This window comes from Bombina bombina, chromosome 2, assembly GCF_027579735.1.
Source record: "Bombina bombina isolate aBomBom1 chromosome 2, aBomBom1.pri, whole genome shotgun sequence".
Taxonomy (NCBI): domain Eukaryota; kingdom Metazoa; phylum Chordata; class Amphibia; order Anura; family Bombinatoridae; genus Bombina; species Bombina bombina.
Genome location: NC_069500.1, coordinates 402,851,566 through 402,995,744, shown reverse-complemented (window position 1 = coordinate 402,995,744; position 144,179 = coordinate 402,851,566).

Here is a 144,179-nt window from a genome sequence, read left to right as displayed (position 1 = left end):
ACTTGTTGGCGCTCTACAAATACCTGATAATAATAATAATAAATAATAAGTTAGAAAAATAACAAACACTAAATTTACCACAAAAAAAAAACTAACATTACAGAAAACAAAAATCAACACTACCAAAAAAACAAACAAACCCACAGTTATGCCTATCCAAAAACTAAAGCCCCCTCTTAAGAAAACAACCCAAAATGTAAAACCTATACTAATAAACATATACTAAACTATAGCAATAGCCCTTAGAAGGGCTTTTTGTAGGGCATTGCCCTAAAGTGAATCAGCTCTTTTTCCTTTAAAAAACAAACCAACCTACAATACAAGTAACCCCCACCCCCCTAAAAAACGCTATTTAAAAAACCTACTGTAAAGATGTCTCTGAAACGGGCATTTGGCTGGGAATTGCCCTTAGAAGGGCATTTAGCTCTTTTGCTTCCCAAACAAAACAAAACAAAAACTATTATTAATGTAGGGTTAGTGCACTTAAAGTGAATGTAAAGTTTCATCAAGTAGTGCCCGGTTTTTAAAAATACTATTAAAAACAGGGGCACTTTCATTGATGAAACTTTACATTGCACCATAGTTGTAGAAATACCTCTTTGTCTTGAAATCCAGATCGCTGATGTTATCGCATCCCCCGCCCGTCGCAAGCCTCTTCCTACATCAGAAATGACGATTCCGGACTTCCTCCAATCACGGTGTTGCTTTAGACAATGCTTCCTCCATGGGGGAAGCAGTTATTGGAGGATGCTGGAATTGTCATTACTGACGTAGGCAGAGGCTTGCGATGGGCTGGAGCAGCTTTCAAGACGAAGAGGTAAGTATTTCTACAAATATGGTGCAATGTAAAGTTTCATCAATGAAAGTGCCCTTGTTTTTAATAGTATTTTTAAAAACCAGGTACTACTTGATGCAACTTTACATTCACTTTAAGAAAATGATCGCGTTTGCACGATTTGTTGGATATTAGGTGCCCCCCCACCACTTTTAGTGCTCTATTGAAGTCTATGGGGTAATATGTTAACGAGGTTGTGATATTGTAACTTCTTTTTTGTGTGCGTCAGATTAGCGCGCAAGTAAAACCTTTTTACTTTCAACTTGTAATACGTGCGGTATCCAACGCGTGCAAAACCCAGAAGTCGAGCTCAGTTAGCGCACAATTTATCCCACAGTGGGTTGTAGCAATAATTCATAAAGGGTCATATAGGAACAATAATAAAATGCTCTAATGTGATCAAATATTTTATTATATAACTACTGCTTAAAGAGTACCATGGATTCAACCCAGTCAAAGGGGATTAATATTCAGTTAAAGTGTGTTCTGGAGCCAATGACTCACAATTGCATATATTGTCTGCCCTTGATTGACTCAGCAGCCATGTTTGGCTCAGGACAGGTAGTGCATTGCAGCTCAGGTGCTGACTTTAATTATTTAAACTCTTTGCAGTGGTTAAATCCATAGACGTGGTCGAGCAACTGTGTAATAACAAAGTAGAAACAAACACATAGAGTCCTGGAGCTGCAGTAAATATTTTTTTTCTTTATTAATCCGTTAAAAGCATACATGTAGACATCCAAGACAAAGACATGCCCTTAGTGTCCTAAGCTTACGCGTTTCGGCTGGTGTGCCGTACTCATAGCTTTCTGACCACCTTCTCACTAATGGGCTATTTAAGAGGTGTAAAAACATTTGATTTGCTAGGGCTCATGCTTTGATTTTTAACTGTTTAATTGCTGACCAGTTTAGCTGACATATAGGTAGACTTCTTACTCCTATATTTATATTCAACTAGACTTGCTGAAAGTAATTTACATGTATCCACTATACAAAAAAAATCACTAATATATTTGATAAATTACATCAAAACACTTTTGGCAAAAAACAGATTAGATAAATATGATAACTGTCACATAGCCATTTGCATGCACATAAATTTTGATGTTGCAAATGATAAAAAAATATATAAATATGTGAACTATTGGCGGTAATATTGTAATAAAACTTTGATTGCTTTCCTCTTACCTATTGCACAATAGAGAGACATTATCATAAATCTTGATCTTTTAATTATTCATTATTTTCATTATCTATTTAACTTGTTACTGATTACATTACTGCTATTCTCCCAAGTGACTTATGTTAAATGCCCATCAAAATGCTTGGCTAGATCTCAAATTGCCTGCCGCTATTGATCTAAAGTTTGTTGATATTTTACATTAAAGTATGACTCATAAGTGCCCACCTCCAAAATTTCTTATTATCAGACATATAAAGTCTGAGTGGACATTCAAAGAGAAAAACCAAAAGTCAAAAAATTAAAAAATTAATTAATCCTCTCTAAATGTAACCTCTAGCCTAGAGAAATTGGCAAAAGTACTTAGGCCATATGTCCAAAACTCCATACTGTCTCCTAAAAGGTCTATCACTAATTCCAGAAATTAATAAGATCATAGGACGAATTAAGACCCTTTGGGTATCTGGTCTGGAGATGAAAAATCCAGAACACTTCTCGTTTTGCTAGTGCCTGATCTCTATCACCCCCTCTCTTTTTGGTGTTAACTATTTCAATAATAGTCCATTTAAAGCTGTCCACCTGTTTATTATGGACCAATTTGAAATGTTGCACCATGGGGGTGGTCAGGACACCGCTTTTTATATCTGCGAGGTGTTCCCTAATGCGTTCACGTGTCTCTTGTGTCGTCATACCTACGTACTGTAGGTGACAATCTTCACAGCCTGCCAAGTAAATGGTGTATTTACTTCTACAGTTCATGCACCTGCTATGTCTATAGGTTTTATTTGTCACTTCACTCTTGAAACCTTCACCTATTTTGACATGTTCACATGCCCTACAAGAATTGTTCTGACACCTATAGACCCCTTTGAAACGTAGCCATGAACTCTGGTCATCCCTTTGAGACTCTTTAAGCTGCGTGGGTGCCAGAATATTGCCCAGGGAAACTCCCTTCCTGAAGGAGCACTTACATCCTTCTCTGACCGTATTTTCTAGAGCTCCATCTACTGCCAGAAATCTGAAATTTCTTTGAATAATATTGCAAATTTGGTGGTATTGCATACTATAATCTGTGGTCAAAAAAAATCCTCCACTGTTTTGTTTCTTGGCTTCAAATTTCTCTAACAACGTTTTTCTGTCAACATTGGCAACTTCCTGTCTTGTCTGGTTTACAGTGTGGCATTTATAGCCTCTATTCAGTAAACGATCAGACAACTGGTTAGCACTATTATTGAAATAGTTAACACCAAAAAGAGAGGGGGTGATAGAGATCAGGCACTAGCAAAACGAGAAGTGTTCTGGATATTTCATCTCCAGACCAGATACCCGAAGGGTCTTAATTCGTCCTATGATCTTATTAATTTCTGGAATTAGTGAGTGACCTTTTAGGAGACAGTATGGAGTTTTAGACATATGGCCTAAGTACTTTTGCCAATTTCTCTAGGCTAGAGGTTACATTTAGAGAGGATTAATTAATTTTTTAATTTTTTGACTTTTGGTTTTTCTCTTTGAATGTCCACTCAGACTTTATATGTCTGATAATAAGAAATTTTGGAGGTGGGCACTTATGAGTCATACTTTAATGTAAAATATCAACAAACTTTAGATCAATAGCGGCAGGCAATTTGAGATCTAGCCAAGCATTTTGATGGGCATTTAACATATGTCACTTGGGAGAATAGCAGTAATGTAATCAGTAACAAGTTAAATAGATAATGAAAATAATGAATAATTAAAAGATCAAGATTTATGATAATGTCTCTCTATTGTGCAATAGGTAAGAGGAAAGCAATCAAAGTTTTATTACAATATTACCGCCAATAGTTCACATATTTATATATTTTTTTATCATTTGCAACATCAAAATTTATGTGCATGCAAATGGCTATGTGACAGTTATCATATTTATCTAATCTGTTTTTTGCCAAAAGTGTTTTGATGTAATTTATCAAATATATTAGTGATTTTTTGTATAGTGGATACATGTAAATTACTTTCAGCAAGTCTAGTTGAATATAAATATAGGAGTAAGAAGTCTACCTATATGTCAGCTAAACTGGTCAGCAATTAAACAGTTAAAAATCAAAGCATGAGCCCTAGCGAATCAAATGTTTTTACACCTCTTAAATAGCCCATTAGTGAGAAGGTGGTCAGAAAGCTATGAGTACGGCACACCAGCCGAAACGCGTAAGCTTAGGACACTAAGGGCATGTCTTTGTCTTGGATGTCTACATGTATGCTTTTAACGGATTAATAAAGAAAAAAGTTTTTTACTGCAGCTCCAGGACTCTATGTGTTTGTTTCAAGTTTAAGCCTGTTTCCGCCTGGAGTATGTTTGCAGCGGGTGAAGTCTTGGAGGCTAAAGCAAGGCCAACGGTGTAGTGTGACCATTTGTATTACCTGCAGTCCCGGTTTGTCTCAAGGATTGTTTTGCCGGGTCCTGTTTCCCTTCCCTTCCTCCCTCGGAAGTCGGCCGCGTCTGAGTGACGTCATCGTATGGAGCCCTGGAGTGTTTGGACGGACGCCAGTGCAGCGCGTGAGTTGCTGTGAGCTCGTGGGAGTATACTCCAAGCAGGACGGCGTACCGCAGAGAGCCCAGGAGAGAGGTCTCCCGAACGGCTTTCCACTCCTGTAAAGAGAGGCGTTCTTAAAAAGGCCGTGAAGAGAGGGTAAGTCCTGTTGGGGATCAAATTTGGAGGAGTTGAGAATTTACCATTGTAGCAAGGTCACTAAAAGCGGAGGCACCAATTAAGTTTCACCACTTTCTACACCGCACAAGAGACACTTTCATGTTTTTCAAAGGGTCACCTCTTTACCGAGGTTATTTTTCATGCAATAACAAAGTACTCTAGCACATGAGAGCATTTTATTTACTATTTATGAGCCATTAGGTATGGCCCTTCATTTTGAGAACACAGAGTGAAACTGAATGCCTATAATACTTGTTTGCCTGAGAAGCCTGATTATACACCCATATACACAGTGCTACAGTCTTCAGGGTTAACACTGACAATGATTGCACAGAATGATAGTGCAATAGTCAGAGCAAGCTTAAAACAACATGCACTTTGTGTTGGTGTGTTTTTTATATGTAATAAATATTTAAGCCAAGTGCTCCATTACTAATACAGAGTTCTCAACAGTTCAGCATGTTGAGGACTTTTCATACTTTGAGAGCTCTGCTCATTTTCTCTTCTGTAGATTCCCAGGGCCTTATACAAGTTCCAGGTTGCAGAGGACCACATAGGCAAGTAATTAACTGTGGACCTCTCTGACTGAGGAGGTTGTGACTGTCAACCCAGTAGATATTATTGAAAATGACTATTTTGGCTAAAAACAGACTACAAGATTATGGTAGGTTTTGCAAAGGATGTGTAGAGTTTGAACCTGATGGCCTTCGTGTTTTTTTTAAAGGGACAGTCTAAACCAAAATGTTTATTGTTTAAAAAGATAGATAATCCCTTTATTACCCATTCCCTATTTTGCATAACCAACACTGTTAATTTAATACACTTTTTACCTCTGTGATTACCTTGTTTCTAAGCCTCTGCAGACTGCCCTCATATCTCAGTTCTTTTGACAGATACATTTTGGTCAATCAGTGCTGACTCAATCTAATAAATAACTCCATGGGAGTGAGTACAATGTTATCTATATGGCACACATGAACTAGCAGTGTCTAACTGTGAAAAACTGTAACAATGCACTGAGATAAGATGCTGCCTTCAAGGGCTTAGAAATTAGCATATGAGCCGACCTAGCTTTAGCTTTCAACAAAGAATTGCAAGAGAACAAAGCAATTTTGATGATAAAAGTAAATTGGAAAGTTGTTTAAATTGCATGCCCTATCTCAGGGTTGATCAACCTTGGCTCTCCAGAGGTTTTGGAACTGCATTTCCCATGATGCTCAGACACTTAAAGCTGGCTAAGCATCATGGGAAATGTAGTTTTAAAACCTCTGGAGAGCCAAGCTTGATGACCCCTACCCTATCTGAATCATGAAAATTTAATTTTGACTTGACTGTCCCTTTACACATACATTTTTAACTACTGTCTAGGCCACCGTCAAATCAATAATACCAACAGAAATGTATTATTTTATATAGCCATTTTAGCCAACTATAGCACCAATTGAAAAAGCATACAATCAGAATGGAATCTTGAGAAGTTTTCAGCCCTCTGCCTAAAACAGTTCAACATCATGTTTGGCTGTTTCCTGCTTGAACCGTGTGAGTTTTGGTCATTGTGCCATTTTCCTCTGCTCCTTTTTCAGCTGTACGTACATGAGTACCACAGAAAATCTAGCATAGGCTCACAGTGCAGACAATGCAGCATGCTAGCAGACATATTCATATTCTAGCAGTATATGTTTTCTCCAGCCTGTGAAGCCTACACCATCTTGGTATATTTATAAAAGTAGTCAGGTAAATTGCCTTTTTTTTGGTGAAATCTAATTGTTTTTTAGTTATATAAAATATTGTAATTAAGTCTTTGAATTACAAATTGTGTAGTGACAGCTGTCTTTGATTTAACTGGTTGTCTGGGGGCTGCACAAGAACTATGGGAGATAAAACTAAAGAATGTTTTATGTTTAAATATTTTTTTTTAAGCAAAAGTTTTTCAGTTCCATCTCATATTTGTTTTCAGAGTGCAATAGATACATATATATGTACAAGAAAGAATCATTATATTGAAAACCATAAACAAATTTCCAACGTCTTCAGATCTTGCAACCTTGTTATCACAACCTAAAAAGATAAGACTGAATACCATTGGAAGAAGAAAAAAAAGGGTAATCTGAACAAAGAAAAAAAAATTAATAAACAAAGAAAACAATAAGTATATAAAATAAGTAATTAAGGTTCTCCGCTGACTCCTTGTATATCTAACTAACGGGCTTTCTCACAAATAAACCTGGGTCTCAAATTCTTCCACTGTCCCAGTATTTCTAAAGAAGCTTCTCCTTATTTTGCCTTACAAGCTCATCCTCCTCCTCTTACTGACCTAAATCTATCTCAGGCGTGTCTGGTGTGTTCTGGTCCCCCTTCCTACCTTCTGCCTAGCTATTTATGATCCAATATGTCCACACTTTTCCAAATGTTTCTCTAGTGTTCAGAGTCCATAAGGCTGCTTAATACATATTATACATATAGTCTAACTTATTCTTTATCTCCCTCCATGAAGGGATCCCTCCAGTGGTAAGCTATACACTTCCTGGTTACCGTGCAGAAGATTCTAATAAATGTGTTGATAGACTTGTTGTACTTCACGATGTGTACATGTAACAGTGCCTGTGCCATTGTAAGGTGGATCTCCTCCTCTAGAACATCACTTAGCAAAGCAGAGAGGGAGCCCCATATTTGTTTGATCCCTGCACACTCCCACCACATATGCCTAAAGGTGCCCTTCTCCCCACATCCTCTGTAACAGAGATATGAATGTGAACGCGACAGATGGGAAGTCACCACCAGGGTCAGATACCACCTGTAGGCTGTCTTTAGAGATTTTTTCCTAAAGACAGTCCTTTAGTGACCCTTCCGAGTATCTCCTCCCATGTTTGTTTTTCAAAAGTAACCCCTATGTCTTCCTCCCACTTAAGCAATAAGCATTAGTGATGTCTTAATATTATTATTTTGTGTTTGCAAAGCTATGTATAGCCTGGATATTGTGTGCTTAGGTCTATTTGTTGAGGAGTACATTATCTCTAAGCCTGTGTAGGGTTGGGCGTTATTGTTAGCTATTAATTTCTGCACAGACGAAGACAGCTGGAGATATTGATACAAATGTAGTCTCTCTGGTGCCAATCTGTCTTGCATCTGAGGGAAGGTCACAACCTGCTTATTAACTAGTACGTCTGCCAACCGGTATAATCCTTTATTAGCCCATTTATCTATAACACATCGCAAATCTTGTGGTGACAATTTTTTGATGGGTGTCACCAGTGAGTGACATGGTAATAATGCGATATGAGCTGAGATCCATGTCCCAAAATATATTTGAATCTTATATAGGAGATCTAAATGTGGGAGTATTGTGTGGATGACCGCGGCCACCCCATAGCACCTCATTCTCATGTGTCTTTCCCTCAACCCCTGCTTCAATTCTGGGCCATACAGCATCTCCCTGAAGTCTCCCAGAAAGCATGGCCTGGGCATTTCTAGCCGCTTTATAATAATCTAGCAAGTTGGGAATGCCCATTCCCTCTAAGGTCCTATGTCATGCTAATGTTAGCAATGGTATTCTTGCCTTTTTTGTCCCTCTGACATATGCTACTTTCTGTAGTGTCATAAGATCCAAGATGGGTATTTTTAGGGGAAGAGTTTGAAAGACGAATAGTAGTCGGGGCAAAACGTTAATCTTAACTGCCGAGAGGCGTCCATACCAGGAGAAGGAATATTTCTTCAATTTCTGGAGGTCTCGTCATATAGACTTATATAGGGGTACATAATTGTATTTATACAATTACTGAAACTGAGGTGTCATGTATAACCCTAAATATTTGATAGAGTGTTTTGCCCATTTGAATTCAAAGTTGAGTTCAATGGTTTTTTGAGTTTGGTATGGTAAGGCTATTGGGAGAGCCTCACATTTCTCTAGATAGATCTTATATACAGAGATTTGTGAGAATTTGTCAAGAATGTTGTATAAGTTCGGGAGGGATACCAATGGTCTTGTAATTGTAAGCAAAATATTGTCTGCAAAAAGAGTTAGTTTGTAATCTCGTTCCGATATTGTTGCTCCTGTGATATCCGGAGACAACCGAATTCTAGCCGCCAGTGACTCAATACATATCACAAATATCAAAGGGGAAAGAGGGCATTCCTGTCTTGTGTCGTTTAGCATTTGGAATGGTTTAGATCTATATCCCGCCGATACCACCTGTGCTGTAGGTGTAGAGTATATCGCATGTATTGCTCTAAGAAAAGAACTGTTGAAACCCATATGATGCACCCCGCCAACATGTATCTCAAATCTATCCTGTCGAACGCCTTCTCCGCATCCAATGATAGGAGCAAAGAAGGCGTCCCCTCCCTACCAAGCTGGTCTATAACACTCAGCATCCTTCTTATGTTATCTGGGGCTTCCCTATTTGCTACAAATCCCACCTGATCTGGGTGAACTAGGGATAGTAGAAGTGATTAGCCATAACTTTAGAGAAGATCTTAAGGTCCTGATTTATTAGTGATATTGGGCGATAACTAGCACATAGCTTGGGGGTTTTCCCAGCTTTAGGAATAACCACTATTTTAGCCCCCAATAATTCTGTTGGTATCTCATAGGCCTCCATTAAATGATAACAAAACTTTATGAGATGTGGTATTAGCGTAGTTCTGAACAATTTGTAGTAGTCTCCAGGGAAACAGTCTAGTCCCGCAGCCTTGCCTATCTTTAATTCTTTTACCACTTCCACCGAGGAAATCGGTGAGTTTAATGTATCTCTATCTCTGTCAGTTATGGTTAGTAATTGAGCTTCTGTTAGAAACCTATGTGTATCTCTGTCAGTACTAGGGGAGTGTGTGTTTTTTTGCCCATCAAATAGCTTCACATAATATCCTGCAAACTCGTCAACTATATTCTGAGGAGATATGGTTACATTGCCATCCGCCTTTTGAAGAAGAGGAATAGCCAGGGCCCTATTCCATTCCTGAATTTTATGTGCTTTGTCCAGCTTATTGGCATATATAAAATACTGGACCTTCAGCTTATGTATCATTCTTGATGCGTTCTTAGTCAATAGGTTAGCTAACGTCGTTCTTTTTTGTTGCAGAGCTCGCAGGATCTCACTACTATGGGTGAGCCTATGGGACTTCTCAAGTTTAGCTATCTCCTGATGTAGGTTGGCTATCTGCTGATTAAGCTTTCTGGTATGTGCTGCTTTCCCCTGTATTAACAGTCCCCTTAGATATACCTTATGAGCTGCCCATGTGTACAGTGGATTTGAGATAGTGTCAACATTTATGTCCCAATATTCCCTGAGAAGTTGTAATATGTGGTTTTGGGCCGTGGGGTGTTTAAAATATTGGGAATAACAAGTCCATGACTTTTCCCTATTACCATATTGGACCCCATTTAGCAGCAGGAATATCATGGAGTGGTCCAACCACACACATGTGTGAATCCTAGAGGACAATATCATTGGGTGCAATATATGGCTAGCGTAAATGTAATCAATTCTGGTATAGGTTTTATGTGCCACAGAGTAGTATGTGGTGTCTGTGGTGATGCCATACAGAGCTTGTCATGTATCTATAAGAGTATGTGCTGCTAGTTGTTCCCTTATACCCTTTAAATACCTCTGGTGTTGTTGCTTCTTGTGGGAGAGGGAGTCTTGTTTGGGCTTAATGTTTGTCAATATTAAAGTCCCCTGCCAGTAATATTTTAGTTTGAGACTACTGTGTTAACAGATAGGATACCTGTCGAAAAAAGTCTGCCTGTTTATCATTGGGTGCATATAGGTTACATAGTACTATGTCTGTATTATTTATTTGTCCTTTGACTATTAGGTATCTCCCTTCATCATCTGTAATTGTGGATTAATGTGTAAAACCAAGGACCGAGTGTATCAATATGGAGACCCCTCTCTTCTTTGCAGATGTTGTCGCAAATGTTGCTGAAAGTTTCTAGACCAATATTTGGGGATTTGGTGCTTAGGAAAATGTGTCTCCTGGAGAAAAAGAATATTTGCTTTAAAGGGACACTGAACCCAATTTTTTTCTTTTGTGATTCAGATAGAGCAAGCAATTTTAAGCAACTTTCTAATTTACTCCTATTATCAATTTTTCTTCGTTCTCTTGCTATCTTTCGGCTAGATTACGAGTTGTGCATTAGGGTAAAAAAGCAGCGTTAAGAGTTCCTAACGCTGCTTTTTTATGCACGCTGGTATTACGAGTCTTGCAGGTTTAGGGGCACCGCACACTTTTTTGGCCTTACAGCAAAACGACTTACGTAAACTTTGTAAAGTCTTTTTTCTATGGGACTTCCATAGCACTGGTATTATGAGTCTGTCCTGGTAGGCCAAAAAGTGAGTGGTACACCCTACCCTGTAAGGAGTCCTAACGCATTTAAAAGTCAGTAGTTAAGAGTTTTATGGTACAATGCCGTAACATAAAACTCATAACTAAAGCGCTAAAAAGTACACTAACACCCATAAACTACCTGTTAACCCCTAAACCGAGGCCCTCCCACATCGCAAACACTATAATAAAATGATTAACTCCCTAATCTGCCGCTCCGGACATCGCCACAACTATAATAAACATATTAACCCCTAAACCGCCGCACTCCTGCCTCGCAAACATTAGTTAAATATTATTAACCCCTAATCTGCCGTCCCTAACATCGCCACCACCTATCTACATTTATTAACCCCTAATCTGCCGTCCCCAATGTCGCTGCCACTATAATAAATGTATTAACCCCTAAACCTAAGTCTAACCCTAACACCCCCTAACTTAAATAAAATTACAATAAATCTTAATAAAAATTAATATTATTACTAGGGTTGCACCGATACCGATACCAGTATCGGTATTGGTACCGATACCAAGTATTTGCATGAGTACTTGTACTCGTGCAAATGCACCGATACTTAAACCAATACCTCCACTTCCTACCCATATGCTATCTTGTGACGTTTTTTTCAAATTGCATGTTCTCATTTCATTTTAAACTGGAGTGGAGACTAAACTAAAAATTGTTTACTACTCTTCTGCCAATACAAATTGCTGTTATTTGTATTATTGTAGGAGAGATCACTGTACCTCGTTCAGACAAACCCTTCAAGTACTGGACAGTTAATAAACAGATTTCCAGCTCTGGCTAAAATGGCCCAAAAATATCTTTCTGCCCCATGCAGTAGTGTGGAAAGTGAAAGACTGTTCAACTTAGAGTCGAACCTCCATACAAATGTCAGATTGATGTTATATATCAGCCCTACAACCCAATTGCATAACCCCTTTAAATGTAATATTTTATTGTAATATTTTTTATTTATAAACATGTTCAGTGAACTTTGTGACAAATAAAACTGTTTTATTATTTCATAATGTCTTTTGAATTACAGTACTTTATAATTATAAAGAAGGAATCTTGACATGACATAAAAAATTATCAGTAATTGGTATCGGCGAGTATTTGAAAACAAGTACTATAAAAAAATGGTATTGGTGCAACCCTAATTATTACCTAAATAATTCCTATTTAAAACTAAATACTTACCTATAAAATAAACCCTAAGCTAGCTACAATATAACTAATAGTTACATTGTATCTATATTAGGGTTTATTTTTATTTTACAGGCAAGTTTGTATTTATTTTAACTAGGTAGAATAGTTATTAAATAGTTATTAACTATTTAATAACTACCTAGCTAAAATAACTACAAAAGTACCTGTAAAATAAAACCTAACCTAAGTTACAATAACACCTAACACTACACTTTAATTAAATAAAAAAATTAAATACAATTAAATAAATTAAATTAAATTAGGTAAAGTACAAAAAAACAAACACTAAATTACAGAAAATAATAAACAAATTACAAGATATTTAAACTAATTACACCTAATCTAATAGCCCTATCAAAATAAAAAAGCCCCCCCAAAATAAAAAAAAACCCTAGCCTAAACTAAACTACCATTTCGATGGGCATTGCCCTTAAAAGGGCAGTTAGCTCTTTTGCGGCCCAAACCCTAATCTAAAAAATAAAACCCACCCAATACACCCTAAAAAAACACTAACCCCCTGAAGATCGACTTACTGTTCTGAAGACCGGACATCCATCCTCAAGGAAGCGGCAGAAGTCTTCATCCAAGCCGGGCAAAGTGGTCCTCCAGAAAGGCAGAAGTCTTCATCCAGACTGCATCCTCTATTTTCATCCATCTGACGTAGAGCGGCTCCATCTTCAAGACATCCGGTGCGGAGCATCCTCTTCAAACAACGGTTTCTTACTGAATGACGGTTCCTTTAAGTGACGTCATCCAAGATGGCATCCCTTAGATTCCGATTATCACTTAAAGAAACCGTCATTCAGTAAGAAGCCGTCGTGCCGGATGTCTTGAAGATGGAGCCGCTCCGCGTCGGATGGATGAAGATAGAAGATGCCGTCTGGATGAAGACTTCTGCCCATCTGGAGGAACACTTTGCCCGGCATGGATGAAGACTTCTGCCGCTTCCTTGAGGATGGATGTCAGGTCTTCAAAACAGTAAGTTGATCTTCAGGGGGTTAGTGTTAGGTTTTTTAAGAGTGTATTGGGTGGGTTTTATTTTTTAGATTAGGGTTTGGGTTGCAAAAGAGCTAACTGCCCTTTAAAGGGCAATGCCCATCGAAATGACCTTTTCAGGGCAATGGGGAGCTTAGTTTTTTTTAGATAGTATTTTATTTGGGGGGTTGGTTGTATGGGTGGTGGGTTTTACTGTTGGGGGGTTGTTTGTATTATTTTTTTACAGGTAAAAGAGCTGATTTCTTTGGGGAAATGCCCCGAAAAAGGCCCTTTTAAGGGCTATTGGTAGTTCAGTTAAGGCTAGGATTTTTTTATTTTGGGGGGGGGGGAGCTTTGTATTTTGATAGGGCTATTAGATTAGGTGAAATTAGTTTAAATATCTTGTAATTTGTTTATTATTTTCTGTAATTTAGTGTTGGGTTTTTTTTGTACTTTAGCTCATTTAATTTAATTTATTTAATTGTATTTAATTTAGTTAATTTATTTAATTATAGTGTAGTGTTAGGTGTTATTGTAACTTAGGTTAGGTTTTATTTTACAGGTACTTTTGTATTTATTTTAGCTAGGTAGTTATTAAATAGTTAATAACTATTTAATAACTATTCTACCTAGTTAAAATAAATACAAACTTGCCTGTAAAATAAAAATAAACCCTAAGATAGTTACAATGTAACTATTAGTTATATTGTAGCTAGTTTAGGGTTTATTTTACAGGTAAGTATTTAGTTTTAAATAGGAATTATTTAGGTAATAATATTAATTTTTATTTAGATTTATTGTAATTATATTTAAGTTAGGGGGTGTTAGGGTTAGGGTAAGACTTAGTTTTAGGGGTTAATACATTTAGTATAGTGGAGGCGACATTGGGGGCGGCAGATTAGAGGTTAATAAATGTAGGTAGGTGGCGGCGATGTTAGGGACAGCAGATTAGGGGTTAATAATATTTAACTAATGTGCGGAGGTTTAGGGAAAGCGGCGGTTTAGGGGTTAATATGTTTATTATAGTGGTGGCAACATCGGGGGCAGATTAGGGGTTAATAAGTGTAGGTAGCAGCGTTGGTGTCCGGAGCGGCAGATTAGGGGTTAATAAATATAATGCAGGTGTCTGCGATATCGTGGGTGGCAGATTAGGGGTTAATAAGTATAAGATTAGGGGTGTTTAGACTCAGGGTTCATGTTAGGGTGTTAGGTGTAAACATTCATTTTATTTCCCCATAGGAATCAATGGGGCTGCGTTACTGAGTTTTACGCTGCTTTTTTACAGGTGTTAGACTCAGCCGGCTTTCCCCATTGATTCCTATGGGGAAATTATGCACGAGCACGTATGACCAGCTCACCGCTGACTTAAGCAGCGCTGGTATTGTAGTGCGGTAAGAAGCTAAGTTTTGCTCAACGCTCACTTCTTGCCTTTTAATGCCGGGTTGATAAAAACCTGTAATACCAGCGCTGCATGTAAGTGAGCGGTGAGAGAAAATTGCTCGTTAGCACCGCACAGCTCATAACGAAAAACTCGTAATCTAGCCATTTATTTGAGGGGTTCAGAACTCTGGATAGCACTTTTTTATTGCTGGCATCTAAACTTACATTCTTGCATTTCAAATAAAGATATCAAGAGAATGAAGACAGTTTGATAATAGGAGTAAATTAGAAAGTTGCTTAAAATTCCATGCTCTATCTGAATCACAAAACTATGTAAGTATGCAGTGCTGCAATAACTGAGCGTTAGGTAACGTATCATCTATATGCTTAAGTTACCCAAAATGGAGCCTCAATTGTATATAAGAGTATATAAGGGTAGCTGTAAAGTTTGTCAACATATGATAAAGAAGAGAACTAAAACAGACAGGTTCAGCAAGAAGTGGTTTATTAATAACCACATAAATTGCAAAAGCACAAATGTTATATATTGTTTATCATGTGATTGTGATTTATTTTATGTCGGAATGACGACTAGAAGTCTTGGGACAAGAATGACCGAGCATTTAAGCAACACCAGACTAGCCAGTAAAGACTTGAAAATGACAAGAAAATAAGAAGTGTAGCCAGACATTTTCTAACAAATCACAATGGCAAAACTCAGTATTTTAAGTGCTGGGGACTGGAGAGATTAAAACCTGGGATAAGAGGAGGCAATACTGAACAGGCCCTTCTCAAAAAAGAGGCCAGATGGATCTTTAGATTCAACTCTGTCATGTCCCATGGCATGAATGAGAATAATAACTTTTGGGTATATTTATAGAAAAGTTAATCAACTTATGAGCAATCATATATATAATTTGAGTTACTGACTACAATTTAACTCTATTGTTACTTTTGATTGCGATAATGGCCATTTATATACTATGGATAATGAGGACAAGCCTAATCACATTTTACACTATCTATATGATGCTTAATCTTTAGTATTTTTTGGCATATGATTAGCAATCTATTACCCATTAATAAACAGGGTGTGCACTCCGAATGGGCTACCAGACTATAATAATAAAGGTGATATTATGGGTTATATATATATTTGTATTTTTATTACAAGAAGGATTTTTTATCTTCTTTTTGTTTTAATATATTAATACTCAGAACCCATATCATACTGGAATTGGTTTGGGCCCCGTTTGTATCTCCAGGGTATATCACATTGGCATAAATATACAAGCATGTGACTATAGCATATGCTGGTTATGACATTGTGTGTGATTTTTTAGGTCTACAATGTTAAATTCGTATAGTGCATGTCCTGTATTAAAGTTATATTTTGACCTTTGTCAACTTGATTTTACTGCCTGATTTAACATAGTATGACCTCTCCTAATAACTTTAACAGGCGGCATTTGATAGAGTTAAATTATATGTGCACCTCGAATACTGTCAGTATGGGTTTATGTTATGCATACACGATCCACAGCGATGATATGTGCAGTATAGTTTGGTACTGATGAGACTATGTATTAACAAAAGTGGATCATGCTGACAAATATTCCATCGTAAGGAAGTGACTTTCCCATTAATAACTGCCGATCGTGTAAGTGATTTGTTAGTCACATAAGTATTAGGATGAGAGGTTCGACTTCAGGCTGTAAGATGATTGGACCCTTGCCCTGTACATAACATCCAATCCTTGCGCCTGTAACTTACAATCTGTCTTCAGCATTTAAGCTAATGAATGTGATTGGCCATTGGGGGGGCGCGTCCACTTGCTAAGCGTTGATTGGGTCTTATTGTTTGGTGCAGGGTTTAAAACGGTGGTTTGACGGTCAATTGGCTTGTCATTTTTCAAATCATTAACACATTGAGAAAGGCCTTATAACGGCCAAAACGCGTTTGTGTGCTGGTTTTAACAATATATATATATATTTTTTTTAATTATATTTTTTATTGAGGTTATGGAAATAATACAACATATATGAAACACCATAAAATATAGGTAGCAAATTATACAACAAACAGATATATATTGATTAAATCAAAAGTGATACATTGAGTCTGTATGGCTAGTCATCTTGAACCTCTGTTTTATATTATATTCTGAAATGAGTCCCTCTATGAAGACACAGGGTTACTTTTGAACCCAACAAAGCTAATGGACACTGTGAGAGGGAATTGGCTTTGAGAGTGGTCACTTTTGGACCTAGTACTTAAGAAAGCAAGATGGGGAAAATCAGCAGGCCAGAGCTGCTTTGGAGAAATGAAGAAAAAAAAGGGGAGAAGAAAGGAGGAGAAGTAGTAAAGGACAAGAGGAATGGAGGGGGGGGGGGAGGTTGGGCTCTTGTTACTCAAGAGGTAGAGCGACATAAAAACCGTGACATCAGTGACAACTTTAGGAGTATTTCTAACTAGACCCCTTAGCAAAAATGGAGGGAACTGTAGAATGAAAAGCGTCAAACCATGTAAGTAACAGACGGGTAAGGTCGTTTTATGTGTATAATAGTTGAGGCCAGCCAATCTTGTAGATGTATACATATTTATGACATCTCCCTATTAATTGTCTTTTCTGGATAGGACTGACATCAAACTAGCCAGGCATCTGTAGTAGTTATATAACCTAGTAATTAAGAGTTTCAGGTATATATATAAAGGGGATTTGAGAGTATTCTCGCCTCATGTATGTAAGTAGGAGGATGTCAGCGGCCACATTCTAAGATAAGGGGGCTAATAAGGAGGAATATGAACAGTTATCCGTGTCTAGATATCTTTATGTCCCTAAAAATATATTAGCAGTTGTTGTAGAATCTATATAAAACCACATTGCAATGTTATACTAACCACACTTTTACATATGTGCACGCAAACAAGAAAGAAGACCAAGATTTTGCTTAGTGTTGACATATATCATTGCCGTGTAGTCTCATAGGCAGGTTACTAAGAGCATAAAGATAAAACAAACATATACCCTCTTTATTTGTTGCGTACCCATAGTCACCAATACAAAGTATCTCAGGCCTATTAGCCGTCATAAGGGCTCATAGTAACTGGCGATTGCTGGGCTGCATTCTGGATCTTAGACTTAGATCTTATATCTAAGGAGGCAAACACTGGGAGTAGTGAACATAATTAATTAAGACCAATGTATGATCTTATGTGGGATATGTCTCTTCCCTTTGGTGTCTCGAGAAGTGCTGTTAGCTAAAGGGAATGCTAGGCTCCGGGTGTATGTCCATACTATCCCACCCCACATCTCGAGGCTTGAGGGGCTCCTGCCCACTGACAGGGCTGCGGTAGGTGTTCCTGTCCTCTGAGGGATCTCAGAAGTCGGTTATGTCTCTGGGAGGTACGTAGGGGCTTACCCTCAATTAAGTCCCTGGATTCAGCGGGAATCAAGAGCGGATGAGAGGTGCAAAATGCATCAGCTAGGCCAGTGGAGACCGCAGTGTCAGTGGAGTGAGAGCTGAAAGACTCGGTCTCCTATAGCTTAGGTCGTCTATCTGACAGAGCAGCTCCTTCTCGTGAATCTTCCGGATCATTGGCAGATAATCAGGAGTCGTGCAGGTATCGCCAGTAGGGTTAAAGGAAAGTTTCAGCCTTTCATACAGGATCCGTAGATGTTCTTTAGTGTATGTCTCGGATGACAGACAGCCATCGTAGGTCTGCATAACAATGTTGTGGGCATTGTTCCCATTAGGTTTCAGAGGGTGTAAATAGTTTGCCATGATGTACAGCTGACCGCTAGACTGAAGTTAAGTGAGGGGCGCTTGTTTAGTGGGTGGGTGAGCCACGAGTCATTCACTGCCCGTCCAGTAGCCGTTCAGTAGAAGCGATGTTGGGGCTTAATTCATAAACCAGTGCTCCCGGTATAGGGTCTCTCTAATCCCCCAGGTTGAGGGTTTCATAGTCGCTAAGAAAAAACTCTTGTTATCCTTCTTCCTTGCGCAAATCACCTCGTGGAGTTGGGGTTAGAAGATGGCCGCTCTCAAGGGCTCTGGTTAGTTGCTCTGCAGAGTCGTGCTTAGTAGATAGATATATGCATGTTTCTTCATCTTGAAACTTCTCCGGAACAATCTATGGACAATTAGGGACTTTATGACAATAAGATAAACTGAGCTGAACGGTCTGGTATATATTTATTTATGGTAGGTAGCTGGAGCTATGGCATCATTCAGACTCAGGGCTAGCCCCGCCCCCCATTTTAACAATATTTGAGCAATAGCAACTACTTGTGTGGTTATCTAGACACTGCTTACACACGCTATCCTGTGTCATTCCTGACACCTGATGCTGAAGTATCCTGTTATCGGCCAGGAATACGGGGGGGTTACATTTAAATAGCCTTGCAGTTGTACTGGATTTAAAGTGTTGTTTTTAGTTGCTGTGGGTACTATTTTGGCGATTGATATATCGATTTTTCTAAACTTTGTTTTAGATTTTAAATAATGTAATTAAAATTTAATGTTTTAAATAATTCCTTCACCTCCTAGCGGTGTATATTTGCTGTTGTATAACAGCTCACAATATTTAGAATGAGTACTATTAATCCCATCTTTATCCCTATTTTCTCTCCCTTATCCTTATTATTTAATTGTATATAAGAGTTACCATAACAACCTAAGAGAATTATAACATAAACCAGTCAACAACATCTTAACATCTTATTAGACAACATCTCATTTGGGGTCCCAACTTTTGGACCACCTGAACCTCTTTACTTGTGTCGTTTAGTGTGGTACCTTGACTCCTTAGAGTCTCAGCGGTTTGTCTCTAAACCTTTGTTTCCCACTGGACATTCTCTCAAGCTTACTCCTGTGGTTCACTTATTCTTAGAACGTCTTTTGTTCACTGTATTCCATTTGGGAAATGTGCTTGATTTCGGAGGTATGTGCGGTGCCTGTTCTATCCCTGAGGGGCCTGTATTGGGTATTTGTGGAGTCTCTAATCCCAACTGTTGGCACACCTCTGGGATGTCTGCTGCATCCTTGATGGCTATTGTAATATTGTCCTTCAATATAATAAGGGCGAAGGGGAATCCCCACCTGTACTGGATCTGTTGTTTTCTCAGCAGTTGGGTAAGGGGACGTAGGGAGTTCCTTCTTTGCAAAGTCCTCAAGGATAAGCCCTGATAGAATTGGACAATCATACCCTATAATTTAAATGTAGGGTTTTTCTTGGCCTCTGAGAGTATCAATTATTTGTCCTGAAATAGCAACATTTTCACTATTACATCTCGTGGAGGGACCTCTCCTCTGGGTTTTGCCTTTAGAGCTCTGTGAGCTCTTTCCATAGTGAAATCTGAAGACCCACCATCCCCTGTTATGCTCATGAAGAGTTTCTGCAAGTAGGAGAGTAAGTCCTTCCCAGCCACTGTTTCCGGAATTCCTTTTAGCCTTTTGTTACTCCGTCTGCTCCTGTTCTCCAAATTGTGAATTTTGTCCTGCATCTTTTTAATAAGCATTTGGTGTGAAGACACGGATTGTGAGACCCCAGCGATATCTTCTGTAATCACATCTGTTTGGTTTTCCAGCGTGTCCATTCTGCCTCCTAGCTCCGCTATATCTGATCTGATTTATGTGAGGCTGGCGGTAACTGCTGTGTGCATAGAGTCTATTTTGTCCCACAGCTTATCAAAACTGGTTGAGATGTATTGTTTCGAAACTAGGGATTTTAGATTTGCTTTGGTAACTGGGGTCTGTTCCTCTACTGGCGATGCTGTTTCCATATCTGAATCCTCTTCTTCCTCAATTTCCTGGTCTGATGGATCAACCTGTTTTGGCATATTAGGGGGTTTAAAGTATGTGTTTAGTGATGTCACTTTGCTCTGTTTATCCTTGGTGGATTTTCTGGAGGACATCTTGGATTAAGGAGAGGAAACTGAAGAAGTGTCTCCTTGCTTAACTCAAGGAGTCAGTTCGTGGATAATGCTGGGATGGGCCCCTCCTAAGCAATATCAGTATCCTATATAAAAAAAAAACTGTGGGGGGCGGAGCCTGCAGCACAACTGGTAGGACATGTGGAGATAGAGCTCTGGCCACAAAAGTGATATTTTAGCTTATATAACCCTCTAAACGCAGCGAAATTGACCAAAAAACATCTAGGGCAACTAATACAGCCACCTGGCACTGCTCCTTGCCCGTTTTTTACAGAAATTTGCAACCGCAAAACTAGGCCGCTTGGGAGCTCCAGAACATTTCACAGGAAAGGCCGCGGTCGCGGCCTACATCGGCACATGCCGTTAAGCCTCCATAGATGAAAACACACCCGACAGCTACAAGACCCTCTCCTAAAGCCACCGGACCACCAAGCACTTTGGGAGAGGTGAATATACTGGCCGGCAATTCGATTTTCATAGTACTATAGGCACAGTACTCCTAAAGGCATCCCACGTCGCGGCTTGTAAGTAGTCAGCAGCTTGTTTTTTCATTAAGGGACACTTAATTTGGGCTTACTAGATTTGGCTTTTTGGCCATTATTCTACTTTTTGTTGAAATATCGTATACAGTTGCTGCCCCACTGTGACTTTATTTGGACAACCTTGCAACTTTGTGAGTGGCAAATAGAAGCCATTACCTTACATCTTCATACACTTTATTATTGTTCCTTATGATGTGAAAATCTCTACTTGGAAGTATGTAGACTGAAATCTACCTAATTTATTTTGCTCTCATATTTGGACATTTTGCTCTATATAGATCCTCCACACGCCTAATTTTGATACTTTTACAGAACCCAAGTGTTTATATTTCTTCAATACAGAAGATAAAATTTGGTTATTTTTTTTTTCTCTAACATGCAGGGCTAGTAAAGCCAGGTTGGGGAGCCCTCCCCCTGCTAGACATTTCTATTTTTGCTGGTGAATGAGATCCAGTGATTAAATATTTCCCCCATTCCTTCTCCTATTAGCTGGCATAAGCCAGATACAAGTCTGCTGATATCTTATCTATCTCCTACTCAGTTGCCTTTAAGACATGTCTCAGCCCTGCAAAAATAGGGAAAACAACAACCAGGTCTAAAACCTCTGTAGCAGATCACTTTAAACCTAAAGACTCAACTATTATAAAAGGAACAGGGTCACCTCACTCCTGTCAAGGGAGGCCTGATAGCCCTAAATCACTAAAGTCTCAACAAAGAGATGAAGAGTTTGAACCTTCCTATAGACCTGACATTGTTGATACTTTAACCAAGAGGTTGAATGACCTACAGGATAATCTAACATCTACTATCAAATCTTCAGTTGCAGATCTTAAAAAGACCTAGCAGAAATGGGGGAAAGGACAGAAGCGCTTGAACGCAAACAGGAAGATTTGGCGATTGAACAGCAAAACATAATAGCTCATTCTCATAATCTTGCAGACTATATCTCAGAAGTGGAACACAAAGTGGCGGACCTTGAGGATAGGTCGCGCCAAAATAATGCTAGATTTAGAGGAATTTCTGAAGAGATCCAACAGGCAGATTTGGAGTCCTATGTCAAGAATTTTTGCCTCTTACTAGCTTCCCCTACAGAACCCAATGACATGCTGATAGACAGGGTTCACCGGATTCCCAGGGGTAGAAATGCCCCTAAAGACAAACCTAGAGATGTCATAGCGAGGTTTCACTTTTTTACATATAAAGAACAGCTTATGAGAGCAGCATTTGCTAAACCCAAGCTCCCAGAGACTCTAGTCCAGATCCAAGTATTCCCAGATCTCTCGCAGTTCACTCTGCAAAAAAGGAACACTTTTCATCAACTGACACAATCTCTACGTGCAAGGGGACTGAAATATCGTTGGGGATACCCTACCAAGTTGATCATCCATAAAGAGGGATCTCTCTTTACAGTTGACTCTCCGGCAAAAGGCGAAGATCTATTGAAGAGATGGGACAAGGCAGACTCCTCTTCTTCTCACTCCTCTCCCAGTCCTCCACATCTTCGCCCTACAGCAGATTCATGGTATCCGCTTCCTCAACGTTCATATCCCAGTAAAAGAAGCTCACCTTCCAGGGACTCATCTCCAGGCTGAACTGATAAGTATAGGCTCTTGTAACCGATGTATACCTATGAACTATCTATGGACCCTAATAGGTCCTACTTCTATAACCTATGCAACAAGTTCTGTGTTCTTGACATTTTTATATGTTTTATGCCATAGTATATAGATGCCCATATCTTGCTTATTTTAACCAGGCCTTACAGCTTGACTTGAGAGATTCAGTTTTCCTATGGCTTGCTCTTAGTCTAAAAGGACCGTTAACCAGGGCCTCTAAGAGCAAGCTTTTTGCAAATTACACTTGATAGCTTCTGAGATTGTTGTTTACTTATTCAACATTGTTATTATTGTATATATTGGTAAGTTTTATCTTTCAGGCAATGCAGAACATGGAAGAATGATTATGCCAGTCATTTACCAAGACTCTTATAAGACATTATAGACATTGTTTATATTTTTTTTTTTTATTTTTTTTCTACAGGCTGTGTTTATTTATTGCCCTGAGAATTGTTATATTTGCTCCTTAAATATGTGTATCAAACATTTGCCCTGTACTATCCTCCCAGTTATACCATAAAGATATTCATGTCTTGCTCCCTGGGTCAGACCTGACAGCATTTTAGACGCAATCTCGCCCTCATTGGACCAACTGTTGGTCTAGCAGGTGCTGCCGGATGGGACCTTGGGAGTAACTCATTGACACATTATACCAGTCCGGGGAATAACACTAGAACAGCCCTCATATAGTTTTTTATTGCATATAATTGCAACTCTGAAAGCTTTTAGTGTACTATATACTTGCATAGGTAAGCTTTGTTGATTCTCTATTATGTTCTAAGACCTTGGTTTGTATATTCAGAATTTTTACTAATATATGTGTCAGCCTAGCCTGCTTGTACCTTGTTTTTAAACTGAATTAATAAATTTTGGATTTTTATACTATAACCGCTAGTGCAGCTGATTACCTTTTTTCATTTGCTGCTTCTGCGGCGGAACCGGCCGCATTTTCGGCTTGCACCCCCTGTGGCTCCACACCTATTGTCTTCCCCCTGTGACTTCCGGTGGCATCTACAGCCAGCGACGGACTGGAGTGGCAGTTTTCTATGGAAGCTTTGTTGATTCTCTATTATGTTCTAAGACCTTGGTTTGTATATTCAGAATTTTTACTAATATATGTGTCAGGTAACACTGCCTCACATTTACTACAAGATAGGCGATAACATCTGACAGCCATTGTATTATAAGGTTGTCTCAAATTTATATGTGTTGTTTATTTTATGCTAATTTGACGTTTGCTTACATATGATTCTTATTGTACAAGGCCGAAATTCTAAATGACTCACTTTATATATTGGTAAGTTCCATTTTTCGTGTCATTATTTAACACAATTGAGAATTTAAAAGCTTTTAGTTTGCTATATATTTACATATGTATTGTAAGCTCTGTTAATTCTCTATTATGTTCTAAGACTTCGGTTTGTATATTCAGAATTCACCCCATTATGTGTATTAGGCACCACTACTTCACTTTTATTACAAAACAGGTGATAGAACCTGGCGCTCACTGTATCGTGGTGTTGCCTCAGATTTATGTGTTCTTCCATGCCCATCTCCTTTTTGGTTGTGTTTGCAAAACTTCTGTGTTTTGCTCCCTGGGCCGGACCTGACGGTACATTAAACAAAACTTAACTTTCATTCGGCCTCATGTCGGCCTAGAGAGTGCTGTCAGGTGGGGCTTTGGGTGTAACCCACTGGTTCGGCATACTTGATAGCTGATTGCACAAAGACTGACACCTTTAATGTTTTTTAGTTTTTATATTTCATCTCAGAGAGGTTTCCACATGGCTTATATCACTTAAGAATACATTAAATTGGGAACACAGGCTTCATATGGGTATATAAATGTTTAGGACTATAACAGACTTATTCATACACCTTTCACAGGACTGGGATTCTTTTATTTTCCTCGCCTTATTCTCACTGGATCTCACACACTCAACACTTAAGGGAGGGCATAACACTCCCTTTACCTTTATCTTCAAATAACTAACTACCTTTATCAGGGCCCTCTTACGTACGACCTTGTCTCCCCCCCCCACACTACTTTGAAGTTTACTGAAGTAAACTTGTGGATCACTAAGAATCCCTATATTCACATATTTCTTCTGTTCAATGTCTATGCACATGACTACTAAATAACATTCTTCACACTTTCATATCTCCTGACTTGTTATTTCTGCTTTCTAACCTTTTTTCAGCTCTGATCTCTCTCCTGCTCCACCTATTTAATCTTTCTCTTATCTCCTCCCCCCTTTTTTTTTTTTTTTCTCTTTTCCCTTACCCTTGGCCTACATTTCATCTATGGAAACCCCCCTAAGACTCCTCACTCTTAATACTAAGGGTCTAAATTCACCAGGAAAGCGCAGTCTATTGACGGCATATGCCAAGAGACTTAAGGCTGATGTCTTGTTCATCCAGGAGACCCACTGGACGGTAGACCGCCCAAATCTCTATAAGTCATCTATATACCCAAACGGTATTACAGCCTCTTACACTGACAAAACTAGAGGAGTGGCAATACTTTTACACAAAGATCTCCAGTTTGACCAAATCTATCTAGAACAAGACCCAGAGGGTAGATTTATTATTTGTGTTTGCAAGCTTAATGGTACGTTATATACTTTAGTCAATATATACGCCCCAAAACAGCAACAGTTACAATTTATCGCATCAGTCCTAAATAAGGTTAAATTGATCAAGCAGGGCCATATTATCATAGGCGGTGACTTTAATGTCATTTGGGACCCTCAGTTAGATAAAAAACTTGTTTCAGGCAAATAGTTCTTCTGCAGCTAAATTTCGATCCATGATCATAAGACATGATCTCTACGATGTCGGCGGTCATGTCACCTTGAAGAAAAAGACTTTACTTTTTTCTCCAACCCACACAAATCTTATTCCAGGCTAGACCATTTCTTTATGAATTCTAGACTTCTTAATGAGGTCACTAATTCGAAGATACATCTCTGCACCTGGTCAGACCACGATGCTGTGTCTGTTGATATTTTCCCAACGATGGCCCGTGGAGGTGGATACACCTGGAAGTTCCCGAATTCCCTCTGGGAAGAGCCGGGATTCCGAGACTCCCTTACTAAAGTTGTTGAGGAATTTATCCACTTCAATAAACCTGATCAGACTTCCTCTCAAATTCTATGGGGGGCACTAAAAGCGTTCATTAGGGGATTCTGTATTTCTGAATTTGCCAAACTCAAGAAAAATAGAGGCGGCCCTCTAGGACAATTGGTAGTGAATCTAAGAAATTTAGAGAAAAAAAACAAAAGTGCACCTTCCGTTCTTATGTCAGAAGAAATTAGCATTCTTAGACAACAAATTCTCCAGCTAGAACAGGATAAAGTTAAAGCTAATCTAGCAAAATTCAAGCAGCTAATGTGCTATAAGGGAAATAAGGCGAATGAACTTCTTGCTAAGAAACTCAATGCTCGGACTGCCCATTCCAGAATCCAGGCTATAGATGTTAATGGTTCTAAAATATTAGCACCTGAAGCAATAGGCGATGCCTTTGCAGACTACTATTTTAAATTATATAATATTGAGAAGGTAGAAAACTTTGCTACATCCTCTATAGATCGGATTCAGGGGTTTCTTGACTCTTGTCCTTTCTGAACTTTCAGAGGAAGCAAGAAGCACATTACTACTGCCATTCACCAATAAAGAAATATACCAGGTCATCTCCCAGCTCAAACCGAATAAGTCCCCTGGGCCAGATGGCTTCACTGGGGTTTTTTATAAGGAATGCAGACGACATTTGACTCCCATCTTATGTTCTCTTTTCACTGAGGTAGCCTCTTCGGGTAGCTTTTCTAAAGAATTCTTAGAGGCATCTATAATCGGGATTCCTACGCCGGGAAAAGACCCTTTGTATTGCTCCAGTTATAGACCTATCTCTCTCATAAATTTGGATGTTAAACTTTATTTTAAGCTATTAGCCAACAGAATTGTACATATACTCCCTGACATAATACAGGTTGACCAGGTTGGCTTCACCTTCGGTAGGCAAGGGCCTGATAACACCCGTAAATTGCTACAGGTCTTCCTGGAATTGGCTACGAATGGCACTCCCGTCGTGGCCCTGTCTTTGGATGCCGAAAAAGCGTTCGACAGGGTCCGATGGGAGTATATCTGGCAGGTCCTAGAGAAATTCGGCTTTCCTCCGCCATTTGTTAAAATGGTACAGGCACTATACTCTGCTCCTTTTGCTACAATAAGAGGAGTAGGCTTTAGATCCAAACCTTTTCCCATAGCCAATGGCACCCACCAAGGTTGTCCTCTTTCACCCTTGATTTTCGCTATGGTTATGGAACCTTTGGCCCAAGCAATTAGATGCTCCCAGAAAATTGAAGGAGTCCAGATTGGTACAAGATCTGAGAAGATTGCTCTGTTTGCAGATGACCTTACGGTTTTGCTAACCAACCCTATTTCCTCAATTCCAGAAGTCTTCAAGGTCCTAGAATTTTTTGGAACTATAAGCCTATATAAAGTCAACATACTGAAAACGGAGGCCTTGGCCATAAATATTGAACCAAATAATTTGACCCATCTCAAAAATCGATTTGCTTTTACTTGGCATACGGAACTTAATAAACATTTAGGATTCCTACTAGGTCCTGATATACATAAAGTCATTAAACACAATTTTGAGCCATTGCTTATCGAAATAAAAAATCTCTTGCAGAGATGGGATTTTAGGGAAATTTTATGGATGGGTCGTATCTCTACATTGAAAATGTCCATCTTACCCAAAATCCTTTACCTTTTCCGGTGTATACCATACACTATTCCAAAACAGTACCTATCCCAGATCCACTCCTTATTTATTAATTACGTCTGGAGAGGAAAACAACCTAGAGTAGCATCTCGTATTTTTCAACGACCTGTTTATAGGGGTGGCATTGCTTTTCCTAATATATATTTATATCATAACGCAACGAGATCATGATTCATATCTCTGGTTGGAGCAATGAAGAAGAGAAACTTGCTTGGTTTATGATCGAAGCTGCTCTCATCCCTAACTATATTGACCTGAAGGATCTAATCTGGATCCCCAAACACAGGCTCCCTGATCTGAAAATCACAAACAGTATCATACTCAATAATTGCCAGGCCTGGCATCGGCTTAGACATCATAAAGGGATAGCCCCTCATCCCTCTCCCATACACAGCCTTAAGGGTCTACTACATGGCCTCCCGAACATCCATACGCTGGACTGGTCTTCATAGAATATCACTTGTATAGGAGATCTCTACCACCATAAGAAGATGTTGACATCTAGACAATTAGTGCTCCAAATTTAGGAGGCTCCAAGATGGCTTACATTCGAGAGCCATAGAGTATTGAGATACTGTCAGGCTTGGGGATTTCCTAATACAGATCTTAGGGAAAAGACTAACTGGGAAAACAGATGGATACAGGGGACTAAACTTATTAGACCCCTTACAAATCATCACCTGGCCCTGCTAAATGAGCATAGCAAGACGCTTCCGTGACAGATAAAGGCCTGGGGTCGCGAGATGAATACCCAGATCACTCTGGAAGAGGTTGAGCATGCGACAACAATCACCAAGGCTGCGGTACATTGTGTGTCGCACTTAGAGACCTACTTTAAGGTCTTACTAAAATGGTATTTAACTCCTCAGAAGTTAGCTAAGATATACCCGACTGCTTCCCAGCTATGTTGGAGGGAATGTGGCCAACAAGGCTCAGACTTACATATTTGGTGGTCTTTCGAAAAAATTACCCCTCTATGGAATGAGGTTTTCTCTATGCTCACAGACCTGGGGCTTTCACTTCCTAAGTCTCCTACTCTAGCTCTTCTACACATCGGTCTGCAAGATGTGTCATACTCACAGCAATTGATAGCAACAGTGATTCTGCTTGCCACAAAAGTTTGTATCACTAGAACATGGAAAAAGACGGAGGCTCCTAACTTGGCACAGCTACTCCAAATTATGGACTATTTAGCTTCTATGGAACGGGGCTTCTACAATGTTTCAGAGCGTATGAACAAATATTGGTCGATCTGGAGTATCTGGCTCCTGAAACCTCCTTAGGCTGTTGAATATCCTGGACAACCGCTGAGGCTTGGTGACTGGCTTCTTTCCTTCCCCCCTTAACGTGCCTCTTCACATTACTAAATTCCCTATCCCCTTTTTTTTTCTTCTCCTTCTCTTTTCTCTCTCTTTCTTTATTACCTCCTACCTTCTATTCTTGTACTATATCCATGTGATGAGCTGACTTTTCTGACTCAGACGGGAGTAACAAATCTGCACCACACATCATATATCCAATCCGTAAATTAGCGAATCTGCACCTCTACATTTTTTCAGTAAGGATATTCATGTAAATAATTCTACGGATATCTACATAAGAGATAATACCATTCCTCGTAAGATCTCCTTTTCTATGTGCAAAAGAAAGTGTGACCATTTCTTTATGACTTTCAAGTACTTTATGAAAAGAAAAACAAGTTCTATATTTCAGTCATCTATAAAATGTTTTCATATCCTGTACACCCTATTGTTTTGTTTTGTATTTTGCCATGTTTATATTGTGTACTGTGAGTTATTCAATAAAGCTTTTGAAACTTTAAAAAAACAAAAAACAAAAAAAAAACTGTGGTATCAGGAGAGAAACTCTCAGATATATGTATTTTCCCTTAGTGAGAATGTCGTCAGCGTATTGTTGGATATTAACCCTCTAAGATCATCTTTGACAGCTTTATCTGGGATACTCTAGAGGACTATGCCCTTTTGCTTTATAATGAGTAGAGTGATTCTCTACTTTTTTGTAGACAGTTGCTTTCTATCAGAGTATCTATGTCTAGTGTCCTAGAGGGTCTTATATGTTGTTGCCAACCACTTCAGCTAATCAGAATTACAGTAAACTGCCCTAGCCTAGGGGTCAAACTACCATCTTTACAAAGAGCCTGGACATGTTTGCTTAAATCTTTATTTCGGGTCCTATGATCTTCAGTGCCCCTCCTCTTGGTAATGCACTCTCTTTATTTATTCTTTTTATTTGGGATTATATTGTATGAGAGGTACAATTCTATCTTTGCACCGGACCTCAGATCCCACCCAACAAGTGTGCCTTGTCGTTATCAGTATCCCTGATTTCCTCCTTTAAGACACTTTGCTTCAGGCTGGGCTTCCCTATTATGCTTATTATAAGTCTCTTCTCCTTATTTATTCCTTCCGGTTTAAACTAGGTCTGCAAAGGCCGAGAGACTGACTCCTTTATGTCTATGGAGTTCCACCGCCTATCACCCTGTTCAGTATATGGCTCTCTGTGTCTCTGGCTGCTCCTTAAAACTCAGGGTGAGTCACCCTGAGGTTTTTACTTATTGCGTTGTAGAAAATGGTGCTTCCCGACAACCTGAGTCTCTGCATCTACTCCCTCTGCACTTTATTTTTCCCCCCTTCCTCCGGTAGCCTTATATCGCTAGTCACCTCACCTATGGGCCCCTGTTGCTCTGACACGCCTTCTCTCTCAATCTGGTGTCTGGCCCTGGTGAGTATTGTGCAGTTTATAGGGCTGGTACTCACGTCTGTCAGGTGAAGGCCTTTCAGACCGGCTGCTGTATTTTCTAGCTGCTCATTGCCACGGCTAACTGCTCTTGGATACCGGCTATATTCTGGCTATACTTATGAGCTCTGGAGCGGAGCCCAGACCCTCCGGAGCTCTATGGCCTTGAAATTGCTGCCGATGTGGAATACTGCTCTTTCCGCTTCACTTTTTTAAAAAAAATCAGTGCAGATGTGTGTCTCCTCTGTTGCGGGGTTCACTAGAGCTGCAAGGAATTGGTATCTCCCTTATTTTTTAAAGAAAACACTGAAAAAAAAGCTTTTAAACTGAGGGGTTCTCCACATATGCGTCTTGCTAGTTGGATGGTTAGTTCCTCTCACCCACTAAAGAATGTTTTAAAGGGACAGTGTACTGTGAATTTTTTTCTCCTCTTACACGTTATCCTAATTATTTATTTTACCATCTGGGGTGTATAAAATAGTATTAAAATCATATACCTTTATTTTGTCATTTGCAAGATCTGCTCTCGCTGGAAGCTCAGCCCATTTGATTAAGTTGTAGTTTCAATAAGCACATTTTTATACATAAATAAACATAAAAGAGTAATTTTCCATACATTTTAAACTCTGCTGTTGAACAAGTCATTGTACACATTAAGGAGAGAAAAAACATAACAGTACACTGTTCCTTTAAGACTTCAACTATATATCTGTTAAAAGTAATGTTTCCTTTTTTTGCCCAGTTTAAGAGAACACTTTAAATGAGAATGTGAAACAGAAAAGAAGAGCAGAGAGTGAAGATAAAGAGAAACATGAGGAAAAGAAAGAGAATGAGAGAAAACAAGAGTAAAGGTTACAATTATTTTCTTATTTGTCTTAATGAATAAAGAGGCTATCTAACAAAACTCACTTCTGCATTTTATTTGTATGCACTCAGATGGACTTATCTATGCGTGTAGCTGTGATAATTAATTGTACTTAACACTTGTTATTTAATTACAAAGTCATTTAAGGTCACTGTAAGCTTTAGGGCTGGCGCTAGCTAAAAGAAATAAATCCTCTTTCAGCAGTCATGCTTTTTCCAAGAAGAGTTGAATCAAACTTTTGAAATACATTGTGACACCTCTTAGAATTGGCTGAAGGGGTGGCTGCCAGTTCATTATCATCAAGAACCAAAATACTAATAATGTTTTCATTTTGTTTTAAAGAGCATAAGAAACTGACCAAAAATTCATTTTTAATATTAACAATCGGGGAGAATTAAACCTCATAGCTGTAGACCCATGTGCCCTCTTCAGTCTTGAAGGAGTTAAACGAGAATGTGCTTTGTCTGTTTGTCCGGATACTAATATTTTGGCTGTTGAAGCTTCCATCATCTGTTCTGTAGTTCTCAGCAGCCCTGCTCTAATTACGATCTGTCAACACCGATAAAAGCAGAGCACTCAGTCAACTAATTAAGCATCACTTTAAGGCTCTAATATTGAAATTCTGGTTGCTAATTATATTGGCGGATGAAAAGAAAATGTTTTATGTATGGCTAGATAGCTGGGGATTACCACACAGCAGACCACATACTACAGATACTGATTTGTCAGACTCAAAACATAAATTTCTATATTACTAAACGAAGCAGCCGTGTATGTAGTTAAGAGTCACAGTAAGACTTCTCATCCAAGAGTTTGCAATTATATTTGAGAGCAGCAGCGTGTTAACTTCAAAATATTTTAAAATGTACTAAACTATACACTTGTTTTAATATGATTTCTAGTATAGAGTCCTACATGTAAGCTCACAAGCCTAGCTGGTCTGTAAGTCACCTTCATGCAAGCCGTGATCTTCACCAGTTGGTAACTCATGGGCAGAGCCGTCAAACCATATTGCAGCCAATTTTCTTTTACTTATTTTTGATCCTAATTGAATAAAGAAGATATTTACTAAGGATGAGCATGGGTAAAATCTTTGTTGCATCCAAAATTTTCGTTTAGCTAAAAAACAAATTTTGGTTTTAGTTTATGGGGCCGATTTATGAAGATGTGGGCTGACTTGATCTGCCATAGCATAAGCTGTCGGCATTTATCATTGCACAAGAATTTTGTGTGAAATGCTTGTGCAATGCCGACCCCTGCAGATTCACGGCCAATCGGCCGCTTGCAGGGGGTGTCAATCATCCCGATCGTATCCGATCTGGATGATCGCTGTCCGCCGTCTCAGAGGTGGTGGACAAGTTAAGGGGCAGCGGTCTTATAACATCTGCTTCTTAACTTATGTTTCGCAGCTACATAAATCAGCCCCTATGTTCGTTCATGGTTGCATTCGTTTTAGACTAACCATATTCCTTTATGTTATTTTATCAAGCGAAGCTTTTTTGCCAGTTACAAAAAAGGGAATAATGTTTGCAATATGTGTATAATACAAAACAGACATGTTTTCCTTGGAATTTCACATACAAATAATCAATGTGAAGCTTTAATAGTCTGCAAAGTTTGCTTTGCTTTTTGTTTCTTCTTCTTCTTCCCTGTTGGGCTGTCAATAAATGCAGAAAACTGCTTAACTTCCCAGAGCTATAATCATGTTTACTTATCAAACAATCCCTCTTATTGACAGTGAGTTTAGTAGTTGCCTGGCTTGCCTATACAACAATCACAGCTTGATAATTACATCTGAAATCCTGTGGTTAGACACAATCATGTTTATGAATTCTGCATGCTGTATCATTTTCAGCAGTGAGTGCCTGCCACAAAGAACTTGCATTTTGATCTTAAATTGAAAAGGTCATTTTGTACTGCAGATTAGACTATTGTATTATTTTTGTCATATTTTTGTACTATTTTCTTTTCCCTCTGAAACACCAATTAACGGCCAGATCACAAGTGGAACGCTAATTAATGCTCTCACTCGAGCGTTAACTACGCAAATTTTGGTTTTAGTTTGGCTGTTTGCGCATCAGGTTGCGCTCGTATTATCACTTGAAAGTAAACTTTTTCGCTCCGCACTAACCCGACGAACGTTCATGTATTCCCCCATATAAGTCAATGGAGAAAAACACCAGTGGAAAAAAAACCTAACACCCTATTTGCGTTCAACCCGATTGCATATTCTCATGTGCGCTAACCCGACATGACAATATGTATATGTATACTTCACATTCCAATGTTCTTTACATATATAGCTATATATTTATATATATATATATATGTATATATATATATATATATATATATATATATATATATATATATATATATATATATATATATATATATATATATATATATATATATATATATATATGTCATGCTTCTTATGCAATTTCCAGTAATCACTACTGTACCTTTAAGGAACTCCGTTGTAGCCTCTGCTAGTCTATATAAGTTGGGACACGCCCTCTCCAACCTGCTTCAGTATTGTTTCACACTCCGTGGACGAAGGAGCTTTCCTGACTACCAAGACTCTCAAGCTAATAATTGCCTGAATTGCCTTTGAGTACTACGACTCTCTGCCTAGGATTCTACACCTCAAAGGCCCATTTTCCTGTCTGTCCATTAAACCACCGGACTCCTCAACCGCTTGCTAAATCCGGCTCACAAAACAGCTGATGTGTCAGAGACGCTGAGAGTGCCGTTCACGCACGCACTTCTCTACTCAGCCTGACAGGTTTTCTCGGTCACACCCCCACCGGCTCCAGCTTCACAGGATCTTACAGCGATACTTGCCTGTCAGCTCAGGCTTACACACATCGCTACTCCTGCAAAGATCCGGTCACTGCATATCTCAAACATAACAGCTGACATCCGTCTAGTTGGAACTTCTACTATCCGTTTCAGTTAGTTGCTGCATAGTGCAGCTTGCAAGTGAAGGAATCGGTAGTAACAAGCCAGACAGCTTTCAAGTTTGGAGTCGCCTTCTCACGGATGGTAGCCAAGTACTCACCACTATAAAATAGTGTTTTTCAACTACCAAATTATTATCCTTACCTCCTCTCAGAATATAATGAGCAGGATTAACTCTCACCAGAGAAAAGTATAGGAATGCCCTTCCTGCCTAGTAATTGTTACTTAGAGTGTTATTTCTTTGTAACTAGCTACACAGGCATACATATACAGTTGTGACCCACAAGTTACCAGTTACTTGATCTGTTACATAATACTGAAGCCCTAAAAAATATGGATCCAGCAGAGTTGCCTCAGATTGTATATGCACTCTCACAGAGAGTGGATCAATTGAGCCAGGGGCTCAGAGAACTACAGGTACAGAATGAAAGCTTAAGTGGAATAATAAAGGAAGCAATTGTCAAACCTGCAGCTATAGATAACACCCCAGAACCCCAAGTCTCTATGCCTGACAAATTCTATGGGGACAGGGCTTTATTTATACAATTTAAAAATTCCTGCAATCTCTTATTCAGTCTTAAACCCAATACTTATTCCACTGAACGCATAAAGGTATTGACTGTGATCTCTTTCCTCAGAGGAGAACCTAGAATTTGGGCAGACTCCTTTTTCGAACAAGACCACTCTATCCTTGCTTCTCTGGAAGATTTCTTCAAAGAGATGGGGGTACTATACCAAGATGTTAACAAACAGCTCACCGCTGAAACCAAAATGAGGTCGCTTAAACAGGGTAAAAAAACAGTTGAAGACTATCTCCCGGACTTCAAGCAATATTGCAAGGATACAGAGTGGAGTGATATCGCTCTCAGGAATCAGTACCGCTTAGGGTTATCAGATTCAGTTAAAGACAAATTGGCCCGTACTGAGCTCCCAAAAACTCTAGAGGGCTTGATATCCTTAAGCCTTTAGATTGATAGAAGGCTAAGGGAGTGAAGAAACGAGAGACAAGGCTTGGATACTATCAATAGACCATCCTCCACCTACCAGAAACCATCTATTACCCAATTACAAGAACCTATGGACCTAGGGTTCACCAAAGGATCCTTGCATCCAGAGGAAAGGAACCGCATATGCATAAACAATCTATGAATGTACTGTGCATCCAGCTCACACTCAGTAAAGGAGTGTCCCATCCTACAAAGACAGAAAAGGTGTAAGTGTACACAAAATTCAACTTGTTTAACCACCAAAATTAAACATGTCGCTTACTGTTCCCTATCTCTCTCATTACAGTAGGATCATCATCAGGTGCACAGTGAAGCAATCATAGACTCTGGGGCTCACACTTGTTTAATTGATTCTGTACTTGTCAAAGTCAATAAAATTCCCACTGTTTTGAAAGCAAACCCAGTCTCTATTAGAGTCATTGACAGTACATTGATCAACACAGGGCCTGTAACTCATCAGACAATACCCATTAAGGTCACCACTTTATCAGCTCATGTAGAATACATATCTTTTGATATAATCTCATTACCTTTCGGCTAGATTTAGAGTTTTGTCGGTAACGACCCGCGTAGCTAACGCTGGCTTTTTTCCCCCCGCATCTTTTAAATACCGCTGGTATTTAGAGTTCATAGAAGGGCTGCGTTAGGCTCCAAAAAGGGAGCATATAGCATATTTACCGCCACTGCAACTCTCAATACCAGCGGTGCTTACGGACGCGGCCAGCTTAAAAAACGTGCTCGTGCATGATTCCCCCATAGAAAACAATGGGGCATTTTGAGCTGAAAAAAAACCTAACATCTGCAAAAAAGCAGCGTTCAGCTCCTAACGCAGCCCCATTGTTTCCTATGGGAAAACACTTCCTACGTCTGCACCTAACACCCTAACATGAACCCCGAGTCTAAACACCCCTAACCTTACACTTATTAACCCCTAATCTGCCGCCCCTGCTATCGCTGACACCTGCATATTTTTTTAACCCCTAATCTGCCGCTCCGTACACCGCTGCAACCTACGTTATCCCTATTAACCCCTAATCTGCTGTCCCTAACACCGCCGACCCCTATATTATATTTATTAACCCCTAATCTGCCGCCCCCAACGTCACCTCCACCTACCTACAATTATTAACCCCTAATCTGCTGACCGGACCTCACCGCTACTATAATAAAGTTATTAACCCCTAATCCGCCTCACTCCCGCCTCACTAACCCTATAATAAATAGTATTAACCCCTAATCTGCCCTCCCTAACATCGCTGACACCTAACTTCAAGTATTAACCCCTAATACCCTGACCGGACCTCACCGCTACTCTAATAAATTTATTAACCCCTAAAGCTAAGTCTAACCCTAACACTAACACCCCCCTAAGTTAAATATAATTTTTATCTAACGAAATAAATTAACTCTTATTAAATAAATGAATCCTAATTAAAGCTAAATACTTACCTGTAAAATAAACCCTAATATAGCTACAATATATATTCTAATTATATAGTAGCTATTTTAGGATTAATATTTATTTTACAGGCAACTTTGTATTTATTTTAACCAGGTACAATAGCTATTAAATAGTTATTTACTATTTAATAGCTACCTAGTTAAAATAATTACAAAATTACCTGTAAAATAAATCCTAACCTAAGTTACAATTAAACCTAACACTACACTATTAATAAATTAATTAAATACAATACCTACAAATAAATACAATTAAATAAACTCATTAAAGTACAAAAAATAAAAAAGAACTAAGTTACAAAAAATAAAAAAATATTTACAGACATTAGAAAAATATTATAACAATTTTAAGCTAATTACACCTACTCTAAGCCCCCTAATAAAATAACAAAGACCCCCAAAATAAAAAAATGCCCTACCCTATTCTAAATTAAAAAAGTTCAAATCTCTTTTACCTTACCAGCCCTTAAAAGGGCCTTTTGTGGGGCATGCCCCAAAGAAAACTGCTCTTTTGCCTGTAAAAAAACCCCCATACAATACCCCCCCAACATTACAACCCACCACCCACATACCCCTAATCTAACCCAAACCCCCCTTAAATAAACCTAACACTAAGCCCCTGAAGATCTCCCTACCTTGTCTTCACCACACCGGGTTCACCGATCCGTCCTGGCTCCGACGTCTTCATCCAAGCCCAAGCGGGGGCTGAAGATGTCCATGATCCGGCTGAAGTCTTGATCCAAGCGGGAGCTGAAGAGGTCCATGATCCGGCTGAAGTCTTCATCCAAGCGGGAGCTGAAGAGGTCCATGATCCGGCTGAAGTCTTCTATCAAGCGGCATCTTCAATCTTCTTTCTTCCGGATCCATGTTCATCCCGCCGACGCGAAACATCCATCTTCACCGACGACTTCCCGATGAATGACGGTTCCTTTAAGGGACGTCATCCAAGATGGCGTCCCTCGAATTCCGATTGGCTGATAGGATTCTATCAGCCAATCGGAATTAAGGTAGGAAAATTCTGATTGGCTCAAGTTCAATCCGATTGGCTGATCCAATCAGCCAATCAGATTGAGCTTGCATTCTATTGGCTGATCGGAACAGCCAATAGAATGCGAGCTCAATCTGATTGGCTGATTCCATCAGCCAATCAGAATTTTCCTACCTTAATTCCGATTGGCTGATAGAATACTATCAGCCAATCGGAATTCGAGGGACGCCATCTTGGATGACGTCCCTTAAAGGAGCCTTCATTCGTCGGTAGTCCATCGGGGAAGAAGGATGTTCCGTGTCGGCGGAATGAAGATGGATCCTGAAGAAGAAGATTGAAGACCCCGCTTGGAAGATAACATCGCTGGGATGGAAGACTTCTTCAGCGCCGCTTGGAAGATGACATCGCCCGGATGGAAGACTTCTTCAGCGCCGCCTGGAGGATCACTTCATCGGATAGAAGACTTCTTCAGCGCCCCTTGGAGGATCACTTCTGCCGGATCTCCTCTTCGGTTCCATCGGTGGCTCGGCTGAGTGAAGACGACTCAAGGTAGGATGATCTTCATGGGGGTAGTGTTAGGTTTATTTAAGGGGGGTTTGGGTTAGATTAGGGGTATGTGGGTGGTGGGTTTTAATGTTGGGGGGGTTGTATTTTTCTTTTACAGGCAAAAGAGCAGTTTTCTTTGGGGCATGCCCCACAAAAGGCACTTTTAAGGGCTGGTAAGGTAAAAGAGCTTTGAACTTTTTTAATTTAGAATAGGGTAGGGCATTTTTTTATTTTGGGGGGCTTTGTTATTTTATTAGGGGGCTTAGATTAGGTGTAATTAGCTTAAAATTGTTTTAATATTTTTAAAATGTTTGTAACTTATTTTTTTTATTTTTTGTAACTTAGCTTTTTTTATTTTTTGTACTTTAGTTAGTTTATTTAATTGTATTTATTTGTAGGTATTGTATTTAATTAATTTATTGATAGTGTAGTGTTAGGTTTAATTGTAACTTAGGTTAGGATTTATTTTACAGGTAATTTTGTAATTATTTTAACTAGGTAGCTATTGTACCTGGTTAAAATAAATACAAAGTTGCCTGTAAAATAAATATTAATCCTAAAATAGCTACAATATAATTATTTGTTATATTGTAGCTATATTAGGGTTTATTTTACAGGTAAGTATTTAGCTTTAAATAGGAATAATTTATTTAATAAGAGTTAATTTATTTCGTTAGATTTAAATTATATTTAACTTAGGGGGGTGTTAGTGTTAGGGTTAGACTTAGCTTTAGGGGTTAATAAATTTAATAGAGTAGCGGTCAGGTCCGGTCGGCAGATTAGGGGTTAATACTTGAAGTTAGGTGTCGGCGATGTTAGGGAGGGCAGATTAGGGGTTAATACTATTTATTATAGGGTTATTGAGGTGGGAGTGAGGCGGATTAGGGGTTAATACATTTATTATAGTAGCGGTGAGGTCCGGTCGGCAGATTAGGGGTTAATAATTGTAGGTAGGTGGAGGCGACATTGGGGGCGGCAGATTAGGGGTTAATAAATATAATATAGGGGTCGGCGGTGTTAGGGGCAGCAGATTAGAGGTTCATAGGGATAACGTAGGTTGCGGCGGTGTACGGAGCGGCAGATTAGGGGTTAAAAATTTTCAATAGAGTGGCGGCGATGTGGGGGGACCTCGGTTTAGGGGTACATAGGTAGTTTATGGGTGTTAGTGTACTTTAGAGCACAGTAGTTAAGAGCTTTATGAACCGGCATTAGCCCAGAAAGCTCTTAACTCCTGACTTTTTTTCTGCGGCTGGAGTTTTGTCGTTAGATTTCTAACGCTCACTTCAGCCAAGACTCTAAATACCGGCATTAGAAAGATCCCATTGAAAAGATAGGATACGCAAATGGCGTAGGGGGATCTGCGGTATTGAAAAGTCGCGGCTGCAAAGTGAGCGTTAGACCCTTTCCTGACTGACTCTAAATACCAGCGGAAGCCCAAAACCAGCGTTAGAAGCCTCTAACGCTGGTTTTGACGGCTAACGCCAAACTCTAAATCTAGCCGTTTATTTCCTTTAGTACCTGGATTGCAGTGGTTACAAACACATCAACCTACTATTTATTGGGATTGCCTGGAGGTACAGTTCCACTCAGATTACTGTAAGAACACTTGCTTTCCACACCCTAGCATATGCCAAACGAGGATAGCACAGTTACCACTGGAATATCAGGATTACCAAGATGTGCTTGGTGAAAAAGAGGCTAAAACACTTCCACCACATCGTCATTATGACTGTCTAATTAAGCTTCTTCCAGGATCAACGATTCCCTATGGACATATATATCCGCTCTCACAACCGAAATTGGAACACCTCAAAACCCATATTTCAGAGAATCTACGTAAAAGGTTTATTCAGCCATCTACTTTACCAGCCGGAGCTGGCATATTTTTTGTAAGGAATAAGGATCACTCCCTCAGACCAATAATCGACTACAGGGAGCTCAATAAACGGACAGTCAAAAATCGCTATCCACTCCTGTTGATTCCGGAACTTATAGAGCAACTCAGTCATGCAAAAATCAACACAAAGTTGGACCTCAGAGGCGCCTGTAATCTCATACGGATCCGAAAAGGAGACAAATGGCTCACAGCCTTCAGAATATGGGTTATATGAGTACAAAGTGATGCCATTCGGCCTCTGTAATGCCCCAGCTACCTTCCAATACCTCATTAATGATATTTTCTGTGACCTTTTGGACATCTGTGTAGTCATTTACTTAGTTGATATTCTTGTTTATTCTGATAACCTAGAAGATAAAAAAAAACATGTTTGTTGGGTACTCACTCGGCTACGACAACACCTTCTTTTTGCCAAGCTGGAAAAATGTATTTTCCATACATCAGAAATTAAATTATTGGGGTATACAATCACTCTGAAAGGAATACAGATGGACAACACCAAAGTTGATACTATTAGGAACTGGCCTGCACCCACTTCAAAAAAGGACCTACAGAGATTCGTAGGGTTTTCTAACTATTACAGGAAATTTATAAAGAACTACTCTTCTATCACAAAACCACTAACCATCTTAACGAGTGCTAATACCCCTTTCGTACGTACCCCTGAAAAACAAACCATCTTCACAACGCTAAAAGAAAGATTTACGCAATCACCAATACTACAATACCCAGATCCAGATTCCCAATACATCCTCGAAGTGGATGCATCCGATTACACCATTGGTTCTATCTTGTCTCAACGCAAAGCTCCAGATACTCCAATACATCCAGTCGCATTCTATTCCAGGGTAATGTCCCCATCCGAATATAACTATCCCATTGGTGAAAAAGAACTGCTAGTAATTAAGGCTTCCCTTGATGTGAGAATTCAGGTCTGAAATTCTTATATTTAATATGATTTTTAATTTTAATGATATAGTAAATGTTTGTATTCATAATCTCCAATAATACCATAGCTTAGATATTAGGAACCTGTATGAATACAATATTACTAATAGATTTGTGGTTTGTGTCACAAAACTATTTTACTCTATAGTTGTGACAGACTTAATTTAAATGTTGAGAGATCAGAGAAATGGGTAGGTATGTAAATATCATGAATGAGATATGACAATCTGGATATGTTATTTTTGATTGGTGGTTCAGTGTACAGAATCCCAAATAGGCTTAGAAACATGTATGGTTGGTAAAGATGAGTTTGAACATTAAACAAATGATAATGACCTAGGACATGATATTAAGTTTGTTTGTAAGTTATAATCCTCAAATTGACCACTGAAATTGACCATAAGAATATCGTCTAGGTAGACAATTACGCACACATCCATGAATTCTTTGAAGATTTCATTTATAAAGAACTGGAATGTGGCGGGGGCATTCGTCAGACCAAAGGGCATAACATTACATTGAAATAGCCCATATCTTGTTTTGAAAGCTGTCTTCCACTCATCTCCGGATCTCATACGTATTAAATTGTATGCACCTTTTAGATCTAACTTGGTAAATATGGTTGCACCACTAAGGCGTTCAATTATCTCCGGGATGAGTGGTAATGGGTATCTGTTTTTTATGGTAACAGCGTTGAGGGCTCGGTGATCTATTATTGGTCTGAGTGTGCCATCTTTGTTAGTAACAAAGAAGATAGCAGAGGTGACTGGTGAAGAAGATGGGGAAATGAAACCCTTTCTGAGGTTTTCATCCAAATATTCTCTTAGATGTTGCAATTCTTTTTGTGAGAGAGGAACTATTTTTCCTGATGGTATCTCTACCCCTGGTTTAGTGTCAATCGGACAATCAAAATGCCTATGAGGTGGGAGTGATTCAGCGTTTTTTAGATTAAACACATCATTGAAATCATGATATTCATGTGGTAATGCAGAACCTATGTGTCCAATGTTAACATATGGATAACATGTCTTTTGGCAATATTGTGAAAGGAAGGTGATTTTATTTTGGGACCAATCTATGGATGGATTATGTTTTTGTAACCAGGGTAACCCAAGTACTATGGGATGAATTGAACTAGGAATAATATCATATGATAGAAACTCTTTGTGTCCATCTGGTGGGATGGTTAACAATGGTATTGTGTGGTGAGTGATAGGTCCCTTTAAGATCTGAGTACCATCTATTACCCTTACAAAGACAGGAGAGGATTTCAGCAGAATAGGTATTTTATTTTGTTTTACTATTGATTCAACAAGGAATATACCATCAGCTCCGGAATCAATAATGGCTTCGTTCTGAAGTTGCAGACTGTCCCACTGTAAAGATAATGTTAATGACAGGTGTGATGGTTGTTTAAATTTTTCACATGCACAATTAAGCGACAACTTACCCTTCTTTTGACGAGAAAGGATAGGACACGAGGCAACATCGTGTTCTTTGTTTGCGCAATAGAGGCAGAGATTAGCTGACCTCCTTCTCCTTTGTTTTTCTTCCAGACTTAGAGGTCCGCGAATGGTACCTATTTCCATTGGTATAGGAATTGAATGAGTCTTTTCTTTATAGGATTGAAAAGATCTTTTGGGTGTTGATTCATAATTATGTTTTTCAGTCTTCCTTTCGCGATACCTTCTATCCATTGCTATGCACAATTTGATTAATGCATCCAAACTTTCAGGGAAATCCACTCTAGAAAGTTCATCTTTTAAATATTCAGATAAACCTAGGCGGAACTGATTCTTCAGGCTAACTGAGTTCCACTCTGAATCCGTGGCCCAAAGCTGGAAGTCCGCAATGTAATCTTCCAGTGGTCTTTTTCCCTGTTTAAGGGATCTTAATCTGTGTTCAGCGGTTTGCTGTTTATTTATATCTTCGTAGAGTATGGCCATTGTTTGAAAAAAGTTTTCCAGGGAATTTAGAATTGGATCTTCTGTTTCAAGAAATCTATCTGCCCATGTTCTGGGCTCTCCAGTGAGGTAGGAGATAGCTGTAAAAACTTTGATCTCTTCAGATCGGTAGGTTCGTGGTTTCAGAGTGAATAACAGTATACAAGCATTCTTATATTCACGAAATTTCGTGCGATCACCGGCGAATGGTGTTGGAGAATTAACCTGTGGTTCAGGAGTCTCATTAGCTTTTTGGGTCACAAATTCATTTATTATTTGTTTTAGAGCGCTGTTCTCATTTTTAAATTCGGTTAGACCTTGAGCCAAAATTTCCACTTTTTGATTTAGTGAGGAGATTTGGTTGGCCATTTCTATAGGATTCATGTTGTACCTAGAAATATGTGTCTTAGAATTAATATTTAATATTTTGGGCTTGATTATTCTGTGAGAATACAGGTCTGAAATTCTTATATTTAATATGATTTTTAATTTTAATGATATAGTAAATGTTTGTATTCATAATCTCCAATAATACCATAGCTTAGATATTAGGAACCTGTATGAATACAATATTACTAATAGATTTGTGGTTTATGTCACAAAACTATTTTACTCTATAGTTGTGACAGACTCAATTTAAATGTTGAGAGATCAGAGAAATGGGTAGGTATGTAAAAATCTGGATATGTTATTTTTGATTGGTGGTTCAGTGTACAGAAGCCCAAATAGGCTTAGAAACATGTATGGTTGGTAAAGATGAGTTTGAACATTAAACAAATGATAATGACCTAGGACATGATATTAAGTTTGTTTGTAAGTTATAATCCTCAAATTGACCACTGACATCATTGTATTAAATATACGTAGTATGGATAATAATCCCTTCTTAGACTTAAGATCATTCAGTAATGCATTACATTCAGTTTCTGTCCAAGCATGCTTATTAAATTAATCGTTGGTGCAAATACCTTACAGAGAATGGTTTTAGGTTTATGAGAGGTTGTTTGTCTTACATGTGAAGTGGAGATCCAAGCGTCTAATGAGAAAGCAGGAGAGCAGCGTCTGAGGAGAGCAGCAAGTTACCGACTCTGGCGTGCTGCGCAGTGTATCAGCGAGAGCGGAGATGACGTCACCAACAGCCTGAGCGTCCTTTCCCAGGCTGAATCGAAAAGAGCTGCAGCTACTCACAGCTGTTAAAGCATACAAAGTAGAACACTCCTAATTTGCAAGGAGTAAGGTTATAATAAAGTTAAAGTATTCTCTTACATAAAAGGTACTTGTAGATATGCTTGTAAAAGTAGAGCTTAAGTTCAGGAATGAGAATGGCTTAACAATCTTTAGAAGATAGAGAGACTTTGCAGTTGTCCCCTATTTCTCTTTAATAATCAAGCAATGATTTCTGGGAAAAGTGGTGTTTAAATAGGAATTTGTTTGGGGAGGAGAACTTGTCTTAAAGGCATAGTGAGAAGCCAAATGCTGACACTTGAACACTGGAGACATCTCTTGGAAGAGACTAAATACCCCATATTGATCTACACGGATCACAAAAATCTTGAATATTTGCAGACCAACAGAACTCTCTCTGCCAGACAACTGAGATGGAGCCTTTTCCTTTCAAGATTTCAGTTTCATATAACGTACCAACCAGGTTGTAAGAATGGTAAGGCTGATGCCCTCTCACGAAAGGATAAAAGACCTACATCCTTTGACCAACCAGTAACCGTCATCTCTCTGGAACAGATTATTGCTCTATCCCCAACTTATCCAGTACAATTGAAGCAAGCCCAAAATGAAGACCCCGGATATTTCATCACTCAAACTTGAATTAGGTGTGGATGGATTAAACTACCATGAAAAAAGGCTCTATGTACCTCCGTCGCTATGATCCACTATACTACAGGAACATCATGACTCTCCTATGGCCAGACATCACGGTGTTAACAAAAATATTGATTTACTTTCTAGAACCTATTGGTGGCCATCCATAAGGACATCAGTCAAGCAATATATTCAATCATGCCACACCTGTACAGTCTCCAAGACCGAGTGACGACCTCCTTTTGGTCTCCTGCTACCCCTGCAAATTCCAGACAGACCCTGGCAAACAATTGGGATGGATTTTATAGTTGAACTACCCAACTCCAATGGGTATAATACCATACTTGTTGTGGTCGATCATTTGACTAAAATGGCACATTTCTTGCCCTACCATAAGTTACCCACCTCTTCTGAAACTGCCATGATATTCTTTAACAATGTCATCAAGTTACATGGGATGCCTCAATCAATAATAACAGACAGGGGGACTCAATTCACATCCCGATTCTGGAAACAACTATGCAAAACTATGCAGGTAGAACATCGTTATTCCTCATCATTTCATCCACAGTCCAATGGTCAAACTGAGAGAGTTAATCAATGGTTGGAGCAGTATATAAGATGCTACTGCTCATCAACAATCCCTCTGGTATCAATATTTACCCATGGCAGAGTATGCCTACAACAACTCTGTTAGTTCCACAACACAAAAGACACCGTTCTATGCAAACTATGGGTTCCATCCAAACTTCAAACTCCATCCACAAACGGACACCACCTGTCCACAGGTGGATGATGTTACTAATACCTTCTTGGAACAATTCCAGCACTTGAAGGCAAATATCACCAATGCCCAAGATCGACAAAGGAACTATTACAACGCAAGACATCGGCTACCACCTGATTACAAGGTAGGCGATCTAGTTTGGCTGTCTACGAAAAATATAAAACTTTCAGCTCCTAGTAAGAAGCTCAGCACCACCTACATCGGTCCTTTTTCCAATAACTATGCTTGTGAATGTTAACGCAGTTACCCTCGCATTGCCCCCAGCTTATAGATTGCATCCCACTTTTCATGTCTCCCTTTTGAAGTCCTACCGTGAGACTAGACAAACCGGGAACACTGCTCCACCTGAAAATCGAGTCCGATCAGGAGTATGAGGTTGATTCAGTCTTGGATTCCCGCATTTCTAAAGGTGAACTTCAGTATTTGATACATTGGAAGGGCTATGACTCTGATGAAGACTCTTGGGATCCCTCTTCGAACATTCAGGCACCCAGACGGGGTATGTCATGCTTCTTTTGAATTTTCCAGTAATCACTACTGTACCTTTAAGGAACTCCGTTGTGGCCTCTGCTAGTCTATATAAGTTGGGACACGCCCTCTCCAACCTGCTTCAGTATTGTTTCACACTCCGTGGACAAAGGAGCTGAGCTCTCCTGACTACCAAGACCTCAAGGTTTTATCGGTCACACCCCAACCGGCTCCAGCTTCACAGGATCTCACAGCGATACTTGCCTGTCAGCTCAGGCTTACATACATCGCTACTCCTGCAAAGATCAGGTCACTGCATATCTCAAACATAACAGCTGACATCCATCTAGTTGGAACTTTTACTATCTGTTTCAGTTAGTTCCTGCATAGTGCAGCTTGCAAGTTAAGGAATCGGCAGTAACAAGCCAGACAGCTTTCAAGTTTGGAGTTGCCTTCTCACGGACGGTAGCCAAGTACTCACCACTATAAAATAGTGTTTTTCAACTACCAAATTATTATCCTTACCTTCTCTCAGATTATAATGAGCAGGATTAACTCTCACTAGAGAAAAGTATAGGAACGCCATTCCTGCCTAGTAACTGTTACTTAGAGTGTTATTTCTTTGTAACTAGCTACACAGGCATACATATACATAATTTCATTATCTGCAGTTGTGATCCACAAGTTACCAGTTACTTGATCTGTTACAATATTTTTATATATATACACACACAGAGAGAAGCACACTCACAGGAACAAACAACTGGCTCAATACCATTGTTAGCCTGTTTACCACCTGGGTGTTGCTTCGTTTAGCCCAGTAATGCTTTTTACAGAGTAGAACTTTCCTGTAGCATATCAGGCTGGTCCCGCCTATTACAGTCAATCCAGCACCGAAATACCAGGCAATTCCTCTCTGAACAAGGAACACAGCGACCCCAGATGATCGGTCTTCATTGAGCCTCGTCAGTGAGGTGTAGACATATTCCTCTAAGCACACTGAGCAAGGAGTCCCCGTCTGGTTTCCCCTTTTTCTGACTCGTATTTATTTACTTGGTCCTGCAGTTTTTTTTATCCAATCCTCATTCACATCTCTTTGTAATTTGAAAATATTGTAGTTCTCATATGTAGCTATTTCAGTTCTGATTAGTATTAGTAGTCTCCCAACTTCTTGTATTACAAGGAGGACCAAGTCAAGTGAGCACTTATTTTCTTTGACTATCTATGTGGATCTTGATTTAGGGTTTGTTTTTATATTCCCTAGCAATGTTCATTTTTTTTTAACCAATGAGAGCCATGATACCATTTCCTAATAATTTTAGTATGTACTTTAATATGGTCAGTGTATATTGTTCACGTCCTTAAGCTACCCTGGTTATTTAATTCTACACAATTTTATTTTGTTAGTTGTCAACAGTAGCATTATATGCTTATACGCTTATATATATGTTTTTTTTATATATATATTTGGTTGTCCTGATAACAATTAAATACACCAGGGTTGTTATTATTATTTTTTCACAATTGCTTAGACTAATATGTACATCTTCTTTTTCACGTTATCATTAAGTTGGATAGATACTTTAGTATCTGCTTGTCGTAGTGCTGTGATAAGATGTTCCTTTTAGCGCTACTTGTTTATTACGTTACCATGGTAACCAGACATAGTACATAGTACATAGTACATTATTTAATGCCTATTGTATTTGTATTTGTATTTTTATTTGTGTGCGCTTTATGATGTACTTCTTACTAGTACTTTTGGCTAATGGATTGCATTGTCATGCTATGTTATATTTTATCCTTTCTAGCTGTTTACACATTGCCCGGGGCGGTGACGTCACGTCGTGGGCGGACCAACCCTGAGAGCGTGTTCCCTGCGTTCTATGGCATTTACTTATGGTGGTGGGTAAGTTAGTAATTTTCACTTACTTGTCTGAGGACGGACAGTTGTCCGAAAACGTTTACTACAGTAAAGTGTGTTGATTGATAAGTTGCATGGAGTTCTCTGAAGGGGCACAAAGAAAAAACCATCACCAGCACCCCAGAAATGACACCTGAGAATATAATGGTAAACCTTAGTGAACAACAGTTAAATACTTTGGAAATACAAGTACTCAACAAGGGTTTAACTTTTATTCCTACCTTTGACTTATTTATAGACATGACAAAATTTAAGAGACAACTGCAATTAAATGAGAAATTCGGTAACCACCCACAGGATCAACAAAGATTTCGGGCAAAATCAAAATATACTCCGACATCAACAAACCCAAGTATCACCACGTTCTATCCTTGAAAGAAATGGAAGATACCATAAAAGTACATGGTAAGGATACATTTAACAATCTTTCATCCATGAACGGGAGGTACTAAAAAATCTAGCAGAGGAAAAATGCCTTATCATAAGGGAAGCAGATAAAGGTAGAGTCATAGTGCTTATGAACTATGTGGATTATAGGTCTGAGATAATTCGACAACTGTCGGACCCTTTGACGTACAAAGAACTACAGGGTGACCCCACTACAAGCTTCAAAAATCAAATAGATGACTATCTTGAGAGCATGTTCATACAAGGCTTCATCGACAAAAGCACACTTATGTACTTAACTACTGCCAACCCCAGGATATAGGACCGGTATTTTATACACTGCCTAAAATCCACAAAAGCCTGGTTGCACCACCTGGGAGGCCTATTGTATCAGCTATAGGCTCGATTTTACAACCGATAGCTACTTTTGTGGATGCTTAGACTAATATGTACATCTTCTTTTTCGCGCTATCATTAAGTTGGATAGATTCTTTAGTATCTGCTTGTCGTAGTGCTGTGATAAGATGTTCTTTTTAGCGCTACTTGTTTATTACGTTACCATGGTAACCAGACATAGTACATAGTACATTATATAATGCCTATTGTATTTGTATTTGTATTTTTATTTGTGTGCGCTTTATGAATTCCTTCTTACTAGTACTTTTGGCTAATGGATCGCATTGTCATGTTATGTTATATTTTATCCTTTCTAGCTGTTTACACATTGCCCGGGGCGGTGACGTCACGTCGTGGGCGGACCAACCCTGAGAGCGTGTTCCCTGCGTTCTATGGCATTTACTTATGGTGGTGGGTATGTTAGTAATTTTCACTTACTTGTCTGAGGACAGACAGTTGTCCGAAAACGTTTACTACAGTAAAGTATGTTGATTGATAAGTCCCGTGGAGTGCTCTTTATTTCCTCACAGTGCTGTGGAGACTGGAGTGTGGTCTGTACTTTATATATATATATATATATATATATATATATATATATATATATATATATATATATATATATATATATATATATATAATTACTTAAATAGTGGAGAGAGAGTTTCACCTATTAATGATGTATATATTTATAATTAATTGTGTGCTAGAGATCTCTAGCTCAAAAGACACTCTTATACAAAATAAGGTTTTGGTGCAGACCCTTTAGAAGTTAATTTATTTATAAATTTCAAGGAAGAAAATCGTAGGAAGGGTTCAGACTCTTTGTTTTTTTTTTTTACAAAGAAAGGGAATACAGCACTCTTTAATATATTAAAGCATTTATTTTATTTTACCAATAAATAAAATTACCATATCATGACTTAATCTGGAAATCACTTTAAAAAACTTCCAAAATTCATAAAACATGATAATTACTATCTACTAGGCATAACAGTTACTGAAAAAGCACCTAAAGTAGCCACATTTATACCATTTTAGTACAGATGTATATGTACCCTTAGATGCAAACATTTACCCCTTATGAATGCCCTTCAAGAGACAAACGGGATCAAATTTAAACAGGCACTTTGTTATCAAGAACACTGTTTTCAGCGCTAGCAAATCCACAGTGTTCTCTGCAAATAAGGAATCCTTAAATTTGAGACTCCAAACTTGATCACAAAGACTGTTCGCAAATTACCGCACCTTAAATCAGTCCCAAAAAAACATGCGTGTTAGCAGGCAGGTATGCAAACAAATCATAGGCCAAATTAAAGGGGATGCCCGAAAGTGACCGTAGTATTTCAACCGCTCTTAAGGTTTGTCCATATGGCTTTCACCCTTTATTAAATGGATACAAAATAGAAAAAGTACCTTTCCTCATAGGTTTGAATCCTTTTATCAGGATCGGTTCCACATGGCTCTGCTGAACGCCTTCCAGACCTCTCTTTTCCGAGAGCTTGTTTCTCCTACAAGTGTAATGAATTCAGCTGGCCTCGGTTTCGCCTTCTGGCTTACCGGAAAGGTTTCCAAAAACAAAGCTGCCGGACCAAGGTTATGCTAGTCCTTGATATTTTTTGGAACAAATTTAAATCTTCTAGGCGTAGAGACTTGGCTGACCTGGCCATACTGACAGTTGATGCGGAGAAAACCTTTGATCCTATCTGTTGGGATTTTAAGACCAGACTCTTCCCCAGAAACATTTTTTGTTGTAGCTAATAAATTCATACTCTCAAAGAGAGATTTCTATGCATATTTACAATTAAGACATTTCAATTTTGAATTAAAACAAAGTTTCGGCTCAAATGGATCCCTAGGTGAGCTGCACAGTAGAATCAACGCAAACCTGTATTCTATTTCTCCCCTCTACTCTCTATTAAATCAACGCCCCTGATCTGAGCAAACTAATTTTATAGTAGCTAAGTGGATTAAAAATTTCCCTGAAATTAAATGTTCAGACTATAGTGGATTGTTTTAAAATAACTGAGAAAGCCTGGGTTCTGACAGCGTGGAGAGAGTCACAGATTAAGATAAGTTTGATGACGTATCTAACTCTAGATATTTTATCTAGATGGTATAAGACAAGCATCTAATGTTTAAGATGTAGTACAACTCACGCTGACATCTTTCACTGTTTTTGGGGATGCCCAAAAATTATGCAGTTTTGGGCTAAAGTGACATATTGGATGAATTCAGTATTATTGTTGGATTTCTACCAGTTTAGTTTTTTTTGTTCTTGCTAAATTCCAAGGAGTTCTCAAAAATTTTAAGCTAATTAATACAATTCTGTTAATCGGTCGCAATCTTATTCTAAGGTCTTGGAAAGCACACTCTGCTCCGAAGTTTTCAGAGCTTAAAAATGCTTTGATTACACAATGTATTATAGAACAGAATAACCTGCTGAATCCTTTGGATGAACAATTAGCCTTATTTTTAAAAAAAATGGAAGGTGTTTATTCTGTCATTTCAGGAGACGGCACAAATTTTGTTAGCTTAACCACTGGTTAAATCTCCCTATGTCCAATTGAATATTTATGCTGGGCATCTTCCTAACTCCTGGCTCAGTGCTGGAAATGAGTGAGAGAGGGGGGTCTCCCTCATTTGTCCCTTTTTTTTTGGTTTTTCTTCCCCCCCTTTTTTTTTCTTTTTAATCTTTCTGTATATGTATAGGTTAAAATCCCACTTATGGAGATAGATGATCTCTAGATATGGCGCCTGTTGTGTTTTTTTTTTGTTTTTTTTGGTGTGTATGTTGGAATTTAGGATGTTTTGGGTCCTGCGTGACGCCATACTTTGCTTATCTTTATGCTTATGCTGTATTTTTGCCTCCATTTTTGGTTATAAATAAAATATTTGAAAAAAAAAAGGCCTAGAAACCCACAAGACCCAATCTTTGAAAGGTAACTGTCTGCCTGGGGGTTAAAGTTTAATTACATTTTTCTAAAAAAAAATAAACAACACACTTGTTTTAATACACCATACATATATATATATCTTTATAATAGGCCATCAAAAGCCCAGAAGCCCCTCTTGAAAATAAGTTCTTATAAAAGTTATATTAGCCAGGTGATAACTGTGGTAATAGGGATCAACTGGTGTGAATAAATGTGCATTTATTTGAATAGATGATCATGGAAGCCTCTGAGTGCAGAACAAAATTACATAACTATACCGAAAGCCCCTTATGGATAACCCCTTCTTTTTGCTATAAATAAAAAAAAGCACAAATATTGCTAATAACCTTGTTTATTAAAATTTGAATAAAATGTATTTTTTGCAATTTTTTTTACGTCATGAAACATACTAAAAAAAAATAATGGCCGAGTTTGAATCTGCTGAAAAAACAAATATATAAAATTGAATGGCAAATGTCTTGAAAGGATTTATTGAGAGATTGAGTGGTTAACTAACTGATAGGATGTATATATTTAGTAATGTGTTGTTTTGTATTTGTATAAAGAGATTATGTATGTGCATACTGCACAGTGATTGATTGTTGTGATTTTATGTGCACTAGGTTTTGTATATATATATTAGGAGTTCACCAGTATAGGAAGCTGTAATGAAACTGAATTTATGATTAAAGGTGTATAAAGGGTTAAAACTAACCTGAGAGTAGAAACTCCGCCCATGTTGGCTTTAAATAAGGTGAACACAATGTCTTTTGTATGCAACATGATTAAGGTCATGTAGACCAAAATTTTTCTGGTTATGTCCCAATAAAAACATGCTTAGCTGTAAAGTGGTGCTGCTGCTTTTTTGCACTGAATGTGAGATTGGGTCAATACTGGACCCTAGAGCATGCACCCCACTGAGTGTATAGGTGCTGGACACTCTTCTGTTGAATAGCAATTTGTGGTACCAAGCAATTGAACAGGTGTACCTAATAAACGGCCAGATTACGAGTTTTGCGTTATGAGGGGTGCGGTGCTAACTTTCACGTTATTGTCACTGCTCACTTTCATACAGCGCTGGTATTACAGGTTTTTACAAACCCGGCGTTAAAAGAAGTGAGTGTAGAGCAAAATTGTGCTCCATACCGCACTCCAATACCAGCGCTGCTTAAGTCAGCGGTGAGCTGGTTGTACGTGCTCGTGCATGATTTCCCCATAGACATCAACGGGGAGAGCCGGCTGAGAAAAAGTATAACACCTGCAAAAAAGCAGCGTAAAGCTCAGTAACGCAACCCCATTGATTCCTATGGGGAAACTAAATTTATGTTTACACCTAACACCCTAACATAAACCCTGAGTCTAAACACCCCTAATCTTACACTTATTAACCCCTAATCTCCCGCCCCCGACATCACCGACACTTATATTTTATTTATTAACCCCTAATCTGCCACTCCTGACACCACCGCCACCTACATTATACTTATTAACCCCTAATCTGCTGCCCCAACATCGCCGACACCTACATTATATTTATTAACCCCTAATCTCCCGCCCCCAATGTCTCTGCAACCTACCTACACTTATTAACCCCTAATATGCCACCCCAACATCGCCCCCACTATAATAAACATATTAACCCCTAAACTGCCACACTCCCTCATCGCAAACACTAGTTAAATATTATTAACCCCTAATCTGCTGTCCCTAACATCGCCGCCACCTACCTACATTTATTAACCCCTAATCTGCGGCCCCCAACGTCGCCGCTACTACTGTATATTAAATTTATTAACCCCTAAATCTAAGTCTAACCCTAATCCTAACACCCCCTAACTTAAATATAATTAAAATAAATATAAATAAAAATTCCTATCATTTCCTAAATAATTCCTATTTAAAACTAAATACTTGCCTATAAAATAAACCCTTAGCTAGCTACAATATAACTAATAGTTACATTGTATCTATCTTAGGGTTTATTTTTATTTTACAGGCAAGTTGTATTTATTTTAACTAGGTAGAATAGTTACTAAATAGTTATTAACTATTTAATAACTACCTAGCTAAAATAAATATAAATTGACCTGTAAAATAAAACCTAACCTGTCTTTCACTAACACCTAACCTAACCCTACAATTAAATAAATTCCCTAAATTAAATACAATTAACTAAATTCAAAATAATTAGCTAAATTACAAAAAATGACAAACACTAAATTACAGAAAATAAAAAACAAATTACAAGATCTTTAAACTAATAACACCTAATCTAATAGCCCTACCAAAATAAAAAAGCCCACCCAAAATAAAAAGAAACCTGAGCCTAAACTAAACTAGAGTATATACAAATAAACCGGCTGAGTCTCAAGGCATATATTTTGTAAAACTCTTGCAGCTTTATTAGAAACAAAATTATTTTCCCATCAACAGGACAAATAGATAAATTCTCCTTTTTAAAAGCAAAATTTCTTCATAAGATCAGCTGGAGCAGTACTGTCTTACGCGTTTCGGCTTGATGTCAGCCTTACTCATAGACATATTGATGTGGGTGAACACTGGGCTTAAATAGCCCCGTATCACCCATTATCAACTGCCCCAGCTGTATACAATTAAATGTCATGGTAACATTTACAGATTATGTTAACAGAGTATTAACAATAAACTATGTACTATTTCTCTCAAAGAAATGGATATATACATATATGTGAAGCACATCTCAGCTAAATACAGATGGACATTATTTTAACATAATCATGTTACAGTCATCATTCAAATTCAAAATGCAAACTAAAAATTCTTATTGACAAAGTCATAATATTGTTGGTAATGGGCAAATCAATGGGCAAATCAACTATTCCTCTAAACAGGCTGTGCTCCAGCTCCTCCCACCAGTAGCAGCAGTGTTTACTGAAGTGTTTCTGTTCTCTTTCCAGGGGGAACTTAGATACACCTGCTAAAATAGGGCATGAACTCCGTTCCCATGCGTCCTTGCTCGACTTGACCCCTGATTAAAGTTCAACATAAAGTGACCCCAAAATCTACAGTGTACTAGTAAACTAGGACTAGTAGCATTTTTATCCCCTAATTTAAGTGTTTGTGTTAGTGTGTGTTTATTGTCTGTGCAGATTTCACTTTATTGCCCCCAGGAAAAATTCTCCTGCAGACGTCCATGTAAGGTACACTAACAAATTTGATGACCTATTTCAAGTATTTAAAAACATGGTACATGGTAAAACTTAAAATTGTCATTATTATGTTGTGTTATACACACATACTGTACATATACACATACACACTCACCTGTCACTTTCAGCTAGATTACGAGTCTTGCGTTATGAGTAAAAAAGCAGCGTTAAGCCTCATACCGCTGGTATTACGAGTCTTGCAGATTTAGGGGCACCGCACACTTTTTTGGCCTTACCGCAAATTAACTTACGCAATTTGCGTATAGTCGTTTTTCTATGGGACTTCCATAGCGCCGGTATTACGAGCTTGTCCCGGGAGGCCAAAAAGTGAGCGGTACACCCTATCCCGTCAAGAGTCGTACCGCATTTTAAAGTAGTTATGAGTTTTAAACTACAACGCTGTAGCATAAAACTCATAACTAAAGTGCTAAAAAGTACACTTACACCAAAAAGCTACATATTAACCCCTAAACCGAGGCCCTCCGGCATCGCAAACACTAAAATTAAATTATTAACCCCTAATCTGCTGCTCCGGACATCGCCGCCACTATAATAAACATATTAACCCCTAAACTGCCGCACTCCCGCCTCGCAAACATTAGTTAAATATTATTAACCCTTAACCTGCTGTCCCTAACATCGCAGCCACCTACCTACATTTATTAACCCCTAATCTGCCGCCCCCAATGTCGCCGCCACTATATTAAATTTATTAACCCCTAAATCTAAGTCGAACCCTAACTCTAACACCCCTAACTTAAATATAATTAAAATAAATCTAAATAAAACCTACTATTAATAACTAAATAATTCCTATTTAAAACTAAATACTTACCTATAAAATAAACCCTAAGCTAGCTACAATATACTGTAACTAATAGTTACATTGTATCTAGCTTAGGTTTTATTTTTATTTTACAGGCAAGTTTGTATTTATTTTAACTAGGTAGAATAGTTACTAAATAGTTATTAACTATTTACTAACTACCTAGCTAAAATAAATACAAATTTACCTGTAAAATAAAACCTAACCTGTCTTACACTAACACCTAACCTTACACTACAATTAAATAAATTCCCTAAATTAAATACAATTAACTAAATTTAAAACAATTAGCTAAATTACAAAAAATAAAACACTAAACAACAAATTGCAAGATCTTTAAACTAATTACACCTAATCTAATAGCCCTATCAAAATAAAAAAAGCCCCCCCAAAATAAAAAAAACCCTAGCCTAAACTAAACTACCAATAGCACTTAAAAGGGCCTTTTGCTGGGCATTGCCCCAAAGAAATCAGCTCTTTTACCTGTAAACAAAAATACAAACAACCCAATACAAAGAGCTGATTTCTTTGGGGCAATGCCCCGCAAAAGGCCCTTTTAAGGGCTATTGGTAGTTTAGTTTAGGCTATCAGCAAAAGTGGATGTTCTTCCCAGTGAGGCTCAAGATATGTATACGGGGAGGGGATCCCAAAATCGTGTGTGCAAAAATGTGCAGTAAAGGACAATTGCTGTCAGATACAATGTGCCAGTGTCAGTTAGATTTATCAGAAATGTCAGGATTTCAAAGTCTATCAAATATCACGTCTTGCGGTGTAGCGTATGTGGTAGCGTTTCAAAAAAGCGGAAAGGGCAACAACTCACCACGGTGTCCACTGCCTCTTCATCCGAGTATTTGCTTACCCCTGCCTTTCAAGAGGTCCCGCTTTCTCCGTAGGAACTCTGCACTCAGCACTGTCTTCGGCGTCCTTTGCAATGCTGCGATAATGCATTGATGTGATTGGACTTCGTTCTGTGTACTTCCGGTCCGTATTGAGCCGCACAGCCAATGGGATCCCCTAGTACTTTGCCGTAGCCCCTAGCACTGTGATGACTTCTTGTATGCCAAGATCCAGCCCGGTAAGCTTTATCGAGAGTATATACAAATAAACCGGCTGAGTCTCAAGGCATATATTTTGTAAAACTCTTGCAGCTTTATTAGAAACAAAATTATTTTCCCATCAACAGGACAAATAGATAAATTCTCCTTTTTAAAAGCAAAATTTCTTCATAAGATCAGCTGGAGCAGTACTGTCTTACGCGTTTCGGCTTGATGTCAGCCTTACTCATAGACATATTGATGTGGGTGAACACTGGGCTTAAATAGCCCATTATCAACTGCCCCAGCTGTATACAATTAAATGTCATGGTAACACTTACAGATTATGTTAACAGAGTATTAACAATAAACTATGTACTATTTCTCTCACAGAAATGGATATATACATATATGTGAAGCACATCTCAGCTAAATACAGATGGACATTATTTTAACATAATCATGTTACAGTCATCATTCAAATTCAAAATGCAAACTAAAAATTCTTATTGACAAAGTCATAATATTGTTGGTAATGGGCAAATCAATGGTGGCTTGAAGAAATCTTTAGATCAAATTTTTAGACTTGGTGGATGATTTGATATATTTCATTCTATCATTATTGGGGTTAACATAACCAAACTTAATATGCCTGCAGTTGATTCTCATTATTTCTCACAAATAATTTTGGGATCACTGGTAATCATTTGAAATTAATGCAATAGATACTTATAATCAAAAACATCCCAATACTCACTGAGTCAATGTGGCCACTACTTGAAATTGCATAGTTCACTGGGTTCGACATCTGTTTTTTATATATATATGGGATGTGAGGATACAAATGGGTGATCGGATCCCCTCCCCGTATACATATCCTGAGCCTCACTGGGAAGAACATCCACTTTTGCTGATAGAATGAAATAACTTTTCTTCCGTGGGCTCGATATAATAGCACAACTCAAGAACTTTTAGTTTTATATTATAACATTTATTGTGTCTGGTGACTGGATATACAAGCTCAATTTATAGCAGCAATGGAAAATGCTGATTTATTCTCAATGAAAACACTTATAGAAATGGACACAGAGAGATTATCTTTGGATGATACATTCATCAAACAAACAGAGACTCTTTCAATAAGTGATGTTTTTTTGTTACTGGAAAAGACCCTTATCAAAGAGTATATAGTTTGGTGGGACAAACGAGCACTTGAGAAATACCAACTTATGAATCTCATACCTAGAGGTTTAAGGCTCAATAAATATCCCTCCTTTAAGGTTGAAGATCACGACTTTATCAGAGACTGGAATATTATTTTGAGTGAATGCTCACACAGGTTAATGGGTTTAATTATAAAATACAAGGAGGGTGAGCTTAGAAAAATCAGAGAGGAAGTTGTAAATGTACAGAAACATCTAAACAATTTCACAGATCACTCTAAGTATACTGAATTTGATAAGATATTACAAGATACAATAAAGAAATTTGGGATTGAACTTGATAATCTTAAACTTAGGAAATACAATAGGGATTATGCAGATCATACAAACAACAGAGTATACACATGGCATTTACGCTATCAAATTCCAGGCCAAAGACAAAAGAAAGGGAGGTCCAAAGTTAGTTCCAGCCAACCCTCTAAACAAGGGAAATCTGAGAAAAGGGTAACTTTTTCTGATAACGATACCTCAGATGAGGATCGTTCTGATAATGACACTAGATTTGATTCGAGTGGTTTGTCTGATGAAGAAGCACAATCACTTAGACCAATTATTAATAATGTGAGGACAGATCCCATTGTCACAAGAAATTCATATAAAAAAGGTAACACTAGTATGAATTTAACAGCTACTGAGCAAAGAAACCGTGACTTTCTAAGTGACAATGAGATGGATACTAGACCGATTGCCCCTCTAGCACCCTCTTATAATATGGCAGGCATTCAGGACTTTCAGGATGCCATCAGGGCCACTGAAGGAGGAGGAGAAAGAGGAAGAGGGTCAAGAGGCAGAAGGGGAAGAAGCAGGGGGAGATGGAACAAGTACACCCTATAAAAATAATTAATTTGTCGAGTACGGTTTTATCTGAGTCTGAGATAGAAGTGTTGAGTTTGGGCTTGGGCTATGTACCAAGCAAAAAATGTAATCTCTTTGATACCATCGTTGATGTTAACAAATTAATAAGAGATTTAACTTTAAGAAAATTCTTTTGGAATAAAGAAATCACAAACAACATGCTCTAATCTCAGACTCAGATATATCCCCAGTGGAGTCACAGATTCATGATGTAATTGACTTTCAGGAGGCATGTGACATTCTGAGTCTTCAGGACTTAGAATTTGAGTCGCATATGGTGACACAGGGATATAAGGTTTCTCATGGAGGTTATAGACCCAAATCCGTGTTTTATCCTACACGAGAATGTGGGCCATTTTTAGAGGCCTTTCATAAAAGGGTCGAACAGGATTTAATAAAACTTTTTAATAACCCCATGAGAACATACCCCAACCTCACTATTGCGCAGAATGAGGCCTTAACTAAATTGAAATCTAGAGACAATATTACTATTAAGGACTCCGATAAGGGGGGTAGTATTGTCGCACTGGATCGGGCATATTACATAGCTGAAGCCCACAGACAACTTTACGACGGTGAAGTATACAAAATTTTGAAATTTGATCCAACAGAGACCTTTAAGAACAAATTGTGGAGCCTTTTGGACGATGGCCTGGAGGAGGGAATCTTAGACCAAGAAACTGTTGATTTTCTATATGTAGCTAGACCTGTGGTACCTATCTTTCACCACCTCCCAAAGGTACATAAATCCTTGGAGGTGGTGAAGGGTAGGCCTATAGTCTCAGGCATAGGCTCACTTTTTGAGCATCTATCAAGTTGGGTCGAGTCCCTCCTCCAGCCCATAGTACTACAGATTCCCTCATATTTGAGGGACACAAAACGTCTCCTCAATTGTCTTACACAGGTAGAATGGAGTAGAGAATGTTCATGGGTAACCATTGATGTGGTAGGACTCTACTCAGCAATACCGCACCATCTAGGTCTAGACACAGTAAGGAGTCTTTTGGATGGTCACAGTAATTATGATGAGCCCCTTAAAGATTTTGTGGTGAGGGCTTTAGATTTCCTCTTAAACCACAATTATTTTAAATTTGAGGGTGAATACTTTCTCCAGAGACGTGGGACCGCCATGGGAGCAAAATTTGCACCCTCATATGCAAATATATATATGGCATGGTGGGAGCGGTCCCACGTCTATGGAGAAAGGAATCCCTATAGGGGCTACATAAAAGCATACAAGAGATTTATAGACGATCTCTTGATCGTCTGGACAGGCAGTGAGAAAGACAAAACTGATTTTGTGGCCATGTTAAATCATAATGATGTGGGTCTGAAATTCACGTCTGAAACTGATAGGATACAGATCCCCTACCTTGACTTAAATCTAAGAGGTGATCTAGAGACAGGACAGATCATCACCAGTCTCTATCGCAAACCCATCTCATCTAATGCCATTCTACACGCCAACAGCAATCACCCTAGACATACAGGGTTTGGTATTGCTAAAGGGCAGTTTATACGCATAAAGCGCAACTGTACCAATCAAGTGGATTTTGAGGAACATAGTGAGATTTTAAAAACACAGCTCTTAGAGAGAGGGTATTCGAGGAAAACAGTAAATAGAGCGCTTTTGGAAGTCAGGCGCATGGATAGGGAGGAGATGTTATTGACTAAGGAACAAGCACAGAACGAATATGGTCTTAATGATCAAAAACCTATATTTGTAACCACTTATAGTCCTCAATATAGGCAAATTTGTGGTATCATAGACAAACACTTACCAATACTAACTGCAGAAGATAGTTTGAAAGACCTTGTGCGGTCTGGTTGTAAGTTTGTGGCCAGGAAATGTTGCACAATCGGTAATATACTGTCCCCAAGCATGCTTAGAAAGCCACCAAGCACTAGCAGCTGGTTGCAGGTAAAGGGACACTACAAGTGCCACTTTAATAAGTGCATTGCCTGCGGCTGCACAAGGATAACTAAAAACTTTCAATCTATGGTTACACAGAAAGTTTACCTCTTAAAGAATTGTACTAACTGTCGTACTCAAAACTTTATTTACCTAGTGAGCTGCATCTCATGTAGAAAGCAGTATGTGGGTTGCTCCACTAGGGAGGCACGGACACGTATCCGTGAACATTTGAATAACATAGACAACAATATTGAATGTTCTGACTTAGCGAGACATTTTATTCAAGTACATGGTAAAAATGTAAAGAGTTTCCAGTGGCAGATAATAGAACAAGTTAGAACTTCAGAAGGGGGGGGGGGGTGACATTGCCAATAAGTTGCTCTATCAAGAAGCATATTGGATCTTTCAGTTAAGAACACGCAGACCTGAGGGCTTTAATATAGAAGGTGACATAATCAACTTCTGGAAAAAGAACTAGCTAGAATTATTTTGGGCATTATGACTTCTTATTACATTACTATACCTTATATATCTATCTAGAAATATGTCACACAAGGCAACAATAAGGCATTGCTTGCACTAATACCCCTTTCCTAAATCTAATGAATACATGTTGACACACACTTTATGAGTATATTCCTTGTATTTCTAAGGATAAGGTGGAGGTTAAAACAGATAGCATCATGATGATTAATCAGACAATGAGGAAGTAACTATTTTTCTAAATTTTATAGGTTGTTGAACAAGTACTGTGGTTATGCATTTAGTTCTATTTAACATGAGTGTGTCACCAATAAGATGGAGCAACTCTAAGCTTTCAAGGTTGAAATTGGTTTAAAATTATTGGTGAAGGTACAATTATGCTCAAATAACACTAACATACTCATATATTTTGTGTTATATATTCTATCTGTGGAAATCATACTCATTGAAAGATAATCCTTTTATTCGTATTATCGCTACTTGTCCACCCTATATATACTTTAAATATGAACTGACTTATTTTCACCCGTTTGTATCCTCACATCCCATATATATATAAAAAACAGATGTCGAACCCAGTGAACTATGCAATTTCAAGTAGTGGCCACATTGACTCAGTGAGTATTGGGATGTTTTTGATTATAAGTATCTATTGCATTAATTTCAAATGATTACCAGTGATCCCAAAATTATTTGTGAGAAATAATGAGAATCAACTGCAGGCATATTAAGTTTGGTTATGTTAACCCCAATAATGATAGAATGAAATATATCAAATCATCCACCAAGTCTAAAAATTTGATCTAAAGATTTCTTCAAGCCACCATTGATTTGCCCATTACCAACAATATTATGACTTTGTCAATAAGAATTTTTAGTTTGCATTTTGAATTTGAATGATGACTGTAACATGATTATGTTAAAATAATGTCCATCTGTATTTAGCTGAGATGTGCTTCACATATATGTATATATCCATTTCTGTGAGAGAAATAGTACATAGTTTATTGTTAATACTCTGTTAACATAATCTGTAAGTGTTACCATGACATTTAATTGTATACAGCTGGGGCAGTTGATAATGGGCTATTTAAGCCCAGTGTTCACCCACATCAATATGTCTATGAGTAAGGCTGACATCAAGCCGAAACGCGTAAGACAGTACTGCTCCAGCTGATCTTATGAAGAAATTTTGCTTTTAAAAAGGAGAATTTATCTATTTGTCCTGTTGATGGGAAAATAATTTTGTTTCTAATAAAGCTGCAAGAGTTTTACAAAATATATGCCTTGAGACTCAGCCGGTTTATTTGTATATACTCTCGATAAAGCTTACCGGGCTGGATCTTGGCATACAAGAAGTCATCACAGTGCTAGGGGCTACGGCAAAGTACTAGGGGATCCCATTGGCTGTGCGGCTCAATACGGACCGGAAGTACACAGAACGAAGTCCAATCACATCAATGCATTATCGCAGCATTGCAAAGGACGCCGAAGACAGTGCTGAGTGCAGAGTTCCTACGGAGAAAGCGGGACCTCTTGAAAGGCAGGGGTAAGCAAATACTCGGATGAAGAGGCAGTGGACACCGTGGTGAGTTGTTGCCCTTTCCGCTTTTTTGAAACGCTACCACATACGCTACACCGCAAGACGTGATATTTGATAGACTTTGAAATCCTGACATTTCTGATAAATCTAACTGACACTGGCACATTGTATCTGACAGCAATTGTCCTTTACTGCACATTTTTGCACACACGATTTTGGGATCCCCTCCCCGTATACATATCTTGAGCCTCACTGGGAAGAACATCCACTTTTGCTGATAGCCTAAACTAAACTACCAATAGCCCTTAAAAGGGCCTTTTGCGGGGCATTGCCCCAAAGAAATCAGCTCTTTGTATTGGGTTGTTTGTATTTTTGTTTACAGGTAAAAGAGCTGATTTCTTTGGGGCAATGCCCAGCAAAAGGCCCTTTTAAGTGCTATTGGTAGTTTAGTTTAGGCTAGGGTTTTTTTTATTTTGGGGGGGCTTTTTTTATTTTGATAGGGCTATTAGATTAGGTGTAATTAGTTTAAAGATCTTGCAATTTGTTGTTTAGTGTTTTATTTTTTGTAATTTAGCTAATTGTTTTAAATTTAGTTAATTGTATTTAATTTAGGGAATTTATTTAATTGTAGTGTAAGGTTAGGTGTTAGTGTAAGACAGGTTAGGTTTTATTTTACAGGTAAATTTGTATTTATTTTAGCTAGGTAGTTAGTAAATAGTTAATAACTATTTAGTAACTATTCTACCTAGTTAAAATAAATACAAACTTGCCTGTAAAATAAAAATAAAACCTAAGCTAGATACAATGTAACTATTAGTTACAGTATATTGTAGCTAGCTTAGGGTTTATTTTATAGGTAAGTATTTAGTTTTAAATAGGAATTATTTAGTTATTAATAGTAGGTTTTATTTAGATTTATTTTAATTATATTTAAGTTAGGGGTGTTAGAGTTAGGGTTCGACTTAGATTTAGGGGTTAATAAATTTAATATAGTGGCGGCGACATTGGGGGCGGCAGATTAGGGGTTAATAAATGTAGGTAGGTGGCTGCGATGTTAGGGACAGCAGGTTAAGGGTTAATAATATTTAACTAATGTTTGCGAGGCGGGAGTGCGGCAGTTTAGGGGTTAATATGTTTATTATAGTGGCGGCGATGTCCGGAGCAGCAGATTAGGGGTTAATAATTTAATTTTAGTGTTTGCGATGCCGGAGGGCCTCGGTTTAGGGGTTAATATGTAGCTTTTTGGTGTAAGTGTACTTTTTAGCACTTTAGTTATGAGTTTTATGCTACAGCGTTGTAGTTTAAAACTCATAACTACTTTAAAATGCGGTACGACTCTTGACGGGATAGGGTGTACCGCTCACTTTTTGGCCTCCCGGGACAAGCTCGTAATACCGGCGCTATGGAAGTCCCATAGAAAAACGACTATACGCAAATTGCGTAAGTTAATTTGCGGTAAGGCCAAAAAAGTGTGCGGTGCCCCTAAATCTGCAAGACTCGTAATACCAGCGGTATGAGGCTTAACGCTGCTTTTTTACTCATAACGCAAGACTCGTAATCTAGCTGAAAGTGACAGGTGAGTGTGTATGTGTATATGTACAGTATGTGTGTATAACACAACATAATAATGACAATTTTAAGTTTTACCATGTACCATGTTTTTAAATACTTGAAATAGGTCATCAAATTTGTTAGTGTACCTTACATGGACGTCTGCAGGAGAATTTTTCCTGGGGGCAATAAAGTGAAATCTGCACAGACAATAAACACACACTAACACAAACACTTAAATTAGGGGATAAAAATGCTACTAGTCCTAGTTTACTAGTACACTGTAGATTTTGGGGTCACTTTATGTTGAACTTTAATCAGGGGTCAAGTCGAGCAAGGACGCATGGGAACGGAGTTCATGCCCTATTTTAGCAGGTGTATCTAAGTTCCCCCTGGAAAGAGAACAGAAACACTTCAGTAAACACTGCTGCTACTGGTGGGAGGAGCTGGAGCACAGCCTGTTTAGAGGAATAGTGAAATCCCCTAGTAATGGGCAGTAACATTTTCTACAATACACTAAATGCAAGCCTGTTAGTGATCCTGCTGTGTGATCACCCACACTGTGTAGAACATATGGTGCTTACATTTATTTTTGGCCTGCTCTAGGGTTATTTAGCTCCCCTCCGCAGAAATAGGATGATTGCACCTTAAGTGGGTGATACTCTGTGACAGAGGAGGAGTCTCCGACCAAAAGGCAACCATTTAGCCCTTCATTGTTTTTCATTTGCTTTCAATAACCAAAAGTGTATTGATTATATACATATAAATATATTGTGTGTGTGTATATATGAAATTGTGTTTTTGTGTATAAAATAATATTAATTGTGAGGGGGTGGAAGTCTTGGTGAGATCCCACACTTTTTTTTGTAGGACTTGACCCCTGACTTGGTGGGTTGGTGTAATAAAATGACCGTCTTTATCCTGGCTCTTCAAGTATACATGAAAATAGAAGGAGCAAATAGTTTTATTTATTATTTAGTGCTTTGCTAATTTGATCTGTTGTATTATACAGTTATAAAGAAGAAAAACATAATCAAAATTAAATACAAATAAACCAACATAAGTTAACCTATACATATAAAGCCTAAAACTGCTAATAGTAATTTACCTAAAATGTGCTAAATAAACATTCCTCTATTTGTTCTTTTGGCAAAACATTTAACATACTATTCCAGTATGTGATTAGAAAGACTCTACACATAAAGTCTAACTCAGAGCACATTGCCATTAATAAGATACCTTACTCTTTGCTCCTGTTAAAAAGGTGGTGGGAGTGGACTTTCTGTCTTCCAGAAAACTCACTCCCACTGTACCTCTGTACAATGCATGATGGGTATTAGAGTCCAGACCTGCAGTGGCACAATACTGAGAGGGAAATAGTGAACTATAAACTATGCTATGCTATGTAACTGCTATGTAACTCACAGAATACTGTGCTTTTTCCTCTAAAACAAAGCTACATTCAGGGGAATTAAAAGAAAAAAAACAAGTGTTTTTTTCTGCAGTTTGTTCTCTAGGTGGGAAAGAAAATCCCCCCGTGGACACCTATGGTAACTTGGTCACTAAAAGCTCTGAGCATTTGAAACAAATTGCTTCAGAAATTTTGGAGAAATGTATAGTTGAAAATGTATACTTTTCAATTTGGTTGTATTAAAGGGATAATAAACCCTATTTTTTTTATTTCAGATAGAGCATGCAATTTTTAAATGTAGCCACCAATCAGCAAGCGCTATCCAGGGTGCTGAACCAAAAATGGGCCGGCTCCTAAACTTTCATTCCTGCTTTTTCAAATAAAGATACCAAGAGAACAAAGAAAATTTGATTATAGGAGTAAATTAGAAAGTTGCTTAAAATTACATGCTCTATCCAAACCATAAAAGAAAAAATGTGGGTTTAGTATCCCTTTAAGAATTTCAGCCAATACTACAACACAATCTGCAATACTTATTGTCAGTTTTGACATTAAAATAGATCTCATAGGGTAGATTTATCATTTTTATTTGGTTAAATTCAGAGTAGTGAAATAAAACCATCTTGCCTGCTCATGTACAGTAGGAAAAAAATAGCTAAAATGAATGGGTCATGAGACTCAAAAATACACATTTCTGATTCATACAAAATGTACTATAAAAAATCATTTTACTTCTACAATAAACTTTACCTAACTTCTTGGTCTTCTCAGTTGATATACTGTAGTAGGCTCAGTCGTGTGCATGTGTCTTGAACACTATGGGGCATATGTATCAAGCTCCGATTGGAGCTTGATACCCTGCGTTTCTGGCGAGCCTGCAGGCTCGCCAGAAACAGCAGTTATGAAGCAGCGGTCACAAAGACAGCTGCTCCATAACCTATCCGCCTGCTCTGTGCACGATCGTGTTGATTGACACCCCCCTGCTGGTGGCCCATTGGCCGCGAGTCTGCAGGGGGCGGCGTTGCACCAGCAGCTCTTGTGAGCTGCTGGTGCAATGCTGAATACGGCGAGCGTATTGCATGCCGTATTCAGCGAGGTCTGGCGGACCTGATCCGCAGTGTCGGATCAGGTCCACCAGACCTTGATAACTAGAGGCCTATATGACAGCAGTATGTGTAACAATGTTATACAAGCAACCTGTAGAGGGAAACTGAAGCACGCAGAACAGAATAACAGCATTGGGCACCCACAATTCTGCCTACACTGCTACTCACACAGATTATTTGGATGTTTCCTATCCAAAGACAGATGCACATTCAGCTTGTGTTAAAGCAGTCTTCTTTATTAAGCAGTGCTTCTACTAAAATATGCCTTAATTGTACTTGTTATAGAACCACAGTTGAGATAGACGTATTAACAAAATGCATCTGTTGTAAAAATGCTTCAGATCAAAAGTGAAATGCATTAAAATGTACATTGCAATTGTAAGTGTTATATTTTTTAAATGTACACATTCCTATCACATTTAATCTGATGTCATTATAAAACTTTAAGAAAAATTATTAAGTGGCTGAATAGTAGTAATGGTTATGCTAAATAGAATGCCACCTTCAAAAGGAGTTATATATTTAGTTTCATAGGGACTTGATTACCCTTTAAATATTCAGTCTGGCAATCTATAACATTTGCGAGCATGGCATCCTAAGAGCAATCAGATGATAATTATCAACCAGAGGGCCTTGGAGTCATCAACAGAAATTGGATCTGAGGTTCACTAAGTGATGAACATCCACTAAAGAAATGTTAGCATAATTTAGTGGATATCCTGATTATCGTAAGGAAATCCTTTACATTGAGCCAAGGGAAAACTGCTGACTATGAGCTAGATTATGAGTGGAGCACTATTTATCGCTCCTCCTCGCTCATTGAAGGAATATGAAACCCACATTTTTTCTTTCATGATTCAGATAGAGCATGCAATTTTAAGAAACTTCCTAATTTACTCCTTTTAGCAATTTTTCTTTTAGCCACCAATCAGCAAGCGCTACCAAGGTGCTGAACTAAAAATGGGCCGGCTCCTAAGCTTACATTGCTGCTTTTCAAATAAAGGTACCAAGAGAGCGGAGAGAATTTGATAATAGGAGTAAATTAGAAAGTTGCTTAAAATTGCATGCTCTATCTGAATCTTGAAATACAAAAAATGGGTTTCATATCCCTTTAACTCCGCTAGAAGTAAGGTTTTTGTATGCATCCGGAATCGCTCTTATTACAAGCTGAAATTAAAAAATTGTTGCTCGCATGCTAATCCGATGCACGCAAACCTGATTGTGTTTTCTTAAGTGCGCTAACCCAACATGAAAATATTAATATTTCACATTCCAATTTTCTTCACACAGCATAACATGTTCTATTCAGGGGCGGAAGTTCCATGGTCGCAGTGGTCATGGCCGCGACCAGGCCTGGAGGTCCGCCACTCTGGGGGGGGGGGGCCCCGCCGCCCAGCAGATGCAACGGCCCTGCTCCTAAATGTACATACAATAAATCGTCTGTATGAAATAGAAACTATTGCAATTCACAGCATTTTCTTGTGCGTGAGCCCATATTAGCTAACTCGTTCACTGCACCGTAAATACGATACGAGCCTCCAGTATCAAATGCCCTAAACAAATATAGTGCGATATGTTACAAATCATGTGACGCTATACGGCATTGCCCTTTTCCATCACAGACAAACTTTTGTATTAAAGTTGGGAGGAGCCGCTATTAGCGCTTCCGGTCCTACTCCACCATGCTTGAGCGAAGGAAACGGGGGCACGGTAGGAGAAGTAAGAGACCGGAAACACCAGGATTCGAGAAGGTATAGTGAACACTTTAATAAATATGAATATTGCATACATATGTTTTTTTCATGTTTTCAACTACTTGACTGCAAAGGGTTCCAATGCACTTATATATTTGTCTATATAGTATATGCGTACATATGTAATTTTGTGTTTATACGTGTGTGTATATATGTCTGTAAACACATATAAATACATAAATACTTATGTTCACACATATAAACATATATATATATATATATATATATATATATATATACAGTATCTCACAAAAGTGAGTACACCCCTCACCTTTTTGTAAATATTTTATTATATCTTTTCATGTGACAACACTGAACAAATGACACTTTGCTACAATGTAAAGTAGTGAGTGTACAGCCTGTATAACAGTGTAAATTTGCTGTCCCCTCAAAATTATTTTTATTTGAGCGTAACCGTTAACCAGAACTCTGAGGTCGCACTATCACGGCATGTGTTAAATTTAAGTGCGCTCAATTGATCGGGTTTACTTTCAGCTTGTAATACGCACGCTACTTCCGACACACACAAACAGCCGTGATAAACCCTATATCGCTTTTGTGCAACTGTAAGTGCGCCACTCGTAACCTCGCTCTATACTGGCCAATCTGCTTGTTCTTCAGAAATAAATGAAAAAAAACAACTAGTAGAATCTTCTTCATAGATTTTTATGTATGCAGAGTTCCCTGGTGCGTTGGCAACAATGTATAAAGAGTACTTCTGGGTATAAGCAATCAGGAATACTTGCCTAGATTTGCTAATTTTCTATACAATAATTCTATGGGGCATATTTATTAAGCTCCACATGGAGCTTGAGGCCCCTTGTTTCTGGCGATCCTACAGACTCGCCGGAAACAGAAGTTATAAAGCAGCGGTCTAAAGACCGCTGCTCCATAACTTGTCCGCCTGCTCTGAGGCGGCAGACAGAAATCAAGGTTGATTGACACCCCCTGCTAGCGGCCGATTGTCGGCGAATTTGCAGGGGGTGGCAGCGTATGCTGTCAGCATTTATCGATGTGTAGCAATGTGCTACAACATGATACGCTACTTTGTATCATGTCTGCTCGCACATTAATACATATGCCCCTATGTCTCTTACTTTTACGTATTGGAGGATTTTAATCTCATGCTTTTATCTCAAATGAGTATTGCTTTCTCTCTGGAAACAAGCTTCACCAAGCAGAAAGTTAAACCTACCTTCTGCTGAAGAGAGTCAAAAAACTTGAAACAGCTGTCCAAAAGTGGTTTCTCTTACTGCATCCACCCCATAACGGGGATTACTGTATTTTTTTTTTTTTTAAAAAAGCAAAAAGCATGAGAAATTGTATATCTAATTTGTATGTCTTACCCAGAGTTTCCTGGTGCATTGGTAACAATGAATACAGAGTACTTCTGGGGAAAAGCAAGTGGGGATACTTGCCTAGATTTGCAAATGTTCTATACAATTATTATATGATACTGTGTATATATATATATATATATATATATATATATATGTTACGGTACCAACAGGATACCGAGGGTTAATACCAGATGAACAATGTCCTGCATAGGGAATCAGCAATTCACAACCCCAATCAGTTTCCCCCTCAACATGAGACCAGGCTCCACATTTCAGGTTTAAAACAGAATGTCATTTATTAAAAGGCTATGCCTAGTATTTATGCAGGTCTGACCCCCCAGATGGGGGGTTGAAAAGAATGTTGTACATTAGATGGAGGGAACACCCCCTTTGACATGATACAATAGAATACCTTGCTCAAGCTGATAACAACTTAAACACAAGACACACACTTGGCTTTTCTTATCACTGAGGCGTCTGCTCTCTAGATGTGATTAAACAATGGAATGTTTATTACTTAAACGTAATTATAGCACACAATAGCTGAGGCCAGCAAACCTGTCTTTTAGAAAACAGCTTCTCAAAGCTACACAAGGTCAATTCTTTTAGTTCTGACCACAGGGTCTGTCACATAGCTCCCCCCTTGTGGAACACTCCGGCAGACCCGGCTTGACCCTTTGGCGGGTCAACCTGGGGATGACCGGACTAGGAGGTGGTAGGCATGTCAGTTTGCCAGGACAATCCATCTGTATTCCCGTTATGAGAGAGAATTCCTGTCCATACAAACAAGGGTTCAACTTCCTCAGTGCCCAGACTAGGGCTAAACAGTCCTTCAAAATCCCATCAGCTTCTTTACGAGTTTTCTGTACCTGCTCTTTATAGGTATCCACAATCCCTTCATACTGACATAGGGTGCCCTTGAATTGCTGCACCTCACTATGAGCCAGCGTCAGCTCCTCCTCAAGTGTCATTAAGTTTGTCTTTAAGGTTTCATGTTCCACTCTCAAGCTGGTGTTTTCTGCAGTCTGTCGGTGCAGCTTGTCTAGCAGAGATTCACGTTCTAAACGTGCTTTTTCCTCTGCGCTCCTCTTCTCCTTCATCAGCGCATTGTAATGGGACTTCCACGTATCAATAGCGGATAGAGATTTACTGAGCTCAGCGTCCTGGGGCTTAGCAGCAGGTGGGTCAGTCTCTGCTGCACGGATCTGGGCACGGGTAGTCACAGGGTTAACATCGGCGGGACCCATAGGAGCGTAGGCAGAACCAAGGGGGGCTAAGTTATTTCCAAGGAGAACATCAGCGGGTAAATCCTTCATGACCCCCATATTCACAGGTCTAGCGCCCACTCCCCAATCCAAATGTACCCTGGCAACAGGTAGGCGGAACACATCGCCCCCTGCTACCCTCACAGCCACAGTGTCTCCAGTGTGCTGTTTCTCAGACACCAAGTTCTTTTGAAGCAAGGTCGTGGTAGCACCAGTATCCCGTAGACCACTGACCTCCTTCCCATTCACTTTAACCAGTTGCCGGTTATTCCGGCGGGCAGCTTGCACAAGGTCTGCTTCATGTAGGATGCCCCAGCATTCTTGCGCCTCTACGTAGCGGGCCGCAGGCTGAGGGTTACGTGGGATTCCGCCGGCGGGTCTTCTCCAGGACTGTGCTTGGTTCGCTGCATTTAGGGGACACTCTGGTCTTTTGTGCCCAAGTTGCTTACATCCAAAGCACCGAATAGGCTGTGAGTAGCCCCGTGAATTGAACCGGGCTCTCTGAGGGTAGCTCGTGGCTGGAGGCCGTGTGGTATAGCGGTGCGCCGGGGTTTGGTAACTGGCAGCAACTGGGATGACTGGGGGTCTGTACTCCACTCTAGCAGGGGGCTTAGTGGTAGCAGTGTCCAGTTTGCGGGCATCCGTATACTCATCTGCCAGGCGAGCAGCTTCATGCAGGGTGGAGGGTTTACGGTCCCGAACCCACTCTCTAACTCCTGCTGATAACTTGTCAAAGCAATGTTCCAACAGGAATAGCTGCAGCACCTCTTCCCCAGATACGGCTTGGCACCCCGCTATCCAGTGAGCTGCTGTGTGGTGCACCTGACATGCCCACTCAACGTAGGAATCACCAGCTAATTTAACAGTGTCTCTGAACCGCCTCCGGTATGCCTCCAGTGTAACCGCATACCTGGAGAGCAGAGCCTCTTTCACAGTATTATAATCCCCAACTTCCTCATCTGGAATGGCCCGAAAAGCCTCACTGGCCCGGCCGGATAATTTTCCGGATAATATCGCGACCCAGTCCGCTGCGGGTACCTTGTGTAGTGCACATTGCCTCTCAAAATCCGCAAGGTACCCATCAATCTCTCCTTCTGTTTCCAGGAAGTTTTTAAAAGCTGCAAAATTTACTTTTCTCTTTTCCACTGGGTTTGTTGCAGCGCCGCTTTGGCGAAGTAGGTTGGCTTCCACAGCTGCTATGACCCGGTCGATAATTTCCACAGATGTTTGGGGCCATAATGTGCCAGTCTTATTTTGACAGCCCGGTCAAAACTTGCTTCTTCGGGGGTTCTGTCTGATATGCTGAGCCCATTGGTTCCTACGGTCCCTGGTACTCTTTCCATCTTAGTCAGTATTGTAATAATCCCCCTCTCCCTGAGGTTACTGGCTTGTGTAGTTGCTCTTCTGGGCGATAAGGTTCATTCCGTTGCTTGCCACCAATTGTTACGGTACCAACAGGATACCAAGGGTTAATACCAGATGAACAATGTCCTGCATAGGGAATCAGCAATTCACAACCCCAATCAGTTTCCCCCTCAACATGAGACCAGGCTCCACATTTCAGGTTTAAAACAGAATGTCATTTATTAAAAGGCTATGCCTAGTATTTATGCAGGTCTGACCATCCAGATGGGGGGTTGAAAAGAATGTTGTACATTAGATGGAGGGAACACGCCATTTGACATGATACAATAGAATACCTTGCTCAAGCTGATAACAACTTAAACACAAGACACACACTTGGCTTTTCTTATCACTGAGGCGTCTGCTCTCTAGATGTGATTAAACAATGGAATGTTTATTACTTAAACGTAATTATAGCACACAATAGCTGAGGCCAGCAAACCTGTCTTTTAGAAAACAGCTTCTCAAAGCTACACAAGGTCAAGTCTTTTAGTTCTGACCACAGGGTCTGTCACAATATATATATATATATATATATATATATATATATATATATATATATATATATATATATATATATAATATGTGTGTATAAGGGGCACATAGATTCATACACACAGTGCATTCCCTGTCTGGGACACGCACAGAATGGAGGAGGGGGCACAACCTCATGCAAACCTTTCTGCCTTCCAGAAAGTTCACTCCTCACCACTGTACAAGGCATGCTGGGAATTAGAGTCCAGAACCCCTGTGGACGGACATGAGTATATAATAAATTCTTTGGCTGTCTATTTTGCTGTTTTTCTATTTGTTCTAAAACCCTGACTTTTCATATTTTTGTACCTTGTCATAATGTCCTTTTTAATGTGCTTTTAAATTTGTGTGACAATTTACTGCCAGTCAACTAATGTCATATTTCCAGTGTGCTTGTCAATTTATCTACATATGACAACCCTGCAAAAATTAAGGGTCACTTGCAGGTTAAGTGGAGGACAGAGAATGCTATATAAGGGGATAAAAGGAGGAAGTTAGCATAATTTTTTTCTGGACCAGAACGGCCAGAGGAAGCTCCCATGCTCCCATGCTTCCTTTTTTGCTTCTGGTCATATTTGTTGCAGCCTGGGTGCCCACCTCTTTTTAGCTTCATATTTTATAGTTGCACCTCTTGCTAGGAAATTGTTAGATAGATGTGGTATTTGTGGACGTGTCTGGCATGTGGTGGGGCAAGCCCTTTTGGGGTTTGGTAGTTAATTTTTTGTTAAGTTATGCATTTTATTGATTTTATTTTAACAGTCGGCTAGATTTAGAGTTGGGCGGTAGCCGTCAAAACCAGCGTTAGAGGCTCCTAACGCTGGTTTTTACCGCCCTCTGGTATTTGGAGTCAGTCAGGAAAGGGTCTAACGCTCACTTTGCAGCCGCGACTTTTCCATACCGCAGATCCCCCTACGCCATTTGCGTATCCTATCTTTTCAATGGGATCTTTCTAACGCCGGTATTTAGAGTCGTGGCTGAAGTGAGCGTTAGAAATCTAACGACAAAACTCCAGCCGCAGAAAAAAAACAGTAGTTAAGAGCTTTTTGGGCTAACGCCGGTTCATAAAGCTCTTAACTACTGTGCTCTAAAGTACACTAACACCCATAAACTACCTATGTACCCCTAAACCGAGGCCCCCCCCCACACCACCGCCAACCCAATTAAATTTTTTAACCCCTAATCTGCCGCTCCGTACACCGCCGCCAGCTACATTATCCCTATGTACCCCTAATCTGCTGCCCCTAACATCGCCGACACCTACATAATATTTATTAACCCCTAATCTGCCCCCCCCAACGTCGCCGCTACCTTACCTACACTTATTAACCCCTAATCTGCCGACCGAACCGCACTGCTACTATAATAAATGTATTAATCCCTAACCCGCCTCACTCCCGCCTCAATAACCCTATAATAAATAGTATTAACCCCTAATCTGCCCTCCCTAACATCGCCGACACCTAACTTAAACATTAACCCCTAATCTGCCGACCGGAGCTCACCGCTATTCTAATATATTTTTTAACCCCTAAAGCTAAGTCTAACCCTAACACTAACACCCCCCTAAGTTAAATATAATTTTTATCTAACAAAATAAATTAACTATTATTAAATAAATTAATCCTATTTAAAACTAAATACTTACCTGTGAAATAAACCCTAATATAGCTACAATATAAATTATAATTATATTGTAGCTATTTTAGGATTAATATTTATTTTACAGGCAACTTTGTAATTATTTTAACCAGGTACAATAGCTATTAAATAGTTCATAACTATTTAATAGTTACCTAGTTAAAATAATTACAAAATTACCTGTAAAATAAATCCTAACCTAAGTTACAATTAAACCTAACACTACACTATCAATAAATTAATTAAATAAAATACCTACAATTATCTACAATTAAACCTAACACTACACTATCAATAAATTAATTAAATACAATACCTACAAATAAATACAATTAAATAAACTAACTAAAGTACAAAAAATAAAAAAGAACTAAGTTACAAAAAATAAAAAAATATTTACAAACATTAGAAAAATATTACAACAATTTTAAACTAATTACACCTACTCTAAGCCCCCTAATAAAATAACAAAGCCCCCCAAAATAAAAAAATGCCCTACCCTATTCTAAATTTAAAAAGTTCAAAGCTCTTTTACCTTACCAGCCCTGAAAAGGGCCCTTTGCGGGGCATGCCCCAAAGAATTCAGCTCTTTTGCCTGTAAAAAAAAAACATACAATACCCCCCCCCCAACATTACAACCCACCACCACATACCCCTAATCTAACCCAAACCCCCCTTAAATAAACCTAACACTAAGCCCCTGAAGATCTCCCTATCACCTCACCGGGTTCAGCGATCGGTCCAGAAGAGGGTCCGAAGTCTTGATCCAAGCGGCGGCTGAAGAACTCCATCATCGGGCTGAAGTCAGAAGTCCATCATCGGGATGAAGTCTTCTATCAAGCCGCATCTTCAATCTTCTTTCTTCCGGAGCGGAGCCATCTTCTTCCCAGCCGACGCGGATCCAACCTCTTCAAGCGACGCCTACTCGCCGAATGACGGTTCCTTTAAATGACGTCATCCAAGATAGCGTCCCTCGAATTCCGATTGGCTGATAGGATTCTATCAGCCAATCGGAATTAAGGTAGGAATATTCTGATTGGCTGATGGAATCAGCCAATCAGATTCAAGTTCAATCCGATTGGCTGATCCGATCAGCCAATCAGATTGTGCTCGCATTCTATTGGCTGTTCCGATCAGCCAATAGAATGCAAGCTCAATCTGATTGGCTGATTCCATCAGCCAATCAGAATTTTCCTACCTTAATTCAGATTGGCTGATAGAATCCTATCAGCCAATAGGAATTCGACGGACGCCATCTTGGATGACGTCATTTAAAGGAACCGTCATTCGGCGAGTAGGCGTCGGTAGAAGAGGATGTTCCATGTTGGCTGGAAGATGATGGCTCCGGAAGAAAGAAGATTGAAGATGCTGCTTCATAGAAGACTTCATCCCGATTATGGACTTCTTCAGCGCCCGCTTGGATCAAGACTTCAGCCCGATGATGGATTTCTTCAGCCGCCGCTTGGATCCAGACTTCAGCCCGAGGATGGACGTCACTCTTCAGCCCCCTGCTTGGGCTTGGATCAAGACATCGGAGGCTCTTCTGGACAGATCGGGACCCGGTGTGGTGAAGACAAGGTAGGGAGATCTTCAGGGGCTTAGTGTTAGGTTTATTTAAGGGGGGTTTGGGTTAGATTAGGGGTGTGTGGGTGGTGGGTTGTAATGTTGGGGGGGGTATTGTATGATTTTTTTTTACAGGCAAAAGAGCTGAATTCTTTGGGGCATGCCCCGCAAAGGGCCCTTTTCAGGGCTGGTAAGGTAAAAAAGCTTTTCTATTTTAATTTTAGAATAGGGTAGGGCATTTTTTTATTTTGGGGGTCTTTGTTATTTTATTAGGGGGCTTAGAGTAGGTGTAATTAGTTTAAAATTGTTGTAATATTTTTCTAATGTTTGTAAATATTTTTTTATTTTTTGTAACTTAGTTCTTTTTTATTTTTTGTACTTTAGTTAGTTTATTTAATTGTGTTTATTTGTAGGTATTGTATTTAATAAATGTATTGATAGTGTAGTGTTAGGTTTAATTGTAACTTAGGTTAGGATTTATTTTACAGGTAATTTTGTAATTATTTTAACTAGGTAGGTATTAAATAGTTATTAACTATTTAATAGCTATTGTACCTGGTTAAAATAAATACAAAGTTGCCTGTAAAATAAATATTAATCCTAAAATAGCTACAATATAATTATAATTTATATTGTAGCTATATTAGGGTTTATTTTACAGGTAAGTATTTAGATTTAAATAGGAATAATTTATTTAATAAGAGTTAATTTATTTCGTTAGAATAAAATTATATTTAACTTAGGGGGGTGTTAGGGTTAGGGTTAGAATTAGCTTTAGGGGTTAAAAAATTTATTAGAGTAGCGGTGAGCTCCAATCGGCAGATTAGGGGTTAATACTTGAAGTTAGGTGTCGGCGATGTTAGGGAGGGCAGATTAGGGGTTAATACTATTTATTATAGGGTTATTGAGGCGGCAGTGAGGCGGATTAGGGGTTAATAACTTTATTATAGTAGCGGTGCGGTCCGCTCGGCAGATTAAGGGTTAATAAGTGTAGGCAGGTGGAGGCGACATTGAGGGGGGCAGATTAGGGGTTAATAAATATAATATAGGGGTCGGCGGTGTTAGGGGCAGCAGATTAGGGGTACATAGCTATAATGTAGCTTGCTGTGGTGTACGGAGCGGCAGATTAGGGGTTAATAATAATATGCAGGGGTCAGCGATAGCGGGGACGGCAGATTAGGGGTTAATAAGTGTAAGTTTAGGGGTGTTTAGACTCGTGGTTCATGTTAAGGTGTTAGGTGCAGACTTAGGAAGTGTTTCCGCATAGCAAACAATGGGGCTGCGTTAGGAGCTGAACGCTGCTTTTTTGCAGGTGTTAGGTTTTTTTTCAGCTCAAACAGCCCCATTGTTTTCTATGGGGGAATCGTGCACGAGCACGTTTTTGAAGCTGGCCGCGTCTGTAAGCACTGCTGGTATCAAGAGTTGCAGTGGCAGTAAATATGCTCTACCCTGCCTTTTTTGGAGCCTAACGCAGCCCTTCTGTGAACTCTAAATACCAGCGGTATTTAAAAGGTGCGGGGGAAAAAAAGCATGCGTAGCTAACGCACCCCTTTGGCCGCAGAACTCTAAATCTAGCCAAGTGTTAATAAAGTGGGCTGTGGAATTTTCAACTACAGGGGTCTTCTGCATTGTTATTAATTAAGCAGGATTGTACACCAAGGTGTATTATGTATTTTAAAACAAAATGGATATATAAACTTTTAAGGCATCAACATTAAGTTGCACCAAGGCAGATAATTCGGCCAATCAAAAAAGGAAAACTTCATTAGAAGAATTACATTTAAAAGCTAGTGTGCATAGACCAGACCATTCTTAAGGGGGAATAAGCTTTCTTTGTTCCATCTAAAAAATGTATTTTAAAAAACAGCCCTTTTGCTTGATGAGGCAAGTGAGCAATTTATCCCTGTGAATGAGTTGTACATAAATATCCTTTCTTTCCCAAGATATGGTGAGTCCACGACTTGAGTAATTACTGTTGAGAATATCACTCCTGGCCAGCAGGAGGAGGCAAAGAGCACCATAGTTAAACTGTTAAGTATCACTCCCTTACCCACAACACCCAGTCATTCTCTTTGCCTTCGGTGCATGGAGGAGGTGAAGTTTAGGTGTCTGAAGAAACATTTTGATTTCATCTACAGGCAAGTTTTGGGGTATAGCCATATTCCACGTCTTTCCTTGCAGTCGGGTAGTGGTGGCTTTAAAGCAGTTAGGGACTTGTAAAGGTGGTTCTTACTGAGTTTTCCTAACAATTGCTGCCCTAGTTTAGAAAGCCAGAGTTGGCTACTCTGTTCTTTCTTTTTCAAAAGTCTCTGGCCTAGATTTGGAGTTTGGCGTTAGCCGTGAAAACCAGCGTTAGAGGCTCCTAACGCTGGTTTTAGGCTACCTCCGGTATTTGGAGTCACTCAAAAAAGGGTCTAATGCTCACTTTCCAGCCGCGACTTTTCCATACCGCAGATCCCCTTACGTCAATTGCGTATCCTATCTTTTCAATGGGATTTTTCTAACTCCAGTATTTAGAGTCGTGTCTGAAGTGAGCGTTAGACATCTAACGACAAAACTCCAGCCGCAGGAAAAAAGTCAGTAGTTAAGAGCTTTCTGGGCTAACGCCGGTTTATAAAGCTCTTAACTACTGTGCTCTAAAGTACACTAACACCCATAAACTACCTATGTACCCCTAAACCGAGGTCCCCCCACATCGCCGCCACTCGATTAAATTTCTTTAACCCCTAATCTGCCGACCGCCACCTACGTTATACTTATGTACCCCTAATCTGCTGCCCCTAACACCGCCGACCCCTATATTATATTTATTAACCCCTAACCTGCCCCCCACAACGTCGCAGCCAGCTACCTACAATAATTAACCCCTAATCTGCCGACCGCAAAGCGCCGCCATCTACGTTATACTTATGTACCCCTAATCTGCTGCCCCTAACACCGCCGACCCCTATATTATATTTATTAACCCCTAATCTGCCCCCCTCAACATCGCCTTCACCTGCCTACACTTATTAACCCCTAATCTGCCGACCGGACCGCACCGCTATTATTATAAAGTTATTAACCCCTAATCTGCCTCACTAACCCTATAATAAATAGTATTAACCCATAATCTGCCCTCCCTAACATCGCCGACACCTAACTTCAAACATTAACCCCTAATCTGCCGACTGGAGCTCACCGCTATTCTAATAAATGTATTAACCCCTAAAGCTGAGTCTAACCCTAACACTAACACCCCCCTAAATTAAATATAATTTAAATCTAACGAAATTAATTAACTCTTATTAAATAAATTATTCCTATTTAAAGCTAAATACTTACCTGTAAAATAAATCCTTATATAGCTACAATATAAATTATAATTATATTATAGCTATTTTAGGATTTATATTTATTTTACAGGTAACTTTGTATTTATTTTAACCAGGTACAATAGCTATTAAATAGTTAAGAACTATTTAATAGCTAAAATAGTTAAAATAATTACAAAATTACCTGTAAAATAAATCCTAACCTAAGTTACAATTAAACCTAACACTACACTATCAATAAATTAATTAAATAAACTACCTACAATTACCTACAATTAACCTAACACTACACTATCAATAAATTAATTAAATACAATTCCTACAAATAACTACAATGAAATAAACTAACTAAAGTACAAAAAATAAAAAAATATTTACAAACATAAGAAAAATATTACAACAATTTTAAACTAATTACACCTACTCTAAGCCCCCTAATAAAATAACAAAGACCCTCAAAATAAAAAATGCCCTACCCTATTCTAAATTACTACAGTTCAGGGCTGGTAAGGTAAAAGAGCTTTGAACAGGGCCCTTTGCGGGGCATGCCCCAAAGAATTCAGCTCTTTTGCCTGTAAAAAAAACACATACAATACCCCCCCCAACATTACAACCCACCACCCACATACCCCTAATCTAACCCAAACCCCCCTTAAATAAACCAAACACTAAGCCCCTGAAGATCTTCCTACCTTATCTTCACCATACCAGGTTCACCGATCCGTCCTGAAGAGCTCCTCCGATGTCCTGATCCAAGCCCAAGCGGGGGGCTGAAGTGGTCCATGATCCGGCTGAAGTCTTCATCCAAGCGGGAGCTGAAGAGGTCCATGATCCGGATGAAGTCTTCATCCAAGCGGGAGCTGAAGAGGTCCATGATCCGGATGAAGTCTTCTATCAACGGCATCTTCAATCTTCTTTCTTCCGGATCCATCTTGCAGACCTCCGACGCGGAACATCCTCTTCTCCCGACGCCTACTAGCCGAATGACGGTTCCTTTAAGGGATGTCATCCAAGATGGCGTCCCTCGAATTCCGATTGGCTGATAGGATTCTATCAGCCAATCGGAATTAAGGTAGGAATATTCTGATTGGCTGATGGAATCAGCCAATCAGAATCAAGTTCAATCCGGGCTGATCCAATCAGCCAATCAGATTGAGCTCGCATTCTATTGGCTGTTCCGATCAGCCAATAGAATGCGAGCTCAATCTGATTGGCTGATTGGATCAGCCAATCGGATTGAACTTGATTCTGATTGGCTGATTCCATCAGCCAATCAGAATATTCCTACCTTAATTCCGATTGGCTGATAGAATCCTATCAGCCAATCGGAATTCGAGGGACGCCATCTTGGATGACGTCCCTTAAAGGAACCGTCATTCGGCTAGTAGGCGTCGGGAGAAGAGGATGTTCCGCGTCGGAGGTCTGCAAGATGGATACAGAAGAAAGAAGATTGAAGATGCCGTTGATAGAAGACTTCATCCGGATCATGGACCTCTTCAGCTCCTGCTTGGATGAAGACTTCATCCGGATCATGGACCTCGTCAGCTCCCGCTTGGATGAAGACTTCAGCCGGATCATGGACCTCTTCAGCCCCCCGCTTGGGCTTGGATCAGGACATCGGAGGAGCTCTTCAGGACGGATCGGTGAACCTGGTATGGTGAAGATAAGGTAGGAAGATCTTCAGGGGCTTAGTGTTAGGTTTATTTAAGGGGGGTTTGGGTTAGATTAGGGGTATGTGGGTGGTGGGTTGTAATGTTGGGGGGGGGGGGGGTATTGTATGTTTATATTTTTACAGGCAAAAGAGCTGATTTCTTTGGGGCATGCCCCGCAAAGGGCCCTGTTCAGGGCTGGTAAGGTAAAAGAGCTTTGAACTGTAGTAATTTAGAATAGGGTAAGGCATTTTTTATTTTGGGGGTCTTTGTTATTTTATTAGGGGGCTTAGAGTAGGTGTAATTAGTTTAAAATTGTTGTAATATTTTTCTTATGTTTGTAAATATTTTTTTATTTTTTGTAACTTAGTTCTTTTTTATTTTTTGTACTTTAGTTAGTTTATTTCATTGTAGTTATTTGTAGGAATTGTATTTAATTTATTTATTGATAGTGTAGTGTTAGGTTTAATTGTAGGTAATTGTAGGTATTGTATTTAATTAATTTAATGATAGTATAGTGTTAGGTTTAATTGTAACTTAGGTTAGGATTTATTTTACAGGTAATTTTGTAATTATTTTAACTAGGTAGCTATTAAATAGTTCTTAACTATTTAATAGCTATTGTACCTGGTTAAAATAATTACAAAGTTGCCTGTAAAATAAATATTAATCCTAACATAGCTATAATATAATTATAATTTATATTGTAGCTATATTAGGATTTATTTTACAGGTAAGTATTTAGCTTTAAATAGGAATAATTTATTTAATAAGAGATAATTAATTTCGTTAGATGTAAATTATATTTAACTTAGGGGGGTGTTAGGGTTAGACTTAGCTTTAGGGGTTAATACATTTATTAGAATAGCGGTGAGCTCCAGTCGGCAGATTAGGGGTTAATAATTGAAGTTAGGTGTCGGCGATGTTAGGGAGGGCAGATTAGGGGTTAATACTATTTATTATAGGGTTAGTAAGGCGGATTAGGGGTTAATAACTTTATTATAGTAGCGCTCAGGTCCGGTCGGCAGATTAGGGGTTAATAAGTGTAGGCAAGTGGAGGCGACTTTGTGGGGGCAGATTAGGGGTTAATAAATATAATATAGGGGTCGGCGATGTTAGGGCAGCAGATTAGGGGTACATAGGGATAATGTAAGTAGCGGCGGTTTACGGAGCGGCAGATTAGGGGTTAATAATAATATGCAGGGGTCAGCGATAGCGGGGGCGGCAGATTAGGGGTTAATAAGTGTAAGGTTAGGGGTGTTTAGACTCGGGGTACATGTTAGGGTGTTAGGTGCAGACGTAGGAAGTGTTTCCGCATAGCAAACAATGGGGCTGCGTTAGGAGCTGAACGCGGCTTTTTTGCAGGTGTTAGGTTTTTTTTCAGCTCAAACAGCCCCATTGTTTCCTATGGGAGAATCGTGCACAAGCACGTTTTTGAGGCTGGCCGCTTGCGTAAGCAACTCTGGTATCGAGAGTTGAAGCTGCGTTAAAAATGCTCTACGCTCCTTTTTTGGAGCCTAACGCAGCCTTTATGTGGACTCTCAATACCAGAGTTATTTTTATGGTGCGGCCAGAAAAAAGCCGGCGTTAGATTTTCGGGTCGTTACCGACAAAACTCCAAATCTAGCCGTCTGTGAAGAACTGTGTCTTCTCATACCTTGTAACTATCTACATGCCGGACAGTGGAGCAGGTAAGTGCTTTCTCTTCCAGTTAGGGAGACCATGCACTTAAAGGGCCACTAAACCCAAAATTTTTCTTTCATGATTCAGATAGAGAATAGAAATTTAAACAACATTACAATTCACTTCCATTATTTATTTTGCTTATTTTTTTAAATATCCTTAGTTGAAAAAAAAGCAATGCACATGGTGAGCCAATCACACGATGCTTCTATGTGCAGCAACCAATCAGGAGCTAGTGAGCATATCTAGATATGCTTTTCATCAAAGAATATCTAGAGAATAAAACAAATTAGATAATATAAGTAAATTAGAAAGATGTTTAAAATTGCATTCTCTTTCTAAATCATAAAAGAAAAAATGTGGCTGGCATGTCCCTTTAACAAATTAAAAGACACTGCTTTTTTATTGGGACATAGATAATCCTGTTGTATGGGTTACACTGGGGCATAAAGCAGGCACTGTAGCATGTGTGAGACTAACATTTAAACTCTTTTAAAAAGAAAGGGTAAAAATTTTTTATTAGGCTTTATTTTCTGACACATATTTACTTGATAAAACAATACAAGTTTAAACTGAAAGTAATGCTGAATTTTCTATTTCAGCAGCTTATTTATTTCCCCTTTGCATTAAAATAAACCAATGCAACATTTTAAACTGCCCGGTTTGAAAAAACTGTTATTTCTGGTATTCAGTGTACCAGGAATCTATATTTAGTGCCTCTCTGTGTCGCAGCAGTAATTTGAGCTCGGCAGTTGCGGTCACATGACCGGCTTTACTTCATAACAATTCTGAGGAAAAAGTTGTTTTTCTCCATTTCTGGGTGAATTGGTAGCGGTAAGGTACCTCAGTAATTAAAAGGACACTGAGCCCAAATGTTTTCTTTTGTGATTCAGATAGAGCATGAAATTTTAAGCAACTTTGTAATTTAATCCTATTATCACATTTTCTTCATTCTCTTGGTATCTTTAATTGAAATGCAAGAATTTAAGTTTAGATGCCAGCCCATTTTTGGTGAACAACCTGGGTTGTTCTTGCTGATTGGTGGATAAATTCATCCACCAATAAAAAAAAGTGCTGTCCAGAGTTCTGAACCAAACAAAAAGCTTCTTTTTCAAATAAAGATAGCAAGAGAACGAACAAACATTCGCCTAGATTACGAGTCTTGTTTTAGCCTTAAAAAGCAGCGTTGAGGGGTCCCAACGCTGCTTTTTAATGCCCGCTGGTATTACGAGTCTGGCAGGAGAGGGACTACCGCTCACTTTTTTTCTGCGATTTTCGCATACCGCAAATCCCCTTACGTCAATTGCGTATCCTATCTTCTTAATGGGATTTTCCTAACGCCGGTATTACGATTGCTGGAAAAAGTGAGCGGTAGACCCTCTCCTGTCAAGACTCCTACTGCATTTAAAAGTCAGTAGTTTGTATTTATTTTAACTAGGTGGAATAGTTATTAAATAGTTATTAACTATTTAATAGCTACCTAGTTAAAATAAGTACAAATTTACCTGTAAAATAAATCCTAACCTAAATTACAATTACAGCCAATCGGAATTAAGGTAGGAAAAATCCTATTGGCTGATGCAATCAGCCAATAGAATTGAGCTTGCATTCTATTGGCTGATTGGAACAGCCAATAGAATGCGAGCTCAATCCTATTGGCTGATTGGATCAGCCAATAGGATTGAACTTCAATTCTATTGGCTGATTGCATCAGCCAATAGGATTTTTCCTACCTTAATTCCGATTGGCTGATAGGATTCTATCAGCCAATCGGAATTGAAGGGACGCCATCTTGGATGACATCACTTAAAGGAACCTTCATTCTTCAGTCGCCACCGGATGGAAGAGGATGCTCCGTGTCGGATGTCTTCAAGATGGACCCGCTCCGCATGGAAGAAGATAGATGATGCCGCCTGGATGAAGACTTCTGCCGGTCTGGATATCCTCTTCTGGCCGGATCGGATAAAGACTTCTGCCTCTCTGTTGGGTGTGTGGGTGGTGGGTTTTAATGTTGAGGGGGTATTGTATTTTTTTTTACAGGTAAAAGAGCTGATTACTTTGGGGCAATGCCCCGCAAAAGGCCCTTTTAAGGGCTATTTGTAATTTAGTATAGGGTAGGGAATTTTTTTATTTTGGGGGGCTTTTTTATTTTATTTGGGGGATTAGATTAGGTGTAATTAGTTTAAAAATTTGTAATTTCTTTTTTATTTTCTGTAATTTAGTGGGGTTTTTTTCCGTAATTTATTTTATTTTATTTAATTGTAGTTAATGGTAGTTAGTTTAGGTAATTAATTTAATTGTAGTGTAGTGTTAGATGTAATTGTAATTTAGGTTAGGGTTTATTTTACAGGTAAATTTGTACTTATTTTAATAACTATTTAATAACTATTCTACCTAGTTAAAATAAAAACAAAGTTGCCTGTAAAATAAAAATAAACCCTAAGATAGCTACAATGTAACTATTAGTTATATTGTAGCTAGCTTAGGGTTTATTTTATAGGTAAGTATTTAGTTTTAACTAGGAATAATTTAGTTAATGATAGTTATTTTATTTAGATTTATTTAAATTATATTTAAGTTGGGGAGTGTTAGGGTTAGACTTAGGTTTAGGGGTTAATACATTTATTATAGTGGCGGCGACGTTTGCTGCGGCAGATTAGGGGTTAATAAATTTAATATAGTTGCGGCGACGTTGGGGGGGTAGATTAGGGGTTAATAAATCAAATGTAGGGTTCGGCGATGTTGGGGGCATCAGATTAGGGGTTCATAAGTATAATGTAGGTAGCGGCGGTGTCCGGAGCAGCAGATTAGGGGTTAATAATATAATGTAGGTGGTGACGATGTCGGGGGTGGCAGATTAGGGGTTAATAAGTGTAAGATTAGGGGTGTTTAGACTCGGGGTTCATGTTAGGGTGTTAGATGTAGACATAACTTTTATTTCCCCATAGGAAACAATTGGGCTGCGTTAGGAGCTGAACGCTGCTTTTTTGCAATTGTTAGGGTTTTTTTTTCAGCCAGCTCAGCCCCATTGTTTCCTATGGGGAAATCGTGCACGAGCACGTTCAGCCAGCTCACCGCTGACTTAAGCAACGCTGGTATTGAGGTGAAATGTGGAGCTAAATTTTGCTCAACGCTCACTTTTCTGAGGCTAACGCTGGCTTGCAGAAAATTCGTAATACCAGCGTTGTCTTAAGTGAGCGGTGAGAAAAAAAGGCTTGTTAGCCCCGCACACCATTACCGACAAAAACTCGTAATCTAGCTGATTGATAATAGGAGTAAATTAGAAAGTTGCTTAAAATTGCATGCTCTATCTGAATCACAAAATAAAAAAATTGGGTTCAGTGTCCCTTTAAGGTGTGGGGTTGCCTGATGGGTTATTTAGAAGTTTATTTGATGTTTTTTAAATGTGTTTTCTTAACTTTTCTCACATCATTTTAGCTGGGGATCGATCCTAATTTGGGATAAAATTTAAAGTGAATTTTTTCCTTTGCTTATTTTTTTTGAAAGTTAAAATCTTTGAAACTTATCTGTACATGTTTATTTACTGTTTCACAACATGTCTGATATGGAGCAAGAACCTGCTCTCATAAATTCATGCTTATTATGTTTAGATGCACAAATTGCAGCTCCTATGTAATTTTGTTCTTCATGTTTCAAGAAAACCTTGCAAAATAAAGGTAACATTTTTGAGCCTAATGTCTCTCAGGATGATGCTGTTAAAATAATACCTCAGCTTTCTCCTGCTTTGTCCCAAGCCTCAATGGTGTCATATGCAGTGCCCTGCGGTTCCTTTATAACTCCTAGTGGAATTTATTTAAAAGCAGAAATTGCTGCCCAGGTATCTTCAGCGGTATCTGCAGCATTAGCTGTCATTCACAGATTACAGGGAAAAAGCAAGAGGAAATCTAGAAATTTGGAAATTAAGGTGCCTGTCCTCAGTTCTGCTTCCCAAGTTGCCCTTTCTCATAAGTCTGATGAGGTAGATACATCGGGACTTTCTGAGGGTGAAATCTCAGATTCGGACAGTGTAATTCCTTCTTCTGAGACTGAGGTGGTATCCTTCAGATTTAGGCTTTAACACCTTTGTGTATTGTTAAAGGAGATTTTAGCTACTTTAGATGATACCCCTGTGGTTGTCACTCCTAAGAAATCTAGTAAACTTAATAGTTTCTTTGATGAACCTGTGCCGGACCGCGCTAGGGAGATTATCTCACAGGAATAGGAGAAACCGAAACCAGGGGTGTCTTTTTCCCCATCTCCCATTTTTAAGAAAATGTTTCCTGTCAAGGACTCCATTAAAGACCCTTGGTACACTGTACCCAAAATTGAAGGGGCCATTTCCACTCTGGCTAAGAGAACCACTATTCCTATTGAGGAATCAGATGGACAAGAAGCTGGAGGCTTATTTGAAAAAGATCTATGTTCATCAGGGCCTCCAACGGCAACCTGCAATGTGTATTGCCACCATGACTAGTGCGGCATCTTATTGGTTCGACACCTTGCTGATTCTCTTCAAGTAGATACTTCCTTGGATGAAATTCAAGATAGGATTAAAGCTCTTAAATTGGCCAATTCCTTTATTGCAGATGCCATTTTACAGGTTGTTAGACTAGGCACTAAAATTTCTAGTTTCGCTGTTCTAGCCTGCAGGGCGATATGGTTGAAATCCTGGTCTGTGGACATTTCCTCTAAAGTCAAACTTCTGGTAATTCCTTATAAGGGCAAAACCTTGTTTGGACCCGGTTTGCAAGAAATTCTCTCTGATATTACGGGTGGAAAAAGGTATTTTCTACCTCAAGATAAGAAGAATAGGCCTAAAGGATGTCAGAGTAATTTTTGTTCCTTTCTTAACTTCAGAGGAATGCCTTCCCCTTCTTTCAAGCAGGAACAATCCAAGTCTTCTTGGAAACCCAATCAGTCTTGGAATAAGTGCAAACAATCAAAGAAACCCGCAGCTGATTCCAAATCAGCATGAAGGGTTTGCCCCCGATCCGGGATCGGATCAGGTGGGGGGCAGACTTTCTCAGTTCTCTCAGGCCTGGATACAAGATGTCCCAGATCCCTGGACTGTGGACATAGTATCCCATGGTTACAAATTGGAATTCAAGACTTTTCCTGCAAGAGGAAAATTCCTTCTCTCAAGATTATCTGCAGACCAGATAGAGAGAAAAGAGTTCTTGAAATGTATACAACATATTTCCTCCCTGGGAGTAATAGTTCCAGTGCAGGAACAGGGTCTCAGGTTCGACTCCAACCTATTTGTGGTTTTCAAAAAAGAGGGAACTTTCCGTCCCATTCTAGATTTGAAGTGTCTAAACAAGTTTCTCAAAGTTCCATCCCTCAAGATGGAGACTATACGCTCCATTCTTCCTTTAGTACAAGAGGGCCAGTTCATGACAACAATAGACCTAAAGGATGCGTATCGACATGTTCCTGTTCACAGGGACCATCACAGATTCCTGAGATTTGCCTTTCTGGACAAACATTTCCAGTTGGTGGCCCTTCCATTTGGTCTAGCAAAGGCTCCTAGAATTTTTTCAAAGGTTCTGGGGGCTCTTTTGGCAGTGATCTGTTCTCGTGGAATTGCTGTGGCACCCTACCTGGATGACATATTGGTTCAGGTGCCACCTTTTCAACTAGCAAAATCTCACACAGAGATATTGTTGTCTTTTCTTCGTTCCCACGGATGGAATGTGAATCTGGAAAAAATCTCCCTTTCCCCTTCTACAAGAGTAGTGTTCTTAGGGACCATAATAGATTCTCTATTGATGAAGATTTTTCTGACAGAGGTCAGAAAAAACAAAATCGTTTCCTCTTGCCTCTCTCTTCAGGCTTCTGCTCATCCTTCATTGGCTCAATGTATGGAGGTAATCGGTCTGATGGTGGCTTCCATGGACATTGTTTCTTTTGCTCAATTCCATTTGAGAGCTCTCCAGTTGTGCATGCTCAGACAATGGAAGGGCGAACATGCGGATCTATCTCAGAGAATAAAGTTAGATCAGTCGTCAAGGGATTCTCTCCCGTGGTGGATTTCTCAGGAACATCTGTCTCAGGACACATGCTTTCGAAGACCTTCCTGGGTGATCATGACCACGGATGCCAGCCTGCTGGGCTGGGGAGCAATTTGGAACTCGTTAAAAGCTCAGGGCCTTTGGACTCGGGAGGAGTCTGCTCTTCCCATCAACATCTTGGAGTTGAGGGCGATTTACAATGCTCTATTGGCTAGGCCTCAGTTGTCCTCAGTGCAGTTTATCAGGTTCCAGTCAGATAACATCCTCTGTGGCTTACATCAATCACCAGGGAGGAAGTCGGAAATTCCTTAGCCATGAAGGAGGTTACTCGGATTCTTCAGTTGGCAGAGACCCACAATTGCTGTCTATCTGCCATCCACATTCCAGGAGTAGACAACTGGGAAGCAGATTTTCTAAGCAGACATACTTTTCATCCCGGGGAGTGGGAACTCCATTTGGAGGTGTTTTCCAGCTTAGTCCTCAAATGGGGGGTGCTGGAATTAGATCTGATGGTGTCCCGTCAGAATGCCAAGCTTCCAAGGTACCGTTCAAGGTCAAGAGATCCGCAGGCCGTTCTGATAGATGCTCTGGCGGTTCCTTGGGTTTTCAGGTTGGCATACCTGTTTCCTCCATTTACTCTCCTTCCACGAGTCATTGCTTGTATCAAACAGGATAGGGCGTCGGTGATTCTAATAGCCCATGCATGGCCTCGCAGAATATGGTTTGCAGACTTAGTGGAGATGTCATCTCTCCCACAATGGAGGCTACCTCTGAGGAAGGACCTCCTGATTTAGGGTCCCTTCCTTCATCCAAATCTCGTTTTTCTTAAGCTGACTGCTTGGAGATTGAACGCTTAATTCTGTCTATGATTCAGGCTCGCAAGCCTGTTACTAGAAAGATTTACCATAAGATATGGCGTAAATATCTTTATTGGTGTGAATCCAAGGGCTACTCTTGGAGTAGAAATGGAATTCCTAGAATTTGGGATTGTCAGTCAGTACCCTGAAGGGTCAGATTTCTGCTTTATCAGTTTTACTACATAAATGTTTGGCCGATGTGCCAGATGTATAATCTTTTTGTCAGGCCTTGGTCAAAATTAGGCCTGTCTTTGGAGCCTTAACCTTGTTCTTAAAGTTTTACAGCTGGCTCCATTTGAACCATTGCATTCCATAGACATTAAGTTGTTATCTTGGAAGGTTTTGTATCTTGTTGCTATCTCTTCTGCTCAAAGAGTCTCGGAACAGCAGTGTGAGTCCCCTTATCTTATTTTTCATGCCGATAAGGCAGTTCTTCATACTAAGTTAGGTTTCCTTCCTAAGGTTGTTTCTAATAGAAATATCAATCAGGAAATGGTTGTTCCCTCTCTGTATCCTAATCCTTCTTCTTTTAAAGAGCGTTTGTTACACAATTTGGATGTTGTACGTGCTCTTAAATTCTACTTACAGGCAACTAAGGATTTTCGCCAGTCCTCTGCCCTCTTTGTCTGTTTCTCTGGGAAATGTAAAGGTCAGAAAGCTACTGCTACTACTCTTTCTTTTTGGTTACAAAGTATAATTAGTTTGGCTTATGAGACTGCTGGACAGCAGCCTCCTGAGAGAATAACGGCTCATTCCACAAGAGCTGTTTCCTCTTCTTGGGCTTTCAAAAATGAAGCTTCTGTGGAACAAATTTGCAAGGCTGAAACTTGGTCTTCTCTACATATTTTTTTCAAAATTTTCAAAATTTGATACTTTTGCCTCGGCTGAGGCTTCTTTTCTGAGAAAGGTTCCTCAAGCGGTGGTGCCTTCTGTTTAGGACTGCCTGTCTTGTCCCTCCCTATTTATCCATGTCCTTTAGCTTGGGTATTGGTTCCCAACAGTAATTACTCAAGCCGTGGACTCACCATATCTCAGGAATGAAAAACAAAATTTATGCTAACCTGATAAATGTATTTCTTTCCGGATATGGTGAGTCCATGGCCCCACCCTTTATTTTAAGACAGTTGCTCTATTGACTATAAGCTCAGGCACCTCTACACCTTGTGTTACTCCTTTTTCTCCATTTCCCTTGGGTGAAATGACTGGGGGTTGTGGGTAAGGGAGTGATACTTAACAGTTTAACTGTGGTGCTCTTTGCCTCCTCCTGCTGGCCAGGAGTGATATTCCCAACAGTAATTACTCAAGCCGTGGACTCACCATATCCGGAAAGAAAGAAATTTATCAGGTAAGCATACATTTTGTTTTTTTCTTCAGTTTCAACATTTTATCCTTTTTTTTACCCTGTCCAGTTGCTGCATTTGCAGATGTATGCATGTGTCCATTAGACAACTACTCAAAGCTTATTTATTCATCTCAAAGTCCCACACTAAAATAGTACTCCTCACACCTTACGTCTAAAAATGTAAACTCCTAATGTATTCAAGGACATATTTTGGTTTGTAACATATTTATATTCTGCAAATGTATTTGGTTTGTTTTATAATATGTTTTAAAGGATATTAAAATATTAATGTGCTTTTTATTCACAAGATTATTATTTTTTCAGGCCTGGTGGTTTAACTGTTTTTTTTCCAGATATGAGAGTAATTGTTTGACCCATATTTAAAGGACCAGTAAATACAGTAGATTTGCATAATAAACAAATGCATGATAAAAAGACAATACAATAGCACTTAGGGGCTGATTTATCATTGTCTGTCTGACATGATACGCTGTAGCGTATTATGTCCGACAGACATCGATGAATGCCGACAGCATACGCTGTCTGCATTTAACATTGCAAAAGCAGTTCTGGTGAACTGCTTGTGCAATGCCGCCCCCTGCAGATTTGCAATCAGCCGCTAGCAGGGGGTGTCGATCAATCTGATCGTATAGGATCGGGCAGATTGCAGATCGCAACCTCAGAGGCAGCAGACTAGTTATGGAGCAGCAGTCTTAAGATCGCTGCTTCATAACTGCTGTTTCTGGTGAGCCTGAAGGCTCGCGTGGAAACAGGGGCATCAGGGGCCATTCGGCCCTTGATAAATCGGCCCCTTAGTCTGAACTTCAAATGAGTAGTAGATTTGAAAGTAATGCCTATTTCAACTCCTCCTGTATCATGTGACAGCCATCAGCCAATCACAAATGCATATATGTATAATCTGTGAATTCTTGCACATGCTCAGTAGTAGCTGGAGACTCAAAAAGTGTAAATATAAAAAGACTGTACACATTTTGTTAATTGAAGTAAATTAGAAATTTGTTTAACATTGCATGCTCTATCTGAATCATGAAAGTTTAATTTTAAAGGGACAGAAAGCGGGGGCGGTGCCTGGCTGAGCTCTAAGATGGAGGTGCAGTGAGAGAGCTCCATGCAGGAATGAGCAAATATGAAGTGAATAATTGACCACAATTGTCTAAAAAGCCGCAAATCCTGGGGGCAGCAACTACCCAACACCCCCACTAAAGGCAACAATGGACCTTTGCCGTAAAACAACTAGGGACCAAGTGAAGCGCCAAGACAGTTAAGGCCTACACGCCACGCTCCGTATACCGCAGGGCGCAAAAACAAGCAGAGGTAGTGTGCCTTATAAAGCAGTGAAGCTGTCATCTAAACAGGCGCCGAAAACACTCACCGCTTGGCTACACCCTGTGAGAGAGAGTCGGGAGAGCCGCAAGGGGACACGTCTCCCAGATTAGATTGCGCTGGAAGCACTCGGCCATTGCCACGTGGGTAAGTTAATGCCCGTCAGATAACCACACTGAGGCACATACAACAGCCCCTAAAATGAAGTATAACTAATCTATATCACTAACGGCTGAACGCAAGATAATCACAAGGAAACTTACTATAGCCAACATGTGCTGTATTTTTTTCAAGGGGGGACTCCGGTGCAAATAGGTTGATGACAGGCTAACCTGTTAAACCACACAGGACTCAAGCTGCTATATGGCGGGCACTACAGACAACGGCTCCAGATTATGGTACAGTTAAACATGTCAGCAGATGAAATAATTTATTAACCTGAAGCACAGCGCCTTAGAAGTGTATCATTAAACATACAGAGGAAAGCATAACACTGACATTCTTTCACCCAGGGTTGCTGCTGTTTGGGGAACACGCTTTGAAAACTCCACTATATCGCACTTGGCTAACTAAAACCCCTAAATCAGAGTGGGTGGCATTCTTAATAACTAGAACTGCGGTATACTCAGGACAGTGTTACAGTCTATTGTAGCGGAGCTTTATTACAAACATGTCTATGAGGAGAGCTAGTAAACCGGACAAGACCACTAAAATAGTCCCGGTAGACTATTTCTTTAAATCATCTAAGTCTAACAAATTGCCTGAAAATATGGGGTCAGATAATGAAGAGGAGACTGATTTGGAATCTACCATCACAACCCAGGCAGACCAAATTCCAGCCACAAAAGCGGATTTACAATCATTGGTGTCCAAACAAGACATAGAAGCCAATTTTGAAAAGTTATGGAGCAAGATTAACAATCTTCATTCCTCAGTGTTAGCCAGCCTTAAAGAAATAAAAAATGATATCATTGAAATAGGTAGTCGGGTGGACACACTGGAAACTAACCAAGAAGAAGTTGCAGAAGACATAGCTACGCTATCTCAATCTCTCTCCTCACAACAGCAAGAGATCATGGATCTCCACGAGAAAATGGAGGACATGGAAAATAGATCGCGACGCTGCAATCTGCGTCTCAAGGGCATTCCAGAAACTGTACAGAATAAAGACCTCAACCCGTATCTTCAACAATTGTTAGGGTCGGAAAATCGCATATCCTTTTTCCTAGTACATGAGTTTTGTGATAAACTGGGAATGTTATAGCTTAATGTATGTCTTTATTTGTGGCAATTTGTTCTGTTGTGTACCATAAATGTGGTTAATTGAGAATTCTATCACTGTTAGAAGAGCTCTGCGCTGTGCTCTCTCCTTACCTCCTTCACCATCTATTTACCTTTCTCTATTTCGACCCTTATCTTGGTTACATCTTACCACTACCCTCTCCCTTCCTTACCTTCTCTCAGACACTCTGTAATTCTCTTATTCCTTTGTCCTTTTCCCTCTTCTCCCCCCCCCCCCTTTTTTTCCCACTCTGAACTTCTTGAAGTCTCATTAAGAGACTTCGGATACTGAATTTAATTGGTTAAGTTTATTTATGGTTTATGTTTAATATGTTTAATATGCTTAATATGTTTTATCACCTTGTACACCTCATACTACACCTCTGTATGTGTCATATAGCCCGATTTTATCAGATGTTTAGATGACACTTATAGTACCTATTTCCCAAGCCTCGCAGTTGCAGGAACCCCAACAGCATTCTCTTATACGAGACTAGCAAGACAGAGCCCTCAGCTGGTTGCACCACATATCATTAGAATGACCCGATTTAGTGTATCCACAAGATGACGATTCCCAATATTAATTTACTCTCGCATAATGTGAGAGGCCTACACTCAAACATTAAAAGACGTACGGCCCTGACTCAATATAAAACTTTACACGCTAACATAATATTCCTCCAGGAGACCCACTTCACATCCACATCCATCCCCAAGTATTGGACTCGAGACTACACACAACATTTTCATGCGACTTCAACCACAAAAAAGAGGGGTGTATCTATCCTTATTCATCATTCTCTGGCATTCACACATGGGGAGACAATAGCAGATAAGGAGGGGAGATATATTCTAGTTCAGGGCCAGTGGATGTGGTACTCTGTAACATTTACGCATCCAACGAAAAACAAAATGTTTTTATTAAGACTCTATCCCATAAATTGACCAATTGGTCTAAGATGCACATTATTCTAGCAGGGGACTTTAATTTAGATTTGCAAAACCTGGTTTACAGAAGCCCTAATACTCTATCTAAAAAAAACAAGAGACTGAGGGCTATGGCTACCACCACTTTGGAGCTACTTAGACCGCACTCCCTGATTGACACTTGGAAGACATTATATGACGTAACTACAGACACTTCCTATTACTCAGCGGCCCACAACATGTACTCCAAAATAGATTATATCTTTATAAGTCAGATGCTACAGCCAGTTCTCCGCTCCAGTAATATCCACCCATGCGTGTGGTCGGACCACTCTATAACACAGATTCAATTAGGGGAATTAAGAGACCCAAATAGGCTACAATCTTGGACTTATGACCCTTCCTGCTTACAAAACCCACAAACTAAGACAAACCTTATTAAAGCGCTAAGGGAATATTGGAATATTAATTTAGATACTAACGCTAACCCTATTTCCGTTTGGGCAGCCCATAAATCGGTAGTCCGAGGCTTACTAATTAAAGAAAAATCAATATATAAAAAGAAAATTAGGACTCATCTATCTCAGCTAAATGCTGAAATATAGAAACTGGAACGCAAGCACAAATTGACTCTTTCTGAGGCCACTCTTCACTCCCTACAACACAAAAGACAAACACTAGCAAAATACTTAAATGAATCCTCTGTCAAAATGGCCCATAGACTGAAAGCAAACTACTTCTTGTAAGCGAACAAACCTGACAGGTATTTAGCTAAAAAAATTAGAGACTCACATAAGGCCTCTTCCATTCCATTACTGGTGAACTCGGAAGGCAAACTAACCTCTCACCCTAAATAGATAGTGGACACTTTTGCAAAATACTACGGTCAATTGTATGATGGCAAAAAGTCTCCCACTCTATCACTACTCAACAGATATGTAGGGGTTTCTTAGAAAAGGCAAATTTAAGCAGAATCACTGAACAAGACAGGGACAACTTGAACTCCAAGATCACACAGGGAGAGATAGTAGAGGTCCTAAAAGATCTTAAGCCAGGGAAGGCAGCTGGACCGGATGGCTTCCCTGGAGAATATTACAAATTATTTAAGACAACGCTAGTACCCCATTTGGTTAAGTTTGCAAATCATATTATGGAAGGCCACGAAATCCCGACATAACTACTCCAAGCCAAGATAATAGTTTTACCAAAACAGGGGAAAAAAACGAAACAATGCCCTAGCTACAGATCCATATCCCTTATTAAAAAAAGACATAAAAATAGTGACAAAAATACTGGCTAATAGACTCAAGCAAATTATACCAACGGTAGTACATCCAGACCAAGTGGGTTTCATTTCAGGTAGGGAGGCCCCCGACAACATAAGGAGAATGATAGCGGTGGTAGACCATCTGACTGACAAGGGAGTGCCTTCTCTGCTCCTATCTTTGGACGCGGAGAAGGCATTCGATAGAGTGGACTGGCAATATATGTGGACAGTGATGGAGGAAATAGGGATAGGAGGCTGCTTCCTGACAGCAATTAAGAAAGTATACTCCAACCCCACAGCAAGAGTTAGGGCGATAGGACACAAATCCACAACAATTCACATCAAAAACGGCACCAGACAAGGGTGTCCCTTGTCGCCACTCCTGTTTGCGCTCTGTATTGAGCCACTGGCAGTGGCTATTAGGAACAACACAGACATTACAGGTTTACAAATCGGAAAGTTTGCCCATAAAATAACTTTATTTGCAGATGACGTCCTATTGACATTGACCAAGCCCCTACTGTCTTTACCAAATCTGTACAACACTATGGCTGATTTCTCCACTATCTCTGGGTATAAAATAAATTTAGACAAGTGCGAAGCCCTCCCCATAAGTCTACCGAAACATATGATCAAACTTATAGAGGCTAATTTTGAATTCAGGTGGGCCAAAAAAAGCATAAAATATTTGGGAATTAACCTAACCTCCCACTCTAGAGACCTATACAAATATAACTATGTGCCATTATTCAGACAGTTCCAGTCTGATCTTAACAGATGGAGAACATATAATTTTTCATGGTATGGTAGATTAACCTCCATTAAAATGAACTTATTACCAAGGATCCTATATTTATTTAGAACTCTTCCGATCAAGATAAACAAACTAGAAATAGATTTCCTTCAGACAGCTCTGCATAGTTTTCTAAGAGACAAAAAACAGGCGAGAATTTCCTCGCAAACTTTAACACGCCACAGACAGCTAGGGGGGGTGGGCTTACCCAACCTCCTTGACTATTATAAAGCCTCTAGGTTGGCCCAAACTTCTCTGTGTGGCAGGAGGGATAAACACATATCCTTTGGCCAGTCTTGGAAGCTGAGATGGGAGGTCTCAACTCCCCGGAAGATATCATATGGTGTTGGGGGGCGACGGGAGAGGGCCCTAATCAATGCTCTTCAATTACAAAGTTGTCGGCCCGAGAGTGGTACTCTACCCTTAACGTTACCGATATGTCCCCCATGACTTCTTTACAAAAACCTTTACGGTATTTGATTGACGATGAATATAGACCGATCATTAGCAAATGGGAGAATAAAGGACTCTATAGAGTCGCGGATATTATGACAACGGGGGGACCCATCTCATATTCACAGTTAAACCAGCAACTAGACCCGTACCCTCTTCGTTGGTTTTTATACCTACAGATCACCTCGGCTGTCCGGGCCTACCTATCTGGCTCTACCACCCGACCCACCACAGCTTTGGAAAAGCTAAGCTGCTCACCTAACAGACCAAAACATGCAATATCACAATTATACCTAGACTTGCAAAAAACTAAAATTGAATCCAAGTCCCCCTTGGCTATTAGATGGGAGTCGGAGTCGGAGGTGGAGGTGGAGTGGGATCGGGAGGATTGGGAAAGAGTGCTCTTTGAATCAAGTAAAAACTTACTGAGTGCTGATCTTAGAGAAAATATCATAAAAACCTCCTTTAGGTGGTACCTAACACCTGTCCAGACCGCCCACTCAGGCAAATCAAATTTGGGTAAAACTTTCTACACTTTTAAGTGACTTACTAGAGGATCAAATATCCCTAGATGCCCCGCAAGCATTATTACATGCTAATATAGATAGGTTCAGCAGACATATCAATGCATTTATTAGAATAGTATGCACCATAACCAGAACTAGTATAGCGAGATACTGGAAAAGTGGAACCCCCACCTGGTCGGAAATTATGTCCAAAATTCGACTGACTTACTCTATGTATGAATCAGCAGCACACATACAGAACACGACTGACTCCTTCCAAAAGATATGGTATTATTGGTTACTGGGTAATGAGGGTGGGACAAATCAGATTTTGACTGGCGTATAGGGAGGGATTGTCAGGTAGAGGGGATGCGGAAGGTAGTGTAATACACCCCTAAGAGACTGCGAGGTATTGGGCATCCTATGGACTCTCCTCTCACTATTGGGATCAACCCAAAGGATCGGAGGGTGTAACCTTTTTCTTCTCATCGCAAATATTAACTTACTCACTAAATGACTTTTGGACCATAGACTGAGCTAAAGGGAGTTTGAGTCGATACTTTATGCTTAGTTACACATGTATCTATCATTGTTTGTATTGAATTTTCTTTTACAAATGTTCAATAAAAAAGATTTAATCCTAAAGGGACAGAAAGCACCTTGCAATTACAACATTTTTTTCTGCATCCTTACAATAGATTAACATACCAGCAGAGTCTGAATTGTATTATAACAGATTAGAAGCTTGTCTGTTACAATTTTCAGACATAAAATTAAAGTAAAAAGGGGCAAAATAAATAATGGAAGTATATTACAAAGATGTTTTCCTGTGTAGAATTAAGCCTTTTATATTACAATCCCAAAGTGTTTGCTGTCTCTTTACGAGATGAGGTAACGTTTTGAATCAGATCAGCATACTGTTAAAATCCATAACCCTGTTCTACTGAGTCCCTATATTTCTTTCCTTCAGTGATATGAATGTTTTATCCTTTTCTCTCTAATAACTTGCTCCTCTGTCAAGCTTACCCAAGTAATGAGAATGATTAAAGGTCATAGTATGAGACCCACAGGCAGGCAAATATTGGATTAAGACAAATATTAAATTCTCTTCCTGTTTTCCTTCACTGTCTTTACCTTGATAACTTAATCTTTGTGTTTATTTAATACGGTTTTAAATCCTAGTTGTACTGTCAATGTATCTGACCACAAAGCCACACAGTCAATTAAACTCCAGATGAATGTCAGCAAAAAGACCGTTTTGTTGGAAGTTACAACTGTCTATTTGCCATATATAACCAATGCATTTGTGAAATGACGTGTGTGTGTGTGTGTGTGTGACAGTACCACATTAGCAATCTAGGATATCGTGCTCAATATTTATGATAGAAATTAAGCTATTTACCCCTAGACAATAATAAATAGATGTTAAAGGGACAATGTACTGTAAAAGGTATCCCCCTTTTATGTGTTCCCAATTATCCTTTTACCTGCTGGAGTTTATTAAATTGTTTACAAATTATTAATTTACTTATTAACTGCTTTTGCCTGTTGAAATTGTCACCTTTACTGAAAAACAACATTGACTTAATTGGTACAGAAAAGTTAACTGTATACTGACAAAATAAGTGATACAAGCAATATACTGATAAAATAAGTAAGCCTTTGAGATTTTAGAGAGTGATAAGACAAGGAGGTATGCTCTCCCTGCAAATTCAGCCCATTTTAATGGACTGTGGTATAAAAATGCAAAAGCAGCTATTTTATATTAAAAAATATATCTGCAATTTCCCATACATTTTATACTCTGCAGTTGCTATAACAAGTCATTGGAAACACATTAAGTTGAAAACAGTTTTACAGTATGCTGCCCCTTTAAAGGTACAGTGTACACCAATTTTCATATAGCTGCATGTAATAAACATTACTATAATGCTAGTGTAAGTCAAATTCTAGTCTGGAGCATACATAAGGGTTAAGTAACCTTGAGACTGAGTGCTGTGTGTGTGTGAAGACAACAGTGTTGCTATATATGGGGGAGGAGTGTACTTACCCTTTCATAGACCTGGGACAGGAAATTCACTTCCTCCTGTGGATAACTGGAAGATTCCCCTCCCTCACTTATCTTTGTTTATTGGTTACAGGTGCAGCATTCGTATGTTTCCTCATTGTGGGATTCCTTAGTGTGTTCGGAGCATGAGGAGGGTTAGTCAAACTACCTCTGTAAGTCCTTGAACGGTAATTGTATGCTCCCCAGGACACAACATGCTGTGCGTATAGTTGTTCCTGGTCCTATTGATGTGGAGTACTATAAGAATGTGCACTCTGGCTTAGGCGGTTGGTCTGGGCCCTGGCGGCTGGCTGGGGGGTTTAGTTACGGTCATTGCAGTAAGAGTGACGTTCCCAGGCTCATAGTTTAGGAGTGCTCTTGTTGGTTTGCAGTGGGCCTAACACCTCCCTATTATCATCCTAAGCGTTGAGCCAAACTCTGTTTGCCAGCTGTTTGGGCTTATTACCACTTTACTTTGCAGGGGTTATTTTATACTTAGGCCCCTATTGCAGCCACCTGATCTTACACCCAGCTATGTCTCTGTATGTTTATTTATAGTTATTTTTAGTTAAATATACGGTCAAACAGCATCTCAGGCTAATAGGGCATTAATCCCTTAAGAAGAATATGCACAGATACTGATTTAAAAATCCAGTATAAAACCTTTTAAAAACTTATTTAGAAACTCCCAGTTTGGCCCTGTTGATGAGGTTAAGCTGGGTCACCCAGTTAAAGGGGCTGAGAAAGCAGGAAGAACAGACACTCCCCCCACGCCTGCATATGAAAAGATACATTACAATATTAACAAATATATGAGTTAAGAGGGAGACAGGTCATTTATCAATTAAATAAATCAGACCCGAGTACCGAAATTAGACTCAGGTAAGTGAACCTTATATGAAGGTAATGTAGTGCAGACCCTTTAAATTATTTTCGAGACACAAGCACAGAAAGACAGGGTTGTTACCAAAAAATAGGATAACTACCAGAAGAGACAGGGATTTCAGCACAGCTTTTTATATATCATGCTTAATGAAAGCAATCTCACCATTACTAATGGAAAGTAGTGTTTTCCAAGTCCTGCACTTACACATCAGGCAGAGAAATCTTCCAACCCATACAAGACCAAGTGAACCAGATAATAGTACACCAGAGGTAGTTGCGTTTTGAAACAGATAGGATTGAGCTGTTCCAATCAGCCAATAGAATGCGAGCTCAATCCTATTGACTGATTGGATCAGCCAATAGGATTGAACTTCAATCCTATTGGCTGATTGCATCAGCTAATAGGATTTTTCCTACCGTAATTACGATTGGCTGATAGAATTCTATCAGCCATCTTGGATGACGTCACTTAAAGGAACCGTTATTGTTCAAGAAGACGTCTGATGAAGAGGATGCTCCGCGTCAGATGTCTAGAAGATGGAGCCGCTCCGCGCCGGATGGATGAAGATAGAAGATGCCGTCTGGATGAAGACTTCTGCCCGTCTGGAGGACCACTTCTGCCGGCTTCGTTGAGGACTTCGGCCCGGTTGGCTGAAGACTTCTCACGGTAGGGTGATCTTCAAGGAAGGGGTTAGTGTTCGGTTTTTTTAAGGGGGTATTGGGTGGGTTTTAGAGTAGGGTTGGTTGTGTGGGTGGTGGGTTTTAATGTTGGGGGGGGATTTGTAATTTTTTTTACAGGTAATAGAGCTGATTACTTTGGGACAATGCCCCGCAAAAGGCCCTTTTAAGGGCTATTTGTAATTTAGTGTAGGGTAGGGCTTTTTTTTATTTTGGGGGGGCTTTTTTATTTTGTTAGGGGGATTAGATTAGGTGTAATTAGTTTAAAAATCTTGTAATTTGTTTATTATTTTCTGTAATTTAGTGGGGTTTTTTGTACTTTAGATAATTTTATTTAATTTTATTTAATTGTATTTAATTTAGGGAATTAATTTAATTATAGTGTAGTGTTAGGTGTAATTGTAACTTAGGTTAGGTTTTATTTTATTTTACAGGTAAATTTGTATTTATTTTAACTAGGTAGTTGTTAAATAGTTAATAACTATTTAGTAACTATTCTACCTAGTTAAAATAAATACAAACTTGCCTGTAAAATAAAAATAAACCCTAAGCTAGATACAATGTAACTATTAGTTATATTGTAGCTATCTTAGGGTTTATTTTACAGGTAAGTATTTAGTTTTAAATAGGAATAATTTAGTTAATGATAGGAATATTTATTTAGATTTATTTAAATTATATTTAAGTTAGGGGGTGTTAGGGTTAGACTTAGGTTTAGGGGTTAATAAATTTAATATAGTGGCGGCGACATTAGGGGCGGCAGATTAGGGGTTAATAAATGTAGGTAGGTGGCGGCGATGTAGGGGGGGCAGATTAGGGGTTAGTAAGTATAATGTAGGTGGCGGCTGTGTCAGAGGCAGCAGATTAGGGGTTAATAAGTATAATGTAGGTGGCGGCGGTGTAGGGGGGGCAGATTAGGGGTGTTTAGACTCGGGGTACATGTTAGGGTGTTAGGTGTAAACATTACCATAGGAATCAATGGGATATCGGGCAGCAGTGAACATGAGCTTTCGCTGCTTTCAGACTCCCATTGATTCCTATGGCATCCACCGCCTCCAGGCAGCGGATTGAAAACAAGGTACGCTGGGCCGGAATAGTGGCGAGCGTACCTGGTAGAAATTTGATAACTAGCAAAAGTAGTCAGATTGTGCCGAATTTGCATTCGGAACATCTGTAATGATGTAAGCATCGATCTGTGTCGGACTGAGTCCGGCGGATCGTATGTTACGTCACAAAATTCTACTTTTGCCGGTCTGTAGGATTTGATAACTAAGGCGAATCAGGCTCGTCACAAATACGCTGTGGAATTCCAGCGTATTTGCAGTTGACGGCTTGAGTAGATGCCCATAGGTGCTGTGGTGTGTTTTGTATGTTGAAAACAAAAGTGAAAGGGGGCCTCATAGTGTAGCCATCATGTCTCTATCCAAAACTAGGTGCCCTGTACAGAAACAAATCCTGCCTCAGTCCTACAGTAAAGGAAAAGATTTTACAGCAAATGCTGATGCCAATCATGGATTATGGGAATGTAGTATATGCACCTGCACCGCAAACTCACCTAAATAAACTTAATACACTGTATAACTCGTTCTGCCTCTTTGTGCTACAATATAACTACAGGACCCACCATTGTGACATTCTAAAATAACTAAACTGGCTGTCGCTGGAATCCAGACGCACCCTCCATCTTTCCAGCCTTGTGTTTAAGAGCTTTTCAGGGAAGCTCCCATCTTACCTGAGCAGAATGCTCTCTCCAGCTGTTCCCACCTCCCATAACCTCCGATCCAGTACCAGCACATTATTTAGTCTGCCTCCATACAGAAAGAAAGCAGCTCGATCCTCCTTTTCCTACAGAGCACCACAATTATGGAACGACCTCCCGCACACTTTAAAGTTTCCCAAGCCTAAAATCCTTTAAAGGGACACTGAACCCAATTTTTTTTCTTTCGTGATTCAGATAGAGCATGCAATTTTAAGCAACTTTCTAATTTACTCCTATTATCAATTTTACTTCGTTCTCTTGATATCTTTATTTGAAAAAGAAGGCATCTAAGCTATTTTTTGCTTCAGAACTCCGAACAGCACTTCTTTATTGGTCAGTTAAATTAATCCAGTACAAGCACCATCTCCTTTCGTGATTTATCTAATACTTTATAATCAATTATATGGGAACGTTGAATTTACTCAAGTAGTGCCATTGGTTTTCTCTCTATTACAGTTAAATTAATCCACCAATCAGCAAGAACAACCCAGGTTGTTCACCAATAATGGGCCGGCATCTAAACTTACATTCTTGCTTTTCAAATAAAAATGTCAAGAGAATAAAGAAAATTTAATAATAGGAGTAAATTAGAAAGTTGCTTAAAATTGCATGCTCTGTCTGAATCACGAAAGAAAACTTTTGGGTCAAGTGTCCCTTTAAGAGATCCCTCTCTACATATCTCAAAACAGAATGCACCTGTCATAGTTGATTATATATTTCCTACCTGTTATATGTTAAATTTTGCATATATTATGTATAAATATTGGGTTTGTATTTTATTGTACCCTATTGTATCAATGCAATGTTTTGTGGACCCACGACATACTTGAAAACAAGAGAAATCGCAATGAATCCTTCCTGGTAAAATATTTTATAAATAAATGTCTTCAAATAAATCTTAGCTGCAAGGTGTGTATACATAAACTCACATTTATTGATGGCACTTGTTGGATAAAGGGAGTATGGGCAGGCTGACACTCTCAGTGGTCAGCTCGTTGTCTGCTCACGGTAACAGTCTCTTCTGGCTATCACTGGATGTCCGCTCCTTATGAGGTAATCTGTGTATACTGGATACTGGCTCCTGGCGATGCTCCATATGCTGCTACTGGAAGTTCATGTATATATATATATATATATATATATATATATATATATATATATATATATATATATATATATATATATATATATAAATGTCTCCAAAAACAAACACCGGTGAGCATACACCCAGGAGACAATCAAACTGTATTAAAAACAAATTTTATTGCAACGCGTCTCCCAGCCAACCACGGGCGCTTCCTCAGGCAAGTTTTTATGGTTTTTTTTGGGTTTTTTTTGGGTTTTTTTTATACAAACTTTTTTATTGAGGTTTTTGACTTGAACAATAGACCACATACATCATATGTCTACAGACAATACAAGATACTGAAATGTACATTTGTTATCTAATTCTGCTGGTTGAAATATATATGCTTTTTATCTAATGATCATTATCACTGTAACTTCTTCAGAATATATAGTGGAACTACGGTAGTAAGGTCAGTTACATAACTTTTAGTTTTAACACTCATAAAAGAAAATTAGCTAGCATACAGATAATTTCAGTCCGAACTATATCACCAGACATAATAGTAAAGAACCTCATTTTGTGTAAACTTGAGTAATCTCATACGTAAAACCTGGGCCTTTGTGTACCCTTGTATATAGGTGAAATAACATGGGATAAGGAAGGGTCTTAATCAATATATGTCAACACTCTCTGGCCACTTATAAAAGTCATGTGATAAATATGAGCTAAAACAAGAAAAACAAAAAAAAAATAAGAGAAAGAAAGGGGGTCAGCGGACAAGAGCCGCTCGTATAAGAAAGATTTGTGACAGCCAGAATCTGTGTGATATTTATGCATTGATGGAGGAGTTTAGGAATTATAACTGCAGGAGGAGATCTAGTTTTAGAAACATATTAACTGAAGAGGGGTATGGTTTGAGATAGAAGGGTAGTGTATGATGAGTTAATGTGGATAAGTATAGTGAGTTTATGCAATCTGGCCCCTATACGTCTGCCATAAATTCATCTATTTCCAACTAAGTAGACTGTCATTAAGTGGGTACAGTTAAGGGTACTAGTATCAACAATTCTAATGTCCTGTGTCTTACTATTAGTAAACTCCTGTGACTAGATCTTAAGATAATAAAAAGTGGGCTATTAACAAACCTTAGGGCTGGTGTATATGTGAGGGTTTGTTGGTCCTAGACACACTAATGTTGCAGCTACTGTACTTATGATTCTTACCTCTAGGGGTAATCTAACAGAACTGAGAGGCAGCTCTCTATGTGGGGATCTACGTTAAATGAGTAGTTTTTATGTTTTAGGTATGACCACTAGGGAGGTCAAAACACGGGCAGGGAACATTTGAGCAACATTCGTCACAATGCCTTTTAGCTGATATACTTAATTTATTTATATTTATATTTGCATGAGCAATGACATTTGATGTGTCTCACTAGGATATGGGTAATTTGTGGGATTACATACATATCAATATATATATATTTTACTGGCCAATAATGGGTTAACCTATGTGTGCATATATTGTAGTGTGTTGGCATTAGGCATCAGTCTATGATTTTGGCTTATGCCGAAACGCATCACATGCTGATGTCTGACACCAAACTTTTTACATTTTATACTCCACCATTCTAAGTTTTTATCAAGGATCTCTAAAGTGCAATGTTTTTAACCAGAGCTGACTGTGCCTTTTTTGCTATGGATCCACTAGCTGATGTGCTGCCTCACTTTTACAGGGTGAAAGTCAAGTCACACAATGATTCGGATAATAAAACATGCATTTATTTATAAATGACTATCACAACCATTGTATACCCAATCACTTAAAATTTGGACCAATCCACATCCAAAGAGGGTGGAGCTATATTACATCACACGTCTATTTCAAGTACTTACCCTTTACCTCCCAAAAATGAAAGGGGAGATGTACTTAAAATGAAAAACAACCTAAGGAGTCTAATTACAGAAAAAAAAACACATTGCCACGCAATTAATATTAGTCAGAGATGAAGAAAATCAGTCAAGGCAATTATGACAGGCAGACTTTAAAAGAGTCAGTGTTACAAAAATGGATTTAGATCAAAGTTCTGATCAAGGCCCTTGGGGCATAAAGTATTTAGAGCATAAATTCATTTTGCTTCCTTATATAGGAGATCCCTATTCCTATCACCCCCCTCTCAGGTTTCTATAGGCTTTATCAATAACAATAAAGCACAACTGATTTGGGTGATGGCCAATGTCTTGAAATTGAGTCTAGTAAATGTGTTTAATTCTTGGATATTGAACTATAGTAAGTTACCATGTTAGTTTAAAGGTACATTAAACTGCTGAGCTTAACTACAATATAATACTTACTATTACTATTAAAAAATACAATCACAGCCCAGCACAACCGATTCAAGTGTAGTTTAATTTCTATGCAAGACTTGCGCTAATGAACTTACAAAATTAAAAATCAACAGTGAGCAAAAAACACTCCTCACTGAGTTATACTTCCTCAGACATGAAATTGCCTGTCCATGTTCCTGTAGTGAAGCCACGTGCTCCGCTGCTGACTCAGATGGATTTACCACTTCAGTTACGGGAAATATAACCTCATGAAGAGTTGTTTTTTTTGCTGACTGTTGATTTTATTAAGTATATTAGCGTGTCTAAGATACAAATTTTATTAAACTACACACGGTTGCACTGGGTTGTGATTATATTTTTCAGACCCATTAATAAGTGGACGCTACAGAAACTTCTAGCTAAACTCTAAAAACACGTAGCGCTTCTTCCTAGACTATCAAATAAATTAGGGATGATTGCTAATGAACCCTTATTAAATAGAAAATATGCTGACACAATTTCATATACTACAACATAAAAAAATTTAAAAGTAATTTAAAATTGAAGAGTACCCTTCAAAAAATATGTAATCAATAAAACAAATGTTCAATTAAATTTACGCCAGGCGTGAGATAAAGTCCTTCCTTCCTCCAATATGATGTAAATTCCTTCAAGAAAGGCCAAAACAAGAATCAATTCCAGATACTGGCAAATCCTAGCACGTTCTGCTGCTCCTCTTAGCGAATGTTCCAAGTACATTCAAAAGGAAAGCTGCAAAAGAAAGAACAAAAAGGAGCGCAACAAAGTATCCAAGTGCAGTAAAAAAAAAACATTAATAGTAGCCCTTATCCTGTAGGCTGCTACTTACAAGCTAAAAATCATCATATGCAATAAAAACAAATATGTCATCCGTGCACAGTCATAAGTAGTACCTCTCATTACCAGTATCCCTTGTGCATCCAGGAATGGGATCCACAAAGTTCCCACTGATCTGATGTATCCGTCAGTCCAATATTATGGTCCAGTAAACCCATCGGTGACCCGTGGAACTAGAACACAAACAGAGTAGCAAACACCGCAATCCCTCGGCTGCTTCGTTCATGTATTCGCATCAGAAACTTCTCCATTGTTGCCAAGCTGCATCAAATTTATGTATAAAATTGTGACTGATTTTGACTGTAATAGAGAACCAGAGTGTTGTTGTTTTAATGCATGTATTGTGACCATTACTACTCCCCATGTTATTGTATTTCCGCCTGTGTCTAGTTTTCCTATTATTTTAAACCAGGAGCCACATGCTGAAGCCCCGCCTCTTTATACTGAGTGCGGCCATCGTAAAGCACATATTCTCACATTCTTTGACAGAAGGAGTGATTAATGATGTTTTTTGCTTTTTGACAGCAGTATCATAGCACGCATGATACAGATATTTTTTTTAATGCAGTGCCCAATTTTAAACAAGAAATATATGAAATAATATGCACTCAGGAATGATATAGAGCAATGCAGCTGCTGCAATAATGTGAAGCTCCTACTCTGTATTGTATACACTAACCTGAAGCACATGATGCAGTTGTCAGAAATCTCATAGCCTCACTGATCTGTATATGAGCACCACTTCTGTCACAGGGTGTAAGATTAAGTATCCCCTAAGATGGTGGGGCCCACTATGAAGAGGCAGAGCTTAACATCTGACACTTTAAATAACACTCTAGGTGAAATGTAGCTACACCCCTGTGGTGCTGGGACATAAGACTATAGACTTTAAATAGGAGAACAGCTTTGAAGAAAGCTGCAGGCACACGAGGAATAAAATATCACAGTGAGTAGTAACCATTCCATTTTAGTTTTGCCCAATGTCTTGTTAAAAAGACTATACATTGCCATGTTAAGTATAGTATAAAACTATCATGTTTTCATGTAGTATTTGAAGGTATAAATCTTGCATTATGATTGGAACCTTAATGTTGGACTTGGTAGAGTACGGTGAAACTGTAGACAGAAAAGCAATTGGAGCAAAAGTCATAGGGGTCAATTTACTGAAATGCGAGCGGACATGATACGATGTAATGTATCATGTCCGCTGCACATCGATAAATGCCGACAACATACTTTGTTGGCATTTATCATTGCTCCAGCAGTTTTTGTGAACTGCTGGTGCAATACCGCCCCCTGCAGATTCATGGTATCTGCCTCTCTTAGGTATCTGCCTCTCTTAGGCATCCTTATGTTTGAGATCTACTCTTAGCTCTAGTATCTTTTTTACTTATAACCCTAAGGTATTAAAAGGTAATAATAGGTAACAATTCCTAATGGTATTAATAGGTAAACAAACCTTTTGCCAGTTTGACTCAGCATAACTCACGGTATTAATAGGTAATTTCTGGCATTAAGTATTTATAGATATATTGATATCCATCAGGTACTATAAACCACATACCTTTTACCAATACTGAAAAGATACTTAAGGTATTAAAAGGTAATCTCTCTCATATGGTAATAACAGGTATATTTACTCCCTGTAGGGGTAGAATATTATCACCCCTGGTATTAGTAGATACACTGATATAAAGGTATTTCAAGGTATATATTCTCCCTTTAGCCCTAGTATCTTTTTCACTTACAATCTTACGGTATTAAAAGGTAAAATAATAGGCATTTATCCCTAATGGTACTTTTAGGTAAACAAACCTTTTGCCAGTTTGGCTTAGCATAACTTACGGTATTAATAGGTAATTTCTGGCATAAGGTACTTATAGATATATTTGCATCCATTAGGTCACCACTACTACGTACCGCTTACAGATACAAAAACAATACTTACAGTATTAGAAGGTAATCTATCTCATATGGTAATAGCAGATATATTTACTCCCTGTAGGGGTTGAATATTATCACCCCTGGTATTAATAGGTACACTGATAGACAAGTACTTACAGGTACATATTCTCCCTTTACAATTACTCAGTCAAGGCTGACCAAACCTATGGTATCAATAGGTAATCCTGTGACATCAGGAAATCATAGATATATTTATCTCCATTAGAAGACCATAACCTACGTACCCCATGTTAATAAGAAAACAATACTTATGGTATTAAAGGTAATCTCTCTCATATGGTAATAATAGGTATTTTTCATTCCGTGTAGGGACTGAATATTATCACCCCTGGTATTAATAGGTTTACTGGTAAACAGGTACCCAAAGGTATATATTCTCCCTTTACTATTATTCAGTTAAGGCCACCAATAGTATCAATAGTTAACCCTCTGACATTAGGTACCCCATGTTGATAAGGACACGATACTTACGGTATTAATAAGCAAATACTCCTATATGGTAACAACTGATATACATATTCCATGTAGAGGCCAAATATCGTTACCTCTGGTATTAAAAGGTACACATCAACTGGTACTAACTGGTACTAATAGGTATACACTCCTCTTTCATATTTATCCAGTGACGGTCACTGCTTTAATAAGTATTTTCACTTAGAAGGTATTAGCAGAAATATTTTGCCACAGGCATACCATATTTAAATGTAGCCCTGCTGATACCCAAGTTAGACCAACGATATTAATAGGTGATTTCTCCTATTCAGTACCAGCATTTGCTATCTATCCTCTTTGGGAGTTCAGCCACTATATACCCTCCCAGAGTACCAATAATACATGTATATATTCTGATTATATCTCAGTTATTATCAGTACCTACTTGCCTAGGATAACCTGTAGTGTGCACTTTCTGGCACACATATATAAACTGATATCGGAGATCTTTTACAAGATACAAATTTGGGTATACCTTCATATATTAAAATTATGACAACCGCTTAACCATTTGGTTACTACGCTTTATTGGTTGTTTGTAATTCACCTCTAGGCACAAATAAGCAATTTGTAATTTTAACCTCATTTACCCTTAACATATTTTACAATTATTTAATAAAAGTTATGTTTTATTTCTTCTATTGTGTTTGACCATAATCAAAGTAAACATTATTCAACGTTATGAGTGCTATATTTGTACTTCTTTCTTCAATTCTTCACTGATTATTCTGTTCTGATTTCTGTCCGCCGCCTCAGAGCAGGCAGACAGGTTATGAAGCAGCGGTCTTTAGACCGCTGCTTCATAACTTCTGTTTCCAGTGAGAAAGCAGCTTGTGGATGGAGAACTGGACCAGAAAATAGTGGACATAAGAAACAGACTGGGTCAGCAACTTGATTACTGCATCACAGGGCATTACAAACTTACCGTCTGGAACTTTATAAGTGAGCAATTTTAAATCTATAGGATTGGATTTGACAGTTTAGAGACAACAAATGGGCCAGGTCAGCGACTTAAAAATAGTGGGACAAGTCACCAAGAACAGGGCCACTTGCAGACAAGCTGGAAGATTGTAAGGGCATAGTAAGTATTGTGTAATATAAATGGAATTGTGTATGGTGCTATGACTCCTTGTTTGAAACTACATTATTAAGTTAAGCACTAGCCCAGGGCAAGAGAAAGCTTGCATCTAGGACAGTGTGGCAGCTGTTATAAAACTCTTATAGACCGCCATGCATGAGGGCGTCCGGGTGAATGCTGAAAAGGGAACAAGCAGTTAATTGTAAAAGAGAAAATGCACTTATCATATGAGCAGAGTTTAAGAAACCCATTTATGGTTTATTATGATTTTTGTGTTTCATTGTGCTATGAACGACACTGGACCCCTATAGCTATTTAATAAGGGGGACACTAGGTTTTCCATGAATAAAAATAACTGTGAGCAGCCATATACAAGGCAAACTACAGTATGAAAGGCAAAAAGGCATGTTTTGTGCTAGTAGGGGGTGGGACCGCTGCACTACAGAAAAAAAAAGTTGAGAGCGGCAGGGAAGGGGAAGGAGGGAGAGGGGATCCAAGTGGATGGGGATTTTGGCCCGTGTACACTGACTTTAAGACTAGTTAAGTAATATTTGTTTACTGCTTGTCTTTCACAACCTCTCTGCCACTGTCAGTAGTGGTGGCCATTTTTTCCTTGTGTTACGAAATTCTCCACTTCTTGGCCACACATGACTCATCCCTAGAGCAGGTTGAGTTATATCTCTCCATACACTCTTTTACCATGTTTATTTTTTATAAAACATTGTCTCATTTAACATTGTCTGTTGGGGACACCTTTAAATGTGGGTCTTTTGCACCTAACAGCCCTCACTTTTCTCTCAGAACTGATAAACTGATTCAGGTTAAGTTCATTTTAGTATCCATTATCACTTATTTACTTATATTACACAACTGTATTTCTCTTCTGCTTTCCTGCACCCTTTCCATCTGAATTAATTCACATTATATGGGCTAGACTAAGTGCAAAATGTTAGGGTTATTCATGTTAAATCTATAGCGATCCTATACTTGCTCTTGTATTGAAAGTAAAAGCAGAGTAGAAAACTCCCTAACTCCCTTTTTTCCATAGACTTCTACACACTACAAAAGCCTCTTCTGTCTTTCGTTCACGTGCTAACCTGAAGGTGCACTAGGACAACTCCCCAGTAAACACCTTGACATATAAAGTAGCTACTTAAAACAAACTGAATATGGTTTTTTTTTAATAGAAATACTACAAATATCTTTGTTCTTCACTTAGAAGACAATGTTATTTTTTATTTTTAAGGACATTAAACTCTGTGCATTTAAAGAAAGAAACTGGGTTAACATCTCCCCTCTTCTATTACAGTAAGGTGGTATTAACATACGGCTAGATTACGAGTTTTGCGGTAAGAGCTGCTCGGTAATAACTTGCAAGTTATTGCACCGTTAACTTCCCTACAGCGCTGGTATTACAGGTTTATAAAAACCTGGCGTTATCAGACAAGAAGTGAGCGTAAAGCAAAATTAAGCTCCATACCGCACTCCAATACCAGCGCTGCTGAAAGCTGAGGTGTGCTGGTTTTATGTGCTTGTGCACGATTTCCCCATAGACATCAATGGGGAGAGCCCAAAAAAGCAGCGTAAAGCTCAGTAACGCAGCCCCATTGATTCCTATGGGGAAACAAAATTTATGTTTACACCTAACACCCTAACATGAACCCCGAGTCTAAACACCCCTAATCTTACACTTATTAACCCCTAATCTGCCGCCCCCGACATCGCGACACCTACATTATACTTATTAACCCCTAATCTGCCGCTCCGGACATCGCCGCCACTATAATAAACATATTAACCCCTAAACCGCCGCACTCCCGCATCACAAACACTAGTTAAATATTATTAACCCCTAATCTGCCGCCTCTAACATCGCCGCCACCTACCTACATTTATTAACCCCTAATCTGCCATCCCCAACGTCGCCGCCACTATACTAAATTTATTAACCCCTAAACCTAAGTCTAACCCTAACAACCCCTAACTTAAATATAATTAAAATAAATCTAAATAAAACCTACTATCAATACCTAAATAATTCCTATTTAAAACTAAATACTTACCTGTAAAATAAACCCTAAGCTAGCTACAATATAACTAATAGTTACATTGTATCTAGCTTATGGTTATTTTTATTTTACAGGCAAGTTTGTATTTATTTTAACTAGGTAGAATAGTTACTAAATAGTTATTAACTATTTACTAACTACCTAGCTAAAATAAATACAAATTTACCTGTAAAATAAAACCTAACCTGCCTTACACTAACACCTAACCTTACACTACAATTAAATCAATTACATTAATTAAATACAATTACCTAAATTACAAAAAAAAAACCCCACTAAATTACACAAAATAAAAAAAGAAATGATCAGATATTTAAACTAATTACACCTAATCTAATAGCCCTATCAAAATAAAAAAGGGCATTTAGCTCTTTTTCCGCCCAAAAGCCCTAATCTAAAAATAAAACCCACCCAATAAACCGTTAAAAAGACCTAACACTAACCCCCGAAGATCCACTTACAGTTTTTGAAGACCCGACATCCATCCTCAACGAAGCCGACAGAAGTCCTCAACGAAGCGGGAGAAGTCTTCATCCAGATGGCATCTTCTATCTTCATCCATCTGGCGCAGAGCGGGTCCATCTTCAAGACATCCGGCGCGGAGCATCCTCTTCTTACGGCAACTCTTCCAGAATGAAGATTCCTTTAAATGACGTCATCCAAGATGGTGTCCCTTGAATTCCGATTGGCTGATAGAATTCTATCAACCAATCAGAATTAAAAGTGAAAAAATTCTATTGGCTGATACAATCAGCCAATAGGATTGAGCTTCAATCCTATTGGCTGATCCAATCAGCCAATAGGTTTGAGCTTGCATTCTATTGGCTGATTGGAAAAAGCAAGTATGTAAGCTTCAGAGATGGGCCATTTTTGGTTCAGCACCTGGGTAGCGCTTGCTGATTAGTGTCTAAATGTAGCCACAATCAGCAAGCACTACCCAGTGTTCTCAACCAAAGATGGGCTGGCTGCTAAGCTAACATTCCAGCCTTTTCAAATAAAGATACCAAGAGAACAAAGGAAAATTGATAATAGAAGTAAATTAGAAAGTTGTTCAACATTGCATGCTCTATCTCAATCATGAAAGTTTATTTTTGACTAACTATCCCTTTATAAAAGCAAATGAGTTAGAGGGTAGGAGGGGATAACCAGTCGCCTAGATAAATTAGCTAAAACTATTAACCCAGGCCTCCCTGGGAGAAAGTGGAACATGTACACTATTCAGATGTATATTACGGCAAAAGGAAGTAAAATAAATAATGAATGCATATTGCAATAATGTTTATTTTTCAATAATGAAAGATTTTATGCATTGTTGAAATACCATTTAATGATCCTTTAAAAATAGATCTATTTATTTATGTATTTACTGTATATATTTAAAATATAAATCTATAGCTATATACCAGGCGTGGACTCCTTGCTCAGTGTGCTTAGAGGAATATGGCTACACCTCACTGACGAGGCCCAATGAAGGCCGAAACTATCGTCTGGGGTTACTGTGTTCCTTGTTCAGAGAGGAATTGCCTGGTATTTTGGCGCTGGACTGACCGTAATAGGCAAGATCAGACTGATATACTACAGGAAAGTTCAACTCTGTGAAAAGCATTACTGGGTTAAAAAAGCTGCACCCAGGTGGTAAATCACCATAGAACAGGCTAACAATGGTTTTGAGCTGGTTGTTCGTTCCTGTGAGTGTGCTTCTCTCTCTGTGTGTGTATATATATATATATATATATATATATATATATATTTATTTAGAGAGAGAGTAAAGTACAAAAGTATTTGAAGTATTTCTATTAAAATTATTATTTTTTAATTCAGTTTGTTTTTAACAGATATTTTATATTTCAAGGTGTTTAACTGGGAAGGGCTCAAAAGTGTATATGTGTAGATATGTACGTATGTGTGCACATACATATGTACACATATATACACATGTATACACATAAATACATACACACATTCAAATATATTTCTGAGCCATTCCCAGTCAAACACCTTGACACCTATCATATCTCTTTTAAACCCTTTTCCCCCCACATTTATTTAATTCATAAACTTATATTTTACTTTGACTTTTGACTATTTTATGATGTTTTTACATGTATTTTGTTAAACTTGTATTCTCTTCCTAATACATTACTGGTAATCCTAGCGGTCTAGCAAAATTGATAGCGCACCATGTGCTATCAATAGTGCTCTACTTGTAATCTAGGCCTATGTCTCTGATAATTCCATTATACCAGCTTTCATTATCTTAAACTGCCAATGGCCCTGCTGCTCTGCATATAGGCACAGGAATAGAGAATGTGATGGAAGCACTGTGCCTGGCTGCTGCCTCTACATGTCACCCAGGCATATAAATGCAAGAAGAGATGATGCACACACCTGTGGGAGGATGAGTAGCATTAACAAAATGTTACTAAGCAGGATCTGGGTTATCTGCAGACCCCAGTGCTTCTGCACCTGATGCCCTCCTGTTGCCCTGCCCCTGGCTATTAAGCAGCTTTTTTACATAAATGCTTAACTATTGCACATCCTGGCTGAGGAAGGAGCTTGCTCTTTCTCCATTCTAATTGTTTAATTCCTTTCTCTGATTGCACCCTCCCCTTTTTCATTCCTCTCTTATATCCCACTTTTTTCTACTTCTCCATTTATTCTTCTACTTATTCATGTTTCCCCTTCTTTCTATTACATTCCCTGACTTTTCTCTCCATTGTTCTTTCTCCTGCATCTACATGCTATCCCTCCATTTTCCTTCTTCTCCTCCTTTCTCTTTGTCACCTACCTCTTTCCCTTTCTATTTTCTCTCCATATTCCCTTCCCCCTTACTCCCTCCCTTCTCTACCTACCACCCAACCCCCCCTTCCCTATCTTTCCTTTTCTCCTTCTCTCTGTCCTTTTTCCACTTTTCTCTCTGTCCCTTCCCTCCATTCTCTCTGGCTCTTTCCTTCCTTCTGTCTCTTCACTTCCCTATATTCTTTCTGTTCCCTCATTCCCCTTTTCTCCTTTCCTCACTGTTGTTTCTCTCTAACCTATCTTTCTTTCTCCCCATACCCTTTATATGTACGTAGAACTGAGATGGGCTGCATTCTCGCACCAGACTGGGCACACATCCTATGCCACTGGCAAAACTGAGAGCTCACACATCACCCTCATTCACAAACAGATTTGTCTGCATTCATTGACTCAGGCAGATAACCCCAGAGAAGCCTGGGTGTAAAACTCAATAAGAATAAATCACATAAAAATATCAAACACCACACATGCTAGCTCTCAAACAATCTGATATGTAAACAAGCGAGATAGTCACTTTCATTTTCTTAGACACACTAAACACAAGATTGTCTGCACTCTAAAACCAGAATAAATAAATAACCTAATGCACTGGAAAAACTCTCAGCACTGTGTGCTCAACAGCATTCACAAAATGGCTAAGACTGGGTGTTTGTGTGTATGAATATGTAAAAATAAATACAAAATTATGCTATTTTTTATGTTAGTATTTTCATCTGAACATATTTTTAGCCCCCTAAAGGAACATTTCTGTGGATATCCATGTACATGATACAGGTCCTGTGTTGTCTGTGACTCATTGTTAACACTTAAAGGTATAATTAGTTATAATAGTGCAGATGTATTTGCATTTATGTTGCACTATTGGTCTACTAACAAAGTGCTCTTGAAATTGAACAATTCTGTTTCATTATTTTTTCAGCTAGATTCATTTTGAATGTATCTAATAAAAATGATGAATGTTTCTTTAAGCAGGATCTACATGGAGTGAATGTGTCTAAGTGTCTGCATGTGTGTATGGGGGGAGGGGCGCTTTTCTCTGATACAGTGCAGCACTACCACCTTCTGCAGGCCAGACTGTTACATTGCTCGATATCAGAAGCAATGAGGCTTGTGCTGCACTCACTTTAGCCTCTGGTGACTACACAAAGCACCGTGCTGACCTCTTCTTCAAGACCTCAATAGTTTAGACTCCACAAGATGTGATCTGTGGTTAGGATTTTCAGATTTCCTTTTAGGCTTTATTATTGTTTTATTGACACTCTTGTTTTCCCTTTCTTGTTCATATCCTGCTTTATCCCGGAAAACTATTAAAATGGCAAGCTTTAAAACTGCAACATTGAAGTTTTGTCACAGGGCAAATGTCACAAATTAAAGGGAAATAAAAGTGCAAAAATAATATGCTATAATGTGTATAAAAGTAGAAAAAGAAAATGCTATAAAATGTTATATTACAATTGTACTATTGCTTAAATATCATTTCAACCTTTCGATATAGTGTAAATATCATAGTTAAAGTGATTGTCAAGTTATTTCTGGCTACTATATAAAATTAAAATCAGGGGCACTTTAATTGATTACTTTTTTTTCTACCAATTGTTGCATGTCCTACAAGCAGGACACCTAGTGGGGCACACAATGATTGGATGAATCCAGATTCCTCATCGCTCAGCTAAAGAAAGTAGGAGATGTGGGCTGAAGAACGGCACAATGTTTACCATCTCTAAATGATAAATATTTTAGTAATGCAGTGTCTTAAAAAAAAAAATTAATTAAAGTGCCCCTGTTTTAATAGAACTTTTATATAGTAACCAGCAAATCTACTCCAGAATTGTTGTTGTTTAAAAAGATAGATAATCCCTTTATTACCCATTCCCCAGTTTTGCATAACCGACACAGTTATATTAATGTACTTTTTACCTCTGTGATTACCTTGTATCTAAGCCTTTGCAGACTGCCCCCTTATTTCAGTTATTTTGACAGACATGTATTTAGCCAATCAGTGCCCTCTCACTTGTAAATCCAAGGGTGTGGTCACAATGTTATCTGTATGGCACACATGAACTCACACCCTCTAGCTGTGAAAAACTGCCAAATGCATTGAAATAAGGGGTGGCCTTCAATGTTTTAGAAATTAGCATATGAGCCTACCTAGGTTTAGCTTTCAACAAAGAATACCAAGAGAATAAAGCAAATTTAATGATGAAAGTGAATTGGAAAGTTGTTTGAAATTGCATTCCCTATATCTGAAACATGAAAGTTTAATTTTGACTGGACTGTCTCTTTGACCTTGACAATCACTTTAATGTTATCTCAAGAGCAGCAAACTACTATTGGGACCTAGATGAGCACACCTAGCAAGCCAATGGCAAGAGGCCAATCATCTAGCCAATCATCTAGCTCCAAGTAGTACATTGCTGATTCTGTGCCTACCTAGGTATGCTTTTCAACAAAGGATACACAGAGATCAAAGCAAAATTGACAATGTATGCTTTATCTGAATTATAAAAGTTTAAATTTGATTTTCATGTCCCTTATTTAGCTCACAAGAATGTGGTACTTTTCCTATGCTACCATTTAAAATATCCCACATTTCAGATATCACTATGTGCTAAATCACAGGTTTGTGGTGTAGGGAAAGGGTTAACATGTGTTTGGGTTTTGAAATGTGCTGCCCCTTGTGGCAGTGAAGGGTTTAACAAGACTTTACATTTTAGCAAGACTTCGCTGTTATCCATTACATAGCAAATAGAGATAAATGAAACATGGAAGTTTTCCCCTGGCGCTGTATGAACTGAGTGATAAATTTAGACATTTGTACTTTAGAGGCATTTTGATGTTGTTAATCTTTTTTTCTGTAACGTTTGCTCCTGTGCTGGTCCCTTTCCTGTTTCCTGTCTATGCCTCATCTCTGCTTCACTGCATGTTTCACCAGCTATAGCCTTTTTGACATCTTCATTCTCCAGCATCCGTTGTGCTTTACTGTTCATCACTTCCCCAGCATCTTCTGACCCCAGCATCTGCTGGGCTTGACCATCTACACTGGCCAGGAACATATGCTAAAGGGACAAAGCTTTGGATTACATTTTAGCTAATTACAGTAAATTATATGAAATAAATATTATCCTCAAGAGTCTGTTCTTTGTATCCTTTAATATGTGTGAATGGTTTAATCATATTATTGTTTTTCTCTTTTCTAAAGAGAAGTAATATTAATTAAAGAAATAAAACCCTTTGTTTAAGCAGTTTTTCCCCCATAAGCTAAATGCTAGCTCAGTAAATATATAAAAAAAAATATTGCCACCAATTCCGAATTGTCTTTATGCACCATGAATATGATATGGGCCAATAATACCAGCTGCTGAAGTATGGTCATGTTTGCTATTTTGGCCAGTCAACCCTAACTGGGGGATGCAGGGAAAATGGCAAAATAGATGATTATCAGTATTAATTCTTAGCATAAAAAATAGTACTAGTGAATTATATAAACGCTGCCTTCATTTATCCCAAATTTAAATCTAAACTCCAGTTGAGATTATTCAGGACAGGAAACTCACATTTTTTTTCATTTACTTCTTTTTACTTCTGTTATCTAATTTGCTTCATTATTTGGGTATCCTTTTTGAAAAGCATAGCTAGGTAGGCTCAACACCTGGGTGCTATTTGATGATTGGTATGATTGCATATAAAATGTGCAGCCAGCCACTAATCAACAATTAGTTAGTACAGTTTTTCTAGCAGCATACACACATATACTGTGCACCAGCAAACACCACAACTTCTCAGAGAGTCAATAGTGGCTTGTAGGACACAAATTAAGTCTTCACTGACACAATACACTCCTCTGCCAGCTCAATTAACAGACAAGAGGTGAGATTACAAATGCGGCGCAGGTTTAAGCGCATCTGCTGAAACCCGCCTCGCCAGTAAGTAAGGTAAGTTCACCTTGGACATTGGGTGAATCACATATACAGCGGTGGCAGATGAGATACTGCCGTAAATCGGATAAAAGTGATTAACCCCTAAACCGCCATCCCCCCACAATGCAATATACCTAATAAATGTATTAACCCCTAATCCGCCATCCCCACATCACAAACTACCTAATAAATGTATTAACCCTTAATCTAATAAATTAATTAAAAATTACAAAAATAAAAAAATCCTAACTTACAAATTAAAATAAAAAATCCTAACATTACATTAAAAAAACTAAAACCTAAGAATAGAATAAAATAAAATAAAAAATCTGACATTACAAAAAAAATAAACAAAATTATTCAAAATACATTTTTTTAAACCTAATCTAACACCTCTATAAAAATAAAAAATCCACCCCAAAATAAAAATACCCTCTAATCTAACACTAAACTACCAAAAGCCCTTAAAAGGGCCTTTTGTAGGTTTTTATTTTACCTAAAGCGATCAGCTCTTTTACCTAAATAAAGTACAAATTACCTCCTAAAAGTAATAAACACAGAGGAGATTAAAGAAAAATTTAAGAGAATAATTAAATCATCTTCCTCATTGCGAGAATCCCACGTTGGATTAATAAATAAATCATATATAATATTTTGATTAAATGGTATAACATGCCCACACGTTGTTGTATTCATTGTAGTGCGAATAATGTGACACTGTTTATTTGAGCTGCCCAAAAGGGTTAAAGGGACAGTCAAGTCCGAAAAAAACTTTCATGATTTAAATAGGGCATGCAATTTTAAACAACTTTCCAATTTACTTTTATCACCAATTTTGCTTTGTTCTCTTGGTATTCTTAGTTGAAAGCTAAACCTAGGAAGTTCATATGATAATGTCTTAGACCTTGAAGGCCGCCTTTAATCTGAAAGCATTTTGACAGTTTTTCACCACTAGAGGGCGTTAGTTCATGTGTTTCATATAGATAACATTGAGCTCACGCAAGTGAAGCTCCTAGGAGTGAGCACTGATTGGCTAAAATGCAAATCTGTCAAAAGAACTAAAATAAGAGGGCAGTTTGCAGAGGCATAGATACAAGGTAATTACAGAGGTAAAATGTGTATTATTATAACTTTGTTGGTTATGCAAAACTGGGGAATGAGTAATAAAGGGATTATCTACCTTTTTAAACAACAAAAATTCTGGTGTTGACTGTCTCTTTAATTATTGGTTGAATACAATTTTGAAACAAAAAATAATTTTAGCAAAAAAACATATTTTTTTTGTATTTAAGATGCAAGATAATTTGGGAATTACTGATTTGATTAATCTTGCTTTTATGACAGGCTGTATTTTTTTTTACTTACCCCTTAACGACCTGCCGTACCCTGTAAGTCGATGGTCGTTAAGGGTTTTTCTGCTTATAATAGCGTGGCTCTTCCCGCCTGCAGCAAAACTGCGCTATTACACCCTTCCACTTCCTGAAATAGCGTGGTCTCGCCACTGGCGGCAAGAATGTACTATTAAAAAAACAACACCCAAAGAAAGACCAGCTTAAGGGGTTAAGTACATGGAAATCTGTGAAAGCTCCTAGTATAGTCCAATTTGTTTAAAAGAAGCATATGCAATTAACCTTAGAACTATTTGATCTATCTCTTGATTCTGAAAAGAGGATTTTTTTTTTTAAAGGGACAGTCAACACCAGAATTTTTGTTGTTTAAAAAGAAAGATAATCCTTTTATTACCCATTCTCCAGTTTTGCATAACCATATTTATACACTTTTAACCTCTGTAATAACCTTGTATCTAAGCCTCTGCAAACTGCCCCCTTGTTTCAGTTCTTTTGACAGACTTGCATTTTAGCCAATCAGTGCTCACTCCAGGGTAACTTCACGTGTATGAGCTCAATGTTATCTATATGAAACACATGAACTAATGCCCTCTAGTGGTTAAAATGCATTCAGATTAGAGGCAGTCTTCAATGTCTAAGAAATTAGCATATAAACCTCCTAGGTTTAGCTTTCAACTAAGAATACCAAGAGAACAAAGCAAAATTAGTAATAAAAGTAAATTTCAAAGTTGTTTAAAATTACATTCCCTATTTAAATCATGAAAGTTTTTTTTGGACTTGACTGACCCTTTAAAATCCTTCCCAGGAATATTCAGATCCAATTGGTCTCCCCTTTTTGTACAAGCTGCAATAATAACAGGAGAGTATTAATTTATTTTAATAAATAGATAAGATGAAAGATTGAAAAAGTTGATAGTGCTTGATTGGTATGGGAGTATTCTTAATAAAAAAAATTTGGGTTGTTTTATTATCAATCATGATGACTATTTTAAATTATGATGACTGTTTATTTTAGATGGTGAACTAATTTGTCTATGTTTTCTTTCTACCTTTCTATGGTTGTTTTTTGCAACTTTGTTTTCTGTATAACTGTGTTATATATAAAAAAACATTCATTGAACTGAGGAGGAAAAAAAAGCGACAGAGCTTCCCAGATGCAAGCTCCCATGCTACTCCTATTTAAACAAACATCTGTTTTTGCTGCTTAAATTCCCTCTTTATTTGGACTTGGTTACTGGGGAAATGTTAAGGTAAAATATTTTCCTTTTTTACAAAGAGATGTTAAGGGGATATTTTAAAATCATCTTTTTACAGATAAGCTACATCATAAAGTCATTTAATATTTAACGTCCATTTACGGGTTCATACTAAATTGCAGTGCAAGCAGGATTCACACATATTCACCAGTAACATTTTATAAACTGCAAAGCAGTATTTGTAGTCTTTAAATCAGACACCTGTTGCGGTACAACAGGGCAGCATATCAGTGTATAATATTAATTTCACAAAGTGAGTGTTTGAAGCTTTCAGTGCTGAGTGACAGCTCTGTGAATGTACCTTGGCATCTGCCAAAGATGTGCTAAACATATGCAGAAATGTCCCTGGGATTCTGTCACAGTGACATCCAGTAGGAGCTGTGGAGAATAAAACAATCACTGGATATAAGCAGACAGCTTTTCTTTCTTCTGTTCAAATAAAAAATATCAGCATCACTGTATAGAAAGTATAAAAATACTATTCCTTATAAAAACGCTTTTAGCTTTCAGTAATGTGTTGTTTAAAGATACAGTTTAACGCAATAATGTAATGCTCTATTGCATACATGCATAATAACTATGTGTTTAAGCCCTATGAAGGATTAAATGTATCTAGAGTAACAGCTTGTGAGCCAATCAGGAGTGGCATATGTATGTAGCTGCCTTGTCTGAGTATGAGTGGGAGCCTGGTGTGGGAGTTTAACCACGTTGTGAGGGTTAAACACCTAGTTCAGTAAAAAAATCTCTAACTAATAAGGGCATTTTCTGATTGCATTAGACTATCTATTTAACCCGTCTAACATTTTTGTGAACACTTCCCAGGTAGATGTTTAATGCACAGCCTCTATGGAATGTACACACTTGTTATCTGATCATGTAGACATTTACCCATAACTCATTGGAATCATTTAATTTACTCTATATGGTATTTGTGATTATCATTATATTGGCTCTTAGTTGCTATACATTTTATAGTATTTAAAAAAGGACACCAACTCACCCACTCACTAGAGAACACCACAAACATGTCTCATATACTACCCAGGAGTGGGACCGAAGAAGCGGCCGGAGTTGCAGGTGTTCATGGGCAGACTCAGGACATGAAGATCAAAGTGGCGTTGTTTGTGTTCATCAGGGAGAGCTGAGCATGGCATGGGTAAGGTAGACTAAGGACAGTGTTGTTAACACCCCTATGGATCCTGATACAGAGTAATACTGTAAATGTCTTTTTTTAATTAGCAAGGCTGGAATTACATTTTGTTTCCTGTGGTTGACCTGAATGTGGCTGTCAATTTATTCTATGCCTGCAGAAGAAGATTCAGTGTGTGATGTGTTCAAGTTTTTTGTTTTTTTACAGTAGGGTTGTGACAGGCTGGGGTCATGGCCAGCAGAGCCTCCTATTACTTCCCAATTAGAGCCAGATTTATCATCCATGGACGGACAGGGGTGGACACATTCACATCTGCCCCACTGACATCTCCTCTGGCAGGTAGCAATCCGCTGCCCTCATTTACAATGGCACACAAGTGCTCCTGTGCGCTCATGTACAACCCCGCCTCCTGCCTGGGCACAGCCAATCACTCATAGGCAGGAGCTTTCAATTCCTCCCTGTCGGAAGAGGTGGGGATATTAAAATTCTCCACCTAAGAGGTGGAAAACAGGAAAAGGAAGCAGCGTTCTGATGACCGCTGCTTTATAAATCCTGACTGCAGTCAAAGGGGAAAGAAGGGCTTGATAAATCGAGCCCTTAAAGTGAAGGGAATGCAGCAAACGAGAGAGAGGGACAAAACTCCCAATCATGACTGTCAGTCAGATGGCTATAAGATCTGCTGAAGATCCTGATTGTAAATTCATGACTGTCAGTCAGATGGCTATAAGCTCTGCTGAAGATCCTGATTGTAAATTGGTTTCAATCTGAGAGGAACTGTTTCATACTTGAAATTAACTTTTATACATATCTAATTTTAAGTTTTTTTTTAGGATTCTTTATTTAAAGGTATATTAAACACTTGATAAATGCCATGATTCCAGCATGTTGTACCCTAGTATTCATTCTCTGCTGAAGCCAATTGGGGAAGTTCTAAATGGATCACTAGAGTGTGTGACCAATGGCTGTGTTAGCCTGGAGACTGCACTTCTAACAGAAACTGGAAAGCTCACAATTTTTAAATTACAGGAAATTGGAGACAAAATAAAGAATCATAATAATTTGTTTTTTTTCTACATATCATTAAACCTTAGATTATACACATATAAACACATCAATATATTTGTATATAAGCACTTGTAATAGCTGGTTATTTGCCCTATCTAGCCCTAAATATGAAAAATAATAAATGTAGTAATTGAGGCTTAAAGGGCGGTTTCCACGGGTCGATCTTATTTTATTATATAATTGTTTTATTGTATTTTCATGATACTCTGCACATTTATCTCATCTCGACTTATCTTTTCTACCTCTGTGACAAGGAAATGCATGAGTGACACATTCTTTCCTGTTCAGATGACTATAAGATAACTTATTAGTAGAATACAATAAATCATTAAACTAATGCAAATAGCAAAATATTTTATGCATTTTTGTTTTGTGTCATGCAAAGAAAGGGCTGAAAACTGCAACTTACACCCTGATGAGGAGTCACATTAAATAAGCCCATGATCTACTAGCACAGTTTTTCATTCAAGATAGTTTTCTTAAGCACAGTGTCCTATTTAGGTATCTGTTATCTTCCTCATCCCCTCACAGTAAAGCATATAAAATACATATTTTGAGGCAAAGATTTAACCCATGTATTGCTGTGTAACAAACACAGTACAGGATATTGCCAATAATACACATAGTGCAGGGGTTTAGCCCTCATGTTGTCATTAAAGCACATAAAGCAGAAGTTTGACCCCCCCCCCCCTTACTACCATTAACACATAGAGATCAGGGATTTAGCACTCATAGGATTTCACAAGCAACATTAATCATAATGGCACATGTTATGTCAAGTGTGATACATTATTTTCCTTCTACTTCCGGTGCTCACTTCAATTTCTTGGGGGGATTGGGTTATTCTTTAGTGTATCACGGACATGCAGAGGAAGCATTCACCCTTCCCTCCACTCCAGGGAGGCATTTGTACAGCTAGGGTCCGGATTGGACAGTTGGGATACTGGGCCCATCTCCTTAGGTCCACATTCTTGGTCAGGGAGGTAACAGAGCAAGCCTTGTGCTCATGCGTAGCGCATTTCTTCAAAGCTGTGCCCCTCCTCACAAAGGTATGGGGGCCTGTGGCGGCAAAAAAGTGTCCCTAGACAGGTTAAAGGGGTGAAATGGGGGCTGGGGGTGCTGTGGCCAGGGGTAGAGGTCCTGGGCAAATGGTCTGATCATTGGATCATATGAGCGGTCAGAATTTGCCATCACAAAAATCTGCCTAATTTTGCCCATGATTTAAGGACCTAGATTGTTTTAATGGATTGCTGGCATCTTTACCCACTGTGATTCTGTATGGCATGGTGCACTGGTACTATTGCCAATTGTTTAGGAGGAGGTGCTTGCTCTTTGTGAATGGTAAAGTCTGACATGGTGTACAGGTACTATAGCCAAATGCTTAGCAGGAGGTGCTGGCTCTTTGTGAATGGTAAAGTCGCATGGTGCACTGGTACTATTGGCAAATGCTTAGGAGGAGGTGCTGGCTCTATGTGAATGGTAAAGTCTGGCATGGTGCACTGGTACTATTGACAAATGCTTAGGAGGAGGTGCTGGCTCTATGTGAATGGTAAAGTCTGGCATGGTGCACTGGTACTATTGACAAATGCTTAGGAGGAGGTGCTGGCTCCTTGTGAATGGTAAAGTCTGGCATGGTGCACTGGTACTATTGACAAATGCTTAGGAGGAGGTTCTGGCTCCTTGTGAATGGTAAAGTCTGGCATGGTACACTGGTACTATTGCCAGATGCATAGGAGGAGGTGCTGGCTCCTTGTGAATGGTAAAGATTCAATCTGCTGGAAGGAATTTCTTCTGGGATCCTACTATTGTAAAAGACACAACAACTTTATTTTATTATTACCACAATTCTTCTTTACTGCAGTAATTAAACATTAATCTGATTACAGCTGCTATTGCCCTGAGGTAATGGTTTAACCCTTTGGTAACCAGTGTTGTAGTGTCCACAAAAGTCATCTTCAAAAGACTTTCTCATACTTTGTTATAATTTGGTGGTATCACATTTGAGGTACAGGAGCACATTGCTTTTTTTATTAGTGCAAGCTGTATACTTCTGCTTCTCCATACTACACAAAAAAAAAGAAAATGCCAATGAGGGATCTGCAAAACCAGTTACTACAAGGACTAAAAATAGATGTAATGGGTTAATGTTTACTTCACTACATTGAGTACGGTTTAGACAATGATTTGAATAACAACAAAGGCCCGATCCGATATGCAGCGTCACCCGCAAAAGCCGGCAACGACGAATTTTGTGCGGGTTTGGTATCCTATATACGGCGTAACCTAGAAGTTAAGCTTGTATATTTCTGCCTTTTTTTTGGGCCATAGACAGGTATACCAAACCCATGCTGTTTGGTATCCAATATACAGCGTAAGGACTTACGTGGCGAAAATGGAGAAATCTTACTCCATTTTCACCTCGCCACAAAATGCAGCCGTAGTAAGCCTTACGCTGTCTATTGGAGCCCCGTAACTCCCTAAACTACCTGCCAAATAAAACACCTAACGCATGCGCAATGTCTATCTACCTGTCAACCGCGATCCCCCGCCGCAATCCCTAATAAAGTATTTAACCCCTAAACCGCCGCTCCTGGACCCCGCAGCCACCTACATTAAATGTATAACCCCCTAATGTGATCCCCCTACAACGTCGCAACCTACATTACATACCCCCTAATGTGAGCCCCTTACACCACCGCCATCTACATTACATACCCCCTAATGTGAGCTCCTACCCCGCCGCCAGCTATATTAAATTATTAACCCCTAATCTAAACCCCCTACCCTGCCGCCAGCTATATTAAATTATTAACCCCTAAAATACTAAACTATCCCTACCACTAAAACTAAGTCTAACCCTACAAATAGCCCTGAAAAGGGCTTTTTGCGTGGCATTACCCCAAAGTAAACAGCTCTATTGTCAGCCCTTAAAAGGGCTTTTTGCGGGGCTTTGCCCCAAAGTAACCAGCTCTTTTATCAGCCCTTAAAAGGGCTTTTGGCGGGGCTTTGTCACAAAGAAATCAGCTCTTTTGCCTATAATCTAAATCCCCCTATACCGCCGCCACCTATAATAAATAGATTAACCCCTAATCTGACCCCCCTACACCGCCGCCACCTATATTAAATAGATTAACCCCTAATCTGACCCCCCTACACCGCCGCCACCTATATTAACTATATTAACCCTAATTATATTAGGGTTAATATAGTTAATATAGTTATTATATTATATATATTAACTATATTAACCTTAATTATATTAGGGTTAATATAGTTAAAATCATTATATTATATATATATATATTAAGTATAATAACCCGATCTAACTCTAACACCCCTAACTAAATTCTTATTAAAATAAATATAATTAATATTAATATTATTAATTAAAATATTCCTATTTAAATCTAAATACTTACCTATAAAATAAACCCTAAGATAGCTACAATGTAATTAATAATTACATTGTAGCTATTTTAGGGTTTATATTTATTTTACAGGTAACTTGGTATTTATTTTAACTAGGTACAATAGCTATTAAATAGTTAATAACTATTTAATAGCTACCTTGTTAAAATAATTACCAATTTACCTGTAAAATAAATCCTAACCTAAGTTACAAATATACCTACACTATCAATAAATTAAATAAACTACAAATATCTGAACTAAAATACAATTAAATAAACTAAACTAAATTACAAAAAACAAACAAATACTAAATTACAAAAAATAAAAAAAGATTACAAGAATTTTAAGCTAATTACACCTATTCTATGCCCCCTAATAAAATAACAAAGCCCCCCAAAATAAAAAATTTCCCCTACCCTAATCTAAATTACAAAAGTTAACAGCTCTATTACCAGCCCTTAAAAGGGCCTTTTGTGGGGCATGCCCCAAAGAAATCAGCTATTTTGCCTGTAAAAAAAACAACACCCACCCCATTACAACCCACCACCCACATACCCCTATTCTAACCCACCCAATCCCCCCTTAAAAAAACCTAAGTCTAACCCCCAAGTGCTCCTTACCTGTCCTGAAGACCGGCGGAGAAGGTCCTGTTCCAGGCGGAGATGTCTTCTTCCAGGCGGTGACCTCTTCTTCTTCCAGGATCCAGCCGGCGTGGAGCAAAGGAGTTGAAGACCGATGACCGCTGAGCTGAAGACCGTCCATCTGGAACTGAAGACCGGCGATGCTGGAACTGAAGATCGGCGACACTGGAACCGAAGACCTCTGGAACTGAAGACCGGAGCCGGAACGTGAAGGATCCTCTTCATTCGATCGCCGCCTTACACTGAATAGGAATTCAAGGTACGCGATTAAAAATGGCGTCCCTTGAATTCCTATTGGCTAATTTGGGCCTCCAAATTCAAATCAGCCAATCGGATGCAAGCTACTTTAATTCTATTGGCTGATTTGAATAGCCAATAGAATAAGAGCTACTGTAATTCTATTGGCTGATTAGAATAGCCAATAGAATTACAGTTGCTCTTATTCTATTGGCTATTCAAATCAGCCAATAGAATTAAAGTAGTTTGCATCCGATTGGCTGATTTGAATTTGAAGGCTCACATCAGCCAATAGGAATTCAAGGGACGCCATTTTTAATCGCATACCTTGAATTCCTATTCAGTGTACGGCGGCGATCGTATGAAGAGGATCCTCCACGTTCTGGCTCCGGTCTTCAGTTCCAGAGGTCTTCGGATCCAGCGTCACTGATCTTCAGTTCCAGCATCGCCGGTCTTCAGTTCCAGATGGACGGTCTTCAGCTCCGCGGTCATCGGTCTTCTCCTCCGCTCCGTGCCAGCTGGATCCTGGAAGAAGAAGAGGTCGCCGCCTGGAAGAAGACATCTCCGCCTGGAACAGGACCTTTTCCTCCGGTCTTCAGGACAGGTAAGGAGCACTTGGGGGTTAGACTTAGGTTTTTTTAAGGGGGGATTGGGTGGGTTAGAATAGGGGTATGTGGGTGGTGGGTTGTAAAGGGGGGGTGTTGTTTTTTTTACAGGCAAAAGAGCTGATTTATTTGGGGCATGCCCCACAAAAGGCCCTTTTAAGGGCTGGTAATAGAGCTGTTAACTTTTGTAATTTAGATTAGGGTAGGGAATTTTTTTTATTTTGGGGGGCTTTGTTATTTTATTAGGGGGCTTAGAATAGGTGTAATTAGCTTAAAATTCTTGTAATCTTTTTGTATTTTTTGTAATTTAGTGTTTGTTTTTTTTGTAATTTAGTTTAGTGTATTTAATTGTAGTTTGGTTTAGATATTTGTAGTTTATTTAATTTATTGATAGTGTAGGTATATTTGTAACTTAGGTTAGGATTTATTTTACAGGTAAATTGGTAATTATTTTAACTAGGTAGCTATTAAATAGTTATTAACTATTTAATAGCTATTGTACCTAGTTAAAATAAATACCAAGTTAACTGTAAAATAAATATAAACCCTAAAATAGCTACAATGTAATTATTAATTATATTGTAGCTATCTTAGGGTTTATTTTATAGGTAAGTATTTAGTTTTAAATAGGAATATTTTAATTAATAATATTAATATTAATTATATTTATTTTAATAAGAATTTAGTTAGGGTTAGATAGGGTTAATATAGTTAATATATATAATCTAATAACTATATTAACTATATTAACCCTAATATAATTAGGGTTAATATAGTTAATATATATAATATAATAACTATATTAACTATATTAACCCTAATATAATTAGGGTTAATATAGTTAATATAGGTGGCGGCGGTGTAGGGGGGTCAGATTAGGGGTTAATCTATTTAACATAGGTGGTGGTGGTGTAGGGGGATTAGATTAGGGGGTAATACATTTATTATAGGTGGCGGCGGTGTAGGGGGATTAGATTAGGGGGTAATACATTTATTATAGGTGGCGGCTGTGTAGGGGGGTTTAGATTAGATGCAAAAGAGCTGATTACTTTGTGACAATACCCCGCAAAAAGCCCTTTTTAAGGACTGGTAAACGAGCTGATTACTTTAGGGCAATGACCCGCAAAAAGCAATTTTAAGGGATGGCAATAGAGCTGTTACTTTGGGGCAATGTCATGCAAAAGGCCCATTTAAGGGCTGGTAATAGAGGTGATTACTTTAGGGGGATTAGATTAGGGGTTAATAATTTTAATATAGGTGGCGGCGGTGTAGGGGGATTAAATTAGGGGTTAATAATTTTAATATAGCTGGCGGCGGTGTAGGGGGATTAGATTAGGGGTTAATAATTTTAATATAGCTGGCGGCGGGGTAGGAGCTCACATTAGGGGGTAGTTAATATAGATGGCGGCGGTGTAAGGGGCTCACATTAGGGGGTAGGTAATATAGATGGCGGCGGTGTAAGGGGCTCACATTAGGGGGTAGGTAAGATAGATGGCGGCGGTGTAAGGGGCTCACATTAGGGGGTAATATAGATGATGTAGGTGGCGGCGGGGTCCGGGAGCGGCGGTTTAGGGGTTAATAACTTTATTAGGTGCGGCGAGGTCTGGGGGCGGCGGTTTAGGGGTTAATACATTTATTATTATTAGGAGAGTGAGGGGGGATAGCGGATAGAGGGGTAGACGTGTCGGGCTATGTTTAGGAGGCATGTTAGACAGTACGGGTGATTTTATAACTTAGTCAGGTTTTTTTATGCGGCGGCAGTTTCTAAAGTGCCGTAAGTCACTGGCGACTCCAGAAATTTGTACTTACGCAGATTTCTGGACATCGCTGGTTTGTCAGACTTACGGCACTTTAGCCTCTGACGGCGCCGTATATAAGATAGCTCGAGTTGTGAGCTGAAACTACGGGCGGCGCAGGTTTCCATGCTTTCAAATGTCTGCTCTATCAGAAAAGCAATCATGGGACAGTAAGTAGTATGGATTAAAAATTTTTTTTTTCTTTTTTATATTTTTTTATTGTCCTTTTATAAGCAAAATTTTATTTGATGCTTGTGAAAAAAGTTAATTTTATTAATCCATGTAAGCAATACACTTCCTTTTGTTTATAGTAAAAGCTATTACTGTTTTTCAGAGGCATATGTACATATGATTTGGGGGCCTGTGCACCAGCATTCAAACACTACACCTTCTAAGAGAGTCAGCAGTGGCTGGACTTGAATACTGGTGCACGGGCCCTCACAGCATATGTGTGTATGCCGCTAAAAACAGTAATAACTTTTACGACAACCCTTTTTGTTAATGGAAATATATTGCAAAAAAATGTCTATTTAAAATTGATATGCACCCCCTGCACATTTCAATTTTGTCCCTTCTATGGTGTATAATGCCCCTTTTATTCACAGCTGAAAATAACATAAAATTACAGCGTAGGATGTACCATTCTGGCTTTACGTAAAATGAGAATTCATCTTTAATTTAAGCACTGGTTGCCAAATGTTCTTAAATAGTGCGTTTATTTATGGAGTTGGCATGCACTTTGTGTTAAAGGCTGCAGGCCAGTTCTATTTTCCAATTGTGGGTTTGCCATAGATAAAAGGTTAGATAAAAGTGCCATCTACTGGTCAGTCTACCTCAGTTACAGAAAACCAACAAAGACTTGTAGAACTGGGTTAATCCAATGCCTTTATCTCTCAGAGCTGATGAGATGTCACAAGCTATCTCATCACATGGATTTCCCCTGTAGCATCTATTCAAGGACAGGATTCACTACACTCTGCACTGACAGCTGTATAAGGAGCACACAAAGCTTCCAAGTGATGAGGGGACAGCAAAGCTTCAGTTGCTATGGATCCTGCCATTCTCAGCACTGCATGTGTAAAACATGGCAAGTGTAAACATCTATTCTTTGTGACAATAAAATAAACTAAAGAATGAATGAACAAAATTAAATGGAAATTATTATATATATATATATATGTATATATATATATATATATATATATATATATATATATATATATATATATATATATATATATATAATATTATATTTTACCTGGGAAGCACAAAATAAAATATATACTTCTGCTATAATGATATATTTAAATTTAGTAAATGACTAAAAACAGTAAATATTCTAACCATAGATATTTCACCAGACTGTATTCCCCTGTTCATTTACATTAATCACTGAATCCATGATTTTAGCTCACAGAGCACAGGCGTTTCACAAAGTTTATTACTCTATCAGCACATACTTTTTTTTGCATGTATACCAAACTTCAAAGGGTTAATTTGTAAGTGATTTTAAGACTATTGACCCTGCACTACTATTTGTTTGTATGTATTGGGTACTTGTAAAGCGCGGCTATTCACCCGTAAGGGTCTCAAGGTGCTGCTCATTTTATCGACCTCGAAAGGATGAAAGGCTGAGTGGACCTTGCCGGGGATCAAACCTGCAACCCTTGGGTTGCTACAGAGCTCAGCCACAGTGCCTTAGCATGAGCTATCTGTACTTTTAACTCCAGCAAAAGGGTTAAATGAAAAAAATAAAAGAATAATGAATAAACGTATTAAAGGGATTGTAAAGTCCAAATTAAACTTTCATGATTCAGATAGGGCATGTCATTTTAAACAACTTTCTCATTTACTTTTATAATAATAATAATAACTAGTATTTATATAGCACCTTTCTCCCAGTTGTACTCAAAGTGCTTTTTCAGTGCTCGCTCTTGGAATCAAATAGGCAGCTGAATAGTTGCTATTATTACCCAATTTTACTCATTTTATTAACCTCGGAAGGATGAAGGGCTGAGTCAGCCCGGCCTGGATTTGAACCTGTGAACTTGGATCTTTTAAACAGGCTTTTTTTGTAGTCAGGGCATCATTTTATCATCAAATTTGCTCTGTTCTCTTGGTATTCTTAGTTGAAATCTAAACCTATGAGGCTCATATGCTAATTTCTAAGCCCTTGAAGACCACCTCTTATCTGAATGCAGACGTTTATATACCAGGTAATTACAGAGGTAAAAAGTATATTTCTATAACAGTGTTGGTTATGCAAAACTGGGGAATGGGAAATAGAGGGATTATCTATCTTTTTAAACAATAAAATTGTTGGTGTTTACTATCCCTTTAACAAAATTTGTAATTACATTAGTTCATTCATTTTTCTTTTACTAGAAAAAAACTTGCTATAATAAATCTACAAAGCACTATGTTATTAACCCCTAAACCACCACAAACCCATCACAAAACCTGCTATACTATTTTATCCCCTAAACCACCACAACCCCCATCCAAATAAACCCACTATACTATATTAACCCCTAAACCAACACATCCTAATTGCAAAAAACTGCTACCCTATATTAACCACTAAACCGCCACCACCACCACCATCGCAAAAACCCGCTATACTATATTAACCCCTAAGGCCTAAACCACCATAACACCTATTGCAATAAACCCCCTTCACTATGTAACCCCTAAACCACCACAACCCCATCTCAAAAATGTATTAACCATAAGGCCTAAACCCCCACAATCCCAATGCAATAAACCCCCTACACTAATAACATCTAAACCACCGCAATCTTCATCACAATAATCCCCTACACTATATTAACCCCTAAACTGTGGTGGTTTAGGGATTAAGTAGTGTAGGAGGTTTATTGCAATGGAGTTGTGGCGGTTTATAGGTTAATATAGTGTAGCGTGTTTTTGTGATGAGGGTTGTGGTGGTTTAGGGGTTAAGTAGTGTAGGGGGTTTAATGTGATAGGGATTTGGCAGTTTAGGGGTTAGGTAGTGTAAGGGGTTTATTGCGATAAGTCTGTGGCAGTTCATTATTTAATATAGATTATCAAGTTTTAGTGATGAGGTTGTGGCGGTTTAGGGGCTAAGCAGTGTATGGGGTTTATTGCAATGGGGTTGTGATGGTTTAGGAGTTAATAAAGTAGGGGTTTACTGTGATGGGGTTGTGGCGGTTTGGAGTTAAATACTGTAGTGGTTAAATAGTGTAGGTAGTTTTTTTATTGTTTTTATAAGGCATTTAATTTGGTTGAACGAATGTTTGTTTATGAAATTCGGCCGAAACAAATAAAATGTCAAGTGAAAGTTGAATGACACAAAAGGGTGAAAAATTTGGAAACGAAGGATTCGTATGAACCGAAATTTTGTCCAATGTATATTTGAAATAGCTGTTTTTTCCTCATTAAAATCATCATCTAGGACAGGGTTCTTCAAACTTTTCCCCCCAAGACCCAGTGCCACGGTACCACATACCTTTGCGGCCCTATTTTTATGCTTGGTCTGAATATTTTTGCAGTCATATACAACAATATAGCTTCAATTTTTGGCAAAGTGACTAAAATGTCTGTGTACTTTACTCCTGATTGTAGTCAAACTTAAATTTTTTTGTAAAAGGTAATAACACACACTCTCATACAACACACACACACTCATACAACACACACATACTCTCACACAACACACACACACACTCTCATACAACACACAGACACCACACACATACATATTCTTACACAACACACACTCTCATACAACACACACACACATTCTCATGCAACACACACTCATACAACACACATGTGTGCTAAGAAGAATGACTACACTACGCAAACTTAAAGTGTCATAAAACAAACAAAAAATCTTCTTACTTCTATTATTAAATTTGCTTTATTCTCTTGGTATCCATTGTTGAAGGAGCAGCAATGCACCACTGGGAGCTGGCAGAACACATTGGGTAAGATAATGACAAGAGGCTTATATGCTCAGCCACCAATCAGCAGCTAGCTCCCACTAGTGCATTGCTGCTCTCTGTCTGAGAAACCAATCCAAGCCGATTACGTCAATGCAATATATATATATATATATATATATATATATTCACTGTATATACAGTATATATACTGTATGTATATATTGACAGTTTCTACAAAACCCATCAGTGCACATTTTCGGAGGTTTACAGATGTTATTGCTAAAGACTTAAGTATCTGAATGTCTGACAAAAAGGACCACATTCTGCCAAAATATTTTTTTTTTTATTTGCTGCTGTAGTTGGCAATACTGGAATGAACTTATCAGAGTGTTTGAGAAAACATATGTCACTACTGTTCATTAACAAAACTTTTTTCTTGGCCAGAGTAGTGTTTATTTTGGATATAGAACCTTTAGGAGATTGTTGTGTTTTTCTTTCACTAGTTCAGCATTTATACTTTAATATTACAGCCTCACCGAGCTAATAGAAAGGATATATATATATATATACTGTATATATATATATATATATATATATATATATATATATATATATATATATATATATATATATATATATATATATAAAATTATGATTGCTGGACATTCACAAAGAATTGTGAAAACAAGTGCAAGATTGTAATCAAGCCTTTTATGTTTACCGTAACCTCTGCAAATGACTTAAATATACAGATAAATTCCCATTTTGCTTTACCTATGTGTTTAACTCATTTGCTTTATAATATATAAAGCAAAAAAATAACCTCTCATGTCCTCTCAAGCAAAATGTGCAAAGTTTGCATAACCTTATAAAATGGAGTTTGTTAATTATATAGTTTGCCTTCTCAAATGACAATTTATGTGGTTTCCATTTTATAAACAATATACTTCAAAATAAGTCAGTAATAGTAAAAAGAATTAACAAAAATAAAGCAAAAAAACATTATTTCCAACAGGTGAGATACAAGATTATCCATTCTCTTTATGCCTGACGAGGACCCAGTAAGGGCCAACCTATCAATGGTCATATACTGCTTAGGAGCTCTTGAGTGGGACTTAACCTAAATTACAAGTGGCACACTCATTTTTTATTGCTAATGAACACTAACTGCATTCATGGTAAAAAAAATATTACTGATATTACACTTAAAAAGCACGCAAGCATAAGGCTAACTTCAGGACTTAGGACATCATGGGGCGGAATTATCAAATGGCGGACAGACATGATTCGCTGTAGCGAATCATGTCAGCCCGACATCGCTAACATTGCACATTGTGCAATGCCGCCCCCTGCAGATTCGCAGTCAATCGAGGCGGCGGACAAGTTAAGGAGCAACTTAACTGCTGTTTCCGGCAAGCCTGAAAGCTCGCAAGGAAACAGGGCGATTAGGGGCCATCCGGCCCTTGTAGATCGCCCCCCATGACTGCGCTTAGCGCTACATACACTTTAGAGCAATGTGGGCGATGCTAAATCTTCTGTGATAAATCTGATTTACCACAGACTTGTAATATCATATTGCGCGCTAATGTCCAGCGATACTGCTTATTGCTATCATTAGCACGCCACTTGTAATCTGGCCCATAGTAAGCTACTGTCAGTAATGCAAAGAGTACAGGCTCTGATAAATTAGAGCATGCCATTATTTGCTGGAAAGAAAAGGGTTACAGGATGAAGTGGGAAGGTGACCCTCTCTGCAGAAACAGGTCGGAACTAACATGTGAACAGCCAGATTATTCTCACACAGCTGGGCTCCTCAAGCAGGAAGGAAATTTACATTCCAGAAGTATAAAGCTCATGCCTATCTTGCTGAGACCCCAGACGAAACAGTGCTCAGTGTGCAACTATAATCAAGGCCTTTTATATAGCATGTAGATCACAGAAGCTTCTGTAACCTAGTAACGTAGTCCCAACAGCCATGTTTAGTTATGTAGTGCAGCAAATAACTTACCATGTTAAAGGGACGCTCAAGTCAAAATTAACTTTATGAATCAGATACATCATGCAGTTTTAAGATACTTACAATTTACTTCTATTATCAAATTTTGCACAGTCTTTTTATATTCACACGTTTCGGGGAACAAGATCCTACGAGCATGTGCACAAGGTCACAGAGAACGCATATACTAGTCTGTGATTGGCTAATCTCTGTCACATGATACAGGGTCTGGAAAATGGGAGAAAAAAAAATATGTCAGAAAAAAATCTATTGCTTATTTAAAATTCAGAGTAGGTGTTAAACCATTGTCTTTTTATTATGCACTTGTTAATTATTTAACTCTACTGCATTGCGTGGTCCCTTATGCAGTTCTAGGCATTTACATTTTAAGCTTCTTGGGATGCATATAACAACCTTATTACCCAACCTTATTACCCAGCCCAGCCTTTTAAGTGGTTTTATACTGCTACATGGGATCAGCATAGTTAACCGTTCTCCTCCTGTAAAAATATTTCAGTTGCTTGAGGTGGTAGATACATGAAAAACTGTTCCAGAGAATAACACATACCTGTATAAGGTTAATTATAACTATGAAAAGGGAAGAGGAATGTGAGACAATGAACAGAAAGGCATTTAGCTCATATGTAAACATTATTTTTTATACATGTTCTGGGGGCAGAGCTATAGCCATCTGTGGCCATGACTTGGTTGGTCCATGGGCAGCAGTGATAGTTTCTGGACAAGGATTAATTGGTCTCTGGGTTGCACCAGGATATTAACTGTAGAAGGAAAGGCAGCTGTACTGTGCTCCCAAACCAAGATCAATTAGCAGAGATGTGCAGGTATCTGAATCAGCCTTAGATCTAGGCAGGATCATCCAGCATCATAAAGAAGATGTAGCCCCAGTCACAGTAGAAACTTCCCATCCAGGAACATTTAGCAGGGTCCTGCTATGAGACCATCATTTATTTTATTATTAGGTTGCACTGTGTATGTAATTTGTTTTCTAGGTTGCATGCCTGTATATGCTATCAAGACAGGATACAGATTTCTAGATACATTGGTTCTTCAGATTACGTTTTTTTTTTAGCTTATTTCATGATTGATGTGTTGATGTGATTGATAAAGGTTATGTATTTTATGTTATATGTAGTTATGGGGTTCATTACTTATGGTTTTATTGTTATTACTTACAATGTGTGACTAATTGTATTCCTTTTGGAGACTTTAGCTTGTTAGGGCTTCTGAATTTTGTGATTTTTTTCTTTTTCTTCCCTGTGTCATCAGTATTTCTGTTTTTTCCTCCACAGACATCATTACATCTTGTATATTCTTCTCATTCTTTGTATCTTACTTGTTCTTTTGCATTCCTGTCATTGTGTGTCTGTCTTTTACCTCTAATCTCTAGAGCCCTATTAAAGCTCTATATTATTATGCGCTATACAAGCTCTTTGATAGATCTGGAAATATAAAGGAGACAGGGAAAAAATATCAAAGCAAAGCCAGTAAAATAGAAGCAAAATTGGAAGAGATGGAGAGGGAAGAGAAGGAGTAAAGACTAAAGGAGGGCTAGAAAGACATTATGTTTGATGGAAGGACTATTGTGTAATAATGATTATTTCTGTATATTAAATGTAAATTAAATCATTTGACAACGGGGATAAGAAAGAAATGTGCGGGAAGTAAAAAAAGAAAACAGATTGTTCCAATAAAAAACAAACTGAAAATTAGAACAATTAAAAATCTGAACGAGAATAGAAGGGGAAGAATAATCCCCCCCCCACCCCCCAAAAAATTGATGTAACCAAACATAGGGGAAGAAGTAAATATACAGAAAGATATAATGAAATAGATTTAAAGGAAAAGGAGAATATAAAAAGCAGAGTGCACCTGCAGACTAATCTCCTTTGACCTGGTTCTTGCTGGAAATGTTGCTCAGAGAGTAATGTTGTTGTAGACATCAGCTTGACTTCTGCACATGCATTAATGCTGTGGATGTTGATATCACTGGGGGCAAGGAGCAAACTCCCCTTTGTTAATAGAATAACAGCCCTCACTGGAACCCAATAAATTATTTCAAACCCTAGCCCAAATCCTTATACTACCCTAACCCTAATAGTACCCAATCCATAACACTAATATTTGCCCTATCCCTAACCCTAATAGTACCCAATCCCTAACACTAATATTTGCCCTATCCCTAATATTAGGACGACCCAGTCCCTAAATCCAATACTTGTCCTATTCATACCCCTATCCCTAACAGTACCTAATCACTAACCCCAATACTTGCCCTATCCCTAACCTTAATAGTACCCAATCCCTAACCCCAATGCATGCCCTATTGCTAACCTTAATACTACCCAATAGCTGGTCCTATTACTTGCTCTATCCCTATTAGTTTCCCTATCCTTAACCTTAAGACTACCCAATTCCTAACCCCAATACTAATGTCCTATTCATACCCCTAACCCTAATAGTACCTAATCCTATCACTAATACTTGACCTATCCCTAACCTTAATAGTACCCAATACTTGCCCTATCGCTAACCTTAATACTACCCAATCCCTAGCCCTATTACTTGCTCTATCCCTAACCCTATTACTTGCCCTATACCTAACTTTAGCACTACCTAACCCCTAACACCAATACTTGCTCTATACCTACCCCTAACCCTATTACCCAATACTAACCCTAATACTTGCCCTATCCTTAATCAATCCTACAACACTAAAACAAAGCCATATCTGTAATACTATACCTAATCCTAATACTAACTCTTACCCTAATCATATCCCAAACCCAAATACTAGCCATATCCGTAATGCTACCCCCAGCCCTGTTATTTGCCCTATGCTTAAAGGGAAAGGAAAGTCAAAATTAAAAATGCATAATTCAGATAGACCGTGTAATTTTAAGACACTTTTGAATTCACTTCTATTTTCAAATGTGCTTTGTTCTCTTGATATTGCTTGTTGAAAAATAATGCTCACATATCCTACACTAGTGGGAGCTAGCTGCTGATTGGTGCCTGTATCCATTTGTCTCTTGTGATTGGCTAACTAGATGTTTTCAGCTAGCTGCCAGTAGTGCAATGCTGTTACTTCAGCAAAGAAAAACAAGAGATTGAATCAAATTTGACAATAGAAGTAAATTGGAAAGTTGTTTAAAATTGTATGTTCTATCCAAATCCTGATATAAAAATGTTGGGGTTTCCTGTCCCTTTAAACCTACCTTGTGAATTCATATTCAAAATTACCTTGGTAGTATCAGGGACTGGGAGGCTGATTGAGTCAGGATAGATGGAGTCACAGAAAATCCAGTCGGCATGAAATGGGAGACAGTAGGGTTGCCCATATTTGCATGTGTATGTAAGGGACGGTTGTGCAGGCTGTGTGGTGTAACTGGGCCAAGTGAAACAGGGACATTTTTGGAAAGTGAGTGAAAGGGGGGGCAGTTGGTCAGACCTCCCAAGTTGGTTATATTTAACAAAATTCAGGACAGTTGGGAGTTCTGCATTATGAGTCTCAGTTGCATCTGAATATCTAGAACAGGGGTGTCCAACCTTTTTACATAAGGGGCCACATTTTCCCCTTCAAGGGCAGAAATATTACTAATGAATTTAAATAACAATATATAACATACTTAAACATAACCTTTAAATGAGCATTAATATAGCTTAATCTACACCACTGATATGTCTTGCAGAGTTGCTGATATCTGTCTAGTAATGAAGTGCACTGCTGGACACAACTTCAACAGAATGGTTACTACTCACCATGCTATGGTGACTCCAGTAGCGGCTGACCTGACTGCATTGCACAATGATAGCCTTGGTTTTGATGAGATGCACAGGATTTACATGAATTCTGTTTGCAATGATGCCTAGCATTTTTGAAGCAAGACAGCTGGAGACAATTTATTTGATTGCGGAATGCCAATGACAAGCCATGAAAATGAATAGCAAGCAGTCTAACAAATTTTGGCCAAGACTGATAAATGCTCTTGCCGAGAGGCGTTTCCACAAAGGCAGCATAATGTTTAAAATTTATTGTACATCACTTCCCCTATATTCCCCAGCATTTTGTTACTGGGTGTTCCTGCAATTAAAGGGACACTGAACCTATTTTTTTTTCTTTTGTGATTCAGATAGAGCATGCAATTTTAAGCAACTTTCAAATTTACTCCTATTATCACATTTTCTTCATTCTCTTGGTATCTTTATTTGAAAAGCAAGAATGTAAGTTTAGATGCCGGCCCATTTTTGGTGAACAACCTGGGTTGTTCTTGCTGATTGGTAGATAAATTCACCCACCATTAAACAAGTTCTGTCCAGTGTTCTAAACTAAAAATGGTCTGGCTCCTTAGCTTAGATGCTTTCTTTTTCAAATAAAGATAGCAAGTGAACGAAGAAAAATTGATAATAGATGTAAATTAGAAAGTTGCTTAATATTACATGCTCTATCTGAATCACGAAAGAAAAAAATTGGGTTCAGTGTCCCTTTAAATCGTAGTTGCATGAAGTGCCCAATACATAACACCTCACACACCACACGAGAACCACTAGCAATACAGAAAAACAAGAAACAGGAAACACACTTGCAAAATGGATTATGGAAATCTTGTGATCATACATATTTATTTTGTTATGGTAAAGTTGTCTTACTGGGTAGAACAAAAGTGTCTTGAGATACTGGCTTTTAGAGTTCCCGGTGCTTTCTAGAGGCGTGGTTGAGATTTTTAACCTAGACCATGACCCAGTATGCAGAATTCTTAAAGACTAATTTGTTCTTGTAAATTCTTTTTATATATCTTAGCATGATGTACCCCTCATCTAATTTAAATGATACTGTTATTGCAGTGGGGGCACCGTGAGTTCCTGGCAGTTTGCTACAGGTTCTCTGCAGCACTATAGTAGCATACCTTTTATTTAGGTGAAAAATATATAACAACAAGAATAATTTCTCAGTGCCTGGCTATATTGCACACAGTACATGCCTGGTGCCTATACTGTTACTAGTATACTATCTGTATTACATATATTGTAGTTCGGTGTACCCCTCATCTAATTGAAATTATATTTGTTATTGCAGTGGGGGCGCCGAGGGTACCTGGCAGCTTGCTACAAGTTTTCTATAGCTCCATCGTAGTTACATAGCATACCTGTTCATTTTGGGTGTAAAATATATAAAAATAATAATGATAATAATTTCTCAGTGGCTGGCTATATGGCATGCCTGTCACCTGTACTGTTACTTGTATACTATCTGTAATATTGTAATACAGTGTACACCTTATATAATTGAAATTATTATGAAATGTATTATCACAGTGAGGACACCAACAAAATAAACTAGTTTCTAATAATATATTATTCTGTCATAAAATTGTTAGACGTCAGAGTGTACTATGTTTCCTGGCTGCCACCACCACCCCTACCAGTGTAGAGTCTGTGTCTGCTTCTACTTGTCTAATGATCAGACATGAGACAAGCACTGTTGTCTCTGCTTCACAGTCTAATATCTTTTTTAAGGCCATTGTCTGCTGACTACAACAAAATTACCCTGAAGGAGCATTGACACCATACCGGAAGAGCAACTGACACTGAATGTATTGTTGTGATGTTGCCATGACATCGTGTGCTGGAGGATGACGAATTTGCTTCTTGGGTTAAATCAGCTGTACGATATGAGCGTGATGTTCGCGGTTTTCTGCGGTGGGTCAGGTATCCGATAGGGGTATATAAGGTACTACACTAGGAATATGTTTTATGTTTTGTTTGTACATGTGACCAAGGCCTCCGTGAGGGGCCAAAACTTTATGTGATCTGTTTATACACAGTAAAGGTGTTTGGATATATTCTCGAGTACTTGCTTCTTTTTTCTGATGATCCAAGTGGATATACACCGGGTCCGGATTTTCAGACGGCTTATTTTGAGTATTTATAGCAGTGCACTGAGGTGATGGTATATGTTGGTAAGTGCTGAACTCTCTTCTTGTTTATATACATAAATATACATATTTAGATTTGTATATGTATATATCTCTATGTTAAAGTCCTTTGCCTGCCTTTTTTTCTCTATCATCTTTTTCAATCAGCCAATAGAATGCCAGTTCAATCCTATTGGCTGATTGCATCAGCCAATAGGATTTTTTCTACCTTAATTCCGATTGGCTGATAGAATTCTATCAGCCAATCGGAATTGGAGGGACGCCATCTTGGATGATGTCATTTAAAGGAACCTTCATTCTGTGTTTAGCTGTCGGAAGAAGAGGATGCTAAACGTCAGATGTCTTGAAGATGGACCCGCTCCGCGCCAGATGGATGAAGATAGAAGATACCGTCTGGATGAAGACTTCTGTCCATCTGGAGGACCATCTTGCCCGGCTTGGATGAAAACTTCTCCCGGCTTCGTTGAGGACTTCGGCCCGGTTGGGTGAAGACGTCTCCCGGTAAGGTGATCTTCAGGGGGTTAGGGTTAGTTTTTTTAAGGGGGGATTGGGTGGGTTTTAGAGTAGGGTTGGTTGTGTGGGTGGTGGGTTTTAATCTTGGGGGGGAATTGTTATTTTTTTTCAGGTAAAAGAGCTGATTACTTTTAAGGGCTATTTGTAATTTAGTGTAGGGTAGGGCTTTTTTATTTTGGGGGAGCTTTTTTATTTTGTTAGGGGGATTAGATTAGGTGTAATTAGTTTAAAAATCTTTTAATTTGCTTATTATTTTCTGTAATTTAGTGGGGGTTTGTTTGTACTTTAGATAATTTTATTTAATTGTACTTAATTGTATTTAATTTAGGTAATTATTTTAATTGTAGTGTAGTGTTAGGTGTAATTGTAACTTAGGTTAGGTTTTATTTTACAGGTAAATTTGTCTTTATTTTAACTAGGTAGTTATTAAATAGTTAATAACTATTTAATAACTATTGTATCTAGTTTAAATAAATACAAAGTTGCCTGTAAAATAAAAATAAAACCTAAGCTAGCTACAATGTAACTATTAGTTATATTGTAGCTAGCGTAGGGTTTATTTTATAGGTAAGTATTTAGTTTTAAATAGGAATTATTTAGTTAATTGTAGTAATTTTATTTAGATTTATTTAACCCCTTAATGACAACAGTACTTTTCCATTTTCTGTCCGTTTGTGACAAAGGCTATTTT